At 32.7% G+C, this 121,896-nt stretch overlaps 4 protein-coding genes across 5 annotated transcripts; 3 read left to right on the forward strand and 1 right to left on the reverse strand.

Moving 5' to 3' along the window:
- The first annotated feature begins 52,819 nt into the window (after positions 1 to 52,819).
- On the forward strand, positions 52,820 to 59,864 carry LOC139486399 (uncharacterized). Its single transcript, XM_071271276.1, has 5 exons — positions 52,820 to 52,970; positions 54,862 to 55,086; positions 55,970 to 56,228; positions 58,051 to 58,093; positions 59,307 to 59,864. The coding sequence occupies exons 1-5, from the start codon at positions 52,931 to 52,933 to the stop codon at positions 59,841 to 59,843; spliced, it is 1,104 nt and encodes a 367-aa protein (XP_071127377.1). The 5' UTR covers positions 52,820 to 52,930; the 3' UTR covers positions 59,844 to 59,864.
- A 1,408-nt stretch (positions 59,865 to 61,272) lies between these two features.
- LOC139486411 (probable imidazolonepropionase) lies at positions 61,273 to 86,084 on the forward strand. Its single transcript, XM_071271285.1, has 8 exons — positions 61,273 to 61,450; positions 64,358 to 64,464; positions 65,468 to 65,532; positions 66,288 to 66,565; positions 82,484 to 82,709; positions 83,501 to 83,719; positions 83,973 to 84,133; positions 85,952 to 86,084. Exons 1-8 carry the CDS (start codon positions 61,302 to 61,304, stop codon positions 86,040 to 86,042), a joined length of 1,296 nt encoding a protein of 431 aa, XP_071127386.1. The 5' UTR covers positions 61,273 to 61,301; the 3' UTR covers positions 86,043 to 86,084.
- A 3,110-nt stretch (positions 86,085 to 89,194) lies between these two features.
- Positions 89,195 to 111,074, reverse strand: LOC139486421 (cilia- and flagella-associated protein 100-like). 2 transcript variants are annotated; one of them, XM_071271297.1, is made up of 16 exons: positions 110,968 to 111,074; positions 107,465 to 107,537; positions 106,752 to 106,832; positions 104,957 to 105,048; positions 104,335 to 104,515; positions 103,910 to 103,977; positions 103,289 to 103,452; positions 101,541 to 101,697; positions 100,683 to 100,873; positions 99,923 to 99,971; positions 99,062 to 99,213; positions 98,472 to 98,570; positions 93,849 to 93,965; positions 90,369 to 90,465; positions 89,934 to 90,053; positions 89,195 to 89,314 (listed from the first exon to the last, which is right to left on the reverse strand). In XM_071271297.1, the coding sequence occupies exons 2-16, from the start codon at positions 107,523 to 107,525 to the stop codon at positions 89,198 to 89,200; spliced, it is 1,746 nt and encodes a 581-aa protein (XP_071127398.1). In that variant the 5' UTR covers positions 107,526 to 107,537; positions 110,968 to 111,074; the 3' UTR covers positions 89,195 to 89,197. The 2 variants fall into 2 exon arrangements, with proteins under 2 accessions (XP_071127398.1, XP_071127405.1); XM_071271304.1 differs by having other exon boundaries at positions 110,994 to 111,032.
- Positions 111,031 to 121,641, forward strand: LOC139486436 (ribonuclease P protein subunit p30-like). The gene is made up of 11 exons (XM_071271316.1): positions 111,031 to 111,150; positions 112,062 to 112,144; positions 112,765 to 112,824; positions 113,693 to 113,767; positions 115,039 to 115,104; positions 116,935 to 117,024; positions 118,333 to 118,449; positions 118,926 to 118,955; positions 120,216 to 120,253; positions 120,854 to 120,933; positions 121,336 to 121,641. The coding sequence occupies exons 1-11, from the start codon at positions 111,072 to 111,074 to the stop codon at positions 121,626 to 121,628; spliced, it is 1,011 nt and encodes a 336-aa protein (XP_071127417.1). The 5' UTR covers positions 111,031 to 111,071; the 3' UTR covers positions 121,629 to 121,641.
- The last annotated feature ends 255 nt before the right edge of the window (positions 121,642 to 121,896 follow it).

Here is a 121,896-nt window from a genome sequence, read left to right on the forward strand (position 1 = left end):
TTGGGAAGATACTGAACCTGTTTTGACAATGCAGCAAAAAGGAAAGTTCTCATTGCACACTTAACTTCACGATTTATATAACTCTCGTGTGCTGCATCCAATCTCCACTATGAATGCAAAAGCACCTTCAAATTTTTTTATTATGCCAGCTGGAAATTTTTGCAAGTCCCCTATATGATATGGTAAAAGTCGGGCATAATTTTTGCTTTCTGTAATATGTGTAATTTTGGTCACTTCTGTAATACAAAATTTACGAAGTTCCGAGTCACCAGAACGTATAGCAAGAAAATATGCACTGTAATAAAGCAATGCTTACTTTAAAATGTATCAGTTTTCATTTTCCTCACTAAGCTGACCCAATAATTCTTTTTATTCAAATTAAAAATTTGGGAAAAATTGCATTTCTTTTTTGTAGTTTCTCTAAAGGGGAAACAGTATCATCTTATAATATGATTAAATTTTGAAACTTTAGAAAAGTTTTCATCACTTAAGTAATGGGGGTCTGATTAGAACTATTTCTGATATTGATCATTAACTCTATTTGTTAGGCAGCTTTCTATAATGTTTTCTATATCAGAAGTGCGAATACATCATTATCTCTTTCAGATGTAAGTAAACCATAATTCATATAAATGGCAATTGATTTGTACAGGGAAATAACTTTGAAATCATTATCTTGAAATAAATTAATGGAAAGATACTCATCTTTACTATACAAATATATATTTCCTTTTAAATTCTGTTGCATTTCCTCGTTTGGGTAATAAATGAGGGCTTTGGTATAACCAATTTGTTCCATCAAAACCACGATTTGCATCTGTAGATTTTATAGCAGAATAAGATAATTTTTTGTTAATATTTCATCATATGCTATTTGAAGCTTGTCATTTTGAGGAATTCATTAAGTTGGATTGCATTTCTTCAACAATTTGTGTTAGATATCTTCCATACGTCTTTTTAGAAACACGTGTACCAAATTTATTTAAAAGGTTAAAGCAATCATTAAAGGAATAAGTAAACTTGACAAATATGTCGGCTATAAACATATGAAATTTGTTTTAGTAAGAATTTCTTGTAGATTAAACAACACCAAATATTAAAAATTTGAGAAAACTGAATAAAATCATCACTTATTGAATATACTCAAAGAAGACAAAATTAACGGTCCTGTTAAGGACCACCAAATCTTATTAAAAAAAGAGTCTAAAATTGTTGTACATTCAGTCAAAATTCTTTATATAAGCTATATCCCTACCCCTTAAGTATCTTCTAAAAACTAATCCAGGTGCCAATCTGGAAAATTGGCATGGCCCTGGCAAGAGTTTCGGTGTTTGCAATGAATTCTGTTGTTACTTATGTGATGCGGCTCTAAATTAATGTGAGCCGCATTCACACACAAACATAAATGTGACATAAATGGCTGGCGTCAAATGTTTTATTTAACACTAAATAATTGTTAAAAACAATAAAACTGAATCTGTGGGCTTTTTTTTCCAGGTTCAAGAAATAGGATCCAGGATAGAAATAAGCCCATATTTTCCATCTTTTGTTGTCCTCTGATCCCATAGTAAACATTTGTCATTTCTTGCCAGATGTCCTTTTCTAGAATCTTTGCTTATATTTTTCAAAAAGTGCCTCCATTTTAATTTACAAGTGAATTGATTTAAATTACCAACAAATTACCTCCCTGTGACCCCTTTTTAAGCTTTCAATTGAAAAAAAAACTTTATAAAATTTCATTAATTTCAATTTAATTTAAAAAAAAAAAAAAGAAGAAAAATAAGCTAACAGTAGCAGATTGAAGTGATCTAGGAAGCTGTAATTCTATTGTCCTATAAGGCACACAGGAAATCCAAAATATTGGATCAATACTATTTTCTAAACATTTGTGAAATTTAACATTTGACAAGTTTTATTATGAAGGTTTTTTTTAACATTTTTATAAAATATTAGTATTTTTAATTGGATAATTTCTGCAGCTTTTTTCATAACAATTGCATCATCAATTTGTACTTCTCCGATTGTCTTCCATCATGTGAAGTACATGTTTTAAATTTCTTCAATTTAGCTAATGAATCAATAAGACGGGAAACAATATTAAGTCCTTTCATTAGTATTAAAGTACCTTCCCGGTTATATTTATAGTTGATGGAATCATCTAATTCCCCTCAAAAACTTTATAACACTGCACAGTGTCTGAAATAAGTAGTGCCTTTCCCTCCAGAAGATCATTGCAAATTTTAATAAGTTTCTCAAAACATTAAGTACTATTATTATCAAAATAGATTTGAAGAGAGCTGTTACTGGTTTTTGTCAAAATGTCTATGATCTTTCCACGGCGCAATATCGCAACAAAACCCATCACAATCAAAAAAGTTTGTTGTAGATTACAAACATTTTTTGCATTAGTCAAGAGTAATCAAATGCTTGTCTTGAAAATAGTAATTTATTTGTTCATCTTGTCAAACCTTAATTTGTATTTTCACTTTTAATTAGAGTAACATTATTGCATTTGTCACGTCTTGATTCACAACACAAAAATAGTTAAAATCTTGAAATAATCTATGGATGAATTTAACAAACAGAATTGAAATTCAAAAATAAGAAAGCAATGAATAAAGTTGTTAAATGGTTTAAAATTATCCTTCTTGTGCTTCTATGTTAATTTTTTTTATTGTGATTAAGATCCTTGTGGTACTTGTACATCCTGTCATTATGTTATTGTTTATGATAATTCTCGTATTTTATAAATTATCTGATGTGCTTCCTCTATATGACTTTATGTGTTTGCTACATGTAGCGTGACTCTGTACTGTCAACAATGGGAGCTTTCAATCCAATGCCCCTTGAGTACCAAGTTCTATGCACTAACAACTCTTTGAAGGGTCCGAATGTGGCCTGTTAGAAGGCTAAAGTTCTGTCACTTTCCACTATACCGTTTCCAGGGCAAGTCTAAATTTCCCTGACATTCGCCGATCTTTTTAGCAATTTGATCTTGAGCTATGTCATTGTCTGATCGTCCAAATGAAACCATTTAGTAAGCGGTTGTTCATCGTCTGAACGTCAAAATAACGCCATTTGGTAAGTATCCCAGGTACATCAATCTAAGATCTTTGTTTTTGGCCGTTGGTCTCTTGTGTCAGACCTAGTAACTCCCCTGTCTTTTGGCTTCAGTGTAAAACCAGCAATTTTCATTATTCCAGAATATCGGCTTTTGTCAAATATGTTATTGATTACAGTGAGTTTGTCTGTTGTGTTTTTTTTTTCTCTTTATCTTTGATAAGAGCTGAGGAAAACTGACTCATATGATACTCTGATGAATCTTTATAAACTTTTATTAATTGATTAACAACAAAAAACCATCCTGGTCACGGCACCAATGTGGGGCTATAGTTGGTAGTTTACATAGAATACGTGTGGATAGTTCTTATTGTTTTCACTTAATAATGTTTGTATATTGTAGCGAGCCAAGGGTGACTAATCCATCAGAAAGCAACAATTTAAGCTTTATATTCCAACCACTTGGAAAAATATAAACTCCAGACTATTTCTGACAAGTCTGAAGACTTTAAGTATTTATAAATAAATTAAAAGTTGTACTCCTTCTTTGATAAAAACCGGAACAATCAGATTATGCATGTGTATCCTGGTAAAAATAACACCAAACAAGTTTTGAAGTTTCCATTTTAATAAGTATTGTATACTATTAGGGCTCCACATGAAACATGTATTTCACAATACAATATATGTATACAGCAATTGTATAATACTAAAATTTCTAGCATCTCTCTTAACCTCTCTAAACCAGTCTCGGAGCTCCAAATAAAAATGTAGGAACCATTATCTTTTGAAAATACGCCAATTTTAAATAAGGTACACGAAATGCATTATTAATTGTATTTAAATTCATGGAAAATAGCAGGTTGTGATCTAGACCCATTATTTACTTTTTGTAGTACTACATAAAGACATGTACTGATATTTATGCGAAATGTTTGAGTCTTGCTATATATATAATTTACTTGGTTAACTAACACATTTCTATAAATATAAAGTTTAATAATTTCCACAGAAGTTAATCAGAAACCTTTTCTGATGAAGATGAATATGTTTAGAAGACTGATTCCTTATCAGTTCAAAATATGTTTAAATAACTGTCAGACCCTTACTGATATAGATAAAACATGTTGTTTAAAGAAATACTGTCGGGTCCTTCCTTATACAGTATTCCATAAAATTCAAGGCAACTGCCAGGTCCTTACTGAAACAGTGCCTATTTTAAGATTTCTTCGTCCCCGAGGGTATCACCAGCCCAGTAGTGAATATTTCGGTGTTGACATGAATATCAATAATGTGGTCATTTTTACAAATTTCTTGTTTACAAAACTCGAAAAAAAAAACTAAGAATTTTCTTATCCCAGGCAAAGATTACCTTAGCCGTATTTGGCACAACTTTTTAGAAAATTTCGACCCTCAATGCTCTTCTACTTTAAAAAATGTTGAACTTGTTTGGCTTTATAAATATTTTGATATGAGCGTCACTGATGAGTCTTATGTAGACGAAACGCGCGTCTGGCGTACTAAATTATTATCCTGGTACCTTTGATTATTTACACCACTGGGTCAATGCCACTGCTGGTGGACGTTTCATCCACGAGAGTATCACCAGCCCAGTAGTCATCACTTTGGTGTTGACATGAATATCAATAATATGGTCATTTTTACAAATTTCCTGTTTACAAAACTTTGAAATTTTCGAAAAACTAAGGATTTTCTTATCCCAGGCAAAGATTACCTTAGCCGTATTTGGGACAACTTTTTGGAAAATTTCGACCCTCAATGCTCTTCTACTTTGAACTTGTTTGGCTTTATAAATATTTTGATATGAGCGTCACTGATGAGTCTTATGTAGACGAAACGCGCGTCTGGCGTACTGAATTATAATCCTGGTACCTTTGGTAACTATTATAGCTTACAATGCGATATTTGTATTGCTCATTGTTGAAAGACATTAGGTGAACTGTAGTTGCTGACTTTACATAATTAGGTCTAAGGGGAGAGCAGTCTCATTGGCAATAATACCACCTCTTTTATTGAATATTATTAATATCTTAAGATTACAAAATTATACAAATCAACTAACATTTCAATATATATTATATTCCTTACCAGTAATACCCAGTGGTTCCCTCCTTAATTCTTTGCTCCAATTATGTGTTGATAACTGGATAAATCCATCTGTAAGAATGAAAAAGCAGTCAACATACTAACTCTCAACCTACCATTTCTTTATATCGCATGTCCGATATATATATTTTTTAATATTTTATGTTCCTCGACAAAATTGTTTAGTAAACTATCATGTTGACACACAATGTAAACAAAAAGCTTATAACAAAATTATCGCAGGTGGGACTTTTTCTGCTGCGTTTAGTAGTTAAAAAAACAATGAAACACAACAACAGTAATAGATGACGTCAACATTAACAGAAGATGTTGCGTAATAACCCCCTACAATCCATGGGGTCACCACTGGACTGTTCTACCAATTACAACGTGATAATTCAACTGCAGTTCGATAACAGAAATTTTAAAAGATTTTCAGCTAATGATTCCAGTTCTTTAATTTCTACCTATCTATTTAATATATAAATGCTAACCCATCTAAGAAGGCCATGTACTTCTTGTGTGTTATTAAAAATAACTGTGCTGAATGCAGCATTAATGTAGTATACACTATCAAAGGCTGCTGCCAAAAGGTGTAGATAAGCATCAATCCGCTGAAAAGGGATAAAGAGAAGACCTCCTGGTGTAAGCAGCATACTTAAACACGTGATTAGGTTAATTCAATTAAAGCAGTCTAATTTCACAGGTATTGTCCAAGTTTAGTTGAGTTTTACTTCAATACTTAAAGCGTACGGCCACAAAGGGGAAAATTTTGGCCTGCAAATTGAATATTGGATTCTCTCATGTCTTGCCAATCAGTAAGACAGGATATGGACAATGCCATTTGTTTTGCCATATGCATATGGATGAGTTCATTTCTACATATTTAAGATTTGTCAAGCATACAAGTTGACGTTGTTACACTGTCTGTATAACATAAAAACATAAATGATGCCATCACATGACATAACAACCTGTCATTTTCACAATATTTGAAATGTCTTATTTTCTATGTGTATAAAAATTCTACAAAAAAGAAAAGCTGTAACTCCAAAACTGTAGGAGGAGATAGCAGGACAGACAACATATCCTAATCTGGACAGAGAGAAGTAAATTAATATGCCCTATAAACATGTTATAGTAAACAGTTCCTATCAATATAACTTTATTTAACAGATTTAAATTATATTTATAGTTGTTAGGCATAAAGTAACTACTTCCATCGTCAGATAGCAAAGTTTTAGCAAACAATATGGCTGTGTCGGATATGCACCAATTCTTCCTAGGATAGTATGTGTACTTGTTTTGTTTCTCCATATTGTCAGTACCTCTGCAAATATAAAATTTTATACCATTAATATAAACAAAGAGTATATACACTGAAATGTCATTCCGGCTGTATTGACTAGCAATTTTATGTTGAAAGTCTTGGGAGATAAAAGGTTTAACTGAAGGCATTACGGAATCTTACCTTTTTTTTTTTTTTTTTTTTTAGGTCTTTGTCAATAAAGTCAAGTCACTTAAATCATGTCAGACAGGCATATACATCTTACATTTTTTTAAACCCCAGGCACAAACAAAGGAACTGGCAATCACTCATTTACCATGAACATGAGGTGAAGGACAATTGACATATATCAGACGTAAACGTTGTAACATAAGGAATCTGCATACAAGATATGAAACATCCAGAAAATTATAATTAATAGCATTCAAAATAATAAAATTGCATCATAAATAAAATACCGGTTAAAATACAGTTAACTTGTTCAATTCGTCTTAATGAACATGTCCTTCAGAATTCAACTTTTACAATGTAAATGTAACCACTTTAATTTGATATTTTTAACTTGTCTTTTTCACACTCCTCCAAGTTTTCAGTGTCAATCAAATGAGGCATGTTAGAAGACTCAAATTCTTCACTCCGATAATGGAAGCCACATTCCATACTTTGACTTTCAACTTGTGATACTCCTTTTTTGTTTACTCCTCTTTTGGTTTTTCCCTTTTTTGTAGGTAGTTTTTTTCTATTAACTTTTTTCTCTGTACATTTTTCTCCTCACTTTGCATTTTTGTGCAGGTTTTTTTTTTTTATAGGAAGTCCAGAAAGCTTGGGAATTTTCTCTTATAAAGGAATCAACATTTAGCAGCATTTTGTGAGAATTTGTGCAGAGTTTCTGCTGAACAAACACTATATTGTGACGTTCTGGCTTAGTGGTTATTTTTAACTACATTTTTAGTTGTATTTACAGTAACGTACTTTTGACTTGGAAATGAAGTAACCAATTTAAAGCTACTTAACCAAAGAAGATGGCAAGACTAAAGGAAGTTTTCATATTTTATTGATGCTTCAAGAATTAGATAAAGGAGAAACTATTTGAGTTATACTCCCTACTATACATTTATATTATATTGGCTACTGCATATAGAGAAATATTGGAGAAACCTCCACTAGGCTCAACTGGCTTTCATTCTGTCTATATACTAGTATTATATTATTTCTGACAGTTTCTATATCATAGTACACATACGTGTAGTCAGCCATACTCATTTCACAGAACGATATATATTATAGCATGAGCACTTCTCTTGAATTGTTTTTAGAGGTATTTCTCTAATCTACAGAGCCATTAGCAGTAATTATATATATGTTATATATTACAAATTTCAACAATAACTAAAGATATTAACAACTATTTTCACTGAACATGACAAAAAGTAGATTCTTCAAAGTCTCACCTCCCCCCTACTTTTCTTATGTAAATAAAAATGTCATTCTAGTAAAAGTGCTTAAACATAGCACAGGCGACTTATTCTCCCAGCTAAATTCACTTTTGTAAAACTAGCACTAGGATAATTCCATATCGCCAAGTTACACGCTAAAAATTACGGATATAAATTTAAGGTTTATTCCCCTAAACCTTCATATCATTTGCAAGAACTCTGCAACTTTATTAACATACATGGCCAAATATTCTGTAACTTTTAGAGAAAAGCCCCAAGCTCACAACAAAATAAACATTAACTTTTCTCCTTTTTCTCATGTTAATAAATTTACTCAGCTACAGACCATCGTCAAACATACCCTTTTCTGTTGATACTGTTAATTACAGCACAGGTATAACTGAGGACAAGCAGCTTCTTTTTATTACTAGCTTAACCAAATTCGGGCTTTGCCCTTTGAGCTTTTATATGTCAACGCCAACAGTATAGGAGAATTTAGGCCTTACCATTGGTTCCAACAATATTCTCCTTACTCTAATGATCACGTGACCATTACTGTTTATGTTATTGTATATTTCTAGACTAGTATTTATGTAAAATTGAATCAAACTAATATTAAATTTTATTAATAAAGCTAAAAGCTATATAGTTTGTCAGATTCTTTGTTTGAAGTATATATGGCTCGAAACCGAACTTTCTTACAGATAAGCCTGAAGCGATCGGGTTGCCTAGTAACTACATCAAGAAGAAGTAGTATTAGAAGCGAGTACTTTACTTCCTTTACAAAACATGTGAAACCAAAAATGATCATGAGGACCTCAATATCTGCTGTTCTAAACCAAATACGATATTACAAACAACAACGACCATTTCCTAATGATTGATACGATATAAAGTAAGCATATAAATACTCCAAACAACATGTCAATTATCTATTCTATTATAAATACACCCAGTAACCCGTTTCGTTCCCCAATCATCGAACATATTTATCACACATGGCGAACTTAACAATATACTGCATTTGTTATGTCTCAAATGGCAACGAGGCATTTTTTCTTTGTAATTTCTGTCAATTCTGTTTGACATTCCTGCCAATTCTGGAATCTCAATATGTTTTTCTGTTTCTGAGACAATGCATTCTTCAATGATGTTACCACAGGTTGGGAAGACTGCTTTTTCTATTAAATCACAATCAAGATTAAATCATGGTTGGTTTTTGTACACTGATGGCATGAAATCCCATCCATAGGCAGGGTATTGTGTGAATAGGGCCAGCAAGTGTTTGCAAGGCTATTGATTCCTTTTCCAGTCCAAATAGGAACGATATTTGATTAGCATAGTGTACCAATTGTGAGACTCCGGGATTCTAACATTGAAGCCATCCTCTAAAACTGTTATACTGCCAGGTGGAATTTCTAACACACAGGTGGCATTCTATCGAGAGTGTGTTACAAACTGTCTAGGTCTCTCTATCAGAAATGATGGGACATTAGAGGACTATGACCTGTTCTTGTGCATGTAGGAAAGATTCTTTCTAATGTATCTGAAAAATTAAGTTCACAAATACATGAAATACTGACATGTTCATGAGGAGTTTTCTTTGATTAAGTATAATTGTGCTAGCTGATATTAAAAACTGAAATTTAATGACAATAACTAAGTAAGTTAATTATTTATTCTAACATGACGTTCTTCAAATGCTCTGAGTACACACCTGTGGTGAAATATGAATATATGGTTAAAAATTGTTTATAAAGGACAATAACTCCTTAAGGGGTCAATTAACCATTTTGTCATGTTAACTTATTTGTAGGTCTTACTTTGCTGAACATTATTGCTGTTTACAGTTTATCTCTATCTATAATAATATTCAAGATCATAACAAAAAACGGCAAATTTTTCTCAAAATTACCAATTCAGGGGCAGCAACCCAATAATGGGAGGTCCCATTTATCTGTTAATTTCACAACAGATAAATTTTAACCTAATAAAGAATGTAACCCCTTATGTCGGATTTGCTCTAAATGCTTTGGTTTCAGAGATTAAAGCCAAAATATACATTTTACCCCTATATTCTATTTTTAGCCGTGGCGGCCATCTTGGTTGGTTGGCCGGGTTATCGGACACACTTTTTACCACAATGATGAATTTGGCCAGAGAAGAAGAATTTTGTAGAAGTTAACGACGACGGAAGATGGACGCCAAGTGATGAGAAAAGCTCACTTGACCTTTCAGGTTAGGTGAGCTAAAAAATCAAAGGTCAAACTTGCACCCCCTTTTTTTTTCACGCAAGAACATGTATTGACTTCATATTTGCCTTTTAGTTTGACCATGCAATTCACTCAAATAGGCACATTGAAACATTGATGAAAAACAAATCAAGTGCGAATTAATTTCCGGTTTAATGATTTTTTGCTGTTATGGTCCTTCGACGAAGAAAATTCATGCAAGAAATAAATGTTCCACTATTATTTTTTTTTGTCATTCTGAGAGATTTTGATTTGATATTTGTAAAAAAAAAGTAAATAAACCGGCTTTCAAACGATGTAACAGTATCCAGCGGCAGACTTAAAAAAAAGAAGGGTATTTTGTTTTAATTCATTTTTAATGGGTCTGGACAACATTTTGCCCCCGATATCCCGTTTAAAATTTCAACAAATATCCATATTTTTATTTTTGTTTGGGGGTGAGGAGGATTTATAATTTCTTATATCAAATGGTCGTCCATGCAAACGAATTTTCCGATTAAATGTAAAATTATTATATCCATATTCAGTATCGTTTTGATAACTTCGTTACGTATTTTATATGTATGATCTTCTCGCTTAACCAAAGTTCATCAGAACTTCTACCTCCTTCTGCTCTTACAACTAGACAAACATCACCAGTTAGGATCTATCGCCTTTTTCGTGTTTAGTTTTAAAAATATTGTCTCTGTCTGCTTTCTTTGATATTCTTCTTTAGCCTCCATGCCATTTCCTGGTGGTGTTTATCATCTAAACAACGTGTTATAATGTTCTTTCATTTGTCTTTGTTCTATTAATTTTACTTTTACTGTTGGATTGTTTTATGTGATATCCATTTAAAGTGGCTCGGTACTTAAACATCCCGTCAATGTGTTTGTATTATCTTTCATTTTAGCAGATGTGTTTTGTATATGCGACTTTTTGTGTTTCTTTGGATCTTATAACGTGACTCTGTACTTTAAAAGATCCTGTCAGTATGTCATTGTTCTATAATATATTTAAATTATAAATTAGAAAATACGTTGAAACACAAACGTCAAAATTATTCAATCGCGTAGTGGAATGAACCATTTGTAAATTCTTATAAAGTCTATAGAACTTTTGGACTATTTTAAATCTCGGTTAGTCCATTTCTGAAATTAATTCTTACATACTTTTGATTTGTTATCCCTGTATGATAACATTGCCCATGTGAAATTTCAAATTGTTTGTATAAACATTGAACGACAAAAATAAATGTGTGACGTATAACATTTTCTGACGTCAGACACGCGAAACAATGTATTTCCTTTGAAAATTGTAACACGATGATGACTGCTGTACCCATATTTTGACTATTTTTATTTATCATGTCTGTTTAGTTCACGTATCATTGTAAATATAACGGAATTTAATGAGACTCGTTCAAAGTCAGAGGTTTAGCGCTATAAAACCACGTTTAATCCACCATTCTACATTTGAAAATGCCCGAAAACCCTGTACCACGTCAGGAGTATGACAGCTGTTGTCCATTCGTTTTTGATGTCTTTTGTCATTTGATTTTGCCATGGGATTCGGGACTTTCCGATTTGATTTTCCTCTGAGTTAAGTATTTTTGTGATTTTACTTTTTTAAAATTTTCTGTTTCGTGTTAAACTGCGTATGCGCAAAATAAAAGAACGATTAGGCAAAATAAGGGAACCTGTGATACATCATCACTACGTCGTCTAACCACACTTTTTACCCATATCAATGTTATTTTTATTAATTTTAAGTGTGTCCTCTTTTTATTTAGTACTCTAAAATGTGAATAATCACTTTTTTGATGGGACAAGTAGAAATTGAGTGTGAATTTTTCTAAATATTGAAAGTAACAATGTGATTTATAAATAAGAAAATGTGATATGAGTGCCAATGAGACAAATCGCCTTTTACAACACAAAAGAAGTAAAAGTAAGCAATTATAGGTTACAGTACAATCTTCAATGCATATTTACATTTAATTATAGTGATAATATTATGTGTCAGCAGAACAACTCATAGACTATATACCTTTGACAAATAGTCAAAGCACAAAAAACGCAATGACAAGCCAAATATTAATGTAGCTGTACATGTATGCTTATAATCTAAAATGACAGAAAATATAAATTAGCATAAATCTGGTATATTATTTTATATTTATTCAGGTTGCACTTTAATAAATTATTTATTCACTCATTCATATAAACAATATGGATTTAGAAAGTAAAGTAAACGTTTCATTTTATAAAATACTTGATATATACCGTATAGCGGGTTATTTTCGCTTTTTTTGGCGGATAGTACTAAAACGCCAAAATAAATTCCGCCAATTAAAAATTGCACAAACAAAGGTATTGATAAAAAAAAATAATCCGTCAAAACATCTCGTATACCTTTTTCAATGAAAATCGCGAAAATAACCCGATTTACGGTATATGACAGAAACTGGTTAGCAAAACAAAATAACAAACACACCACTGACTGACAGTGTCCCTCATGCAGTTCATGATGTTCTCCTCTGCCTTGGAAGGCTGACTAGGAGGACCACCAGCAGTATGTGACCTTTCCCTCTGCACATTGGTAAACATTTGTTGCGCCCCTAGACTAGGTTGTCTCTGTCCTGAGGCAGACCCAAAGGCATTACCCTTGCTGGTGATGACTAGCCACGATTCCTGCCTTTTGGCATTGGTCACTTCTTGGGAATGATATCCCTGCAGGAGGTCTAGGTGTGTTGTAATCAGCTCATTGCAATACCTCTCGGCAAAAAAACAACACAACTTTCAATCGGAAAGAGAGAATTTCGTCCGAGTATTTTTCAAATTACTCCTAAATGTATAAGCATTTTTCGTTATTTAAAAAAAACCTGAAAGCTAGAGGCGCAGTCGGGTACTGGCGCTGTACATCATCTTAATAACGTATTATAGTATATTTTTTTATGTGTTTAAAAATTTATTCTAACTGTTTATGATGGTGGCTCTGCACTTCAACATCCCGTTATTGTTCTATGATAACTTTTGTAATCTTTGTTTCATACCTTTTTGTTACATGTTACGAGGCTCTGTGCGCATACATCCCGTCATTGTATTATTTTTCCATCATGAACAATTTATATACTAGTATTCTTATCTTTCATTTGTAACGGGAGTGCAGTTTCCTTCTGGCTTCGCTGTCTTCCCGTTGTCTAACCGAAGTTCTGGAATATTGGAGAAACTATGATATAAACAGAATGTTTATTTGAATAAATACATGGTTGAAATATACAAGTCATGCAATAATGACATATAAAAAGATACAAAAAACGGTGGTAGCTGTCTACGTGTTGCCTGAAATGGACGAGCCAAAGTTTGAGCGTCTGCTCATTTCAAATCCGGCCTCTCGTAGACTGCCCCGAACCCGGTGACTGGCGTCATACTTATATAGTTCCTAGGGAAAAACGAGCCCGGCCGGACTGGATGTCGGGCACATGCAGGAAGTCCCGACAAGAATAATTACATGGCCGGTCTCGGAAGAAAGAGTTACGAAGCTATAAGTAATACTAAAGTTAACCAATTTCCCCCAAATAGATAAAATAGACAAGAAAACAAAGTGACCACTCTTTTTTTTTTAAGTTCTCAAGTTTTTATTTTTAAGCTTTTTAATTGCTAAGCAATGCGGCTTTAGCGGTAAATGAAGAAATTGTGGATATAGCGAGGATTTGGATTAAAAAGACATTTTTGTCATACTGCTGGAATAGGGTTGTACAAACTGCTGGAATAGGGTTGTCTTGTACGAGTTGTGCTGGATTATTGCTGAATAGAAGAAAGTCGCTCATATTTTAACTGTGGGGAGCTGCTTTCGGTTGTACATACAGGCAAATTTAGATATACGTGTACCATATGTGCTAGTGAATGGCACAAGGATTGGTATGGACTATTAGTTTTTTTGCGTATGTAGTTTTATGACCTTATTGGTTCACCATGAGTATGCTGTCTACATAGCTAAGGATATTGTTTGGGGAGTACTGGAATACAAGGAATGATTTATTATACAGTCCAATTGTTTTATATGACTTTCTAATTTTTGATAGCTAATTTCTAAAGTACTAACCTCAGCCTGTAACCTAGATGATGATATCCAATTAAACGTTCATATTCCGGCCAGTCTGCCAGTCACATCTCATGATATTTCCACTACTGCACCTAAACTTTCATCGTCTCCACTTATTTCCACCAAAACCAGAGTTAGTATAGAGGACTATCGAAATAGACCTTCCAGGGAAAGCCATCTACCCATCTTTGAACCTCTCATCACTTCGGTGGACAACTGTTCTCAAACCTGTGGCATGGATGTAAAGGAAGTTTATATTTCCCCTATACCAGACACAATTGAGGAGATACAGGAGCAAATTTGCACCTTGTGCGACCTCATGGATAAAATAGGAAGACAGAGGGAGGCAGTTAAGGGTAAGCTCGAAGTACTCGGGAAGGAAGGACTGTCCCTACATAAAGAGAAGGAAAGCTAGAATCGGAAAATAGGGAACATAAGAGACAACTATCTGAAGTTAAATGGAGGGAAAACTTGTTCCCGGCCGAGATTGAATCATAGTCGTCAAATTTAATTCAGCTTTGCAATTTCTAAACTTTCAAAATTCGAACATTTTCCTGATGAAGGTAAATCCAGAAAAGCGCTTCGGACGCAAGAAATTGATAACGTTGTTTTCAATATTAACTTCATTTCGTCAAAATTTTGTGTAAATTCCATCACCGTACATTGATAATTCTGCATCCTGTTATTCATCATGTTCGTTCCGTGTGTCTTATATTAATGATGAACTGTTTTATTTCAAATGTGACAATAATTACTGTATTTGATTATACTTACCGGATATACACGTTGGATAATGATGAAGTGTGTATGAAAAGATAGAACATTCAAAGAACATTAAATGTTCTTTTATTGATGAACATTAATTACTAGTTTTATTAAATTGTTATAATTGTTGAGTGCATGTTTTTAAATTATATGTTGTACTTTCTTGTGAACTAATGTACATTGGCTGTTGCCCATTAGGTCTCAAGAAAAGAGGGAGTGTAGTGGTTGACGTTCTTACTATTATATTGTACTTCCGGTCAGGATACTTACTTTGGTTCCGAGCACTGTCGGGTCTTTCAGTGGGTACACTAACAGCTGCGCGTAGTCCCAAGATAGCCCGGACTGAACATAGAAAATGATATTGCGGATGGGGCATTCGTGTACTGAGGACACATTCTTGTTCTACATGTAAGTGACGTCACAATGAAAAAAAAATTACGTCATTTTTGGAACTATTGTCATTGCGCTTCCAAAATGTAAGACATTTCTGAAGTTTCCGATATTAAAATTGAAACCGATTCAGATGTTGATTTAGCTCAAGTGATCACAGAATCGCGGAGAGTAGAGAAGATGAAAATGTGCCGAACCAACGTCCATGATTTAGAATCGGCCCACCAGAAATAGATAAAAGGCAACAGAACTTTGCCGAAAGGTTGGACTTCTAAACAATTTTAAACACCAAATCGATGCTTAAGCGTAGACTAAAGTTTGATATGAATACGGGGCAGGTCAATAACGATTCAATATATACCCTCAAAGGCAGCGAAATTCGGTGTTAAATAATGGGTGGTGCTGAATATATAACGGGATACATTGTTCATCTTAATGTGTATAAAGGAAAGCGTTATGATTCATGCCGGAATGTTACAGTGCTTCGGTACTGACATGATTTAACAAACTTTACTAAAATTGTCTGTTTATAAATTTTGAAATTATTATGAAACTAAGGTTTCAACTCCCTCAGGCAAAGTTGGCTTTAGATGAATTTGGCTATTTGTTTTAGGTATTTTTGATATAAAGCTCTTCAACGATTTTCGGTACTTATACATCTTCGGATTTCAAATGTTTGGCTTTGAGCGTTCCTGATGAAGGTAAATCCAGAAAATCGCTTCGGATGCAATAAATTATAAAACGTGTTGTTTTCCATTTTTTACATCACTGGGTCGATACCTCTGCTGGTGGACTATCAGTCTCCGAGGGTATCATCAGCTCAGTAGTCAGTGCTTCGATACTGACATGATTTAACAAACTTTACTAAAATTGTCTGTTTATAAATTTTTAAATTATTATGAAACTAAGGTTTCAACTCCCTCAGGCAAAGTTGGCTTTAGATGAATTTGGCTATTTGTTTTAGGTATTTTTGATATAAAGCTCTTCAACGATTTTCGGTACTTATACATCTTCGGATTTCAAATGTTTGGCTTTGAGCGTTCCTGATGAAGGTAAATCCAGAAAAGCGCTTCGGACGCAATAAATTATAAAACGTGTTGTTTTCCATTTTTTACAGGGAAGTTACGTAGTAAATTTAATTTAAAAAAAATGTTTAATGTTATATTTGTACAAATGTTGTAATTCTCATCGGATTTTGTCAAATGTGTTGACGTCTTTTCTATTGTGTTTGTGTGTTGTGGTAGAGAAAATTGGTCACCGCCTTCATTTATCAGATTTGATTTCGTTCAAAGTGATCAGTGCGATATTTTACGTTTGAAGTTGGATTCATAACAAACCGGACATAGTTTTGTGGTATAGTTGATTGCTACCTCAGTTTTATATTGATAGGAATTGGGGTGTGCTTTGTTATTAAATGCAATATCAGTATTCAGTTCAGATATATAATCTTATATTAATCCTATTTCTATCTTATTCATTCTTGTGTGACGTCATTTTTCAATTTTTGATGCTCTGTTTTACTAATTCAAATGACGTCATTTTTTCGTCATTTTTCAGTTTCAAATAGGACGTCACTTGGCGTAGAGGTTTAAACGTATTCGGATGTGTCTACTTTTGTGTTTCAAATGTCTGGTTATGTAAATGTATTTCAGTTGTTTCCTGTAATTAGTTAATACTTCAGCTTTATCATGTACATCTTTTGAATATTCATTTTATTAAATTTACTGTTTGCAAAAGTATAAATTACTCTAAATTATAGGGATTTTCTGGTAACTTAACAGAAAACCCTTGCCGTTTTTCGCACAACCTTTTTGATCTTTTGGTCCTCGATGCTGTTCAACTTTGTACTCGTTTCGGCTTTCAAACTTTTGTATCTGTGCGTCACACATAGGTCTTGTGTGGACAAAATATACTTCTGGCGTATTAAAATTTTGAACTTGTTGCCTTTTGTTGGCTGTTGTTCGTGTGATTCTTTGTCAGTTGTGTTCTCCAATTTATTTATATTGTAGTCCTGTGTTGTCATTTTGATGTGATATTTCACATGGCCATAATAGTGCGAGGTTTGGCATGCCACAAAACCAGGTTCAACCCACCATTTTTTCCTTTAAAAATGCCCTGTACCAAGTCAGGAATATGGTCATTGTTATATTATAGTTCGTTTCTGTGTGTATTACATTATAACGTTGTGTCGTTTGTTTTCTCTTATTTTTGAGTGTAAATTCACATTGCGATAAGACGTGTCACGGTACTTGTCTATCCCAAATTCATGTATTTGGTTTTGATGTTGTATATATTATTCTCGTGGGATTTTGTCTATGTGTGTTACATTTTAGTGTTATGTCGTTGTTCTCCTCTTATATTTAATGCGTTTCCCTCGGTTTTAGTTTGTTATCCCGATTTTGTTTTTTGTCCATGGATTTATGAGTTTTGAACAGCGGTATACTACTGTTGCCTTTATTTAGACTCGTGCGATTTTTTAAAAATAAATACAACCACTGTGGCACCGTTAAAGTCCATAATTCATCTAAACTCCAGAACACCGCTAAAGTCTACAACAAATTTCAAGCTGCTTTCCGAATCAATGCCGATCAAATGTAATAGATTAGGCGGCATTTAACATTTTCTGACTAGTGGAACAGTTTTGATCATTTTTAAGTATAAATTATTCAAAATAATAAGGATGTTCTTATCCCAAGCAGTAAACCTAGCCGTATTGGGCACAACTTTTTTGAACTTTTGGTCCTCGGTGCTTTTCAACTTTGTGCTTGTTTCGGCTTTCGATCTTTTAATGGCCCCGCATCGAAGTTGTCGCTGTCATATATAGTTTTACCCTTGTCCGTCATTCCGCAACAAACCATTATACGGAGTTTTTTTTGTCTAAACGCCTTCAGATATTGGGCTGCTTTTTTCGTATTTTAGTTAACCATGATGAGTTACAGATCAAGTTAAAGTTTCGTTTCGGTCCGCTAATTTTTGCCGAAATTACGGACTTTGATAAATTGTTGAAAAATCAGTTATACTGACTTTTTTCTAATTGTTTCAGATATTGGGCTGATTTTTGGTATATGAACTAATCATGATAAGTTACTAATCAAGTTGAAGTTTCATTTCGCTGCGCTAATTTTGCCAAAATTGGTTTACAACTTTGCAAATTGTTGAAAATCACATTTGAAAGGATTTTTTTTTCTAAACGCATAATTTCTAGCTGATTCTTGATATGTGAGACTACCATCATGTTTGTGTCCACATGTGTTATTGAAATTGATGATTTTCAACTTTTGGGGCCATTCGTGTCGCTTTGACACATCTAGTTTCATCTAAGCGTCACTGGTAAGTCTTGTGTGGACTAAACGCACTTTTGGCGTATCAAAATTTAAACCTGGTGGCTTTTATTAGCTATTAATTGTGTGTTTCCCTGTCCTATATGTTCGATTTATTTGTATTGTAGTCCTGTATTGTTGTGTTGTCGTTTAAATGTTATATTTAACATTGCCAATGTTCAACCCACCATTTAAAAAAAAATGGCATGTTCTAAGTCAGGATAATGGCAATTGTTATATTATAGGTCGTTTCTGTGTGTGTTACATTTTAACGTTGTGTTTCTGTTGTGTCGTTTGTCTCCGCTTATATTTGAGTGTGAATTGCTATAAGACGTGTCACGGTACTTTTCTATCCTAAGTAATGTATTTAGTTTTGATGTTATATTTGTTATTCTCGTCGGATTTTGTCTAATGCTTACATGTAGTTCGTTTCTGTGTGTGTTACATTTTAATGTTGTGCTTTCTGTTATGTCGTTGTTCTCTTATATTTAATGTGTTCCACTAAGTTTTGGTTTGTAACCCGGATTTGTGTTTTTTCTATCGATTTATGAGTTTCGAACAGCGGTATACTGCTGTGGTCTCTTAATCAATATTGATAATTTCTCCAAAGAACATTTTTTTAACGGTGGTTTTTTTTTTTTTTTTGCGAACTGTCGCGGAACTTGTTATTGTGGTTTTTAACGGTGCCACATACCACGTTGTAACGGACAGCTTTTTTACGTCACTTGATTTAGAAAAAGAACTGCTGCGGAAAGGGACATTTTTTGACAGGAACTTTACGTAAAAATCGTGCCATACCAAGTTATATCAAAAACCCGACAAATAACTATCTTTTAGATTAAAAACAAAAAAAAAACACGGTAACAGATGAAACACACATTCAAGGTCATTCAACATTGTGTCTTCAAAACAAATGGGAAAAACGGACACAAAAACCTGGGGCGACCTCAGGTGCTTCTGAAGTGTGAGAAGGTCCTGCTTGTTGCAAAGACACCAACAAAAATTGGCCCTCTGGCATACAATGGGTTAAGCTGTTGTGTTTCTAATAACTGTACCGTTGTTATGTACATGAAGCCAAAGTTTTAAAAGTACTTTCACATCTAACAGTATTTTTTTTTTACATATCTGCCCTTTCCGGAACATTTGTGAACACAGTTATCGAAACACATATGATCTTTTAATGAACATCCAAAATTATGACACAAAAAAATAAACTTGCACTCATTTGTTCTGCAAAAAAATTGTCAAGTCAAACTACATACATTCTTCTATATCACTAATGGAAAGCTGAATACTAAAATTTATGATAAAAGGGATGATTTTTCATTTCCTATCGTTAATTATCCGTTTTTAGATGGTGACGTTCCCTTGTCACCATCTTACGGTGTTTATATATCTCAACTTGTACGATTCGCTCGTGTATGTAACAATGTTTTAGATTTTAACGAGAGAAATTTATGTATTACTGAAAAATTATTACACCAGGGTTTTCGATATCACAAACTAGTCAAAACATTTACTAAATTTTATCATCGGTATAAAGATATTATTCGTAAATATAGCTCAACATGCAGACTATTAATACGTTCAGGTATTTCACATCCAATTTTTTATGGTAATATTCTTTATAAAGCACAAAGGTGTCAGTATTCACCTCAGAAACTTACAAAACCTTTGAATAGACTTATTAAGAAGGGATATAATTACGATACTGTTGTCAAGTCATTAAAGATTGCATATTTTGGCGTTAATATTGAGTCATTGATAAGGTCTTTGCATCGGAACTAAACACATTTATTCTAAAAACAGTTGTTGGCATGACACGGGTTATGTTCTTCTCATATATGTTATGATGGTATGATACTAAACCCCTAACGGGAAGGATTGTGCCTGATGTTCATATGATGAAATCATAATCTTTCAGTCAGTTTAGTTGAAGTCTGGAGCTGGCATGTCAGTTAACTGCTAGTAGTCTGTTGTTATTTATAAATTATTGTCATTTTGTTTATTTTCTTCGGTTACATCTTCTGACATCAGACTCGGATTTCTCTTGAACTGAATTTTAATGTGCGTATTGTTATGCGTTTACTTTACTACATTGGTTAGAGGTATAGGGGGAGGGTTGAGATCTCACAAACATGTTTAACCCCGCCGCATTTTTGCGCCTGTCCCAAGTCAGGAGCCTCTGGCCTTTGTTAGTCTTGTATTATTTTAATTTTAGTTTCTTGTGTACAATTCGGAAATTAGTATGGCGTTCATTATCACTGGACTAGTATATATTTGTTTAGGGGCCAGCTGAAGGACGCCTCCGGGTGCGGGAATTTCTCGCTACATTGAAGACCTGTTGGTGACCCTCTGCTGTTGTTTTTTATTTGGGCGGGTTGTTGTCTCTTTGACACATTCCCCATTTCCATTCTCAATTTTATTTGCTACATCATTATTGTTGTAAAACATGAGAGCTTCTCCATAGGTCAAATCTCTGCCGGGTCTCTACCTCCTGTATGCATGTATTATGTGCTGATAAACAGACAATAACATGTCAAGTTGAAATAACTTGTAGTGCTTGTGTTATTAGGCAACATGTTTTTAACATTACTGGATGTGTATGTGGCGATATTGTTGTAGAATAAAAAAAAATGATTTTAATTAAAACTGCGAATTACCTGTCTCCATTAACTGTGCATTATTTGCATAGATATCAAACAACTTGAAACAAGGAAGCAAGATTCTTTTGTTGTATGTCTTCTGATTATGGCTTTCCCGTTTGGAGACTAGTGTGTATGTAAGTTGTTCGGTTTGGACTATTTTTGCACCAATTTGCACATTGACTGTTATCCACAAAGGCATGCAGGGGTATTGATCTAAAAATGTATCGTATTGGCTGTTGTTTGGTTTTATTTTGATAAAGTGCTTGTGTAAAATGTAACATGTATTAAATGTTTGGGTTTTTTTTTATCATTAATATGTGAATGTTGCATTATTTTTTTAATATTTTAAATTGTTTCTCTTTTTTCTTCACTTATTCAAACAAGACCAATACGAATTGTAGGCTGTGAAAAAAATAAATAAATAAAAGATTTGTTTACAACTGATTGTTTTTAAACAAAATCATTTCTTGTAAGGCAATTATAGTAATGTCCAGTTTCCATGTTGTACCTGTTAGACTGCGTGTGCTCGTCCTCTTTTCTGCCATCCCATGTCGTAGCTTACAGCTATATTTTGAATATCTTTTGGGCTTTTATATCTTTTTTTTTCAAGTATGCAAGCATTGCAGGTTTCTTGTGCATATTTTTGAAGGGTTTAAACTTATGCCAACTTCCTCCACGTGAGAAGCCAATATTTTTTTTATATTTCGTTGGTACATCTACTTGTGTTGTTTTACTCTCCATTAATTTGAGCAATATACGTATCGCTATAATATGAAACGTGTGTCTTACCTTCACTTGATATTTCCTGGCATTTTTTGATAGTTACTATGTATTTCAGAACGGATTTTGAACTTGCAACACGTAAAAAGTTGTTTTCTATGGTCGGGCTGTTGTCTCTTTGACACATTTTCCATTCTCAATTTTACGATGGACTTGACAAAAGGATTCTAGGTAGTGACTTTGTGTATCATCTTAATTACGACGTAGTGTGGTTGGTTTTTTTTTTTTGGGGGGGGGGGTCTTTGTATATATTTTTAACCCTTGCTTTTTAGTGCATTTTTAGGGATATACTTTTGACGTGGCTCAGTATTCATACATCTCATCATTGTATAATTGTGCTGTGGTCATTTTTGGTATATTTGTCTTTTATTTTGGCTTAATAGAGATTCAGTTAAGACAAATCCATGTCTTTTTCTTTGAATCAAAATTTTTGAACCTGATACAAAGAAAATGATACCACTATTCGTATTTATCACATCTAACACTTCTTTCGCCGTAGTTAGAGACATTTTCTGATACTTTTATTACATTATTACAAGTAGGACAAAAATAATTGTGTGTGGTACATACAGATGTTTCATCCTCCATAGATCCTGGTGACTGTTCTACAGATTGTAATTTGGGAAACAGTAGTTCTGGTAAAAACAACTTCTAATTAAGAATTAACACATTAAAATAGGTTTCCTCATCTAACACATAAACATATCTTAAAATAAGTTTCACATATTTTTTCTGTAATGTAATAAAAGAATAAAAATAAGAATTTTAGTTTCCTCCAGCCAATCGGATCGCACACCGTAATTGTTACAACTCACTGATCTAAATTCAATTCGACTTCAGGAAAATATGTGTGTAAGTAAGTTTAACTGACATAGCTCATTTATTACTTACTACTTCTCCAAACATTACTTCTTCTCCAACTCTAACTTTTTTTAACTGCTTACTGATATCCATACTTTCAAAATTACTACAAATAATTTACATTATTATTTGTTAAGAATTGTTTATACTCTTCTAAAAACTGTAAATATTTATTTTGGTTAAATTTCACATATAAGTCTTCACATAAACATACAACTGTTATTTGTTTTCCATAGGAAAAATCTCTGTTTTCGTGTATAACGTACACAGCTCTTAAAAAAGTAATATAATCATGAATTTCATTAACTGAATAAAGTCCGTGTGAATAAATGTCTTCTGCAACTTTTACAATGAGGGAAAATTCAGGTAAAATCTATATCCATATTCTAAAACAACATATATAGTTATACTGCCATAGTTATACGCAGTTACTATACTCAGAAATTCTTAGAAGCAATATGTGAGAACCCCAAGTTATAAATAGAAATTGTTGATCATACAAGGCGGGACCTATAGAACCAAAAATTGACTGTAGGGTGGTTTTTAAATTCCAAATATAAATACTGGTCTATGTATTGTTTGCCATAGTGGTAAACATGGGTTGGCAGTGCCAATCTCCTTCTACCAAAAATTTCACAAACAACTACCTTTTTAACTCCATATGTCTGCTGCAAAATATTTATAAAGGAAACCACTTTTCTTACATAAACATGCATGTCAAACGGCTTGTTGTCTAGGTCATTGCCACCTATTTGCAACACTACAATATCTGGAGGAAATTCCAGGATTTCTTTACGAATGCTACGCTCTTCATCTTTCAGTAGAGTATCAATGTTACCCCCCCCCCCCCCCTTTCCCCTAAAACCTAAAAAATGTGTTCTCACACCTGCCTGCCTCAAATTGAAATTTTGGACAGGTGTCCTTTCCCATGTGTGCATAATTTTAAAAAGCAAACGATTAATAAAACTATGCCCTAAAATCAACACATTTTGCAGCACACCATCTACTTCTTGTCTCCAATCGGTCACAACCTCTTGCCTTTTATAAGCTTCTATTTGGCATCTAATCATGGCTTCCCATACATGACACAAGAATCTATGAGTGACACTAAACTTTGTACATTCAGTTAATACCTTCAGTGTAGCACCATGGTGATAAATTCCGGCTAGTTCTTTGATTCCTGCATCATAAAAGATCTTGATAAATATTGGGAGAATGTTTTTCAGAATATGCCAGTCTCCGGGATATGGCAGAACCCAGTCACATGCGCTGCCATATTCAGTTTTCAATTTTATGAGATGATCGTATGATTTTCACCAACGACAACTAAGTGATGTAGATGTTGTCCAATTTGAAACCTGCCATGCAGGATGTTGAGTGTTTTCACAACTGTCTCTTTGCAATCAGCATGATCATTCAGTACTGCAACTGATCGAAATGTAGAAGGTTCAGTCGTCTTATGTGAATGTGATAAGTAGGTTTTTAGACCTGGAATGACAATATGCTTTTCCTGTACACAATCCTTCATAAATCCATAGCTTATCAACTTAGTTTCAAATGTATTCCAGTGCTCTTTTTCTAAATCAGTTTCATGAAAATCATCCAGTTTTAATTCCTGAAATTTAATAGACTTGCTCTCAGATGGTTCATCGATGAACTTGTTTGGTTCTATCAAACATTTAATTATGACTAATGGCAAGGTTCTACAGCTAGACATTTTTAAACTGGTTTACTACTCTCGATATATTCAATGTAATCATTAGATGCAGTATTCAACTTTTCATTCTTTTCGCTTGGCCTAGGTATCACAGCCTGAATAGTCGTACCATGAAAACCTGATTTGTTTTTTCCGGAACCAACTAATGCGTAGCTCTGATTTTTGTCCAGGTTATCAAACGAAGCTAAGGCGAAAAAAAGGGGAGGGGAGGGGTGCATGGACACTTATACATAGTGTTATTTCCCAAGTTGTTCAACAAATCTTATGAAATTAAAGGATAAAAAACTTAATAATATCAAAGATTATTCATTAAATAATAAATAGAGATACTTTTATTTTATTTTCATAGTGTGAGGAATACTTATTGAAATGGGTTGGATTTTCCTCAGATGAGAGCACGTGGGAGCCAGATGATCATTTACTTGCCTGTCTGATCCAAGAGTTCAGAGAACCAACACAACCACTGCCACCTATTCAGCTACAAGATGTCAGTGACAACATTTGGACTGCATTTCTATATTGAAATTAAACACATTTTCAGATATATTTTGAAGGCTAAACCTGATAATTTATATATGAAATCAGACTTCGATAATTTATTGTTCCCTCGTGGCTGGGATGTTGTTTTTAGCTCACCTGGCCCACAGGGGTAAAATGCAGTTTTTGGCTTATATAAACTCAAAAACCAAAGCATTAAGAGCAAATCTGACAGGAGATTAAATTGTTGATTCTATCTGCCCTGGAATTTTCAGATGAATCGGATAATCGGTTGTTAGGTTGCTGCCCCCTGAATTATTAATTTTGAGAAAATTTTGCTGTTTTTTTAGCTAACCTGGCCCACAGGGCCAAGTGACCTTTCTCATCACTTGGCGTCCGTCGTCGTCCTGCGTCCGGCGTTAACTTTTACAAAAATCTTCTCTGAAACTGCTGGGCTAAATTTAACCAAACTTGGCCACAATCATCATTGGGGTATCAAGTTTAAAAAATGTGGCCGGTGACCCGGCCATCAACCAAGATGGCCGCCATGGCTAAAAATAGAACATAGGGGTAAAATGCAGTTTTTGGCTTATAACTCAAAAAACCAAAGCATTTAGAGCAAATCTGACATGAGGGTAAAATTGTTCATCAGGTCAAGATCTGTCTGCCCTGAAATTTTCAGATGAATCGGACATTCCGTTGTTAGGTTGCTGCCCCTGAATTGGTAATTTTAAGGAAATTTTGCTGTTTTTGGTTATTATCTTGAATATTATTATAGATAGAGATAAACTGTAAACAGCAATAATGTTCAGCAAAGTAAGATCTACAAAAAAGTCAACTTGCCCAAAATTGTCAGTTGACCCCTTTAAGGAGTTATGGTCCTTTATAGTAATTTTTTAACAATTTTTCTTAAATTTTTGTTATTGTTTACAAAAATCTTCTCTAAAACTAGCAAGACAAATTTAACCAAACTTGTTCACAATCATCATTGGGGTATCTAGTTTTAAAAATGTGTTCGGTGACCCGGCCAACCAACCAAGATGGCCGCCATGTCTAAAAATAGAACATAGGGGTAAAATGAAGATTCATGCTGGAAACCTGCCCCATGACCTCCTGCACAACCTCCATTTGGGGACTCTTTTGGAACTGGAACATACTCTGGGGATGACAACTGTCCAAATCTGATGGGTGGTTAAAAAGAGTAAGATTCCGATGAGGCCAGTTCTGCATCATAGCCTGGTGGACCATCTGCAATAGATGGGTACATATGTTCTTATAGCTGTTAAGTCCAATGAGGTGCTTTCTCCAGACGAGCAGCTAATGAGGTCTCTGTGGGTGTCTTTATTACTCTCTACAATCAATTCAAATCCTCATCTGGCTTTGGCTGATATGGGTGCTCACCCTTCCTGAAGTAAAACAGGTCCCCGTCAAAGGTCTGGGCAGCTATGGTATCTGCCTTCTGCTCACAGTGTTTGCGATGAAAATTTATGAGGACCTTGGGTTGACTTACGTTCGTGGTATTATAGCCACAAAGTAAACAATAGTATGGGACTTGTGTAACCTCTGCATGATTCATCAGAATGTGAATCATCACGCGATATCTATTTTTCAAACTATATTGATTCTGGTGACTGTTCTACAGAATCTATTTTGGAAACAGATGGTTTGAAAAATAAAATACAGTTTATAAAAAAAAATACTTCAAATTAGGAAATAACACATTATAATATTTAGCTTTCCTCGTCTAACACACAATTTGGTGGTGAACCCCCTCCAGTTTTTGTAGCTTCCCTCCTTTGTTCTGTAAGTGTGTTTTTGCGTAAGAAAGCATGTTCCTTCATTTGTCTTGGATCTCACTTGCAGTTCTATGTGCAATGTCCAAATATTTTTGTTTTTGTAATATAATAACTACGTGTTTTTCTCTTAAGATATGATGAAACTTACTGGCTTCTCCTTGTTTAATATTTTCTTCAGCAAGTCTTGGGAGCTTTGCAGGGCAGGAATTGATGTTGATATTGACTTGCAATACATTGTGGGAGGCACTTGCTTATTACACAAAATTAATTATATGATTAAAAATTAATACAATGATTAACAAAAACAATGTTAAAATAAGTTGAGCAAACAACATTGAATCTTTGTATTTACTAAAAAAAAAATTTAAAGACATACCCCTCACATTTTGTAATTTTTTCAATATATAATAGAGATAGCTTTAAAGTTATTTTTTTATATATTAGCAAAAAAAAAAAGTTATGGGTAAAAAATTAAATGATTCATTATAGTAAACATTTCAAAGAAAACAGTAGACAGAAAACTTGGGAAGCATGGCTCAATATAATAATTGGGAACTATATTCCAAGACCACTTACAAAGGTAATTAATTGTGGTCTAAAGCCTTCTGTATGCAATGAACATACGTATATTAAAAATAAAGTGTATTTTCTATCAACTACTTATTCCAAGTTTCTTCTCCACGGCGATCACTACTATGATTATTTATCGCACTGCGAGTAAATTATCACGTTGTGATTGGTTTAACGCCGTCACGTGATGAGACCGTAGGGGGGTAGTACATTTCATAGGGGGTTCATGACGCGTTAATGGTGACGTCATCTATTAATGTTGTTGTGTTTCATTATTTATTTTTCAACAAAACGCAGCAAAAAAAGTAAAGCGTGCGATAAATTCGTTATACGGTTAACTACTGACCCCTACGGATCCATAGAGGGTGAATAGAATCCACAAGGGACCCGGCCTCACCCCCTATGGATTTTACTTATCCTCTGTGGATCCGTAGCGAACCATATACCTTATAAAATATAGTTAATATATGTAATAGTAGTATAATCATAGTATACATGTAGATACACGCTAAAATATTTGTTCTCTTTTCAGGTACTTAAAAAATCACAAAAAAATAAAAATCACAAAACTAATGTACTTCGAGGAAACGTCAAGACGAAAAGTCCATAATCAAATGGCAAAATCAAATGACACACAACAAACGAATGGACAACTGTCATATTCCTGACTTGGTAGAGGTATTTTCAAATGAAATTTATGGATTGACCTGGTTTTATAGCGCTAAACAGGTCACTCACAGGTTTAAACCGGAAGACTTATCTTACACTAAAAGTCAGTCTGATGACGGAACAATATCTGGACGCCTTTTTTTCTCCCAAAATAACTCAATCGGAATAATCATAAGAATGGATGACAAATGCAACTATGCATGGTACCTATAGGACACAGTGGCATTATGCTTAATTTATTGTGGAAGGAAGAGAAGCGACACACAAAATGAGGTCTTCCCGGTTAAAAGTATAGAAGATCCCGTCAATATGATATTGTTCTATTATATGTCATTATGATATATTTCTATTATGAATTGCAATATACGTTGAACCACAAACGTCAAAATCATTCAATCGCGTAGTGGAATTAACTATTCTTATAAACTCTATATATAACTTTTGGACTAGTTTAAATCTCGGTCTATTTCTTAAATTTATTCTTACATACTTTTGATTTTTTAACTCTGTATGCTAACATTCCCATGAAAATTTTTAAAATTGTTTGTACGCACATTGAACGACAAATTTATGTGACGTATAAAATTTTCTGACGTCAGACACTCAAATCAATAAATGTGTTCGTAGATAGTAGATGTTTTTGTGTTCTGTTAAATTGTTCCTTTTAAAATTGTTAAACGATGATGACTGATGTACCCATATTTTGGCTATTTTAATTATTGTGTCTGTTTATTTAACGCAATCAATGTAAAAATATCGGAAATTGATGAGACTGTCATTAAAGTGAGAGGGTTAGCGCTATAGAAACAGGTTTAATCCACCATTTTCTACATTTGAAAATGCCTGTACCAAGTCAGGAATATGACAGTTCTTGTCCATTCGTTTTTGATGCGTTTTGTTATTTGATTTTGCCATGTGATTATGGACTTTCCCAATTGATCTTCCTCTAAGTTCAGTGTTTTTGTGATTTTACTTTTATCACTTTATTTTTGCCGTTTAAACCATTTCTCGGGATCACACTTATTTGAAAATACTTATCTTAATGTCTGAAAGAGTCCTCTACTTTAAATGTTTTAAAATAAACATGTCATAAATGCAACTGTATAGTGTGGAATGCCAAAACCAACGCAAAACAAATGGCCATCATTATGTGTTGACAACGTCGTCTATTGACCATTCTCTCCTGTATTTTTTCCAGACAAAAAGATGGTTAAACAATGTTTACTGGATGAGATAAATCCATAAAAAACGAGCAAATAAGGAAAAAGTGCAATTTCTACAAACTGATACTTTATTCTGAAATAATTCATGAGACGGGATAGGACGGACCTTTATCGGAACAAGGGATCTGGTGTTTTTAAGCTTCGGATTTCGGAATTGACCCTTTCGGGATCCGGGAATTCTTTTTTCGAATGTGAGAATTTTAATTCCGGACCACGGAATTTCGTGTTTTTAAGCCCAGGATGTCGGGATCAGGACCCATCTTACGCCCCCTCAATTCTTCAATCAAATCAGTATCTGTACCAAAATTTTAATTTGAAACTTAGTCTTAATCAGAACATCTCTTTCCATTGAAATTGAATTTAACAGAAATTTCCAGAACCTTAGGCGAAAATAGCAATCAAATTGGTTTTCCTTTCTTTGTGTGGTATCTGTATTTTTCTTACCTATTGTTGTAAAATTGTAACTACCGAGCGGAATAGTAGACGATGCTGCAAATAAACAAAGAGTTTTGAATAAAATAATTTATTATCCAGGAATATTAATTTCAATTCTTCAAAGTCAATATATAATTCACACAATTAAAACCAAGTCAAAGAACCTGCATAAAGTCAGTTTTTAGACCAGAATAACAAAAAGCAATAAATATACGTTTCAATAATAAAATAAACAATTCCAAACTTAGGCCAGGGTTGGACTAAAAATGTTTCACGGCAAAAACACCACCGTCAAATACAATGTGAAACGGAATTCACCGTCTTTTTACACAATTAATACCTGAAGATGTGTAAATAAGTGCTAAAATAGCTTAACTTTACTTCTTACACAAATCCACAAAGCCAAACATGAAAAAAAATAGGTTAGGAGAACGAAAAGCATCCGATCTTTGGAACAGTTAAATTTCAACTTGTCAAGTTTTTTACGTTCGCAACCAAGATGTCGTTATCACGGGCTATTTCCCGTAATTACTTGCATTTCGCGGATCTCGTATACGCGATCATTACACTGGCAAATATGCAAGACCATAAATTATATACAAAAAATAGTTTTATTCCATAATAACAATATTTCAATAAGCACACCCGGAATTAAAAATAACTTCTTTGTTGTGAAAAGAACGACAACTCGTGCACAAAACATGGAACTATGGTTTGGCGGAAAATGTGTTAACACAGTAAAATTTACTGAAAACGTTGATTAATAAATGAAACGAGACTAAAATGTGCTTTACCAGGTCTGTCATACCTTTACACAATTTACATAAATAATACGGGAGGAATGAAATTTTAAGAGAAATCATAATTAAAGATCGAGGTTTGACCAAATACCATTTCAGTTTCACAACACTACCCCCTTGAGGAATACATTTCGTTCCCGAAATTCCATAACTCAATTTACAAAAATTGGGAAAGTATGCTTATTGAACATAATAATAATAATTAAAAAAAAATAATCATTGAATAGGTTTGACGCTGAGAACTTCTCCTTTAACGTGTTTAAGCATCACATAAAATCTAAATATATACACAATATAAAGTGTTTGAGGATTTCACCTCCTTTAAAACACTAAAATATCTGACGAAGTAAAGACAAAATTGGTATTCAAAATTAAGAATCAATAAAAAAAAAAGTTAAATAAAGCTCCTAATGAACACTAATTTCATTCCATATCAATATACTGATGATTTAAAAAATCAGTAAAGATTACGGAAACCAATTTTGTCAACAACAGTTACAAATGCATGAATATGACATTTAAATAAAAATTAAGATTAAGATAATGTCTAAAACCGCTTTTTAACCAAATATCCTTTCAGCTTTTTCCTTGGCATTTCATTTTCTTTCTCTTCCTCTGAATCTTACTCTTCTACTCTAAGTTTTCTCCTCAACACTTCAACTTCATTGTCGAAGTTTCCTCTCTAATTTCCTTATCAAATCATCCTTTTCTTGTTATTGCTTCTTACTTCCCTCTTCTCCCTTCCTTAATTTTATTTCTGCTGACTGTACTTCATCTACTTTCACTTTTAACCTTTTCTCCAAACGGGCAATATAGCTTCCAAATCTGTTTAGTTCAGCCTGATGACTGCCTTTCAAAATATTCATGTCTCCTTGAGCTCTCGGAAGGGTATAAAGGTCTCTTCGGTTTGACATGAGTTATCTACAACATTGAACTCCCCGCTGTCTTCCCTGATTTCAATAATTGCTTCTACCACTTCTGTTTCTGTATAATGCTGGTCCTTGTATATAGCAAATCTGCTTACCCTTCTGGAGCACCTGAGATCACCCCTAGTTTTTTGGTGGGGTTCGTGTTGTTTATTCTTTAGTTTTCTATGTTGTGTCGTGTGTGCTGTTGTTTGTTTGTCTTTTTCATTTTTAGCCATGGCGTTGTCGGTTTGTTTTGAATTTATGAGTTTGACTGTCCCTTTGGTATCTTTCGTCTCTCTTTTATACCAATATCATATGGTCTTAAATACACTTGTTCATTTATCTAATTGTCAATACAAAAATCTTCATTCTCTCAAAACATCCAATCTTTACATATAACTAGAGTACTTTGACAAAGTACAATGAGAATTACAAGTTACAACTTGTAAAAATATAGCAACAGATTAATGTCGCTATCAAAATTAATATAACAATATCAATTCAAAAATCTACCCATTTGAGGACTTGCATTTTCAGAATGTCTCATCCTGCAAAAATTAACCAACAAACATAAATTTACTGACTACAATCTGGATTTAAGGTATAACGTCAAGAATTCCTTATACCTCATAAAAATTTGATACATAAGTATTAGCAATAAACATATTGCTAATAACAATGTTTATTGCTAATAACAAGCAACACTATGATTGTCACTTGACTAATTACACTAATGTCTAAATATTTAAAACTACCCGGGGCAGGACTTACATTTTTAAAATGTCTCAACCTGTAAAATTTAACCAATAAAACTCTGAATTATCACATTAACATTCAGGAATTAGAATATAAGGTCAAGGATTCCTTATGTTTAAATTTTGATCTTTAAACTACAGTCATGATAGTACTAGATATGCTAGTACTTAAATGGTAAACATTACTGGAAGACCTCAGTAATCATACCATAGTATTTATATTATTTCAATTACCTTTATATAAATAACTACAATAAAAAAAGGAAAATAGTAACAATGTACAATACATAAAGAGGGCATTATAGTCTACCCCTTTCTGTTACCATTGGTCTTCTTTAGGGGGCTTCTTATACAGGACTTCCTTTTTTTTGATGGGGAAACAGTTCTCTCTGGGATGAACTTCCTCTTCAGATGGGAACGGGGACGTCTATAAGTACGGGTACTAAAATAGGGTCTTACGGGTGACCTAGGCCTAACCATGTTGCCTCTCCTTACTGCTACTTCAACTTTCTCCTATCATGTCATGGTTCTTTTCCATTTGTTTGTTCATTTTTTCTAACTGTATTTTCTTTATTCACAGCAGTTATAAGTTGTTGGAAGGCTGACTGTAAGGAGTGAGTATCATCTAGTACGGGGTAATCTTTTCAGCTGGAGGTTCAGGTAAAGATAAAAGGGGACTCGTACCGTAACTGTGGCATCAAATTTTCCCCAACTTCATACGATGGAGGCAGAACAAAATCTGGTAACGAAGATCTCGGGACCGAGCTTTCTGGACATTAAAGCGGCGATGGCATAGCTGGAGGGTCTGAGAGATGTAGGATTTGGTCTGCTAGGTCATGGGCCTCAGCCACCACCATTCTAGTATCCAGAAACTCGGTGGAGACCTCAATTTCAGCAACTTTATGGTCAAGTCGTTGTATTTCATTTGTGACGGACAGTCCAAAGGTAAGGGATTGGACATCATGATACTTCCAAAATAAGAGGCCAGTGCTGACTTTAGAACCGGAAGATCAACTGAAGGAATTAATTGTTGTGCAGATCCAGCTGCGGCAGAGCGCTTAGGTTGGGTTTTTTTCGTGATCCAGAATAGTTCGGAGGTCTCCTGCTCCCACTTGGATAGATGTAGATCAGGGTCAACCTGTTGTGAGTTGGTATTTACTTTAACATAGACCTCATCACTGCCTCGGTAAATCCCTTGCTCTGTGGCGAAAAGTCTGGCATTGTTGTGAGGCGCATAAAATGATGGATGCCTCTTCATGAGCTGCTTGTTGTCAGAGGAAAAATGACACAGCTCAAAAAAGAGTATATGTGTTCCTTCACGCCAAAATATTGTTTACATGAATAATGTTTGATGGCTGCCCTCTTCTCTCCAACAAAGTAGCACTTCGTACACTGGTAAACCCTTCCTCGGTCATAATCCATGGTGCTGAAAGATAGAAATTAAACACAAGACAAATGTCATATATATCAATTTAAGTTCTGGTTGAACACTGGCAATTATTGGCTAATTAACTATAGGATTGTGATTGACCAAGGATATGGGAGGTGAAGGAACACTATCTGGGACTAACCTCGAGGAGATCTAACATTTGGAAGACTGGTTTAAATAGGTAATCATATTCACTGTGTAACAACTAACTGGATACATATTTAATGTTAAAACTTGGTCACTATCAATATTAATAGCATCAAAATGATAATTATTTACTCTGACGTTTGTATATTTTGACCGCGCGAGAACCCCATTCCGGATACTGGTTCCCCTGGTAGGGTTTCAACTTGTCATGGTTAACCACTTTAACAGGTCCTTTGTCAAGTTGAATGCAGTAGTTTAAACCGTTCATTATTTCTTTTAAATAATGCAGGGCCCGACATAAACGGGTTTTAATTTCTGACAAACTCCTTTTTTCTGATTTCATTAAGTAAAACTGGATCTCCAGGTTTATAGCTGTTAAGGGACAATCTTACATCATAGTGGTCCTTTCTTCGTTTGGCCGTTTTCAACATGAAACGTCTACAGATTTCATGCGAAACGCATTCTATGCCTTAACTTGGACACATAGTCTCCAAAAGAAACGCTGATCTTCTCGGGTTGATTATAGCAAGAAATTCAATTTAGGGGGGTCTTGACTTCCCGTCCGAGCATCAACATGTTAGGGATAAGACCTGTCGAATCAATTTCACTGGATCTGTGGGCGGCCATTAGACACCCTAAATGTTTATCCCAGTCTGACTGGTCACCTTTTAAATAGGCTCGTAACATTTGCAGTATGGTTCTGTGTACTCGTTCACATTGTCCATTTCCTTTGGGATTACAGGCGCTGGTTCTAGTTTTCTTAACCTGTAACATTAGTCATATTTGGTGGAAAATCTCAATTTCAAAACTGCCTCCTTGGTCGGAATGTAGACTTTCAGGGCAACCAAAACGCCCTATAAATTCATCTAAAATCTTTTGAGCACAAGTCTCAGCTGTCTGGTCAGGGATTGGATAGACTTCTGTCCATTTAGTAAAATGGTCGGTAGCTGTAAGGAAATATTTATTATTTCGAACTGTTCTGGGTAGGGGCCGACAATATCAATGGATATTCTGTCCAAGGGGGCTCCTACTGAAATGAATCCCATGGGCGCTCTTGGATTCTTGTTAGCAAACTTGCTCTGGGCACTCTGGTCGCATTTCAAGAGGTGAACGGCTACATCGTCTTTCATCTCATACCAGTAGAATTGGAGTCTAATACGGGCAAGGGTTTTCTTTCGTCCAAAATGGCCGGATAAAGGAGAGTCGTGAACTAACGTTAGCATCTCATGTGTAAAACGGGATGGGGTCAACAATTGAAGGTATTAATGCCATTACTCTGATAAAACTTTTTATAAACAACATTGTTTAATAACGTTAAATAGTCCCACAGATTAAAATAATGCCTGGTTGTTTTACTACTAAGGGTCAAATCAGTTGGCTTTTCATTTTTTCTTAAGCCATCAAGAATAGGGTGTATATCTGCATCATCTTCTTGATACTGGGTCAGTTTGCTAGAGCTATATTTCTCTTTCCATTTTGTCCAATACTTCTTTTCCAAGTTAGCAGTTTCACTCCCTAATAGGGACAATAAATTTGGGGTTATTTACTAGGAGAGTACTATCCATTTCTCGGGATCTCTTAACACATTTATTACAGGGTCCACACTTCAGAGCATAAGCACTATTCTTGGGGGCAACGGGATAAACCATCAGCATTTCTATGCTTCGTTCAGGGTCTTTGTTTAATTGAACAATCATATGCAGATAAAATTTCAATCCATCTGGCGATGCGCCCCTTTGGCTCCTTTAGGCTAAAAAGCCAAATCAAAGGTTGGTGGTCGACAAGTACAGAAAACTTTCTACCCAAAAGATATTGTCGTTAGTACTCTATAAAATAGCGTAAAGCCAGCAGCTCTTTATCAGTGACACAATAATTTCTTTCACTTTTGTTGAGTGTACGGCTGCCATAAGCAATTACTTTTTCTTGACCTTCCTGTACTTTGACTCTATACGGCACCAATGCCGGTGTCACAGGCGTCCGTATCTAAGATTTATCCTCCATGGTCTATTGGATACGCTACTATTGGGGCCGTCATCAACAAATCTTTTATTTTCAGACAAGATTCCTGACATTCTATGGACCAAATGAAATTTTCGCCTTTCTTGGTTAAATTTATCATGGGGAAAGCCATTTGGGAAAAATGTTGTAAGAAACTTTGGTAATAACTGGCTAGTCCAAGGAACTGTCTGACCTGTGTGACGGACTGAGGAGCGTCCCATTGCCTCCCTTTCATCAGGTTGTCTGGATTTGGTCTAACACCGTCTCCCGACATACCCTAAGAACTTAACTTCGGTCTGTAAAACTGACATTTTTCTGGTTTCAATTTTAAACCTTTTTCTCTTATTCGGTGTAGTACCAACCGTAATCTTCCCATATGTTCTTCAAAATTTTTCCCGAAAATTATTACATCTTCTAGGTAAATAAGGCATATGAACCATTGTAGGCCTTGTAGTACTAACTCCATCAAACGCTGAAAAGTTTGTGCGGATGATTATGTCCCATGGACATTCTGGTAAACTCTTACAATCCGTATTCAGTGACAAAAGCGGCCTTAGCGATATCAGATTATTTCATTGAAAATAAATCTTTAAAATCGCGTAAAAGAGAAGCCATCTCTTTAATTTCAACCTTATTTCTACCATTCTGGGCCTTCTTACAAACTTCTAAGAGTCGGGGAGGAATGTTGTTGACTTCATCTGGTTCCCCATTACTGGTACCAATATAAGGTTTAGGTTCAAGACTCATCCTAGTCACTGATTATTCAAATTCTGGAATCTTAGACTCCGACAAGGGTATCTTTAGGTTGATTAAGTGGTAATCGTCGAACACTCGAGTATCTGGATGTTTCGTTCTCAGAGTTATCTTCGATGTTCATCAATGGTATAATTTCAAATTCATTTAAATGTGCTGTACCAATAACCGTGTTTTGGTGTATAGTCACCTCATTCATAAAAGGGTTCATAAGTTTAACCGTGACCATAAATTATATACAATGAATAGTTTTATTCCATAATAACAATATTTCAATAAGCACACCCGGAATTAATTCCCGTAATTCAGAAATAACTTCTTTGTTGTGAAAAGAACGACGACTCTTGCACAAAACATGGAACTACGGTTTGGCGGAAAATGTGTCACGAAGTACAATCTACTGAAAACGTGGATTAATAAATGAAACGAGACTAAAATGTGCTTTACCAGGTCTGTCATACCTTTACAAAAATTGGGCAAACATAAATAATACGGAAGGAATGATATTTCATGAGAAATCATAGTTAAAGATCGAGGTTTGACCAAATACCTTTTCAGTTTCACAACACTATAAAGAGATGAGAAAATTGTATATTTTTTTGTAATTAGAATTAATTGATAGTTATTAAAGGTACCAGGATTATAATTTAGTACGCCAGACGCGCGTTTCGTCTGGAGAAGACTCTTCAGTGACGCTCAAATCAAAATATTTATAAAGCCAAACAAGTAAAAAAATTAACAGCATTGAGGATCCAAAATTTCAAAAAGTTGTGCCAAATAAGGCTAAGGTAGTCTATGCCAGGAATAAGAAAATCTTTTAGTTTTTCGAAAATTTCAAAGTTGATATAAATGTTGATCAATGAATTTAGGTCTAAATTTTTGTCTCCAAATTCCTTTATCAGCAATAGACTAGTGACATTCGGCTATATGCACATTTAATATACTTAGTTGTACAAACTAATTTAAGTTGACAACAAGCTGTGCAAAATACAACAGTAGATGTGTTCTTTATGCATCTCTATTGATATGAGTAAAACGTCCACTTCAGACAAACCACTTCTTCCTTAATATGCATCGTTCTGCTTGCAAGGACGTAACTTTCTCCATATTTTAGCAATTCGTCGTCGAATGGTTCAGTCATTTTCGAAATTATCATCCTCATAGATACTATAACAATATATTTGAATATAAATATATCAAAATATATTTCGTTACATATATATATATAATCAAAAATCGTTAATTCATTTTCCATTCTGTTTATTTCGTTTTGTTATATTTCGTTTCGTCCCATGTTCTAGCGTTTTGTTGTATTTCGCTTCGTTTCGATTCCATTACTCATTTAAACAGTACCCGTACCATGATTTGGTTTTGTCTTTCATTTTTTGTGGTTGGCAAAGCAACAGCTATGTATATTCCTCCGCCAGTGTATACCTAATAAGTCTCTTTATATGTGTTTCACAATTTTTTAATTGTAAGGTTGTATGGTCGATAGAAAAAAAATCCACTCCTGTATTAAATCTGTAATGGCTCGGGAATAACATATAACTGTAAGATTTTTTCAGGAATTCTTTTTCGAGCATTGTATATTTGAAAGATGGTTTAAGGTATCTTTATAACAGTTATATAGATTTATAAAGGTAGTGTTAGCTGAACCATCAGGAATACCAAAATTTGCAAAATTGCAAGTATGAGCAGAAGATGCCTTTATAATAAATACCCTTTATTCTTTCTCTGATGGAGATTTTTACCAGGAGAAATAACTCTTATAGAATTCTGTGAATTGTAACAATTCCTGTTTAAATTATGAAATTGTGCATTTGTAATTATTTTGTAAGAAATTTTATTTATGCAAGATTAAACATTGTTTTATGTAGAGGCTAGACATGTCTTTTCTGTCACATGGACGTACAGGTACTTTAAAATATGGCTTTAACCGTTCAAAAAATCTCTGTGAAATATTCAAATCAAGGTATTTTTCTTTGAAACTAATACAGACTCCTGTCTAATTTTTTTAAAGCACGTGCAACATGTGACTGTTGTATATTTAGGACCTAATCTTTCGCGTTTTATATCACCTTTATTTGCAGTAGGTCGCGAATTGCCAGGAGATATCCAGTATTCATAGATTTTCCGTTTCATATCTTCAGATAAAGCGTCACTTCTTGCTTGTCTTGTTGTGAATGTCCATGCTGAGACTTCTGTTGTCAAAGCCTTTGTCCTTATTCTTTTCCCTACAAAAGGCTTTAATTGTAACTAATACATATAAGACATATTTGTCTATACAATATCACACGCTTTTACCGGCTATCACAACGGCATACACAAGATCTGTGTTTCCGGTTGCGATTCAAAACTATTTTTATATTACAATCATTAATAAAGGCAACAGTAGCTTACATAGCAACATACCGCTGTCCGAGATTCATAAATCGATTGAGAAAAAAACAATCCGGGTTACAAACTAAAACTGAGGGAAAGGCATCAAATATAAAAGGAGAACTACAATACAACAGAAACACAACATTAAAATGTAACACACACAGAAACGAACTATAACCTAACAATGGCCATTTTCCTGACTTGATACAGGACATGTTAAGAAAAAAATGGTGGATTGAACCTGGTTTTGTGGCCTGAAAAACCTCCCGCTTTAATAGCAATGTTAAATAAAACATTAAAATGACAACATAAAATGACAGGACTACAATACAATTAATGGGAGAAAATATAGGACATAGAAACACACGAATAATAGCTACCAATATGTATCTGGTTTAAAATTTAAAACGCCAGACGAGCGTTTCGTCCAAACAATACTTACCAGTGACGCTTATGAAAAAAGTTCGAAAGCCAAAACAAGTACAAAGTTGAAGAGCAATGAAGACCAAAAAGATCATACAAGTTGTCACCGTATCATATTTTACAAACAGTAAATTTATGAAATGATTATAATTATAAGATATACATGATAAAACCGAAGTGTTGACTAACTACAGATTCTGAATAAAAACGGATACATTACATAAAACAACTTTTCTCAAAGTGTAAAAATAAACCGTCGATCCAAAACAATGTAACGATAGTGACGTTTTTTGGTAGTTGAAGAAAGATTTTTTCCTATTATATTTGCAGCAATGTTTTAACATTAATTATTGTATACAGTGTTAACCAGGGTGAAAATGCTGTAATTGTACGAAGTATGATAGAATGAACTAATATTATGAGACACACAAAATATCGCAATTGTCGTTGCAGTAGCTACATTGGTACAATTGCTGAAAAAAAGTTAGCAATACTTTGTGCTAGGAAAGGTGCAATCAACCATGGCGCATGTTAGCATGTTTATGCTAAAACACACTTTCTCTTATTTATTTTGTTTTAATTCAGAAATACAGCGGACGGGTGTTTTTGAGCTACTATATTCTTCATGAAATTTCACTTGCCGTTCGGTATAATTTTGAATTTTTTTATTTTTCCTGAATAGTACAAACACTTTTATCTATGCTTTTGGTTGCAATGGGAAAAAAATCACAACTATTCGAGAAAAAAAAACCACAAAACACAGTTATCAACGACCTTCTCTATATAGTTATTAAAGGTACCAGGATTATAATTTGGCACAACTTTTTGGAATTTTGGATCCTCAATGCTCTTCAACTTTGTACTTGTTTGGCTTTATAAATATTTTGATATGAGCGTCACTGATGAGTCTTATGTAGACGAAACGCGCGTCTGGCGTACTAAATTATAATCCTGGTACCTTTGATAACTAGTACGCCAGACGCGCGTTTCGTCTACATAAGACTCGACAGTGATGCTCATATCAAAATATTTATAATGCCAAACAAATCGGCCAGTAGGGGTGCACAATTAGTACCCATTGGAATACTGACTGTCTGTTGAAATATGAATCCTCCAAACTCAACAAATATATTGTCTAGTATTTGATAATATTATCTTCAGGAGGCTTTATCAGCTGGAACAACGACATTTTTGTCATGCAAAGAGGATAAAGCATCCACAACCTTCCGAATTCTTGAAAGCGTTAGTTACTCTTGTGCTCATAGTACATCAATGCACATGAGCAATCCGGAGGTTTGGATTTCAAATCTTTGAGGTTAAAGGCCTCTCGACCCCTCTTGTGGTTGAAAATCTTCGATGTAATAGACTTGGTGTAAGTATAAGAAATAACAGGTGTAGCTTTATTTTTGAAGTAATCGGGTATATTTTTTGTACAGATTTCTGATGGAAAATTTTGCTTATATTTATAGCATCTTTACCTTTATTGGCGTATTCTACCTAAAAAAAAATACGTTTTTCCTCATTTTTTTTATGTAGTCGATACGGGTTTGAATAGTCGATGGTTAGCAATGTCCATGATTATTGCAACTAATCTATTCAAAACATAACGAGAATCAGCAACGGGAGTTTTTTGGGCCTTTTGACAATGGCATGGAGTATAATTTAAAATGCCCTATACCAAGTCAGGAAAAATGGCCATTGTTACATTATAGTTAGTTTATGTGTGTGTTATGTTTCGGTGTTGTGTCGTAGTTCTCTTATATTTGATACGTTTCCCTCTTTTTTAGTTTGTAACCCGGATTTGTTTTTTCTCTATCGATTTATGAATTTTGAACAGCGGTATACTACTGTCATGACTGTTGCCTTTATTTAGTTCTGATATGATGAATTCCTAAAGGTTTTTGAACAGACTATCAATTGTCACGATGTGCACATCAGGTGGTATATTCTGTCTGTGACCATGACTTCTATTTCGTTGCGCAGAAATATTATATAATTGTAATGTATTGAGAGTACTACACCTGGGACTAGACAAAATATATACACCATGAATTTTGCCATTGCATCCATAGGGAATGGCTGTTCCCAACTATCTTATCCATAAGTCTTCTCTTTATAAACGATATGCTGTACTCAATATGGGGTCATTTGTTGAATAATATATTTTCTCTATAATCCGAATCTGTTCTATGGTCGGGTTGTTGTCTCTTTGATACATTCCCCATTTCCATTCTCAATCTTATTTCATCGAAACAATAGAATGGTCAGGCTGATTGAAATGTTTATAGATAAATTTGTTGTTATTAGGATCATTTACAATAGACCGATGATCATTCATTCTAAAACTGAGTCTTTGTGGAGTTTCCCCGATGAAGATCGATCCACAAAGAAAGAATAACTTGCTATTGTAAATAGTAATTAGAAATACTTAATGTGTATTAAAAGAAGTACTTGTTATATATGAAAAAGAAATTTTATTTAATAAATGAATTACTTAAGATACTTGAAATATTTCTTTCATTTACATACTATCTAATTACCTACAATTACTTGGAATTACTAATAATTAGTTAAAATTTGACAAGCATTTTTATTTGATTTTTTTATTTGAATTGAGTAAAAAAAATACTTGTTTTAATCTACATCATTTCAGACACGACAGTTTCCACCATTTTAATGCTCTTGAGATCTTCTGGTGTTGGAATTTTTTAAAACTTATGAATCAATGCAACTGTTGGACTTTTTGTATCATTTAAGTGGGAAAAAATAAAGTTTCCCGCTTTTCTGGCGTTTTCGGTAAATTGGGTTTTATTCTGCCGTGCTCTGTGTTTTTGTGTTCTTGGTTGAAATGCAATTAAAATGTTTTCAAAATTCACACCTTCAATTTCATTCTGTTTTAATTTCAAATTCTTGACGTAAACTTTTTTTTTGTTCATTTCGACTCTTTTTTTCTTAAGAAACTCGTCTTTCTTTTTGTCCGACCCTCGCGTCGGTTCATTCATCTTTTCTCGTTAAATAGGACTTTATTTCAATCCTATTTTTTAATCGCTTTTCTTTTTCCTTTTGTCGCTTTATATCCCTGTAGTACGCAATCTTTTCTGCTCCAATATAAAAACTGAAAAAAGCTATAGTTCATGTAACGAGATATTTTTTTATCATTTTATAATATTATTTTTTCAAATAAATTGCTAAAAGCTAAATATGAATTAAAAATATAGCTAAATGCACCATTCTTTTCTTCAACAACCATCAATATCTTTTTCCAAATTTCACATCACGATTAGTTTTAAATATCGGGAACATTAATTGAAACAAATTTAGCACATACGTTACGTCGGAAATAAGTTTTTGTCGGATTTTTTGACGATTTCAGACGTTTGGACAAAATGACTACCGTTTTGTATTTTTTTCGTAGACTATTATTCCTTTAAGAATCAAACATGTAGTAAATAAAAAAAGATTCCAGTCATTTGGTACTCTTCGTGTATCTATTTTTTTGTTTTTATTAATGAATTATAAAAAACTTATTGTAATATCAGGTAAAAAACAACATTAACGACTTTGACAAATGAAATATAAACTTGGACAAAATTACTACCGCTTGAAAAACGACTGCGTAGAGAAGATTTTACAGAATCTACAATTTATAGTGGCAGCAGCTGACTCTACATTTTATGAAAGCGAAAGTAGCGTTCAAAATCACAGACACGTTTCACATAGTTAAGAAAACGATAAATATACCTAAGGAACCTTTAACAGATCGTTTTTAAATTTAATATAAAAAAAAATGTGGTATGATAACCAATGAGACAACTGTCCACAAGAGACCAAAATGACACAGACATTAACAACTAAACATTTATATTTGTCACAATTGTTTATTCATTTTTTGAAAAACTATTCGTTTAATGTTGATTTTATAATGCGAAACTATTATTTTGTGCGCAACTTCCGGAAAGAAGAAAATATGCTGATCTTTGATCACGAAACTGTTAACAGTGGGGGGGGGGAATCTGATTTATTGACAATCGGTGTAGTTGATCTGGTATTAACAACTAATGTTCCCTTAAATATATAGGTTTATAACTGTCATAAAAGTTCATAATATATGCATCAGACGCAAGAAATAAGCGCAAAATAAAAAAAAAAAGTGTGATTTTTTTTCGCCGTCGTTTCAAAACACGTAAAGTATCCGGTCAGTAATAACTTTTTAAAACTAAATATAAAATTAAATGAAGAAAAAAAGTGTCATAAATTGACAGGTAAGTAAAACATTTAATTTCTTTATCACATTGTTGAAAAACAATATTATATGTAAATCAAGAGGAACACATGTAAACAACACTGTAGTAAGAATGAGTAGAAAAATCATAATAAGTAAGAAATTTGGTAGAAGTTTAGGTAGTAAAAGCAAAAAAGGAGAGAAAACACATTATAGAATTAAAAAGTCAAAGCAGTCCAAAAAAGTTTAAAGTAAAATATTCGACAAAATTCACATGTTCTACAACAACACCATACATAAAAACAAATCAAAATCATCCGATTATGCATCCTTCGCTTCTGGTTTTGATCTAAAGCTCAAGATACGAAAGGTGAAAGATCTTAGCCCAAAGGGTAAGCGATTAATGAACTTAAATTGTTTACAGTACCGTATCTCAGATGTTACCATGCATTAATGCTTATGTGTACGGCCAGGAAATTAACAAATCAAAGGTAACCACCAATAACACTTGCAATTGAAGTTCGTTCATTCGGATTCGCCCAGTGTGATATTGGCTCAGTGTAAAGGGTGTCAGAAAAAGTTTACTCTAGGAAGTAGTCAAACGGTCCCTGGGTCAAACAGATGTGTCCATCAATGTGAAGGCTGTGTGGGGCAGTATGGTAACTAGGGATGGTCCGTCCCATCTAAATGAGTTTTAGCAACACTTAAATTATCCGGGATTATCACAGCCATCATTTACAGCAATAGAAACAGAGATCGGCCAGTAGTGGTACTCTATTCTAGAGGACATGGTTTCTTGCCATTGATGGAAATAACTATCACGAAGAAGTGCCAGCAATAACGGTGATAACAGATGGACGTTGGTCAAAACGTGCACACAAACATTCAGCAGCAGGGTGTATGGTCATAATTATTGGAAAAGAAACTCACATATTGCTGTACGAAATAAATAAAATAATATATGTAGTACCAATCACACTAAAGAACGCCCTTGTTTTAAAAAATTGGACCAAAACTATGGAGAGTTATGTTATTTGGCAAGAATTTATGGAATACAAGAGAAGACATTGATTCGGGTACATTAAGGTCGTTGGTGATGGTGATTCATCTGTATTTGCCAAATCAGAGAGGAGGTACTAAGTTGAGGAAGATCGGTTAAAAAAAAAAGAATGTGCAAATCATGTTTCAAAATGCTACAGGTCAAATTTAGAAAAAGTAGCGACTGACAATCCCCTGTACAAAGGTAGGCATCGTCTTTTCAAAACAACGAGCATAAGCTCAGGCTAGTTAGTGCTTTGAAATGTGCCATTCAAGTACGTGCAAAAGAATTCAAGGAGAAAAAAATTGATAAACTAACTGCAGTAAAGGAGTCGAATAAAGATATTAGAAATTTAGTCCGTCCTATTGTTGACAGGCCAAATATAAGACTGCACAAACTTCTAAGCAAGATGATACAGGTAACATTAACGAAACTATTATAATTAGTGACCAAATAAACTTTTGGACTAAAGGATCTTTTATTTCGTGCCAGGAAGAGGCCCGCAGTGGTACTTTAATTGAGTACAACAATGTTAAACAGCATATTATAAGAGATGTTACATTCATACTCAATAAGATTGCTGAGAAATCCGATAAACTCTATACAATCAGCATTACAAACCTTGCTGAAAGTTGGATGCACATAAGAACAAAATTTGATGGTGATAAAGTTTACAACATTTGTAATAGGGTTCATGGCATGCTCGTTGTTATGGTGGTGCTTTGAGAATGAACTTTGGTCCACAATGGTCTTGCAATGTTTGGATATCATCCAGAGGAACAGAGTCTGGATTATTGTACAGGAAACTTTAAATTTATGCACATCTTGAACAAACTTTAGCCAATTCAACCAGGTACAAATCAAAGCCAATTGTTCATCAACTTCGATGGAAAAAGAATATTTCAAGCCTGAAAACAAGCACCACAAGAAAAGCTACTAGAGCTTATGGTCCGGAAGCTACAGATGTCTTTTTATAATGAAGTGAATGTATTACATAGGTAATGATCATTCCAATGGATGATAATAGCACACACATAGTTTATGAGAACAAAAAAGATAAATATGATAAATTGTTCAAACATTTGATGTATTATTCTGTTTCAAAAATATATATAACGCTTATATAAAGTATAATTAAGCACATAATATGTAATTTTGTATAAACATATCAAAAAGATGTGGTATGATTGTCAATAAGACAACTCTCCACAAGGGACCAAAATGACAAAGAAATTAACAACTACAGGTCACTGTACGGCCTTCAACAATGTGCAAATCCCATACTGCATATTTACGATAGTTTCTCTTACACTAAATACAACACCACGTGCATGATGGAGATGCCCAGTATGTAAGTTAGGCTTCAACACGAAAAAAGAAATGGAGAACCACTTTCTGGCATGTGTGAAGAAAAGACCTGCTGGTGAAAGAGTTCCTATGTGACATATGCCACCAGCAGAAACTATATGAACCACCAGATAAGAAGACATCCAACATCGTTATCAGCAATAGAGGATACAGACAGTAAATGGGAAATGCAAAACCCGGGAACCCTGTCAGATGTACTCGGAAAGTCATCGAGAGCCAAGACAAGTAAAACAAGCACCTGTGGTAGCATCAATTTCGCTAATCCAAGGCTTAGTCTTCTCCCCTAACCATGGACTATTCCTCAAGAAAGAGGTTGTTGAAAGTTCTTTGGGACTAAAAAAAATATAAAATTACATTCACATTTCAAAGAATGCAAGAAAACAAGATGCCAACCACCACTGCAACTATTGTGGTACCTACTTTGGACAGCTCGTTCTTGGTTCCAATGGTGGTTGAAACTGACTCGGATGAATCTCATCTCATGGTTGGTATCGTCCTCACCAATGGATGTATAGTGAATTACAACAACTACACCAGGAATCATTCAAATAATAGCACAGATTGTTAGGCCAGCTGCCACTTCTGGTTTGATGCTGGTAGAGAGAAGAATCGTGGGACGATACAAAGAAAACGACAAAGATGTCGAAGAAACAGAAATATGGAAAAGGGGATAAAACAGTTGATGTATTTCAATGCAAATATCAAAACCAGGAAGGTTTGACAGCACTATACAGTACTAAGGTAGAATACAAATTTCGATAGCTTTGTAGAGAGTGAGACTTGTAAACAAGTTCCCTGAATGTTCGCAAAGGATCAGACAATACAGTCGTTTTAGTTACTTGTTGAAGGAAAAAGATTTCCAAGAATTATGAAAACTTTTGTATTTTTAGTGTCGATATATTATGCCCTGCTTCTTAGAATATATAATAATGATGTCCTTCGGAAGGGGGTGTTAAATACGAGGTCCTGTGTTAATGGAGTACTACGCTTTGTGCACATTAAAGATCTCTCTTAACAAGTTTCTAAAGTTATCCATAAATGGCCGGTTGTTAGGCCAAATTATTTCATACCGGTTTTGGCTTTGATGTTTTCAATGGTTTTTAAATATACTATTTAGCTTGTTGGTTTTTATTGTTAAAGATTAGATGCTAAATATTTGTAAGGATGCATTTTTGAAACCAAGATGTAAAACGACTTCAGAGTATTTAGGATAAACATACGGCAAAATTGCGGGTACTTTATTCATTATCTAAATCGCATGACCTATGCTAAATCTGCCCCTTTATGCGAGTTATCTCCCTTTTATTTACAAAAAAGACCCACATATAAGGAAAAATTTTAAGCGGCCTGCCGACGGAACTTTTAATGGCATTATTCTTTAATCATTTAACCCCATCCAAACCCTCTTGAGTGAGTCTGACTAAAAAAAAACTCGCTATTTGACTTTAAAAAGCAATTAAAAAGACAATAAACATCTAGCTGACTATTCATTGCTAAAACTTGTTTATGTAATGTTTCATAACTACAAGTATTAATTGAATTAAACCAATGATTTATCAATGTAAAAGGGAAGCAACTCGCTTCTGAAGTGTTACCGGTACAAGGAGGCGCCTTCAAGGAAATACATTGGATTGTACCAATTCATTTTAAAATTCGATTGTGATTGATACTTTATAACACATGAGAAGATTTTTCTTAATCAATGAAAAAGAATGCGTGTACGTGTGTGGAAAGGTCTTTTTCTTTTAATCACAAAAAAAGGGGGTGCATATTCAAACCATGGGTAATATAGGAGGATCAAGGTCCCAGTTTATGAAAAACCAATTCTTCGGTAGTCAAAAAAAGTTTAAAGTTCAAGGAAATAGTTCTTTAATGTTATCTAAGCAAAGACCAAAAGAGTTTGTTGAAATTGAATTCGGAACAGAGAGGGAAGTAGTCAAATTGTCACTTAAATAAAACTTTTCAATGAAAATGGCTTTTAAAATTAATATAAACACTAACTTTACATCATTACCAACAGTAATTGACACTACAATAGAAAAGCACAACGGGAATTCATCAAAGTTGAACGATACACACAAAAAAGCATGGATCCTTCTAGATAGGGGAACAGTTCTTAAAATACACAGCATCTACAGTGAGACAAGTATTTCGCCGATACACATAATTAATGATAATTTGAAAAAGAGTGTCCTTCTGATTTTAGAAAACTGCGTTACTTTTATATCAAGGTTTTTTTTCCAGCTGTCCGGAGGACACAACTCAAAGCTAGGTGTGTAACTGGTGGGCGAGGGAGGGACACTTAACCACGGGAAAATGTACATTTGCAGGTGTTTTATGATGAAATGTGTTCTAAGAGTAAATTAATGGCGAAAGAACGTAAAATTTATAATGGCAAGCTGAACTCGTTATATGCCGAACTTTCGACAACAGAAAAACAATTAAACTCTCTCAAATTAAAGTGACTGTCTGATGACTATTAGAAAAATTTGAGGTTGTATAAAGAGGCAAATACAGCCTTAAATAAGTACATTGAAAACCTACAAAGCCCTCTAGTAAATAATGGTAATACAATACCAGAATGTAAAAGTAGGAAACAATCAACTAAAAAGATAAGTATTCTTAAGGAGAGTGTAAACAAGGCTCTATGGTTTGCTTAATCGTTTGGGGTTGATTTACAAGAGTTAAAGGTAGTCGACTCAGCAGGTTATATACGCATGACCTCTTAAAAAACACAAAACCTGTTGGCAGGTATGATAAGATGCCAGAGACGGAGCAAGATAAGGTAAAAAGTTTTTGTGTGTTCTTTACAAATTTAGTGTTTCTGACGATGCTTATCATGAACTTGCTGTGTACAATAACGGAATTCCAAAATCGTACTTGATAAAACAATGTCGTCAGGATATCAATGATATGTGCACAATAACTCAGACCCCTGGTAAAAGTCAGGGTGCTCAACTCACGTTGAAAGAAACTCTATATAGACTTCTTACTAGACATGATATAGAGGGCTGAGAGATACCTGTCATTCAAAAAAAGTTTGTAGCAGATGGTGCTAAAATGTCCCAAATGTCAAACTTTTTGGTTTTATCGCTGGCTGTTTTGAACAGCGGCGAGGAAGTCATGTCAGTGTCTGGGCAACATTCACTCGCTATTGTTGATGGAAAAGAAGATTTCATATCAATACAAGAATCTTTAACAGATATTTTTAAGGACATTAACAGTCTTTTGGCAAAAAGAAATGAAATTGGCTATAGCCCATATATCAGTCTTCGAGTGGTCAAACATACTTATTATAGTTATTTTTAGGAGGGGATATGAAGTTTTATTGATTTCACTAGCTTTAAATGCGGCCAATGCAAATTTTGCATGCCTTTATTGTCAGTAAGATAGAAAAGAAAAATAGTTACGAAATCAAGAATCAGAACATTGTTTTGTCATTTGCTTGACCACAATATTTTTGTTTCTCATAAAATTTGGGGTCAGAATATGTTTTTTTTTAAGTTAATGGTCAATCTCTTGTTATATTAGGGTAGTGATATGGATAGGTATATACTGGAATCATTTTTAAAAAGTAACTATGTATTTAATAATGCCAACGTTCAAGTTTTAATACAAAAGTCAGGAAATATATCGGTGAAACAAAAAAATCGACATTGCCCTTGGACTCACTATTCATGCACCAGTAATTCTATTAATTAAAAGTGTCCGACCATGTATCATCTAAAATGTCCGTGTAACACCCTAGTCCGAGATTACTCTGACGTCCAACGGCTGTTTTGCCAGACAAGCTGGGGCCGTGGGACGTCAGAGCTCGTCCCATATCAAAAAGTAGATATTTGCCCACCCAAAATAGATGCGCTGCTTCGTCGCTTCTGGTGCCGACTGACGGCCTTGGAATGATATAAATCGGGCATCAATCTGTTCATTTTTCATTTCTCTTTTCATTTATGTAAGTTTCACCTACCTGCCAAGTTTTATTTTCCATATTTTAACAGTTTTCACAGAGACCCATCGATTTCTGCATTTTGACTTTCACTTTCAAATGGACGTCAAGTTACGAGAGAGTTCGTGGCCTCGAGACTCAAATATGCAAATTTTGTAGGAGATCGATGTATAACATTTATTAGCCAACCACGATTTTTCACCTCCATTACAGGAGATCGGTATTAAGCATTTAGTTCCGACCACGAGAACAATCGGAAGCTCACGGACATTTAGATAACTTGCATCGTAAATGAACGAGGTGTTACATTATGGTCATTTGCATAAATCATCACTGTTTTCTCGTGGTCACGTGATAATCTTTAAAAATGAAAGGCAAAATGCAGAAATCGATGGGTCTCTGTGAAAACTGTTAAAATATGGAAAAATAAAGGTTGGCAGGTAGATGAAACTTACATAAATGAAAAGATAAATGAAAAATGAACAGATTGATGCCCGATTTATATAATTCCAAGGCCGTCAGTCGGCACCAGAGGCGACGAAGCAGCGCATCTATTTCGGGTGGGCAAATATCTACTATTTGATATAGGACGAGCTCTGACGTCCCACGGCCCCAGCTTGTCTGGCAAAACAGCTGTTGGACGTCAGAGTAATCTCGGACTAGTAACACCCGTAAATGTACTGTTTGTCTTTAATAGCTCTTCTAGGGACAAAGTCGTACAACACAGTTTATCTTAAAAAAATACAAGGAACTCAAAGTGCTAGTGAAAGGGGAAAATGGTTGCACAAACTTTTCGGAAATTTTTTTTCTTCCGGATTCAAATGTTGAAGATTCATTTGTTGACGATATGATGAACCTAGATGTTTCAAATTTCGTACTAACTGACAGAAAATTATGTAATAGTTGAATCCCGATTTTCACCAATATAATATTATGGACTGAGCAGTCATCACACAGTAAGCGTACGATAAATGGTCAAAAATCCTTTCATGCCAACTATAATGAAGAGGTCTACTCGACTCATCTCAGCTATTTTTGTCATTTTGAAGAATATCATTGAACAACAGTAGGGGAATTACATTAAGATTCGTTTTATTGATTTTACAGTGACAGGTAGTTTGTCCATCAATATTATATTGTAAAACTATAGATATTATTTCTGTAGAAATTATTCTGCCGAAAAAGACTGGACTTTGTTTAATTGTTAAATATTCAATGTAATCAATATGTAATCACTTGTATGAAATTGAACTTAATTGTACTGCTCAAATTATTGGTCGTCATAATCGACAATAAAAAACTTTGTATTGTATTGTATAGTTGGAGGAATGTAACCAGTGGAATTCCTCAAGGCTCTGTATTGGGACCAATATTATTTGTTCTATTCATTAACGACTGGCCAAACAATGTTATATTTAGACGAAACGCGCGTCTGGCGAATATACAAAAATGTAATCCTTGTATCTATGATGAGTTTATTCATATCAGATGTATACATGTTCGCAGACGATATCAAATTATTTAGAGAAATAATTGAGCAGAGCGATCAGAACCTTATTCAGGAAGACCTCGATGTCCTATTTGATTGGAGCAAAACTTGGCTATTGAAATTCCACCCAGACAAGTGCAAAGTTTTACCGATTAGTGGAAGGAATACTACACATGAAACTCCAAACTACACGATGAAAAAGTATTTACATTGTTATTTAGAATATGAAATTTTAACCGGAAGTGAGAAACGTACAATGAAATACAACGATGATGAAGTAGCGCAGAATATAATGGTACAACATTGCAAGCGTTCTGAAGATCCATAGGTATCCATAGGTAAATGTGCTATGAAATGACTTTTTAACTTTAACCATAATAGAAAATAGGACTTTAACTCTGCCAGGTCTAACCTACAGGTCCCAAGACCAGATATTAAATGAGGAGGGAAGTCATAAAAAATATTCTTCTTTTAAAAAGCGCTAATTTCCTTTGATTTAAAGCGCAAGTGTCCAAAAAAGTGCTAATGTCCTATGAAAAGAGCAAACTTCTCGCACCAGTCGCGTTAAATTCCCTCGAGCTCACTTGCCCCCTTAAAAGTTCATTCAGGATCAACTTTTTTTCAATTAATGTAGCCCTAGGTTTTATTTATTTATGCAAACAATATCATCCAATCAGTGGGTCACAGCACTTCGGTGTTTTCTAAAAAGCTTTCTCTCCAAATGGGCGGTCCTGAATACGTATATACATATTTACTGAATGGACCTCTACATTTTTGATACATGTGAGACAGTTCATTTTCGATTTATGAGTTTGACTGTCCCTCTGGTATCTTTCGTCCCTCTTTTAGACAATAAAGCAGAAGTTATTTATTTTATAGTCGTAGGTCCAGAATTTTCTCGCAGCACCTTTTGTCTAAATAACAAAGGTATTTTTCACCTGAAGGATTTTAATATTTGTCTTCCCATAAAAGTGTTTGTTTCAATTATATCTAGTTCACTCAACCCTTATGGCAATAGGTTTATAATGATTATAATGAAAATGATTAATTACATTATAAATTCCCGTTTACAGTTTTGTTCATCCCATTGAAATAAAATGGGATACACCTAAAAGATGAACCGGTGCTTCGGCAAATAGTTCATACATCTATGCAAGTAGGCCATTTTTTTTTAATTCTAAAGATATTGTATGATAATGACTAATATCGTTTTTTTATAACTACAAATGATAAATGACAAACATATTGTTTACAGTGCAGTGAACCATGAAAAAGATGAAGAGTGTCACCATGTAAATATTTATCATATTTACACACCTTACACGATGTCGTGAAACAATGTACTTAAATTTAATGACATAGGATAAAACAATAGTTAAGACGTGACTTAAGATGGCTGCTAAAAAATGTAGTCAACAGCCATGCTGCAAACGTAAGTTAAATATTTTAGTTTAATTTGTTGTATGCATCATCATACATTGAAACAAACAAAATATATCTTTTTAAATTATTTAATTTGATAGGAAATAAACGCAACAATTCGAAGAGAAAACTGTAATGAGTGAAATACAACGGAAGATGATATCACTGGTTCCTATTCAGCTGTTATACTTAGGACAGAGGACTAGAAATTGAACAGAAACATTAATTATACATAAGGATGTTTGTTTCTTTATTATGTATACTTTAAATTTTTACATTTATATCGTACATGTATATATATGATCAGTATCCTTTGTTTTGATATTTTGTCACAAATCATACTGCTGACTTGTATTGCAATGAGTGTTGAATTTAAAAATGCAATTTGTAAGCAATGGCTCTGTTTAAGGAAAATAAAGAGACAATATTATATCTGATAAAAACGAAAAACTACGAAACAAGTCCAATAATCACACATTTATAGAAACAACAAAACTGGAATTAAGAGCTCCGGAAGGGTGAGCAGTTCCTGATCCACGCGCCAAATACAAATTTCATGATCAGTCTCTTTCTGTGAATATTGATGTAACAGTCCATGAAAAGAGACTCATCATAATTTTCATATCACTTATAGGTCAAAGTCAAAGTACGGCCTTTATATGGAGCCTTGGTTCACACCGAACAACAAGCTACAAAGGAACCCCAAAATGAAAATAAATCATAAATATCAAAAAGAAGTTGTGGTACTATGATTGCCAATGAGACAGCTTTCAACAAGAGACCAAATGACACAAAAATTAAAAACTATAGGTCACGTTACGGCCTTCAACAATGAGCAAAGCCCATAGCGCAGTCATCTACATGTCCCTGACATGACAATGTAAAACAATTCAAACGAGAAAGCTAACGGCCTAATTTAGGTACAAAAAATGAACGAAAAACAAATATATAAAACATAAGAAACGACAACCACTAAATTACAGGCTCCTGACATGTGACAGGTACATTCATACAGAATGTTGCGGGGTTAAACATTTTAGTGGTACCCCCCCCCCCCCCCCCCTAAACCAGGGACAGTTGTGTAAGAGTACAACATAAGAACGAGCTATAAACATCAGTTGAAAAAGGCTTAACTCATCAGATGGATACAGATACTACACAGAGTGTACGTGGCTGGGTACTTGTATATCCCCAACAACTAAAAGACCTAAGTACAGATCTGAGAGTACTCGCAGTTATTAATAGCTAGTTCAAAGCCACTAACAACTAATAAAACAAATCATGCGTTTTAGACTAAAGGAGTAGGTCCAGTAAGACCCCTTTTTGGCTCCAAAATATAGCAGTTTTACAAAATTCTTAAAATGTAAACTTTTAGTTATTTATTGGACAAAAGAATGCTTCTGCTACATAAATATGGGCTGTTTTTGACAATACAATGCACATATATAGGGTAGTAGCACCATTAAATCATGCTAAATTACTGAAATCTCCACAATTCTAGCATTTTAATTAAATTTTAGACGGTTTCCGTGTAAAACGAATATGGCCGCATTCGTTTTCATCCTTAATATTGAAATGTAATTTGTATTTTATGATAATACATAACATATATAAAGGTTGTGGATGAACACGGATGCGGCCACTTTCTTTTTTGACAAAAACCATCTGAAAAGTGACATTTTTTCGGCATATTTGGTAGATTTGTCATATTTGAGCTTGAATCGGATCGTTTTTAATGACTAAATCAGTTAAAATCTTTCACATAAACTAAATGAATCAAATGAAATAGACACTTAAGTGTTTAAAAAGTGGTCAAAATCTTTCGTCAGATGAACCTGAAATTTGAGGCCAAAATCGGTCCTTACAGGACCTACTCCTTTCCTTTCATTTAATTATTTCAGCCGTAAATTATAACCAGTGCATTGATATGTCATGTTGGACTCTAGAAGATAGACGTTACTGTAATATTCCCATGAATATCAAATCTATTGATTGTTTCTGCGTGTTACACGAGCGAAATTGTTTTATTGAGGAAGATCTGTTTGGATATGAAATCGACGAAGATCAACACTATTTATGGGTTGATGGTGGATGCAATGGAATATTTCGAGTTTGCAGTAAACAAGGTATGCATATTGATGTGTTCTGGATCTCTAAAGGGAGTTACCATTTGATTTTTATAGGGGGATGACAATTTTTTTTTTAAAGTCAGATAATAAACTAATTAAAAAAAGGCAATCGAACCCACGAATAGAGTGAAAAATAAAAAGGCATAACAACGATTACAACTAAAAATGACTGCAGGACAAATTTTTTTTTATCCTAGGCTCCTCCCCCTAAAAATCAAATGGTAGCTCCATAAGGAACGGAAGATCAGTATCAAGACAACACGCGTTTTATATTTTCTTCCCGTTCTAATACACCAGGATGGCTAATATTTTCTAAATAACGATAATATAAAGTTATTATCTGAGAATTTCATTGTCCTTGTTGAATTAGATAGATTTCGGTTAGCAGTGATGCTCAAACATTCTTACTTGCAAATAATTAAATCGAAAGAACTTTGTTCGATAACGCTCTCTACAAGAAAACTTGAAAGGAAAGATTGTATTTCAATTTGTCATAAAGATGCAAAAATCAATCTCATCGATGTATGCCAGGGGTAACAGAAAATGTAAAGATGAAATAAAAATAACACAGAGATATTCTTCTTATTAAACAAATTAGTACATTGAAACATACTGATGACAACAGCATACACTAAAATTTCCATACCGATACATATATCTATATTGATGATTGTTCGTTGTGTAACGTCCAGTGGCAAACATTGCATGTATGTCTAAGACGAAGGGATACATGGAAGGCTCGATAAGCGTACTGATATTTTCATGGATAGCTCAGTTGATGTACCGATTGTCTATTCGTATCTTTTTATGCATCAAAAGTAATATCTGTACAAAATAAGTGCTTTTACAAATGATAAACATTTCCTATTCCTCGTTACAGTATCCAACAACAACTTACAATGTCTATCGAGGAATAACATCTTTAAACCAACGCACAGGACACCAAGCCCAACAAGAAAGTATACACAAGGTGTAACGAACAAGAGTAGCACAACACCACCACTTTATATAGGAAGCACAACAGTTTTACCAAACCAACAGGAAGCTACAACCAGTTCCACAGGGTTGTTGATAGTACTTCCGTTAGTTATATTGGCTGTTTTAGTAGCAGTGATATTACTAGTTTACAACAGAAAGAGGTACCGGTATAATAAACCTTACGGAATTTGCTCTGGTATTCTAATTTTGAATTAGCATTGATTGTAAAATGAAGAAAATATGTAGACACGTTTTTAAGATTCTTAGCTAGTAAAATACAAAAAAATAAACCTTCAAATGAAAACATACAGTTACCAATAACACATGGACAAGCTAGGCTACTTGGTACAAACCCATTCTTACGTAAGCACAAACCGCACCTTTTCCCATTCAGACTATATGTCTTTAAGGTAGATGGGGTGTCTAAATTATAATCCATAGAATCTTTTAATAATTTGCCAAAATGTAGTTCATATCCTGCTTGTTTAAAAACATTAATAAAAAGAATGGGTCACCGGACTTATTTTCACGCTACAGGTTGTTCAAAATTGTCAAGATTTTGTATAGATTATGCATGGAAAACCCATTTTTCCGCCATAAAACGCAAACCACACCATAGAATTTTGAGATAAAATATGAGAAGATAGCTTCAATATAATGCTTTCAGATAAGAAAAAGAAAAAATGGGGTCACCGGACTCGTTTCCTTGCTACATGTAAAAATGGGTAAATTCCTAACACATTCTATTGTAAAAGTAACACTATCTGGATTATCTGCCCTTGCATTTGAGTTGCCTCCCCTTATTTGTCAAAGTTGGGAAAAAAATGAATTAAACAAAAGAATTCTTATTTTTGTAAAATACAATCATAAATATGATCAAACATGGCATTTTCTATTTTATAATGAAAATTTTTAAACATGAATTACCTACAACTATAAAAGTTTGCACATTTCATCAAAGATCTAGACCTTGTTTTCTAGTATTTCAAAATCCAAGATGGAGGAAGACACCCTATCTACCTTAAACGTAATAACATACTCAGTACAGCTGAAAGAGCTCTAACGTTAACTTGATAAAATGATTATTTTGAAACCATAGTGAGAATTTGTTTTTTTCTAAAGGAAGTTTGCTAAGTAATCAATGTATGCATGTTTGGATGGATACCGCCGCAGAATAAGAAGAAACCCTTTTACTTGTTTTCATACGTTTATTTTAGAATCAGAAAAACGTTTCCATTCCTTTTATCTTATAGCCGTATTCTTATTTCCTGTAAAATTCCACAAATGTAACTTCAAATCCATACTGAATTATAGAAAAATCTTAAATGAAGAGTATCGATATTTCACCCATAATTAACTTTTAATCTACATCCATAACAAGATCAACTAATGTAACAGTTGTTTTTTTCTTCAAATTTGACCGAAGTCCATGCTCAGCATGCAATTTGTAAGATATGGATGCCAGCGATTTTTTAGGAGTTGACTGATTGTGGATTCCGTATTCGACGTTTCTAGCAAACTGAACATTTTGTAATATGTTCACATCATTTGAGCTGGGACCATTTCCGCCAGGGAAAAGTGGGGCTAGTTTACTTGCTTCCGTCCAGAAAAGTTAAACTTGTAATGTCATGGTTGAACTCGTCTATTTTGTCGTATTTTGTATTTCAAATTCAGTTTTATACCATTACAGTTTTCATAATTTGTTCAATGAATAACATTTCAACTTGGCAAACTTGTCTAATTGGCTATAATACCGCATCTCCTTACTTTTACACAAATAATAAATGATAGCATTAGTTTCGTTAAGCTGACGTTTCAACGCGTTGGTTGTTAGCTCAGTTTTAGTAATCAGAATAAAAAGTTCTATGGTCGGTGCTTTTATGCAATAATAATATAACAAAGTTAACATAGCTTTGAATTTTTAAATAAAAACTTATTTTCAAGTGATCTTTCTTAAATAGTGTAACATAACTCTATTTAAAGGTTAAGATGCAAAAGACATGCTGCAGTGAGAAATAAGACTAAGGTAATCAATTATTCAAGTTGTCATATTCCTAGTGTAGAAACGGATGTGTAAATAATTCTGTGTCGATTGGTGACGTAATCGTGATTGCGTGACGGTATAAGGCAGCAACCATTTGATTTTCTGGGGGGGGGGGGGGGGGGGGGGGGGGGGGGGGCTATGGTTTTTTTTTTGAGAAAAAAATAATTTGTTTTTGATTCTGAGAAAAAAAAAATGTTTGTTTCACCCTCAGCTGCCACTTTATGTAATGGCTAAAATTGAAAGAAAAAAATTGTTTTCGACTTGTCGTGAAAAAAATAATTTGTCCAGAAAAAAAAACCATAGCCCCCTCAGAAAATCAAATGGTTGCTGCCTAAATATGCCTCCATGAGAAAGAATTTCAATCCATGCAATGATCATTTATATAACCATCTCCGGTATCCTTACATTAAAACAAAAAAATGTTCAAAGTGAAGAATATCAAATAAAGAGTTCAAGAGCTTTATTTATATCAATTTAGGCATTTCATATATACCGAACATTTCCTTCCACAATCATCAATTTTACTGTACAAATAAGATTGAATAAAATTGAGAAAGGAAACGGGGAATGTGTCAAAGCGACAACAACCCGACCATAGAGCAGACAACAGCCGAAGGCCACCAATGGGTCTTCAATGTAGCGAAACTCCCGCACCCGTAGGCGTCCTTCAGCTGGTCCCTTAAAAATATGTATACCAGTACAGTGATAATGGACGTCATACTAAACTCCGAATTATTCACAAGAAACTAAAATTAAAAATCATACAAGACTAACAAAGGCCAGAGGCTCCTGACTTGGGACAGGCGCAAAATTGCATGTACAGATCAGAGGAGACATTCCTTTAAATTTATTTGAAAAGTGTATCGTGGTGTTTTGCTCCTCTTGTTGGTAAAGGTTTGTCAAATGTACGTCCGCAATGACGATTTCTTTGACAACATAAATTTTAACGTCTAGGAATTAAAAAAGACTATACTGTATAATTATGCTCGAATATCAAATTTTAAGAAAAAAAAATTTTTTTTTTAAGTTACGGGGAATTTTAGAACGTAAAAAAAATCGATGGGAAACTGTTGAAAAGCTCTGAAGCTTCAAGTTGACTCGTGCATTTCTTCTCGTGTAATGAAAACCCGCCAACATTTTCCATACATGTACGAATGTAGTGTATACGTATTTTCAACACTTTTATATATTACAGACAGGTGAAGACAGACCTTATATGGAGAGTATAAAATTAGATCATGATATCGTGTACGATGAGATTCGGCCTCGCCAAACTTCCGGCCAGGATAAAAGAAAGAGTCAAATTCCAATTTACAACATATGTGGTGATAACATGGACACGAATACAGATGCTGAAAAAATGACGAATGCTAATTATTACGTACTGGAGAGAGATACAATTCATCCTAACGTTAGAGTACCAGCGCAAAGAGATTTAAGCAAAACAAAGTCAGACAGTCAATCTGACAGGCCAATTCCACTACCAAGAAGAAAACTAACTGGCAGATTATCAGTGGAAGAACAGGCAGGTTATTTTGTTCCTGTGGATGTTAAGATACCAGATGTGGATAAAAATAAAGACACTGGGAACGAATACTTCATTCTTGAGAAGGAAAATAATGATAACGAAAACCGTTATGTGCGAGACACTGGCTTTGTTTTTAAACAACCAAACAGAAATGTGGAATATTTTGTTCTAGAAAAAGAAAACAGTGGATTTACTGAGACTTAAAATAAATGCAGATATATATTTTGTATGTTTTCTTGATTATTGCGTATTTTCAAGGAAATGTATTGTTGCTCCATTATTACAATATAATAAAGGCTAAAATATATTATCCGAACATTATGTAAAAAAATAAGGAGATATGATAGTATGATTGCTAATGACGCAATCTATCTTCCAAAGTTTAAATGAAGTCGATGTAAGCTATAACAGACAACAGTACGGCCTTAAACAATGAGAAAAAAACATACCATATAGTCGGCTTCAAAGTGCCTCAACATAACACAAAAATAAAACAATTCAATTGAGAGATCTAACGGCCTGATTTAAAACAAAATAATTAACGAATGACGGTCATGAACTAACGATAACCATGGAGCAACCGTGCTTCTGACTAATCGAGTTTTGCTATGAAAAAAATATCTATACTTGTTACAATTACTAAACCTTTTAATTTGTTTTTACTCTCCACTGCTATTCACCATCATTAACAAAAAGATCGACTTCAATTTTTAAAAAACGTTGTTTTACTACAAAAAATAGAAATCATAGGTATAATTATGTTTTTTAAGGACACTAAATCTTTTCTCGTGAAGAACCACACTGATTCAAACAACAAACACACTGATTCAAACAACAAACACACTGATTCAAACAACAAACACACTGATTCAAACAACAAACACACTGATTCAAACAACAAACACAATGCAGACAATACAATGTAACACTATATAACTGTATAGTTTTTTTATTGACACGATGTCATGGATTGATATTTCAACAAACAGTAGGCCTTCCAATAACGACGAATTATGAATCTTACTGAGTGACTTGTTTTTGAACTCATTTGAATCAAAATTCATACAAAATCCTCAAAAAGACAAAAAGAAAGGGTATCTTAATGTGTTCTTTAATTTCACCATCAGATATATGGTTTATTTGTTGACACTCAAATCCCACATTTTAGCGAGTGAGTGCTTGGAACTCATATTTACCATCAATCATTAGAATAAGAATACTATCAAAACTATATAATCTTCTTTCTATATCTTCTTCTTCATATTAACCCAGATGGACGACTTCAACCAATGACCTATGATAAACATGGCGATTTCAGTGTTCCCATTGTCAAAATCCCATTTTTCAAAATTAACATACCCCTTGTCTTACCATGTCATGTTTATATATCTCAACCGATACGTTCACAAGCCGATTTACTATCATTTGTACACCAACATCATGATAATTGTGGGTACAAAAACTTACTATCCACACTGATCTGTGTCCACAATTGTTGTGGGTACAAAAATACTCGAACCTTCTTTATGCCATGAAGTGAAATTGTATCTTTAAATTCATAATTAAGACACCGATAAATGTATAACAATTCACGTTTACGAGATAACCATGAATAATATCTGATAAAGTGTTGACCGTATTTAATCTTGTCCACTTTTAAGTATGTCACAGTATAAATTGTTAGTTCGGTCTGCTAAACAAGTTGTCACAGTGCGCAACAATGGCGCAAAAGTGGTGTGCGGAAAAGACATGCAAGCAGTTGATATCATAGATGGGGATGACAATGATGGCGTCAATATTCTTATCAGCAAGTATGTACTATATGAAACACACAAACAACGCGTGTCTTGTAATGATTTGTTATCTATCAAGAAATATTAAATATATAAATAAATTGAAAACTTTACGCTGTTTTTTTTTCTATATATAGAAATTTGGTTTCCCCCATTTAAGAATAAAAAGCCAAACTGCATGTCATTAATGATCTGCATTTGATGTCAAATTTGCTGGCTAAAAGCTAAAATAATAAAAACTGTACCATACGACTTTTTGACGACCAATTATAAATTGAAGTTACATCATTTTTCTAGGACTGTGCCAATTTTTAGCCGTATACCCTGATGTGAAATTAAACTCTTTTAATAATCGACTTTTTCCTATTCCGTCACCGAACTAATTCAAGATGCGTGTAAATATTAATTGTATGTATTAAATTACGTTTTATGTTTCTTGGAAAGAGACTAATTAAAGATATTGGACATTCTAGTATTTTTAATTCAAACCAAACATATATGTAAGACTCAAATCTATGGCAGATTCCTAATCTATGGTAATTTTGACGTCACGCCATCTTAAATCTATGGCAGATTTTTTACAATCTAATCTATGGCAAGTTTTGGAGTTTCCTAATCTATGGCGGATTTTTATTGTTTCCAAATCTATGGCAATTTTTTTTTTGTAAATGGAAAACAATGCAGTACATTTTCGATCAATGACTTGTCTTAAGAAAGAGGAAATATACGACAACGGGAACATGTCTATAAACATTTGTGAAATAAACATTCCATAATGGTCAACCAAAAAAGTCATAAATTATAAATTCATAAACCTTAATACAGACTTCAAGATGAAATGATGTGCTCTGTAAAAAATAAACATTTTTTTAATCTGTGCATGGCATCTGTTTAATGTGGATTTAAAAAGCGGTGCCCTTATTCATCGCGGGCATTGACTGGTACAGCACATCTTGTCCCTCTTCGGAATAGTAGGTCTCATCTTCATTTAAACCACCGGCAAATTTTTGTGAGGAAAATAACTTCATCTTGAATGGTGTTCAAACCTATTGGTTCCGCCATCGTTACAGTCAGGAGTCTACTTCGTCAAAATTATCTCCCCATTACGCCAGTTCATTTTCACAATCGTAGAAATGGAAGCCATTGTAGGGATGACGCGCTACCAATATTGCTCTTGGAAACCGATAAATTTATCCACATTGCACCATTACGATCCTTATATGTTAGTTGTATTTTAAAAGACAAATGTATCAACTAGCTAATGAGCATCAGTTAATAATCTTGTCTGCATTGATTCAACTTAAAACTATTGTCTGATCGGTTGTCAGGTGGAATTTTCGAAAATTCATAAACATTTAAAAAAATTCTAATTAAATATTTCGTGGAAGGGCAGACTAGATTTTTTTAGTGTATGAAGACTATAAACCCTAGTAATCACACACAAAAAAATAGAATTTTTCGAAGATATGCATTTTCATCATCCAACTTGAAAGACTGTCGTTAAGTACTTTCAGTAAAAAAAATAGCTATTCGAACACACCTTCTCTGTTTTTGTGACTCATTAGATAGGTATTTCACTTGACCCATATATTTCATCTTTTAGTACTGTAATTCTTTTGTGTTATAAAGTCAACCTGTAGCTTTAATATATAAAAATGATAGAATTTGAAGCGAGACGATGTATGACATATTCTTATTTTGTACGATATCAAGACAAAATACTCAACTCAAACACGCCCTAACATAAAAAGGTGCATTCGATTTTCTCTTTTTGTTACCCATTTTTTGGAATTTTTTCTTCAGTGCCATAATGGAAGGGCAGACACGAAAATTACTGAACTAATAGATTGATATGTTTCCGTCCGTGGTAATTTTTTCATAAAAATCGGAGGTTATGCATTTTCTTCATCCAACTTGAAAGATACCCATGTCGTCGACTTGATATCTAATGGTTCTGCTTAACTATGTATTAGATAAATCGAAAACTTATGCAAATGGTGTTTTTAAAATAAAACACCTCGTAATTGAGAAGAAAACTGCAATTTTGTTTGTTTTTATTAACTTTTAAAAATTTGGTCACTATGGTAAACAATACAGTAAACATTTATCGCCTTCTCTAACAAAGAGCTTCGATTCTTTTGTTCTATTTCAACCTGGTTTCCGACTGCGTTAGCGGCGGCGAAGACGTAATATGGCGTTATTCAATTGTGATGTTATATGTTACTCTCTCCCCCAGATCTGCCATAGATTTGGTGAAAATAAAAATCTGCCATAGATTTGAGTTGTTTGGCGTTTGTAACGTCACATTTACCATAGATTAGGAATCTGCCATAGATTTGGAACCCGCCATAGATTTGAGTCCTACATATATAACATTTATAAGGAAAAGTGGTATATAAATAAAGCCACCACTGTTCAAATGTCATAAATCGATTGAGAGAAAACAAATCCGGGCTACAAACCGAAACCTAGACCGAAACACATCAACTATATAAGGAAAACAACGAAACAACAGACACACTGAATTCAAAGTGTAACATTCGAAACAAACAAACAAACAAACAAACAAACGACAATGCAACACACAGAGCAACAAATATAATTGCCAATGAGGCAACTTTTCTTGATCAAGGCAACAATTCTACCCGTTGACTTTTAACCTAAACGTAGCATTCGTATTAAATGTAGCTTTATTTATTTATTTTTTTTTAACTCGAATGATTTGAGTTCGACCTATATTGTTTACGATTGGACGTCATTGACCTGTAGATGTATTTACGTTATTTTTGTAGTTAGGTTGCTGTCTCATGTGTGTTCTTTAAATCGGTATTACATAGGATTGTATTTAATGTAAGCATGATACATTTAGTATGAAACTTTAGCAATTCAGCAGCAAAACTTAAGTCAAGTTTTAATTTAAAATAGATCTGGCAAAATTGAGTTTGTGGGAAAAAATTCAAAGTTTGAAGAAAAGTATAAAAACCTTACAGTTGATGTTGAAATCGACGCTACCGGAAAATGTGTTATTCCAGGTGAGCATTAATGTTAACCATTTACCTCTAGTACTAAAATATTATATATGTGAGCAATTTAGGTTACCATATGGCATTCTACAATGAGCAAAACCCATATCACATGCATAGTAAGAAGCTTTCAAAGGCCCGATAAAACAATTTAAAAAATTTAAAGTGAACCAATTATTATAAACAAAAAACGAATATAAAAGACAGCAACAAATGCTAACCACTGAATTGAAGACTTCTGACTTGGGACAGACACAAAATGCCGATTTGAAAGTATGGATTACCTTGTATGTACCTTCATCCGTAATTCAAAATCTTCTTACTGCATTTCATTGATTTACATCAGCAGGATTTTCAACACCTTTGCTAAAACTACTTATTGTTTTCTTAATTCATTTTTCTTGTCCTGGATATGCATAAAATATTTGCCACTGGACAAATAGTATAATCAGTACAAGCAATCAATCGATCGACCTTCATATCTAAGATATCATTGCAAATAAGTTTTAAATGTACACAGAGCGTAGAACTCACCAGACTGTGGGCATCAGATTTAACGTCCGATGATATTCTGACAGGGACGTGGCCTCAAATTTAAATTTAAATCCAAACTGGACGACCCACTGTAGCAATGGTTCAACCGCCGATCGGAAAACTAAGGTCACCATATTTCTATACCCAGGTATCCTTTGGATCAACGTACTTTGAGAAAATGAAATGTTGAAATCAATCTTAGTCGTAATTTACCACACGAGGAATGCTTGAATTACGATAAAAGAAATTGCCATTCGTTTCTTCATCCAGGTATTGATAATGAAAGTAAACCAGAAGTGATTAATGCAAAAATAAGCATCAGATGCAGCTAATAAATCCTTCCGTCCAACTAATATATGTATATATCGTCTAATATTTTTTTTAAAGTTAACTCTTTATTAAATCTGTACTCATTTCAGAATGTAGCATCACGTATAATTGATTAAATTTGATCTTATTGGTTTAAAATATTTTATAGGATTGGTGGATGCCCATACTCATCCGGTATGGGCTGGTGATAGAGTACACGAGTTTGCTATGAAGGTAACTTTTTATACTTTTCCTATTTTTTAAATTAAATTCCAAGTTCTGAAGGTTAGGGAGCTACCATTTGATTTTTATGGGGGGCTAGGATGAAATTTGAATAAAAGGCAGGATGAGTAACTTGGCAAAAAAAAAAAAGGCAGGATGACAATTGTTGTAAAAAAGTCAGGATAAGCTAAGAAAAAAAGGCAGGACCGAATAGACTGAAAAATAAAAAGGCAGGATAGAGATTACAACTAAAAAAAAAAGGCAGGACACAATTTTTCATCCTAGCCCCCCATAAAAATCAAATGGTAGCTCCCTTAGCAATCTGATGTATTTTTGTTTATTGTTTTGTACGATTATCAGGACGTTATTTTTCCCGTATGAATTGTTCAAGTTCTCTTTATCATGGTGAGGTCTTTTATAGCTTTTTATGCGGTACGAATATTTCCTTATTGTTGAAGGTCGTACGGTGACCTTACATATATGTCATTTGGTTTCTTATATATCATACTTCGGGGGGAAAGCACGAGAATGCAAACAAACATAGGGCACTGGACGGCTTCTGACAATGGGCAAAAACTGTATCGAATAGTAAACCCGATATGATACATGTAAAACAATTCAAACGAGAAAACAACCGTCCTGCTTTATTTACAAAACAATACCGTTCAGACTCCAGACATGGACCAGACACAAAGTATGCCAAATACTATGTGTTTTCTTTATTTTTTTATTGACACAATATTGGTAGAAATATTTATTTATTATAGCTCGCAGGTGCTACATACATGGATGTCCATAAAGCAGGAGGTGGTATTAACTTTACAGTCGAACACACCCGTGCTGCATCAGAAGATCTGCTCTATAAAGGTCTGAAACAGAGGTTACTGAATATGATGAGTACAGGAACCACGACAGTAGAATGTAAAAGTGGATATGGATTAGAAGTTGACACAGAGGTTAAAATGTTAAAGGTCATTGACAGAGCAAGCAAGGAAATTCCAATCACAATATCGTCAACATTTCTTGGTGCACATTCAGTTCCAAGGTATTTGATATTTACATGAAAATTTAGTCTACTTTTTGTAAAATTTTAAAAACTAACATCACGATAGTTTTTATATTGAGGTTACATAGCCCGCAAGAGTAGCAGGGGAATAGAAATGTGGTCACTTTGGCAGTTTTCCGAACGGAATTAATACACTGGTCAAAGTTATGCGTCTGTTTGGCAAAGCGGGATGTTCAAGTACAAAGCCACGTCCTGTCAGAATGGGGACGTTAAATCTAATGCTTCGAGTAAAGAGAGTTCAACGTTTTCTGCACGTTAAAAAAACTTGCTTAAAATCCCTGAGGGGGATGTACAAATGTAGGTGTCCTCTTGCTACCGAAATATCAGTTTCTGTCTTATATTCCCTCATTTTCCAGGGGCAGTCCAGATTTCCCCAACCTTCATCCCAGACGGTTCATATTACAGAACATACCTTATGTATTAATTGTTGATTTGTTCTCGTCTTGAGCACTCGTGAAATATTTGCAACTGGACGTTTGGCAACCAATAATCAATCATGAGGTTACAGACAATTTTGAGAGAGAGAAAAAAATACAATTTATAAGCGTCAGGTTATAATGAAGTCGTAAAACCGTCATACATGTAAATATCTTTTGGAAGAAAAGGTCAATCTAGAACTTGTGAAAAAGTATGTGTCATACTTAATACATATGACAGTCAATGACAGGTGTTAACTGACACGTGAATGATGTTAATGGTTGTTTCTAGAAATCGGCTGAAAATTACACAAGATGAAAAAGAGTGTTAAAATTGGTTAAAGACTAACCATGAAGCTTGCGTGATAAAGTTTTTTTTTAGATTTTCACAACAAATATATTTTCAAAATTCACAACTCCAAGTTTAACCTTAAGGATTACGGTAAAAGATTAGAAAAAACTTTCTTTATGTAGTACATTTTATAAATAAGATAATAAGACTGCAATTTTACATGAATATTATGACAAAGAAAAGAAATTCGCAAATAAGTGTCCTTTAATTTTGAATAATTTCGGTATATATATATATATATATTTTATTCTGAAAAACCTATGTTGATACAATGGTATACAGAAACACATAGACATACATAAAAATTTTATAAGACACATGGTGAGGTATCGGCAAATAGAGAAGAAAAGAATGCATATGTTTGAAGGCTTACATTTTATCAGAGAGAATCCATTTTTGTATTTATGATTCTAATGAGCTTACACAGCTTTTTAAGTTTTGATTGTTTTGAAAAATTCATAACTGCTTTAAACTTTAGAGTATTAATGTTGGTACAAAATTTCTCATCTATACATTCTTTCCTTTCTTCTGAAAAATATCTACATTCTAAATTATAGTGAAATTCATCTCCAATTTCATTTCTATTACACAAGTTACATGTTCGACTTTCTCTAGGTATGTTTTCCCATCTATCAGATTCAATTGGGAGCTTGTGATTTACGGTTCTAAATCTACAAAGAGTGAAAACGTCTTTATCGTCTACCTTGTTGAGATAGTTCTTGAAAGCAAAACTTTCTTTATAAATGCAATAGTTAACCGTTTTAGGACTGTTATTAATATTTGAAATCCAAGTTTGGATAAATTGATCTTGGAGACTAGTTCTAATCGTATGTTTTAGCCAATCATAATTGTAAAAATGTTGATAAGTCCATATGTAGGAGAGACCACATTCATTAAAAATGTTGGAACTATAATTTAGCCATGCAGGTTTTAAAGAGGAATCATTTTCTAATTTCAGCAGTAATTTAAACACAATGTAGCATAGTTTTTCTTGTTTGCCTTTTAATATTCTTATCCAATATGATATCATTCTGATTTTTATATCAATATTAAGAGGGTTTCGGCCGAGTTCCCAATATATAACATAGTTAGGTGTAGTAGGTTTTAAATGGAGAGGGAGTTTACAAAATTTTAAATGAACTTTTTCCAGGATGTCAATATTTACAAAATTTTAAATGAACTTTTTCCAGGATGTCAATATTTTCATATCCCCATATTTCACAGCCATATAAAAGAATTGGTTTAACAAGTTTGTCAAAAAGATCAAGTTGACAGCTAATAGAAAGATTATGTTTTCTTCCTTTTCGTAAGACATCGCACATTGCTAATTATCATCATATGCTCTTCAACTTTGTATTGATCTGAGCGTCACTGATGAGTCTTATGTAGACGAAACGCGCGTCTGGCGTATAAAATTATAATCCTGGTACTTTTGATAACTATTGCGTTAGTAGCCTTTTCTGCCAAATGAAGTTTGCCCGTTTTAAAACTCCTAGTTCTTGAAAAATATACCCCTAAATAATTAAAGTCATTAACAATATCGATATTTGAGTTATTTTTTTAAAAATTAAATTTTTTTGTAATCTTACTTTTGTAAAAACTACTATCTTTGTTTTTTCAACGTTCACCTTGAGTCCCCATATGTTACAATACGTATTAAATTTATCTAAGGAGGCCTGGAGATCAGTCGCCGTTTCGGCAAGTATGATCGTGTCATCAGCATAAAGTATAGCAAATAAATTAAAATACATTTCTAACTTTGTTTCAATGTCTTTGCTTATTGTTTGTAGACCAATCACATTTTCTTGGCATAGAAAATCTTCTAAGTCATTTAAAAAAAGTGAAAATAAAAAGGGTGATAAAATATCTCCCTGTCGAACACCATTTTCGCATGGAAAAAAATCAAATTAGATTTTTTACCATTATATAATAAACATGATTTGATATTTTGATACATATTAAAGATAATGTTGTTCATTTTGCCACTTATATTACTTAAAAGCATTTTGTACCACAGAGCATCCCGTCGAACAGTGTCAAATGCCTTCTCAAAATCAACAAATGCACAAAAGAGCTTCTTTTTCTTATTTCTTAGAATTTCAAAAAATGAATGCAAAACGAACATGCAATCAGTTGTCGAATAACCTTCACGAAAACCAAATTGATTTTCCTTAATCAACAATGTTTCTTCCGAGAATTTTATTAGTCTTGCATTTAAGATTGAAGTAAAGTAGTTTTCCAAAACAGCTAACAATTGTAATCGGGTGATAATTTTTAGGGTTGAATTTATCGAATTAAGACGTTCATTGATGTTATTATCGACATTGCAATGAGCTTGAGAAGAGTCTTTTGTACGGGGTTATTTTATTATTCTTACAGTAATAAAGGTTTATTGCATGAATATTGGTGAATATTGCCCCGAGTTTTCGCGTGCAATATATACTCAAGGAGGGATAATAATCATCAATATTAATTAAAAATTTTCTTTTATTGCATGAATAAATCAAAGTTCACATGAATACGGATTTAATGAGGTCGAATTATTCATTTACGAGTAAATAATTCATCATCAATGTTTCTTAGCTTATTTTGAAAAAAATTGAACCATACTGGGTGCTAAAAGCGATATATTATTTCACTTTCATTAATGATTGAACAAAAAAAATCTTATTTTAGATTTTTTATATATCTCGTAGCTAGTGCCCCTTTACATACCATATAATTTAATAAGAAAAGTTCAAATTAAATTGAGAATGGAAATGGGAAATGTAAAAGGAACAACAACCCAACAAAGAGCAAAAAACAGCCGAAGGCCACCAATGGTTCTTTAACACAGCGAGAAAATCTCGCACCCGGAGTCGGGCCTCAGCTGGCCCCTAAATTTAAGTAAAGTGTGTACTAGTTAGAATGTTAGAAAGAATGTCCTTTGGAATTTCAGTCACTGTACATATTAAAATATAAAAAAGTTTCACCCCTAAATAAACACCAAAAGCATGACACTAGGGTGTATGTTTGTCTTGAAATGTGATTCCTTAATTGTACCTTATATTAACTATATAGTGTTTTACATGGATACAATGTTTTAGCGTAGTTGTGTTTTCGCAGAAGTCGGTAAGTTGGGCAACTGTATGAGTTATTATGATTGGCTGTTTTATTAGCATTAACATCCTTGTTTGCATACCATATTTTATTATAAGAGTGTCAAAATATGCAATAATGCTGACATCTTAAAAAGTAAACAATTGTCCGTCCTTGGCCTTTCCGATTTGACGGAAATATTTGAAATCTTTTCCTTATTTGCATACATTTTTTTATTATCAGAATGACATAATATGCAATAATGATGCCATCTTGAAAAAAAAATTGTCCATTTTTAAGCTTTCACGGAAATAGTCCCGTGGGAAGCTAGATTGGTTTTTACTTCTGTAGACAACCGTTAGCCGCCTTAATCACCTGTATATAACATGATTATCAGACCAACATTTATATATTCTTTTACAATTAGACTATGATTTGTGGTACATCATTTAATTATAATATAAAGAAAGCTGTATAGACGCTGGTTTATGCTGTTGTCTTATCAAGCTTTTTATTTGCTTTATTTTATTCAATTTCAAGAAAATATGAGAACCCAAATACAATTGCACTTATTCAAAACAAGTTGTATAGCTATTTGTAATAGAAAAACAAACTAAGGGCATCCATTCATGACACAAACATACATGCAAAGCTAAAAAAAACACACAAACAGCAAAGGAACAGCGCTAGGATTGCTGTTCTTCATCTTTATTCAACTTTATTTAATTTCTGTAATTAATCGCGTTTATAACATTGAACTATATTTTGCTTCAGTGAACTTCATTGGCTATATTTACAGAATGATGTAAAGCAACCAACTAATTTGTGATGGATAGATTCAAATGAATGTCAATCTTATATAAATGAAGTATAAGAAAATAACAAAGATTCAGATCAAAGTCAAATAGTTTATTAAAGTCTCACCACATACAACAAAGATATAAAACAAGATAAATAATTACATATTCATATATACATTTACTAGTCTAAGTATAAGATAAGTAAAATATATGTATGTACTATTTTAAAAAGAACTATGTAATGCTAATAACATGATACATTAAATATATATATATATAAAGACGTGGTATTATTGCGAAGGAGACCACTCCCCACCAGTGATCAAATGACGACGAAGGTAAGCAAGAATGGGTTGCTGTACGACCTCCAATGATGACCAAATAACCCATACCGCATAGTAGGCTAGTAAAGGCCCCGAAATGACAAAGGTCAAACAAGAAAACTAACGGCTCTATTTATTTACCAAACAATAGATAAAAAAAATCGTATATACAGTCTCCTGACTTGGAACAAGCAAATCCAGAATGTTGCGGGGTTAACCAAGTTTTCGGGTGTAATCACAATTACTGAAAGCTAGTTCCTAGACAATAACAACTAATCTTATAATGTGAAAAAATAATCATGTATCTTAGACTTAATTGATATAAATATATATTCAAATAATCTATAAACATATAAAACATTACAAAGTGCAATTAATGGTATAAAAGCTGTCTTGTGTAAAAAAAAAAAAAAAAAAAAAAAAACACATAGAAGAACGTTCGGGCAACCTAAATGGGGGTTCCATCAAGGGTCACCAACATAACAATTAACAAACGAATGTAAATTAACTATAATTATTATTAGCATGTGCCATTGTTGTTATGTTTTGGAATGAACATGTTGACAAGTTGTTTCTTGACCCTACCATCGTACTTTCATTCATATAATTGTCATGCTTTTTTTAAAATGTGTTATGGTTATGATCCTAATCTTTCAACAACCATGCATCCTGAACACTAACTCAGAATACTAACGATTCAGCAAAAACGATTTACTAATACATATTTAGTGCAGAGTAATTTTAATAGGCAGTAAAGTTTTGTTCCATGGCCGACATTAAAAGGATTTTTTCTTGAACAAAGACAAGTGTATTATAAAACAAAAACTTATTTATTGTAGCATGCTTGACAAACAACAAGTTATACTGCCAGTTGTCACATATCTAGTTTTAACCATATATTTTTTCGACGTGAGGGATTCATGTCAGGCACTTCGGATTTATACAACCCAAAATGAGGCTATGTAATATAGATCAGTAAGATATACAAGAAATTATTTCTGAAGACGTAAAACGCATAACTTGAATTAGGACTGATCATAAGTGATCTTAAAATAGCATAGTAAGAAACACATTTAATCTTGCTGGGAACAGTTCTGCCTTATTTTTAAAAAGATCATGTGATTCTAAAACTTCACTAAAGTTGGTTCCATGTGCATCTTGTTTACCATGCAGTTAACACTGTTCTGAACGTGTTATTCGCTATAATTATCATCGATTGAGTTCATACCATTAATCTATACTATTAAACGAGAAGACCTCATTTTGGGTGTCGCTTCTCTTCTTTCCACAATAAATTAATCAACACGCCTCTGTTTCCTATAGGTACAGTGCATAGTCGCATTTGTCATCCATTTATATGATTATTCAGATTGAGTTATTTTGGGAGAAAAACGAGAAAAAGGCATCCGGATAGTGTCCCGTCTTTGGACGAAATTTTAAGTCAGATTAGACTTCAGGTTTGCGTTTTTCTGTATACTTTGAACATACATGTACTACGAATAAAGTGTATTTTAATTCTATCTGCTATCATTTTCAAGTTTACTATCCATGGCGGTCACAGAGTTTATTAAATGGAGAGGGTCTGTATACTATATCAATTGACCACCATGGATCGATTAGTAAACTTGGAATTGAAAGTAAATACACTTTATTTATATAGCAACGAATGTTCATAATATACAGATAACCGCTAAAATTATTCATGTGAACTTTTGATACCTTTTCTGAAATTCTCCAGTCATTAAATCTTTTACAAAATTCATTTATTACAACAACAAAAAAAGATGTGGTATGATTGCCATGTTGAGACAACTCTCCACAAGAGACCAAACTGACACAGAAATTAATAACTATAGGTCACCGAACGGCCTTCAACAACGAGCAAAGCCCATACCGAATACTCAGCTTTTAAAGGCCCCGAAATGACGATGTAAAACAATTTAAACGAGAAAACTAGCGACCATATTTATGTACAAAAAATGAACGAAAAACAAATATGTAACACATAAACAGAGACATATAATACTTTTATATGTCTCTGACATAAACAAACGACAACCACTGAATTACAGGTTCCTTTCTTAAATGTTCATAACATACTAAATGTATGTTCATATTGAAATTGATAGAAAACCAAAAATTGGGAATTTTGGAAATGAAGAAGGAGGGATAAAAAAAACATTTTCTTGTCCCCAATAACCTATGACTTATGATACATTTGCTGAAATTCTCCAGTCATTCAATATTTTACAAAATTCTTCCAACAACACTTTACATACTTTAAACTAGTCTGAATGCCCGCGATTTCGCGGGTGTGTTCTAGTAATAATGAATTAATGATAAATATTTCGTGCACCGTAAAATAGATTTTTTATGAATACTATCCCCTATAAGACCCTAGTATTGAAAACACAATAGGATTTTACCACTTACAAGGAAATTATATTTGATTTATGTTTACAAGCGGTCAAAAACTAAAGTTTTTTTTAAGAGACTTTTAGATAAACGAGAAAAATTCACCTGTATGTGCAGATGTTTAAAATAATTTATAGAACATGCATTAATAGCGTAAACGGTACCAAGGATAAGCTAAGTGGATAAACGATGGCGTTCTCTGAATCGTTCAATCAAGCCCAGATTCCATTCTGCTCATCTTGTAAACTGGAAAAAATCACTGAATGGAAATGTGTGGATTGTGATAAGAAACTTTGTTATGAGTGCAAAAGGTTTCATCTGTGGGAATTTGATTGGACTTCACATAACGTAGTGTGTACTAGGCCTGCATTAGCAGAAGGATTAGGTGATCTGCCAGAACTTGCTAAAACCAGTTGCACTAAACATGCAGAATTTGGTTGTACACACTATTGTTTGAATTGTAGGCAACTTATGTGTCCAGTATGTATAGCGTTATGCTCAATACATTGCAAGCATGAAAACATAACAATAGTTAAGTTCCGTGAGAAAAGTTTGAGAGATCTTGAACATTTGAAGAAGAACATTGAAAGAAGAGTCCTTCCAAATATTGAGGATAAAATCATATCATTAACTGGACTAGATATCGCTTTTGAAGAACGACATGAGAACGAAAGGAAAAAAATAGCGAAGCAAGCAGAAAAGTTGAAAGAACAAATAACACAATGTAAAAATATGCAACTCTTGTATTTAGAGAAATTTTGGAAAAAGAACAAAGATATCATAGAAAAAGAAAAATCGCAGCTTATAAAAATAAAAAAAGAATTAAAGAACGAAATCAAAAATATAAATTCCCTCAGAATGAAAAATATCGAAGAAATAGTACACGAGACTGCAGACATTACAAGTCGTATCAAACAAAACAGTAATCCACCAGTCACCTTTCCACAAGACATTATCAAGTTTCACCCTAAAAACAATAATACAACTGACATCAGTACGATTATGGGAGGTTTTGAGAACCACAATATGGCAAGTGAGGTGAAAGGTCGGATTCGTTCATACCAGTTAATACAACAGATGAAACAAAATTCTTCACTGGCGATTGACAGAGATGAAACAATATATATCACCGACGATGATTGTGTTTCTATTGAACAGACGCCCAATAAAAAGCCCAAACTAATAAGAGTAAAACATGGTATTTTAGATATTGCTACATTGGACTCATCGCACCTGCTTTTTATATCAAGGGGAGACCATCATGTTATGACAAAAAGTGAAAGTGGTGAAACCAAATCATTTTACACACTGCGAAACAGCAATAATATAGCATTAGCCCTTTGTGTTTGTGGAGACGAAAGAGTATTAGTGCTTTACGCTAAGGAAGTCCCCTCCCCGAAACGTAAGAGTGAGTGCCAAATAAAACTTAAAATCGATATGTTGTCATACAATGGAACATTAATGAAAATAATAAAATTCAATTACCCGTCGCAGTGGAACACATTTTCAACAAGCAGATTTAGAATGAGACAGAATATTAATGAACATATATGTATCTTGTGTGAAGAACATGGCGAAGTAGCTGACATGAGTCTGGACGGAGCCGTAAACTGGAAATACAAAAACTACTTAGCACGTGATATAGAGACCACACCGATTGGCAATATTATTGTTTTGGAAAGATATTCAAATGAGTTGAAAATTCTTAGCTCTGGTGGAGAACTTTTACAAGCAATGCAATTAGACTTATCAAAACCAGAAACAAATAGTGTATGTTTTAAAAACGGCAAAGAATTTGTGATCATAAGCAGAGAAGAAATGTTTATTTTAGAGCTATCTTTTCCTATATAACAGTGCTTTTGTCTATTTTCAATTGATTGTACAGTGATAAAATTTTCATATTTGTTTAATGCTTACTCAGGTTAATTTTTACATTCACAAAAAAGTTCAAAGGATTGGTTTCTTAGGATCTGAATGAGGTTTTAATAGGTTAACACTAATAGGTATTATTTTGTCGGTTCACTTGCAAGAAATGGAATTCTTAAATATGTATCCAAAAGAAATATAAATTGAAAATATAATTTTAATTAGATCTAAACAAACACTTTGTTGATAGTTGTCTCATTGGCAATCATACCACATCTTCTTTTTTATATACTAACTCTGGTGGGAAAATTACCAATAATCAAGACACTAATTATTTCAAAGTTAAACCATCTGTTTTAAAATTAAAAGCATTATATTATAATACTCCTAAGCAACTTCAATATATAGTTCAATATATCCATTTATTTTGGAAAACACGCCTGACAAGATGAAAAGATAAATTTTATTGCTGGGTCATAAATTCCTTATGTAGTTATTAAAGTGTCATTTTTGTCGAAAGTAAAGCTTTTTAATTTTATTCTAATTTTGAACCATAGTTGTTGTATTTATTCTACTCCATTTCATAATTTTTTGTCCACTACAATTACACAGAATAACTACTTACGAAAGCCTGTGAATTGAATCAGGTTTAACGTTGTGACAAATCTATCACTTTTATAGAATTTTAAAATAAACCTATCCAGAATATAATATATCAAAATATAAATGTAAACTGTCACCTTTGTCATAATTTAGCGTGAACACAGCCACTATAGATTGATTAGTTAAATGATAACGCCAAGTGACATTTTTATATGCATCTTATAGACGAGAACATATTAAGATAGGTTTTGCAAACTGAGATGACATAGATAAAGGTCGGGTAAACAATGATATATTGAGTGCCAATGAAAACGCAACACTTGGTTTTTCTAAAATAAAATTTATTTTAGAAATGATAAATAATATTTCAAAATAAGTTGTTCTTGAAAATTAACAATTTTAACAATAGATCGATATCAAACAAAAACGTTTCATTGTCATCTTTCGGGCTCAATAGGTAAACGAAACATCCAATGTCGAATCGTCAAATCACAGTCCTAACAAAAAATGTTACAACCCCGTGGTGCAGCGCAATCTCGACAGCGCCGTGGAATTGATCATCCCGGACGTTTAATGTAATCCCGAGGAATGTTATTCCACTTGTCCCGCAAAACAAACTCAAACTGACTTTATGACATTGGTGGTTGTTTTCATCGTCTAAACCATGTCAAATCTGATGCAAAATTGCTCGATCGGACCAAAATCCGGCGAAAAGCAGGATTTTTGTCCAAGGCGGATGCCAAATGTCTATGTTACCACCACTGACGGTTTTTGGTACATAACGAATGATTTTTGGTCTGCAGAATTCGATGTTTACGCCAGACGGATGTTTAGATGTTGCTAAGAAAAGACGGTGGTGCTCTTTAACAATTTCTGCGCAAATGGTGCTATACTGAAATTGCTCCAAAGGTTCTACTGTGACCACCATTGAACTCTCGTGACCTTTGGACAGCCATCAGAGGCGATATCGAATATGTTTAAGACCAAATGCATCGGTTTTGCTAAGCGTTTCTTGCTTTTTATACCCCTTTTTGATAAAGATGTGGCTTATCATAAAATGATCCATTTTGGTTGAATTTGTGGATGATTTGGGTTATTGTAGAGGCTTCAGTCTTCTCGTAATTGTATGCTGTGAAAGACTTCATTGGATCATGCCCAAAACTGCATGTCGCTGGTTGTCAGAAAGTCCTGGCATTTACTCAGATGTTTATTGCAGTTTGTTAAAAATAAGGGCGGGAAAAATCATGACATAAGCAAAGCTTTAAATGACAAAGTCGTGAAAGTGGTACGTATGTTAAAAAGCGGTGAAATCGGTTAATGTCCTTTCAAAATAACCATTATATACTTCGCATTTGTTTCAAAAATCACTCAACCGTTACATTTTCGACAATTGTCTTAAAAGTCATTTTCAACAAACTATACAAAGTTCTAATTTAAAAAAAAAAATTATTAGATTTTTTGAAAAAACAAAAGTGTTGCGTTTTCATTGGTACTCAGTATATAAAAAAATACCATTTTGATACGGTAATCAACTAAGAGCTGGAAATTCGGGTAGTTGAAGTTCTAACCAATTGTCAAAAATTAACTTATCTAGTGTCGGTATATATTGTTTTCTGTTCCCATTCTTATAGTTATCGGTACAAACAATAAAACTAGATGAACACAATCGTTTGGCTTTTTTAAGTTAAAAAAAAAAGCTTCTAAATTTGGGTACGAATGCAGATTTCAAATTTTAATCAAAATAAGCATGGCATACACTAACAATCATGGATAAAAAAAAACAATGCTCTATTTTAGAGTTTATCACTTTGACATAGTACTAATGAGAGATGTAACCCCAAATGGCGATTTTTTACCATCAATCTCACAAGGGAAACTAACAATGTCTAGTTTTGAGTTGGGACCTTGATTTCTTTAATATTTCTTAATTATTCAACGATTAGGGAAAACATGTAGTACGTTAGGACAAAATAACACAAAAAGAATAAGCAATTCCAGAACTCGATATTATGATGAAGAAATTTTCATCTCTAAAGGGAGATTTCACAATACTAGTTCAATACAAGGTAAATAACGGCAACTTAACACAACACTTATACAACTAGTTTAAAGAAAATAAATTAAAAAAAAAGGTTTCTCACTTAACAAGCTGAGCTATATAAACTTCAGTGGGCCTCAATATATGAGTCTTGCATCTTTAGCTATAAATCCTTGTGCCATTTAAAGTTTTATTAGTTTACATTTCAAACTGAAAGTATTTTGTGTACTTAAAAGTATCTAATTAAATATGAAGTAATGAATTACGACTTTTTATTTCTCAAATACGAATGAAGTGTTTCCAAATATTAAGAAAAAAATGGAATCATTAATATCATTTGACATTACCTGTGAAGAAAAATATGAAACCGAAAGAAAAAAAATTGAAGAGCAAGGGGAAAAGTTGAAAGCCCTAATTTCGATATGTACAAGTAACGTACTCGAGTCTTTAGGAAATGTTTTGATCAGGAACAGAAATCTAATAAGAGAAGAAATATCACAGCTTGAACAAAAACAGAAAGAGTTGAAAAATGAAATTAAAAATGTAAATGTAACAAGAATGAATGATAACATTAGGGAAATATTACGTGAGGTTGTAAACATTTCAAGTCGCATTCAAAAGAACAGTGATATATCAGTTTATTTTCCTCGTGAAATGGCCACTTTTTATCCGGTAAACACCACATCAGCCGACATCAATGCTGTTATAGGATGTTTAGAGTATCACAATATAGCAACTGAGGTGCATATTAGACATCCTATTTATTCTTATAAAATAGCTTAACAAATTAGTGATAATAGCTCATTAGCGGTTGCTAAAGATGGAACCATATATGTTTCCGATCATTTTGTTTCTATTAAATTGAAACCTAATGAAAAACCTAAAAGAAATAGAGATCTATTTAATATTTTAGATTTGGCTACATCGGAACAATCAGAACTGCTATGTCTTACAAGTGGAGACAATCGTGTTTGGATAGAAAGTGACAGTGCTGACGTTATGGCTGTTTACTCACTTCCTAACAGCAAAAATGTAGCTGTGGCACTTAGTGTTTGTGAAAATGGCCAAGTCATGGTTCTTTACGTCAAAGAGGTCCCATCATCCACATTCAAAAGTGAATTTTCAGTTAAACTTAGAATTGATATAATCTCAAAAAAATGGAATATTGATAAAAACAATTAAATGTAAGTTTCCTTACAAATGGAATACATCTTCAATAAACAGATTTAGAATGAAAGAGAATACTAATCGACATATTTGTATCTTGTGTGTAGAACAAGACGAAGTTTTAGATTTGAGTATAGACGGAAAGGTCAATTGGAAATACTCGATGTGTCAGGTAAACGATATTGTGACAACATCGGTCGGCAATATTATCGTATCAGGAAGATACTGTAAAACACTGAGAGTTCTAAGCTGTGATGGAAAACTACTAACAACAATACAACTTAACTTTAGAAGACCCGAAACATACAATGTATGTTTGAAAAACTGTAGAGAACTTGTCATCGTTAGCAGAAAGGAACTTTTTATTCTAGAGCTATCTTTTCCGATATGACAATAGCTAGTCTATTTAAGGACGCATCTCATTCTATAACATCTAGTTATACACACTGTGATATATATATCGTTTGATGCTCCATCAATTTAGTAACTTGTAAGCTCTAAAAAAACAATAATTGAAGCGTTTTGTCATTGCCTTCTCTGATCGTTTAATTGTTCCTGCATTTATCAGTTTCGTCTTAAACAAGAGATGTTCAAATATTGCCTTGGGAAATATCAATCTACTTTGACATTTAAGAATTATATATGGTGTTTAAACCCGTTTGTATTCATGATGTATAGTAGATGCTTATCTTTTGTTGGCTGAAAGACTAATCACTTGATTTTGTTTTACACATTGTATGAAAATAACCCAATTTAATAGAATGAGATGCGTCCACCTAATTTATCAACAATATGCATTGTTCTTGAATTTCTTGCAAAACGTTTTGTATATTTTATTGATTAAAAATGAAATGCACTGTGAATTTTATATATTAATATCTTAATACAAAAATTGAACGATAAATAATTATCCTATTCGTTGTATGACAGATGAGTCAATTATTTCCGTCATATGCTTTCGTGTCGTTAGACCTTACTACTTAACAATACCTTTTCTTTTTGTTCATACAAATGATTATTCTTTTAAAAACGCAAATTGTGTGCATATGCAAAATTAGTCGACAGTGTGGTAAAGGAAAAAAGTTTCGGAACAAAATTGAATAATTCGGCTTCCCAATTTTGAATTTTCATTTTTGGACCACGAGTTCCAAAGGGTAAAGTTGAAATCAACACTTTGTAAATTTTACGGACGCCATCACGGGTTTGGATGTCCGTTGTGTTATATCAGTTTCTATATGATATCGGATATGTTCCTTATGTCGTAACTACAATCCAGTTCCCTTTACACAAATGTGACCAATCTAGTTGGGACAATATCGCTAATGCGCCTCTGATTGAGGAACAGAAAAGTTGTTTGTAAACAAAAAATCTCCGTGTAGTGATATTGGACATGTTTACATTTTTTGAACAAGTGACTGAGCTTAACTTTTTGTGTTGATCGGGAAAGTATAGGACCTCAGAATAAATGTGTAAAAACTATGGAGCTATTATATTTATTCAAAGTATTAAATTTTCAAAGAAATTATTGTGTGAAAAAAACGACTTTTTATCATGAAGAGCCGCTTCACGAAAGGATTTTCGGGGTATGCTAATTTACGTACCCCGAAAATTTAACCACATATTTGAAAATGTCTCAGCTTCTAAACAAGCCATCATACATATACGAGTTTACGATATGGGCTGAGCTACAGAAGAAAACGTTACCATTACCGCCTATGGAGAAACAATTGCGCATATTGCCCCAGTTAGACTATTTACCGACTTGGTAATACCATAAGCAATACGACGGGTGCCGCGTCTTAAGCAGGATCAGCTTACAACCTGGGGCACCTGAGATCGCTCCCAGGTTTTGGTGGGGTTTGTGTTGTTGTTGTACTCCTATTTGTGACATGTTTATCTATTGTGTATGTTTGTTTTGTTCACACACCGTTGTCAATGGAATTTGATGCGACTGTCATACAAGTGAAAGGTTGAGCGCTTTAAAACCAGGTTTAATCAAACCATGTTCTACATAAGTCTACCTAGTCAGGAATATGACAGTTGTTATCCTTTCGTTTGATGTGCTTGAGCTTTTGATTTTGTCATTTGATTACGGACTTTTCCTTGGAGTTCAGTATTTTTGTGATTTCACTTTATACAGAGTTAGCTCAGAGAAAGAACGTAACGAAACATTCACAAATTGAACAGCGCCAACGGAACAAATGGTATTTGAGATACAATATTAATTTTTTTGCGCTCAAAAATGCAGAAACGAATTAATGCTGGTAACTTCTGATGTTTAACTAAATGCTGGACACAACCACGCCTTCTTTCTGAAGTATTTCGAGAAGCATCCGTCACACATTTTCATGAAAATAATAAATTGATACTGGCAGAACCTTTCGAAATTTTATGTTCTCAATGCTTTTAAATTTTGAGTTTTTATTTGGCCTTTTATTTATATATCATTTTGATAATTTAGCGTCACTGTTAAGTTTTTTTTATCCCGCGCGTAGGTAACCTGTTGGTTGTGATTTTAAGGCAATATGTCTGCATCTATCCACCACGCCCCTCCCCCTATTTCTAGCTGCAGTCCTTATTTAGCACACTTCATCGCAGTCGACATTACATTTTTACTCTATTTTCGTCCTGGATAAGCATAAAATGTTTTGGCATTGGACGTTAAGTTAGCAAAAAACGATCGATCAGATACAACGTGATTGCGTTAAGATTATTTTATTATTGCTGAATTCCATTCCGATTACCGTTTTATAATAAATCAGGACGATCGATATAGCTTCAAATGATACTGTAGGGTATAGTCTTTATATCCAGTTGGATTTTGTTTTATTTACTACAGAGGGAAAACACCAGAAGAAGCAACAAATGATGTCATTTCCGTTCAGTTACCGAAGATAGTCAAACTGATGTCTGATGGTCTATTGAAAGTTGACAACATTGATGTATTTTGTGAGAAAGGAGTATTTGATGTTGATCAATCAAAAAGAATCCTAGTGGCTGGAAAAGATGCAGGTCTACAAATAAACTTTCATGGTGATGAACTCCATCCATTAGAAGGGGCTGAGGTATGCATTAGGCTATACGAACGTTATACATAGGTCATCCTTTTTTTCTTTTCTTTTTTGCTGTAAGCTATAACGGGACTCTTAATGCGAAAAATTGAATGTGATAATTGTCTTTTATAGTACTTTACTTGTTTGTAGTGTATAATAGGAGAGGGGACAACACGCTTTTGGAATGTGTGATATAGGGTACATAAGAATGGGGTCTTTGTATACGGGGGTAACATTTGGGAATGTTGGAACAAGACGGTAAAAAAATTGGGATCTGGGGGAGGGAGGAAGTTAGAAGTGCGAAAACATAACAAAAGAAGTGGGATTTGGGAAATGATCAGGAATCCATAAAAAACTCTAATGAATAACTACCTTTAAATACATATACCAATCAATCATGCATAAAAGAAACAGGCGTTTGAAAGAAAATGGAGAACCTAAGACGATCACATTAATTGCTATGACATTTTATAGAAATAGTCGCTTGTATTGCTTTAATTCACGCTGAAGTTGCATGAATGTCTTCAGCAATAACATGAATAAACTGAATAGTGAGCATCTTAAAAGAGACCAGCATTGCCATTATACAAAGGTAACTGTCTCCGATATCCGTAACTCAATCTTATAGCCTATGTTATGTTGGAGCATTAGAATTTTGTATATGTGCGGATTTTTTTTTTAAACACACAGGACAACAAGCTTAAAAAGAAAATCCCTAAGTGGTAACATATCCATGATATAATCCGGAATGCCGACATTTTTTGTGCAACTGCCCAAGTTTTCTGAAACTATTTTTCTTTTAGATGGGTGCAGAATTGGGAGCTTTAGCAATAAGCCATCTAGAGGAAATTTCAGAACAAGGAATAAAAGCAATGGTAGAAGCTGGAGTTATTGGTGTTGTTTTACCTTCAACTGCATATATACTCAGAATAAAACCACCACCCGTGAGGACGATGATAGATTCTGGTATGGCAGTTGCTCTTGGATCCGACTATAATCCTAATGCTCACTGTTCGTCAATGGTAAGTACAACAAAAATAATTTTGAAAATAATCACTATATTAGGTTTCTACTACAGGCTAATAATGTGAATAACAAAAATGAAAACGGAAATGTTTTCCTTTGACTCCGACTTTTAAAATATGTTTTTGGTAGGACTAGAATTTTAATTAAATTAAACTAAAACATTGTACCTCAATGAAAAGTTATAAACCACTTGGATTAAGGCTAATTGTATTTATTTCTTAAAAAGCATTGATCATTTTGTTTTGGCAGCCTATGGTTATGCATTTAGCATGTGTGTTGATGCATATGTCGATGCCAGAAGCCTTGATAGCTGCTACACTCAATGCTGCTGCGGCCTTGGGATTAGCTGAAACACATGGTTCAATAGAAGTAGGTAAATACGGAGACATGGTTGTCATTGATGCCAACAGGTAAACTTTTCCAATGTGAAATTTTAAAATTGTTTTGTGTAAACATTGAACGACAAAATTTCTTCCTATGTGACGTATAAATTTTCTGACGTCAGACACGCGAAGCAATGAATGTGTTTTAAAATTGATAGATGCTTGTGTGCTTTTTTGTAAAATTGTTTATTTTAAGATTGTAACACAGTGATGACTGATGTACCTATATTTTGACTGTTTTATTTATTATATATAAAAAAGAAGATGTGGTATGATTGCCAATGAGACAACTGTCCACAAGAAACCAAAATAACACAGAAATTAACAACTATAGGTCACCGTACTGCCTTCAACAATGAGCAAAGCCCATACCGCATAGTCAGCTATAAAAGGCCACGATATGACCTTTGTAAAACAATTCAAACGAGAAAACTAACGGCCATATTTATAAACAGAAATAAATGAACGAAAAACAAATATGTAACACATAAACAAACGACAACCACTGAATTACAGGCTCTAGACTTGGGACAGGCACATACATAAATAATGTGGCGGGGTTAAACATGTTAGCGGGATGTCTGTTTTGTTCACGCATCGTTGTAAATATAACGGAGTTTGAGGAGACTGTAGTAAAAGTGAGAGGTTTAGCGCTATAAAACCAGGTTCAATCCACCATTTGCTACATACGAAATGCCTGTACCAAGTCAGGAATATGACAGTTGTTATCCCTTCGTTTGATGTGTTTGAGCTCTTGGTTTTGCCACTTGATTAGGATTTATATCTAGAAAATTGACTATGAGGGTCGGTTGAAAACAAAACTTTACGACAAAAGGGGTTATTTCAGTTTCCCAATAGTGAACCATTTGGAAGCTGAAATCAAAACTTCGTAAATTGTACGGACGCCAACACGAGTTGGTTGACCGTTATGGAATATCTGTTATATAGATGATATCGGATATGTTCCTTATGTCGTAACTACAATCCCGTTCTCTTTTCACGAATGTGACCTACCGAATTAGACTTTTTACCTTTATTTGTGACATTTTTACCGATTGTGTCCGTTTCTTTAATCACGCATCATTATCAATTTTATTAAATTTGATACGACTGTCGTACAAGTGAGAGGTTTAGCGCTATAAAACCAGGTTCAATCCACCATTTTCTACTTTTGAACATGCCTGTACCAAGTCAGGAATATGACAGTTATTGTCCATTCGTTTGATGTGTTTTGTCATTTGATTTTGCCATGTGATTAGGGACTTTCTGATTGAATTTTCCTCGGAGTTAAGTATTTTTGTGATTTTGACATCACATATATATTTTAAGGAAAAGTCAGATACAAACATTTTGCGATTATGAGCCTATATATCGCTTAGAAAAAAGTTCATATGGTGCATGAAACTGTTGACAAATCGTTTCGTTCTTCTTTTTTTTTACTTTTGACTATTTTCTGGATATTTCTAGTACATGTTCTTCAAAATATACTAGAACTGATACTTTGACATGGGTTTTTAAAATTATTGTTTGATTTATGAAAAACGAGAATTATTAAAATGAGCCAATGAAAAGTAGGCCACTTTAAAAATTAAAACCAAAGTATAACGTTAACCTGTACATAATGGGACAAATCTGAAATGAAAGCCTTACAGTGATAAGAATCGCTTGTTTATAGAGTTGGGTCACTTAGTGTACTGCCCAGTTAAATCCTCTGAACATTAAGAATACAAATGAAACAGCCCCACAACGTTATTAATTTGAACAACATTTTTGTCCTCTGTGAAAGCATATTTCATTGAATTATATTTTTATTTTATTAATTCATTTAAAAACTTGTTATTTCAGATGGGAGCATTTAATTTACCAGCTGGGATCACATGATAAATTAATTGACTGTGTAATAAGACATGGTGATATAGTGTACCAGAGAGTGTAAAACAATGATTGATTTTTTTATAAATTACATTCTGCTGAAACGATTGAAATATGTATAGGGAGATAGGTGTAGGAAAATATGCATGATGAATATTTACTTTGTAAAATAAAATGTTAAGAAATTGGTGTATTATGTACACGATTATTTCCAATTGCAATGTTGAATGGTATCTTGCATAAAAAGTATGAATCAGTGGTTACTTCTGAAAGTGTTTAACTACCTTGGCTGGCGTTACAGCCGATCCGTGGGTGTAAAATCATCAATTTTTATACGCCTGTTTACGTGACGTATGTTGGTTTACCGTTGTCCGTCCGTATATCAATATGTCTGTCCTTCAATAGTCAATATGTCTGACAATAACTAAAAAGTGATGATGTAACCAATTGTCATTTAACTTTGCTAAATTATTTATATCAATTGATGTTAGATTTTCATTTTTATAAGATCCATGGACAATAATGTTTACAGATGTTGAATTATTTGTCTCTTTCACTTTATTAACATTTACCAATTGAGACCTTTTGGATTAACCTATACTAGAACATTTTTAGGGTCAGTTTTGGTAATTGCTAGTCATTGTTATACAATATAGCCCTAGAAAAAAATCCAGCCAGTTTTGCATGATACATTCATACACTTACCACCATGAAAATAACAAATTACAGATACAAAACTGTCCAAAAAAAATTGGTTTTGGTTATAGTCTGCCTTTCTTGACCATCCTGCTTAGCTTACAATTCCATCATGGGTATTGAACATATTATTATTGTCCTTACATAATTTTTTATTGTTTTCATTTCACATTGACTTGCTGAGATTTTGAGGCAAATTTCAGTACGAAAATCCAAAAGTATAAAATCTATATTAACATACTACAACGAAATAACCAAAAGAGTGACAAATATTTGTACAAAATCATAGTCATAAGCACTAAGAAACAACTGAAAAATTCAACGGTTGAGAAAAAATGGAGTGAAAATATACCGAATTGAACATGTTGAAGACAAATTCATAAAGGGATGTTCATAATAGCCGACATAAAAGCGAACAAAATCAAACAAGTGAGAAAAAATTAACCCAACAGATTAAGCATATCTTTGTATGCTGTTTTCAAGCCTCAAATCATAATGCTTAAGAATGAAATTAAGAAAAGCCAATGTGGTGTTTCTATATTTTAACAGGTTGATGGATCTCAACTTAAAATTGCAAAAACAAATGAATCAAAAGGATAATAACTGGCAGTTTGATGTTGATCCGTAGGGGGTAGTAAATTTCATCAGAGGTTCATGAGATGACGTTATCTATTGATGATGTTGTATTTTATTGTTTATTTTTCTATATAACACAGCAGAACATGTCCTGTGTGCGATATACTCCTCATCCCTATGGATTTTACTAACCCTTTATGAATCCATAGTTGGTCAGTAGCAAACCATATAACTTGTAGTATATGGATGCTTATGTTATGAAGTTTCCATCTGTCATATGTCCATTTTACTTGATCTCATTTTCATGGTTCAGTGACGACTTGAAATAAAAAAAAAAATTGTAAAGTTTTTTTTATTATGAGTAATATAGGATTATAAAATTGAGAATGGAAATGGGGAATGTGTCAAAGGACAACAACCCGACCATAGAACAGACAACAGCAGAAGGTCACCAACAGGTCTTCAATGCAGCGAGAAATTCAGCTGGCCTCTAAGCAAATATATATACTAGTTCAGTGATAATGAACGCCATACTAAACTCCAAATTGTAAACAAGAAACTTAAAATTAAAAATAATACAAGACTAACAAAGGCCTCCTAACTTTATGTAGTATGCGTGTATCTTGCACAGTCCTTGTGTCTGTCAAACAGTTTTTTCATTTGATATCGACCTTATTTCATGAAACAGTTTTTGAGGTCAAGTCCATATATCAGATACTAAAAGCAATAGGTCCACTATATTTGGTGTAGGACTGATTTTAAGGTGTGCATGCCCAACTGGTTCAGGCATTAATGTGAAATTATTGTAACTTTTTCTTATTCTGTATGCAAAAGGTCAACTATGCTTGGTCTGTAGAATGTACATGTCAGTCTGGCATTTTTATTTGACCATGACTTCATTTTCACGGTTAATTGGTCGGAATTAAGTATTCGTGTATCGATCTCTAAACTATAAGCAATATGTCAACTGTATTTGATGTATGGGATGATTGTAAGGTGTACATGTCTGTCTAGCGGGCATCATTTGACCTTGACTCATTTTTATAGTTCGTTTGTCAATGTTGAGTTTTCATGGTTATGTAAGTTTCTCAGATACTTTAAGCAATATGTCAATTATATTTAATGCATAGATTGATTGTAAGGTGTGCATGTATGTCTGGCATGGTTCTTTTGACCTTAACTTCATTTTCATGGTTCATTGATCAATGGTAAATTTTCTTGGTTAAGTTCGTTTCTTAGAAATATAAGCAATAGGCCAACGAAGTGGTAAGGTGTTATCTGGTGTACATGTATTTTCAGGTAAGCTTATCTGACCTTAACCTCATCTTTTTGGATAATGATATGTTTATGTGACACTTTTAGTAAAGCTTTATACTATTAAAGAGTATCAACATAAAATCAATAAAATCAAAGACTGTTAAGCAGGTGAGACAATTCCAATAATCATGATAATGCATCAAAACCAAATCCTCCTGCACTAAAGGACAACACGATAAATGTTATCATTGAATTGTTAAGTAAACTATAACATAAAAAATGAACATAAAAGAACTTTTAAAATATTGTATTTTGTATCAAATAAAAAACAAATGTAAGATAAATAAATTTCAATATCACAACAATTGATAAACACCATTCTATATTTATCACAATATAAAAAATGCATTTTAGTAAGAATGCTAAGTGTATTACATCCAAATGCATGTAGAACAAAATAAACACATTTTTAGTTTGTAAAATAAATTGAAGTGTACTATCACCTTGCTATAGTTACATATGAAATCTGCCACACTAAGAACAATGGCTAGAAATCCTGATTGGTTTGGCTTTTCTGAACACTTATGCTATGTCTATTTGACCTGGCTTAGTCATTTCAATTTTAAAGTCCATCCAAAGTTTATTACATAAAACATTTTCTCCTTCCTTAAGAACTTTTTCCTCATATTTTTAATAGTGATATAAGTATTGTTCTTCCTCTAACAAAGCACTGTCTTGGCCAGCACCATCGTCCTCTCTTTTCTTCTGTTTAGGTGGTTCTGATCTGAACACAAGTTTCCTTCCAGTCTGAAATATAAGCATATAAATTATATGTACATGTAATATGAAAGCAGACTTTTAATAAATATAGTAAAATTCATCACAGTTGAAATTCTTAATATTCTATGTGTTTTAAAGAATGTAATGTATATGTATAAGTAATAGTCCTTTTTGTAAACAAGATACTAATTTGGAACTAGCAACATATAATTGCAACATACATTGTAGAAACCTTTTTTCAGGACCAAAAATATATTTAGAAATATTTACAGAAAAATTATGAATCTTAAATAGGGTTTTTAGAGATATTATGTGTTAAAGAGAATTGTGTTAATTTCTCTGATGTGATGATCAACAGGATGAAATGTAAGGAAAATTATCAATAAATACAATTCAGTATGAAAAACACTTATTAACATTCAAAAAAGTAATTTCATATGATAACAAGTGCACCAAAATGGTAAGCATATCCCTATTATTATAGAAAACTTGCTAGCATTGCATAAATCTATGTGAATTCAAACTGATTAAAATTCAGTCAGTACAAAAAATATACTATGAAAGAAATAGTACCATGCATATCTTTTGAGATATACTGGTAGTACTGAGTGATATTTAAATATATATATTTTCCAATCATATTTACCTGTTTTTTAGGTTCAGCTCTTGCTCTCTCCATGGCCTTCCTAACCCTTTCTTCTTGTTTTAATCTTTGTTCTTCCATCTTTTCCTCTCTCATTTTCAATCTTCTTTCTTTTTCTTTAGCCTTTAAAAATAAGAAACGATTTCAACTTCTTTAAACATGCTTATAATGTTCTAAAAATAACTTAACAGATTACTTTTAACAAGATCAGGCCTTGAAGACATAAAACTTTGCTCAGTGTTCTGAACCTAAAAATCATGCTCAAAACATGAAATCCAGCAATTTGATTGATTGATTTTCGAGTCCAAGTACAAAAATCATGCTCGAAAGTTTTATGACCGTGAGGCCAGAATCATGGATTACATGGTTCACAATGTTTTACATTTGGGCTGAAAATTATAAACTTGAGTTGTTAACAAAAATGAGATATAATCTAACCTTTTCTGCTGCTTCTACTTTGTCTGCTGGCATTGTTTCTATCTGTTCTAACAATCCTACTAACTGGTTTTCTAAATTTGTTAACATTTGTAATGTACTGAAAAACAAAATACAATAAAAATACAGCTATGTGGTATGATTGTCAATGAGACAACTATTCACTAAGTTCAAATAAAGTGGCTGAAAGCAAAATTTATAGGCAATGATATAATAGAAAGATTGATAGTATTGCAAAAATCTATATTAAGTCAAACAATATTTGAATGTCAAATCAACAGCCTTGTACTCTTATATTTGACAATTCATGACATTTTCAATAGATGATTACTGCATTAACACTGTATGTCAAATCAAGGAAAATGAAATAGCAGGGCAACATAAAACTAGAGGCTCTAAAGAGCCTGTGTCGCTCACCTTGGTCTATGTGAATATCAAACAATGGACACAGATGGATTCATGACAAAATTGTGTTTTGGTGATGGTGATGTGTTTGTAGATCTTACTTTACTAAACATTCTTGCTGCTTACAATTATCTCTATCTATAACAGTACTTTCTGTGGAAAATGTTATCGAAAATCTTCAAATTTTAAGAAAATTGTTAAAAATTGACTATGAAGGGCAATAACTCCTTAGGGGGTCAATTGACTATTTTGGTCATACTGACTTATTTTTAGTTCTTACTTTGCTGTACATTATTGCTGTTTACAGTTTATCTCTATCTATAATAATATTCAAGATAATAACAAAAAAACACCTAAATTTTCTCAAAATTACCAATTCAGGGGCAGCAACCTAACAACTGATTATCCGATTCATCTGAAAATTCCAGGGCAGATAGATCTTGACCTGATCAACAATTTTACTTCCTGTCAGATTGCTCTTAATGCTTTGGTTTTTGAGTTATAAGCCAAAAACTGCATTTTACCCCCATGTTCTATTTTTAGCCATGGCGGCAATCTTGGTTTGTTGGCCGAGTTACTGGACACATTTTTTAAACTAGATACCCCAATGATGATTATGGCTAAGTTTGGTTAAATTTGGCCCATTAGTTTCAGAGGAGAAGATTTTTCTAAAGGTTACTAAGATTTACGAAAAATGGTTAAAAATTGACTATAAAGGGCAATAACTCCTAAAGTGGTCAACTGACCATTTTGATCATGTTGACTTATTTGTAGATCTTACTTTGCTGAACATTATTGCTGTTTACAGTTTATCTCTATCTATAATAATATTCAAGATAATAACCAAAAACAGCAAAATTTCCTTAAAATTACCATTTCAGGGGCAGCAACCCAACAACAGAATGTCCGATTCATCTGAAAGTTTCAGGGCAGATAGATCTTGACCTGATGAACAATTTTACCCCATGTCAGATTTGCTCTAAATGCTTTGGTTTTTGAGTTATAAGCCAAAAACTGCATTTTACCCCTATGTTCTATTTTTAGCCATGGCGGCCATCTTGGTTGGTTGGCCGGGTCACCGGACACATTTTTTAAACTAGATACCCCGATGATGATTGTGGCCAAGTTTGGTTAAATTTGGCCTAGTAGTTACGGAGGAGAAGATTTTTCTAAAAGATTACTAAGATTTACGAAAAATGGTTAAAAATTGACTATAAAGGGCAATAACTCCTAAAGTGGTCAACTGACCATTTTGGTCATGTTGACTTATTTGTAGATCTTACTTTGCTGAACATTATTGCTGTTTACAGTTTATCTTTATCTATAATAATATTCAAGATAATAACCAAAAACAGCAAAATTTCCTTAAAATTACCATTTCAGGGGCAGCAACCCAACGCCGAAATGTCCAATTCATCTGAAAATTTCAGGGCAGATAGATTTTAACCTGATGACCAATATTACCCCCATGTCAGATTTGCTCTAAATGCTTTGGTTTTTGAGTTATAAGCCAAAAACTGCATTTTACCCCTATGTTCTATTTTTAGCTGTGGCGGCCATCTTGGTTGGTTGGCCGGGTCACCGGACACATTTTTTGAACTTGATACCCCAATGATGAATGTGGCCAAGTTTGGTTAAATTTGGCCCAGTAGTTTCAGAGGAGAAGATTTTTCTAAAAGATTACTCAGATTTACGAAAAATGGTTAAAAATTGACTATAAAGGGCAATAACTCCTAAAGTGGTCAACTGACCATTTTGGTCATGTTGACTTATTTGTAGATCTTACTTTGCTGAACATTATTGCTGTTTACAGTTTATCTCTATCTATAATAATATTCAAGATAATAACCAAAAACAGCAAAATTTCCTTAAAATTACCATTTCAGGGGCAGCAACCCAACAACGGAATGTCCGATTCATCTGAAAATTTCAGGGCAGATAGATCTTAACCTGATGAACAATATTACCCCTTGTCAGATTTGCTCTAAATGCTTTGGTTTTTGAGTTATAAGCCAAAAACTGCATTTTACCCCTATGTTCTATTTTTAGCCATGGTGGCCATCTTGGTTGGTTGGCCGGGTCACCGGACACATTTTTTAAACTAGATACCCCAATGATGATTGTGGCCAAGTTTAGTTAAGTTTGGCCCAGTAGTTTCAGAGGAGAAGATTTTTGTAAAAGTTAATGCAGGACAACAACGACGGACGCCGGACGCCGACGGACGCCGGACGCCAAGTGATGAGAAAAGCTCACTTGGCCTTTCGGCCAGGTGAGCTAAAAACTGCTTTACAAAAATATAATATAACTTAGAATTATATGCTTTTGTTCAAATAATATGATACAATGCAGCACAATTAACTTAACTTTCCAACTTCATGTTTTACCTAATTTGTGCTTCATTGTCTCCTATACATGTTTTATATACATCTTCTACTTACCTAATTTGTGCTTCGTTGTCTCCAATACATGTTTTATATACATCTTTTACTTACCTAATTTGTGCTTCGTTGTCTCCTATACATGTTTTATATACATCTTCTACTTACCTAATTTGTGCTTCGTTGTCTCCAATACATGTTTTATATACATCTTTTACTTACCTAATTTGTGCTTCGTTGTCTCCTATACATGTTTTATATACATCTTTTACTTACCTAATTTGTGCTTCGTTGTCTCCTATACATGTTTTATATACATCTTCTACTTACCTAATTTGTGCTTCGTTGTCTCCAATACGTTTTATATACATCTTTTACTTACCTAATTTGTGCTTCGTTGTCTCCAATACGTTTTATATACATCTTCTACTTACCTTATTTGTGCTTCGTTGTCTCCTATACATGTTTTATATACATCTTCTACTTACCTAATTTGTGCTTCGTTGTCTCCAATACGTTTTATATACATCTTCTACTTACCTAATTTGTGCTTCGTTGTCTCCAATACGTTTTATATACATCTTCTACTTACCTAATTTGTGCTTCGTTGTCTCCTATACATGTTTTATATACATCTTCTACTTACCTAATTTGTGCTTCGTTGTCTCCTATACATGTTTTATATACATCTTCTACTTACCTAATTTGTGCTTCGTTGTCTCCTATACATGTTTTATATACATCTTCTACTTTTCTATTCAATTCTAATAACATTTTCTCCTGGTCTTCCTGTTTGAATTCTCCAAATGAAAACATTCTGTAAATGGAGTAAAAATTTATATGAGTCAAGACAGAAAAAGAATTAAATAATAAAAAAATATTCAAATCAATTTCGAACTATAATGGAAATCAATTTAATAATAAGAAGAATAATCAGATTCATTTTGGACTAGTTCTAAAAGTTATAAATATGACTAAAAATATAAGTGTTAAACAATTTTTTTTTCTCAAAAAATGACAGAAAAAAATATCACAACTTTTCCTATGTAGTTTGGAAACTTGGGCAGGGGTTGTTTAAAGAAGAATACACACACAAAAAAAATCTGATGTTGATCATATATTGTGTTTATATTGTACCTAAAAATGACAACATTAATAACCATTAAAATGTCAACACAAAAAATGGATTTATTTTCTATCCCTAATTGAGATTAGGATTATGAAAAAATGATCATGTGACATGAAATTGACATGGTACAATATATCAGTTTGTTAATACATATATGAAATAGACACCTGACAACATAAAATATAATATTTGATTCAAGGAAAAAAATATTAACCACAAACAGTACTTGTAAACAAGATGATTGTTAAATCACCCTAGCTGGTTTACTGAGAAATTATAGATCAAACAATTTTTTATGAATCAGAACGAAAACACTCTGATTTGCGGCCATGTCATATACTACTTATGTTATGTACAGTGTGATATTTCAGATGAATCACTTGTTTTCAGTGTAAGAGATCACTCTTGCTGGTGTTGAGTAAATCTAGTAATCAAGAGAGAAAACACTCTGAATTATGGCCAAGTTATAATATACTACCTATGAAATTAATAGAGAGATATTCCAGAGAATCACTATAAGAAATCACTCTTGCTAGTGGTGAGTGAATCAGGATGGTTGGTTGCTATTGTTTTAGAGAGACAACACTTAATGAGGCTCCAACAGGGTACCCCCTCAGGTCGCAAGGTCGCTTTTAAATTCGTCGAGAGGTCGTTTTTAAGGGAAATGTACAGGTCGCAGGTCGTTTTTCCCAACACAGAGGACGGAAGTCGGTCGGAGGTGTTTTTTTCCAAATTTTACAGGTCGCAGGTTGTTATTAGAAAGCCCTCAGGTCGGAAGTCGCCTCTAAAAAGCCCAGAGGTCGCAGGTCGTTTTTGACCCTGTGGGAGCCTCCTGAATTACGACTGTGTTATTAACTACCTTTGTTACAAACAAAGAGATTTCAGAAAGAATCATTCAGCAGCATTCACTATAATAGTTCACTAATAAGAGTGATTTTTAGCTCAAGAACTTGTGTGTACTGTAAGATATCACTGTAACTTCCATTACCATGAATCAAAACATAGCATACTGCTTCAGCTAAGTACATTGTTCTTATAACTTGTTTTATATTTCAAAGGATATGTGCCAACTTTTTACATCCTTTTTTTAATTGGTTGGAACTATTTTTATTTTATAAAAGTCCATTTATAAAACTCATAGTGGCTTAAACTTAAATTACTAATGAAACTTTAGTAAAATAAATCAATAATACATTTTGAATCATATTAAAAAGTAAGATGAATAATATCATTATAAATAGATGCCATTCAATTTAAAATAAATCAAAAAGTTTTGTAGATTGCAGCTGAAATGTGATATCCTGCAAGCTAAAATTTCCAAAAAAATGAATATCATTAAAAATTTGGACATCATACAAATACATTTCTTTTATAAAACATGAATCTTCATATAAAAGACACCTCTGGTTGAAGTATACAGATAGTTCAAGTTGGGGCCCAATATTTCAAGAATACATAGTTATCTTTTAGAGATATATACACAATTGTTAGCACCATAATGTACCCTTTAATATATAAAATTATATATCAGTCAAGTGAACCAACACCTTCTGGCACTAGGCATTATAAGCTGGTTGAGTATTCGGGATAGATACCAAAATATGCTGCGGTTGTCTTAAAACCTCATTAATTCAAAACTATGAAAAGGCTAATGCAAGGAAATTATTTTTATTGTGGTCGACATGTTTACCTACAGTTTATGTACTTCAATGTTTTTTACTATCTATTTATTGTCCTTAAAACATCACTGTAGCTGTGAAACATGTTGACCACAATGAAATAGTTTCTTTACCGTAACCAGGATTTTATTGTCTTTTATGGTTTAGATGTACAATTTTAGATCTAATATCAATATTATCAATATACTGTTTGAATACTGTAAATTCAGAAATAATTGCATGCACTATTATCATTATAGTTGAAAGATTGACTAAAATGTGAGATTATTTATTTCATGAAATGCTGCATATAACTATTCAATCAAATTTTAAACATGCCAGTTTTCTATTTTTTGATGATGCAGTTGCAATTTTCATATTGATAAAAAAAATCACAAACCATTATGAATTTACAGTACTTGAATGTGACTGTAAAAACAAATTAATAATGTACTTCCATAAACCATGAGGCAATTACAACCGTCACTTTCTTTTATCATTTTTATCTGTTTAGCTTAACAAATAAATCATATTTTTCATATTTGATATATAGTTCAAACCAAAATGCACTATCAAACCAACATGAATGGTTTAAAAAATTCTAATGTTATTTCATTTGTTAAATCAATTTTTCACTCCAAAACACTTGTTTTCTTTTATTTGATTGTGTTAACTATGAAAACCTTCAAAATGCTTCATTATAAAAAAAAAAATTGAGGAAAATTTGAAATCAATCTTTTTTTTTCTTTCTGAAATTTTAGTGTTTGATAGTGTATCTCAGTACTAAACATTTTATTTATTAAGTTACATTGAAGTAGATTCTTTTCAAGATTTACTTTTAGAATTCAAAATTGAACTTTCAAAGTTAATGTTTTTGTCTTCAAATAAACACCAAAAACTTTTGGTTTTAATTATCAATACAATCTGTATCAATATACAGTATCAAGAAGAAGAAGTAACATTTATAATAATTATACAGTTATTACTTTAAACAGAATAGATAAGGGGGGAACCTAATAATGAGCAAATATTCTGAAAAGAATCTATAATTTTTTAGGATCCCTTTATATGTTTACCCCCATTCATCTGCTGTAGTTTTCACATCACTAATATATAAAGTAAACAACATAACAAATTGACTGATTATGAAAAGTAATGAATAAATTACTTATATACATACTAGTAAGAACCCTTTTTCAATTTCCTACTTGTACATTTGTTATCAACTTTCATTAGTACTTGAAAGGTCACATTTATGACATGAGGTATGTAGAAAAGATCAAAAGTGAAAAATTACTTTACTCGATTATGCAAAATGATTTGTTCACATTGAACTGTAGATTGGTTTTTTTTTTAAATACTCATTTTGAGGAAACAACAACACCTATTAGATATATACCCAACAAATTTTTCACTAATTTCACAATAGGCTCTGATGATAACGTGTAAATAAATAGCATTTTAATGCCTGAAAAATCATTGCAAAGTATGCATTAAATTTTCTGAAAGGAATTTTTATACATATTTATATAACAATAACATGTAAAATTGTTTACATACATTTTTTTAAGGTCAGTGTTTCATGCTTAGGTTCAATAAGTGCATCATCTTAACATGCTAGGTATTTACAGTACCATGCTTCAATATACCACAGAAGGGGTCATATGGATAATACAATACAATCATTAAAATAGGCAGCTCAAACTATGACATAAGGACATATCATTAATATGATAAGATTCAAATTGAGTAAACCAGTTCCAGTGAAAACTGATACAGCAGGATTTTTTTTACATGAAGAAACAAAAAAATAAATGTGTTCATCAAATCTGTATCATTTCAAAATGGTGTGCACATCTAGTCGTGTTCAGGTAGTTTCAGCTTCTAATACCGAAACAGTTCCATGGTTTGATTGTTGTTTGCTTAACATTCACTGCAGCAAATTTCATGCATATTCCTGCTGACTGTAGAATAAGCTATTCGGATGCATATTTCTCGATAGCAATTCCCTATTTTCTAAAGTTTTAAGGAGTAGTCCTTGCTACTTATTATGTCTATTTTTCTATAAAATTTGATACACATAATTTCATATCTAGTTTAAATTATTTTGTTCACTGAAATTAATAGAAACAAAATATATATCAACCCAAAAGGGAGAAAATTCATGCAAATATTGAAAAAATGGGAGACAACTTTTGAAACTGAAAATAGGGAAAAAGGGTAATAGCTTGGGGGGAAAGCTTGAAGGAGGTGTGTTTGATTTTTTTGTTTGTGTGTGTGTGATTACTTAAGTGATCAGTTAGACTTAACTTACTTGTCTTCAAAATAACTGCATTCAGGTTGTCAAATGTATAAATTTTTACTTATTAGTTCACATTTGAACATTAAACTTTAAGTTGCACTAGTTCACAACATTTTCTTACTCAAGTGGAAAAAAGTTTAAGCTTAGTTTCATTATCTCATGAGATAAATGAGTTTCATTTTTATTTGTCACAGTGGTAAAAACTCATATATTTGTAAAAAGTTGCATACATACTTTGCTCTGATTTTTAAATCTTGTGCCTTGCTTTCTTCTCGTTTGATTTGATTCGTAAGTTTGCTAATTTGTTCTTTCAATATGGCCGTCTCTTTTTCCCTGAAAAGAAAAAACAACAATTTGATTAAAATAAAATATTATTGATTAATATACATAAAAACAAACCCAATTACATGAAAAAACACTGATCTTTTTTATTATAAGTTATTATTAAGTTCAAATACTACTGATTTCAAATGTGCATTTATTCCTCATGCAATTTCCATAGGGTACCAGTGGTGTTCCATATTTTTGCCTTTGTCTTTTTCCAAAAAAAATTCAGTTTCAAAAAAAGGTGTATATTTAAGTACAGTTGTGTTGACCTTTACATTGATCTGCATCTTTGTTTTATAGTCACTGTTTTCAGATATTTTTAATCATAAATCCATTGTTACTTGGTATAAAAGACGTCAGGCATTCACATATGCCTAAACCATTTAAATCTGATTTCATGTAAACATTTCCCCTTAAATGCTTAAATTTTGGCGATTCAAATTAAAAAATTTCTATCAACTATGCACATGAAATGTAGTTTGGTAAAACATACTTACATTTTAACCTTTGTTTGTTTTATATTTGTTTTCATTTCTTCTAAATTTTCTTCTGTCTCTTGACTATTTTGTATTAAAGATAAATTTTGTTCCTCAAGTTCAGCAAATATATCTAACAGTTGCTGAGGCCCAGAAAAGAACAATTCTAATTCCTACAAAAAAGTAACATAGTTATAATTTATATTTTAACACCCAACAATCTTGTCCCCATAAACCAGTTTTTCTTTTACCATGTTCTTTCTATTCTTAATTTATCAACTGCTATTTTAAATTTTCATGGTCTGAAACTAGTATTACTTAGGCAGAACTACAGTAAAGTTAACCAAATTAAAACATTTCAGGCTAAGAAATTTTGATTCAACCCATAAGCCAATTTTAATTGGCTCCTGGAGAGATTAAAAATGAAATAACTAGTTACAACAAAATTTGTTATCACTGTACTGGATGGATTCAAATACAAAAACAAAATAAAGAGCTTGGAAAATTCCTAGAATTTTCATCTTCAACCGTGAGTCAGTGTCCAATTACCCATAATTCAACTTTTTTTTAGTAAATTTTTAATTCCAGCTTTATCTTTGTCTAATGACTTTTCTAGTATTTATGAAATTGAAATGCATAACCACATGATTGGAATTTTTTATTAGTTTTCTATCTTATAAAATGCTTTCCTTTTTGTCTTCAGACTTAATGGAAGGAATTTAACAACATCACTTACTTCTTAAGATTTTTTGAGTATTTATGATATTGAAATGTGTCACGACAAATTAAGTAATGTCTCAAAATGTAAGCTAAAAGGAAAAAAATAAACTCAACTACAGTCTGTTCTTAAACATTATTCAGATAAGTAAACTTTATACTTACATCATCATCAGATGATTCCTCTGCTGGTGTGCTGGCAGCCGCTTCTGCTCTACAAAATAATCAACAAAAAATGTTTAAAATAATACCAAAAGATCAAAATGTTTAAAATAATACCAAAAGATCAAAATGTGTACTATTATTTCAGAGTTCTTTGGATTCATTTATTTTTAAGACTGAAAATACCAATTGTTGTTTATAAGGGGGAAATGTATTTTTATGTGTATTTGATTTTGTGAATTTACATGCAAGCCTATAGAAATTTTAAATTTTTGTTGAACATTTAAATTAGTGCTTTTCTTTTACCCACAAAAATTGTATTCCACAAACAATAATTAAGTCAAAGAAATTGCTTTTGTTTGCACCTGTCCTAAGTCCTGTTGTTCAGCAGTTGTCGTTTGTTGGTGTGGTTCATAAGTGTTTTTCATTTATCAATTTTTGTTTAGATTATACCATTGGTTTTCCTTTTTGAATGGTTTTACACTAGTAATTTTGGGACCTTTTATAGCTTGCTGTTCCGTGTGAGCCAAGGCTTTGAGTTGAAGGCTGTACTTTGACCCAATACGGTTTACTTTTACAAATTGTTACTTGAATGGAGAGTTGTATCATTAGCACTCATACCACATCTTCTTTTATCTACTTATACTAAATAAAAAACTATAACCTTAACATTGTTAACACAAGGACTCATCAAAACCAGGGCTGATCTTGTGCTCCAGAAGGGTAAATGACATTATACAATTAAATCAATGCTACTGCTTACTTTTTAGTTGCGGAGCCTGTTTTTTGTGTCTGAAGTCTTCCAACTGGTGGTTTCTTCCTTCCTTTCAATAAATCAGCAGATTTTTCTCCTGCATCTATGCTACCTTTCTTTTCCTTTTTAGCAGCCTCTCTTTCTTTCTTTTTCTCTTCCCTTCTCTTATCTCTCCTTTTAATTTGTTCTTCTCTTATTTCCTGTTGAAATATCAATATTGTCATATAAAATCAAAAATCAAATTTAATTAACAAATAGGACATAACTATATGGATAGGGAGGATCTTCTCAACAGTCCATTTACATTGTGGTTGGAATTCAACTTAAGTTATAATAAAACAAAATATCTTTTGCTAAATTACATGACAGGGTGTATGTCAAACCAACTTATGACCAAAACATAATATAAAAATAACTGATTATAATTTCCATGTAATTAAATACATTTACCAATAATCTTTATAATTTAAGAATATTAAATATCACTGCTGTTATATAATTGACAAGTAAAAAAAGGCAGTTTAATTCACTCTAAATTTAACAATAATAATATGCATTGGATGAAAAGAGCATTGAAACTTCCTGTATATTACATTTGATTCAAATGCATGTTTTGCAATATTTTCATTAAAAAAAAACATGTGCATCTATTCATGCAAATCTGTGGCATAAGAATATCAGGGAATTTAGTACATCTTATATTCTTTTAAAATCAAGTGTAAACATTTTTTTTATGAAAAAACCAATGCAGCATTATATTTTTCTTTAAAATACAGCAATATTGCATAAAGTAATACAAATATGTGCACCCCATCACACAAATATGTGCACCCCATCACACAAATATGTGCACCCCATCACACAAACCTGTGGTGTAAGAGTATCCAAGAATTTTTTGTACATGTGATATTCTTTTAAAATGTCTTCAAATTTAGAGATCTCTGATTTTATTGTCATTATGTCTGCATTCACTCTCTTTATTTCTTGGACTTTTTCCAGTTTGGCTTTGGTTTCATTTTCAGCTCTGGAGAAAAATAACAAAAATTGCTAATACCATAAGAATTACTCCTTCATAACAATGTTTTGTCTTCATATACATATATTAGTCATAAATTCTATCACTGCCACTTAAAATATAACAAAGTTTCTGAAAAAAATTGAGAATTTCCAAATTTTATTAAAATCCATGCTTTCACATTTCTTACAAAGGGCCATCATTTTTTTTTTAAATACAAACACAATGAATACCACTGAAAATATGTTCAGAAACAACAACACATGTGCTTTCCTGCAGTCTACATTTGTGCATAATTGCCTCAAACTTCTTTCACCTTTTGTACATTTTCAAATAGAAGTGTGCTTTACAAGTAGAGTATGTAAAATGAACATACTATAGCAATCCTATATTATGAGACAGGTTTTGAAATAAATAAGATGATTTTAGAAAATCAACAAAGTAACAAAGGTAGAAAATGATCATTTTGGGAATAAAACTAAAGATTCGTTTTTTTTTTGTTTTTTTTAACATAATACTTTATATGTGGTGCAGTCTAAAAATATTGTGTCTAACCAAAAAAAAGAAAAGTTAAACTTCTTTTGACTCCAATAGGTAAATTGAAATAGTGTGAATACATGTATTTCAAAGATAAAATATCAAGTATATACTTTGTTATTAATAATTTATGTTTAAGGTGGTACCTAACACTACAGGGAGATAACTCTGTAAAGTCAGCTAAACGTTTTAATAACGTTGTGATGTTAATGGAATATTAAGCTTCTCAATGATCAAATCAGTGTTTGTCAAATTGCTATATAACCTGTGTAATATTTCTGACAAAATGGTTGGTTCAAATTTTTTGAATTTTTAAAAAAAATTTAAAGGGTCAAAGTAAATACTTTGTTAAAATTTCATAAAAATTAAACAAGCCAAATTAAATTTAGTGAAAGTGTTGGGTACCACCTTAAGCACATAGGCTTAAAAAGATTGCTTTTGTCTCTTTAAAAAAATATTCAGCTGTTTAACCATTTACATAGAATCACTATAGTATGTCACAAATGTATATAAATTGTTCTTCTTGGTGTTCCAATCCCCTCACAAACTCATTTCTAGAAAATCCAACCTGAGGCGTGCATTTCTCAAGAAATTTCTTGAACAATTTAAATTCTCTAAGAAGGTCTTCGTAATTAGATATCTGCGACCTAATTAGACTCATCTCTGTTGAAAATGCTTTGATCAAGGTCACTTTCTCCTGTTTTTCTCTCATTTGACCTTCATATCTAAATATATAGGTTATCACTGAAAACCATTCTTTCAATACATTCATTAAAATATATTTTATCTGATTGATTATTTGGACATGTACAAAAAATCATAAACAAGTGGTGTGTATAATTATAAAGTAGGTGTAAAATTTGAAGAAAAAAAAACTGTTGTAGTTAAATGACAAGTGAGCATATACATGTTACATGTATAAATAAAAACTATTTTGAATAAGTTTCGTTTTTTTTTAATCAAAATTATTTTTTGCAGAAAATTGGTTAAAATATGAATTTTTCTGTAACAGCATTTGTAGTTTTTTTTTGGTGTTTTTTTTTTTTTTAGATCAGTGACTTACTCTCTTACAGCCTCCACAGAACCAGTGTCATTTTCTTTCAAGAATTCATCAAACATACTGGCATCTTCTTCTAAGTATAACTCTGCTTGTTCTAATTTTTTCTCTTCAGCCTGGGCTATTTCTTCCAGTTTCCTTATTTCATCTCTTTTAACCCCTAATGAATACTATAAAAAAGGCGTTAACTTTAAAACATAGCTCAAATGAATATTCTATTTTAAATAAATTACATTCAGAGGCAAAGATAGCATTATACAATGTATAGATCTATACGAAAGCCAAGACAAAGCGTGTTATGTGTATAGCACTTGTAATAAAGGAATACAGTCTAAATGTATTGATGCATAAAAACTTAAACATGTTACATGTATACTAAAAGAAATAAACAAAACAAACAAAACAAACATGTGTACTAAAATTTTAAAATTAGATCCTATTTTTTATAGCTATATTTAATACACAAGTCACAAATCTCTATAATAAATCATTAAGTGAAAAATATTGATTTATCTCCCTTTAATAGAATATAATATTTGCAACCCAATATTTGGTTGCAACGTTAACAGAATAATATACAAAATTAAATATTTTCTTTTGTCAAACTCTAACAATCTATTTTATTACCTGTACTAAAAACATTTCTCTTTTCTTTTGAATATATTCTGCTAATGATTCTTTTTCTACATGTCGATCTAGATGAAAAGAAATAAATGGTCATAACGATACACATAATAAAATTTCTGAGATTTGAACAAAACTGCAATTTTTTTATAAAATATATGACATTCAATAATTCTCAATCTAAAAAGGAAAAAAAATACAGGTACAAATGACAGTTGCACGTTGGCATACAAATTATAAATCTGGTATCTTTAATGAAACCTTTGTACAGAACAATTAAAATGTTGTCTTGGAAATTGCTTCAGAATACTAACAGTTTACATACCTTTCATATTGCTAATTTTTGTATGATTTGATGAAGAAGAAAACAAATTCAATAAGATTTCACAAAAGTCAACAAAATCATTTCCAACACTAATGAAATCTACCTCTTGTGACAGCGATTGTAAATTGTGGATCATCTTTTACTGCTACTGCTTTGTCTGAATCCTCAGCCTCCCCATCTTCATCTGAGTCTGCTGGTCTGATCATAGATGCTGTACGGAAATTCACTTTAGAGGCATATGTTGTTTTCTCATGTACTTTCAATTCTCGCTGTTTCAATCTTTCCTGGAAATAAAATATGTGGTTTAGTTAATAACCAACATTCTCAATAATTTTTCGAGCAAAGGCATATAACATGTATAAATAAGACATGTATGTAGAATGTGCATGTATGTTTTGGCGTTTTGTATGACATCCTTTTTCACTGAACTACATGTAGTATACATTTTTATTTAGATGCCAGCTGAGGCCCACCTCTTGGTGCAGGATTTTCAAAATAACAAAATAATATTCTAAATAGTTTAAGCTTAATTATATATTATAAGCAGGTCGACTAACTGTAAGAAACATTAAATTTAGTCTGTTTTGATTATTACCAATCAGAAAATACATTGATTTCACGGTAGGTGATTTTTCTGAGAATTGTCTCAATAATTTTAAATTTCAAGACAGTTAGTTTTTATGTTTCAATAGAAATTTCAGAACAATTATAATATTAAATCAAACCTGTTTCTTTCTTTGTCTTTCTTTATCTCTAAGGACAAATATGTCTACCTCTGGGGGCATCTTGAAGGGGTTTCCTTGTGGTACCATATCATCTATAAAAATATATACATTTTTTTTAGGTTAAACTATTTATGCATGTTACAAAAATACTGAAGTCCAAGGAAAATTCAAAACTAGAAGTTCCTAATCAAATGGCAAAATCAAAAGCTCAAACACAACAAAGGAATGGATCACAACTTTCATATTCCTGACTTGGTACAAGCATTTTCATATGTAGAAAAAGGGGGATTGAATGTGGTTTTAATTTTTATAGCCTTATATCTCTCACTTGTACAGCAGTCTCATCAAATTCTATTGTATTGACAACAATGCATGACAATACAGCACTGCATGATTGCTAGATGAAGTATAGCATTTTAAAGATATTGAAAAATTGATATTCTTTAATTATCTTTGACAAATAAATTTATTTAAAATAATATCACTAAAAATGTAGTTGCTTGAAATTTCTTTTTTACACTAAAGCAAATAACCCAAAAATTTATGAATAGGTTCATACCACTAGTGTTAAGATACTTTCAATCATAGATTGTCATAAAAAAGAAAGTTTCGTAACCTTTTAGAATTGTACTTCGTTATCTTATGGTTGGGTTACTGTCTCCAAAAATTAACCACCACAATCTATTTCTATTGATATTCAAAAAAACTGTTTAAAATTCAACATCATAACAATTCAAATAACAACAAGAATGTGTCCACAGTACACGGATGCCCCACTCGCACTATCATTTTCTATGTTTAAAGGACTGTGAAATTGGACTAAATTCTCTAATTTGGCATTAAAATTAGAATGATCTTATCAAAGGGAACATGTATACTAAGTTTCAAGTTGATTGGACTTCTACTTTATCAAAAACTACCTTGACCAAAAACTTTAACCTGAAATTTGCACTATCATTTTCTATGTTCAGTGAACCGTAAAATTGGGGTCAAAACTCTAATTTGGCATTTAAATTAGAAAGATCATATCATAGGGCACATGTATACTAAGTTTCAAGTTGATTGGACTTCAACTTCATCAAAAACTACCTTGACCAAAAACTTTAACCTGAAGACAAAAACTTTAACCTGAAATTTGCACTATCATTTTCTATGTTCAGTGAACCGTAAAATTGGGGTCAAAACTCTAATTTGGCATTTAAATTAGAAAGATCATATCACATAGGGCACATGTATACTAAGTTTCAAGTTGATTGGACTTCAACTTCATCAAAAACTACCTTGACCAAAAACTTTAACCTGAAGCCAAAAACTTTAACCTGAAATTTGCACTATCATTTTCTATGTTCAGTGAACCGTAAAATTGGGGTCAAAACTCTAATTTGGCATTTAAATTAGAAAGATCATATCATAGGGCACATGTATACTAAGTTTCAAGTTGATTGGACTTCAACTTCATCAAAAACTACCTTGACCAAAAACTTTAACCTGAAGCCAAAAACTTTAACCTGAAATTTGCACTATCATTTTCTATGTTCAGTGAACCGTAAAATTGGGGTCAAAACTCTAATTTGGCATTTAAATTAGAAAGATCATATCATAGGGCACATGTATACTAAGTTTCAAGTTGATTGGACTTCAACTTCATCAAAAACTACCTTGACCAAAAACTTTAACCTGAAGCGGGACGAACGGACGAACGAACGAACAGACGGACGGACGAACGGACGCACAGACCAGAAAACATAATGCCCCTCTACTATCGTAGGTGGGGCATAAAAATCAACATTTGTACCTGACAAAACAGATTTGTTTGATCCTGATTTTGCTGAATTTGGGAATGTTACTCTGCCTGACTGTCTTGAACCATCCACTCCTACAAGTAAATATTCATAACTTTAATATCAACACAATAACTAAATGTTCATTGCACTAAATCATTTCACGAAATACGTCACTACATTATGAAAATAAGCAGATGGTATTCGTGTATGATTGCCAATGAGACAACTTAATAATCCACTTGAGTTCCAATTGATAGATAAGGTGTCAACTGAAAGTGGTCTGTGGACAAAGGAAACCTGGATAGAAAGCTTATCTGCATTATTTTATTGTAAATAGGTAAAGGTCAAATGAAATTAATTTATGTACATGTATCATTAATTATTAATTTAGAAGATGACTTTTTAAATATCAATATGAATTTGTATCTTATTCTTAATGACAAAATTGCAACGTTACTATTAATCTAAGTTACTCTAAGCATTCTTAAAACTGTTTCAGATTATTTTTAGAAAAGCTCAAATATATGCTAAATTCTATTGTTCCAAAATTTATATTCTATCATAACTTGTTTAAGGAATCTTGTTTACGAAAAAGTCCTATGTCTTTACCATGTTTATGATCAAAATTTATATAGGAAAGAATTTTTAAAAGTGTCACTTTTGAAATAAAAAAAAATTGAATATTTTTAGTCAGATTAAACTTTTGAACTAAATAACTACTTACTTGACTTTTTCCCTGAAGCATCTGTGTCAGGAGAAGGGGCACCTGTTGGAGAGTCTGCCATTTTGTTTTAATTCTAAAATATAACCATATAAAACATGAAGTCATCAGTTTTACCATGTTAAAACCTCCTTGAAATCTGTTTTCCAATGGGATTTGTTTGTACATTTTTTTGTACCCTAGCAGCTGCTCTATACAATACAATACAATATCCATTCATTTTTGTTAAAATCTGTACATATCAGACTTATGATTTTTTTAATGTTTTCCCATGATTCATTGCATCAAAGCAAAGAATGAACTCTGTTTCCTAAAAAGTTGGGAATAATGAACAATATGGACCATTTGATTCACATACATGTATCTATTAGAAATTGTTATTTACAACTGCAGTATTTATATCACATGTGTGTACAATGTGTCTCGATATGTGATTGATCTGTAAGTCACAGTTTTAGCTACATACATGTACATGTTGCTCAGCCAAAAAATTATTTACCTATACAAGTTTTAAAATAAAATACACTTGTATAAGTTTCCTATAAATTCATTATAAGCATATTAATATTTACTTCTTCAAGTAAATAAAAATTACTTGTACAAGTAGTACCCTTGACTGGGCCTAAATTAATATATTGTTTGTTTCCCCAATCCCAATCCTGCCAAGCCAGGTGTGGGTAAGTACATGAAGGTAGGGAAATCGTTTAACTTTTTCCAAAAAGCTGGAACAATATCGGTCGATCCCACAATCCTTCAAATTGGAAATGAATAAAATAATATTTTTCAGGGTCAGTCAGGATTGGGGAAACAAACAATATTGTATTTTAGGCCCTGGTTATTAGCATGATAAGTAAAACAACCATGCATCAATGACATTCAGGTAATAAAACATGAAAGATGTGTCAGAACAAAACATTATTACTGAGACTTTAACAGCACAAGCATAGACCTTATCCCTATTTGGAAATCTGTGTGACCATTGCTTGACCCTAGAATCTGCACACCTTGAACTATTGACAATCACATCATTCAACAATATCTTTTCCATTGTTACTTGTAACGTCAAATGTTTTTATTATGACCTCAAATTTTAAAGAAACCTTTGTAAAGTTCAGTAATCATGGTAATGACATACAAATCATAATAAGCAAAAAGGTGTATTGTGACATATGATATTTACAGAAAATGCATGAAATTCAATTAAAAAGTTGTCTTTTTACTTTTAGAAAATAACAAGAATGTGTCCTCAGTACACGAATGCCCCACTCGCACTATCATTTTCTATGTTCAGTGGACCGTGAAATTGGGGTAAAATCTCTAATTTGGCATTAAAATTAGAAAGATCATATCATAGGGAACATGTGTACCAAGTTTGAAGTCGATTGGACTTCAACTTCATCAAAAACTACCTCGACCAAAAACTTTAACCTGAAGCGGGACAGACGGACGAACGGACGAACGAACGGACGAACGGACGAACGGACGCACAGACCAGAAAACATAATGCCCCTCTACTATCGTAGGTGGGGCATAAAAATATAATTTGTAACCTTCAAGAGATCATTTCATAGAATACCTTCTTCTTCCTTTATAGTACAGGCCTTCCATTGGAGTATTATCGTACTGTTTTATGTACATGTTTTTGATTTGGGAACAACAAATGTGCGAGTAAGTGCGGATTATTTACAGTGAAAACGGTGCTTATCTTTAAAATAACGATAAAAACGAGGTTGTACATCTATCGACTATCGAAGCTGGACGGACACTTGCACACCCCTTTTGAATGATTCAAGGGTTGTGCAGCTAACTATGTGTTGTGGCAGTCCATTCCAGATTCTGATGGTATCTGGGAAAAATGAGTGACAATATATTTGAGTCCTGGCAAAAGGAACTAGGAATCGTTCATTGTGTCCTCTTACTGTTGATATTTCTGGCTTTAAATTTGTAGTTGGTACCTGTCGCATAGTATCTGAGCAAGGATTTCTTACTATACAAATCCTAGTCCTATAGTATATGCCTTCGCATTATATATTCACTATTTAACGTTTTCATGCTGATATTTTCATTATACAAATCCTTGATCATCATCTGAGTAATTTCAAAAGTGTATTTAACTATCGTTTATGCTAATAAATAAATTAATTTTATTTAAGTAATATCTGCGTTTACTATGAGGAAAGTACCAAACAAACCTATGTAGGACATTAATGTATTACCTAATGTTAGGATTTGTATACAAATCCTTACTTCAGGCAGAGACATACATGTATAATACAAGAGATTGGCAACTCGGCAAAATCCCGTAATATCACACTGCCAGATTTAAACCTCGCGAGATCTCTTTGGGTAATAGAGTCATTATCAAAGTATTAAAAGTACTTGAAGTAAGGGCGAATGTGTAAGCATAAATTAACTGTTTCAGTGTTAAATTTAGTCTGAGATTACTCTGACGTCCAACAGCAGTTTTGCCAGACAAGCTGGGGCCGTGGGACGTCAGAGCCCGTCCCATATCAAAAAGTGGATATTTGCCCACCCAAAATAGATGCACTGCTTCGTCGCTTTAGGTGCCGACTGACGGCCTCAGAATTATATAAATCGGGCATCAATCTGTCCTACAGCCCCAGCTTGTCTGGCAAAACAGTCGTTGGACGTCAGAGTAATCTCGGACTATGTTAAATTTAACATAATTAAAATTAAATAATTTGAGTTCATACATAATTATTCATTTCAATGTCATTTAATTTTGATTTGTATTATTTATATTATCGAAAAAGAGACATAATTTGATATTGAATTTAAATTTTTTTAAAAAGGATATTAAATAAATAATACTTGATAAATTGTATTATATGGGCCCCAATAACAGTAGAAAAATCAATAAAAAAAATTTTTTTTTTTAAAATCTGGAAAATTTTCCCGAAATTTTTTATTGTACTAACATGACTAATGAACTCAAATTCGTTCAATTTTTTTTTGTCATGTTTTTTAATTTCCGGATCTGCGCAGAACGCAGAAATCTACTTCCTTTTTCCGGTCTTGTTGTCGTGAGACTTTGATTAGTCTAGTAAAATATAGGAACTCATCAAGGAACACAATACCAATATTTAATTTTTAATCATTCTTTGGCTTTGATATGAATAAACGTTACTGTATGCATTGCGTTATTTTGTTTACATTGAACATGACGTCATAACTTAAATAACGTCACAAGTAAAATCCCTAACAACAGAACCAAAATCGGAAACGTTACGGTATTTCCGTTTCTTTTTTTCACAAATATTTTAAAAAGTTACAAAAAAAAAATCATACAGACTTCGTCCCCATTCACAGGTAATGCCTGCCTCATATTATGTCTCTGCTTCAGTTCAGGGTAAACCAATTTCAAATTTTAGCTTGAAAAAAGCAGAAACTACTTGCATGATTTCAAATTTTTATGAGTATTCAAATTAGTCATTCAAAAGAATTATTCATGGGACATTTGTGTTATCATAAAGAGCTAAAGTTACCAATTAATGTAAATTCAGGCACCCACTGTTTACAATTTCCGTGGTTACTAACTCCGGAAGTAAATTTGTATGAGAAGGGGAAATAAGCAATAGTGACTTCCGGAATGGCTAACTTCATGGATTTCAACGTGCAGATTAGCGAGAAGCAACATTTAGCCAAAACACTTGCTATGGCAGCAAAATGTAAATATCATATCCTTGTTAAATCAAAATAAGAAATAAGATTCTTCTCTGGCAAAACTTGTGTGTTTATGAAATCATAGCAACATTACTCCAGTTCAGTTGTCCCGACCTAGTCCAAATAAATTATGTTTTCGAGACGTTTTGGCCATACACCACTTCGGCCTTAGTCGTTTCGACCCATTATTCCCTTTTCTTAATTTCTGTGTCTTTCAATGTTTTGAATAAAAAATAAGAGGTCAGTGTATTTTTACTTTGCATGCTTTGTATGAGATAAGACTGATACATATATATATGAGGGTTTGGATGGGGTTGAATGATTAAAGAATAATGCCCTTAAAAATGAAGATTAGAGAGTAACGGGCAAAAAAATGAAGAATAGAGAAATGCATGGTCTAATTTTTTGAAGATTTGAGAAAAAAGGGGTTATTTTTTTTTAAAGATTAGAGAAAAAAAGGGGTGAAAATTAAATGTTTACAGAATAACAGACCCCCCCCCCCCCCCCCCTCCTCCTTATTTTATTATATTTTACAGTCTTAGCAAAAGGTAATGATGTTGTCCCATATTCTCAAAAATGGTTTACCTTTGATAAGTGATATTGGCCTAAAAATTGTACAATGTTAAACTATGTTAGCTAATATACCAGGCATGGGTTACCTGTCAAAGAGGAATATATATTGATCCATCAGAACAAACATGACAAAAGCATAAATGAAAAAATGACAATAAGACAGCTACCCAGCATCTTTCATTTGCAAGATTTTTGACCTCATCATTTATCTTTTATAACATTGACCAAGGACCAGCATATGAAATATGGCAGCTCTTAATTTTTTAACAAATATATTATTGTTAACTTCTGAATCTTTGAAATATAATAATATGGCAATGTGTCTATTTGAACATTTTAACAGTGGGCTATAGTGTTGCTGCTGTAAATCATTGTGCACCAAGTATAGACAGTATTGTAAAGAAAAAAAAAAAAGACAAAGATTATGTAAGTACTGTAATAAATTTGTATAGATATGTATACACACATGTGTAGACAGTAACAATTGTATATGTATAAAATATATAGATTCTTGTTAGAAAATGATGGATTTGAGAAATGATTCTTTTTTGCATCATTTACATGTAAATATGTCTCGCTGCGACATAGCCTTGTTGTGCTAATACAGCGTAAAGCAACCTACAATCAATGTAAATATATATGTGATAATTAGTGTATCTCAATTTTTTAATGTTTGCTATATGTTGAAAAATATGAATAATCTATCTTAAGATTTTAAAGAACTTGATTGCTAGGAACACATTCTTGATTCTTACCATATGCTTAAAGCATTTATATGTTTAAAAGAAGAAGAAGCTTTTACGTCAATGAGACGGCAACGTAAGGGCAAACAAAAACACCCAAAATTGGATGAAACTCAAAACAAGGATAAGAAACACACCAATTCTAACTGGCAATTATAACAGTCATCTATTTTGTAATGTTTATGCATTGTTCAGAAACAGATGCATATCATATGAATGTTTCCCATAGCACACTGTCAGAAGCAACATCTATTCTATAATTATTTTATATTACACTTTATTTTTCTTTTTTCCTTTGTGTAGCATGCAATTCCATTACCAGAAACTTTGAAAGTTGATGCAGAAACTTTAAAGAATATCATGGTGAGATATTTAGTTGAAATTCTGTGAAGACATCTCATTTTTGGTTGCCTGCTGCTCTGGAATTATTTAAGATTTCCTTACACTCAAGTATGTGTCTAAGAAATTTGAAAAGACAAAAATGATATGGGATGTACATGATTCTTGTAAAATCATTTTTTGTACCCCTCACCCATTTTCTCAAAATTTTGGCTAGAAAGACTGTCAGACTTGATTAATCGTAAAATTTGAGAACTGAATTACACAAAAACCATTCATTATAAATACACAATTTTTTCACAGAGTTATGTTTGATTATAATATTTTTAAAATTCATTGATATTTTCCTCTACAAGTATCACATGTTTAGGAAATAGTTCCTGAACGAGATTTCAAGGAGACTCAAACCTCAGAAGAATATGTCCTTAAGAATGAAATGAATACATTAAAAGTGGAATATAAATCACCAATAAATAATATAACAGATCACATCAACCACCAAATCCTAACCACTACAAGACAACAGATATACAAAAAAAAAAAAAAAACTTTGATCAATGCATATTCCAGGTAGCCTAACATTCTGACTTTAACAGTGCTTAATGAAAAATGACAATAAAATCTTTAGGGTAGGCTATTTTTAAGCCGAAAAAGTAGGGACGGTAGGGTTACTGGAACAACACATATATTTTTATTTGGCCTTACAAGCATCATTTCCGAAATTAGGTGGATTCAAATTGAAATCATTTTAAGAATACACCAACCTCTTATAAATATCTATCTAGACTGTATGTTTTTACACTATAAAAAAAGTCGGCTCAAGAAAGTTACAAACAGGATGACACTAAAGTCCAGAATTGGAAATTATGATAATATAAACATTGCTTTTCAGGCAGGAACAAAAAAATTCAGACAGTTATCAAGATTTAGTACCATAATGGAAGATGTTGCACAGCTACAAAAATTAGTAAGTTTAATTAATTCAATAGTATATATATATAGATCTCAATCGACTGACCATTAAAATCATTGACCACAACTCTGCTTGGTCTAAGGAGGATAGACTTGCTCTGGAAAGATTTTGGATCAGAAAATTAATAACTTTGGCACCAAATGGGATAAATTAAAAGGTGTAGTTCGACTCCGTGTAGTGCTTCACATTTGGGTTATATTACTTATTATTACAGTCTCTGTTTCTTTTTCTTAACCTTTTTCATTTATTAAATAAATTTGTTGAAGATACCAATTTAAATTGCTTAATTTTTTGAGGGATGTATAAGTACGTGGCTTAGTCAAAAACTATTATTACATTTTAACGGCCGTTTGTTCGCGATGTTTAAATATTCAGACTCTGTTGTACATTTTGTAGCTACTTTACTCTGTCAATTTCAAATATTTTAAAATTTAGATCCTTCAGTGCTGTCTTTTTGGTAATTTTACAGACATTATCATGCTTATACATGTTATACCATCATAATTGTCATTCCCGTTAAAGTTTTAGAATTGTGCTGGTTCAAATCACACATTATAATTTGTATTTAAAGCATATATGTGAGCTCTCTGTTGTAATAAGCCATATAACCTATGTCATGTTTAACAAATTTTTAGAATGATGCAAGCGTCTTAACTGATGTTCGGTTTGACTTTTTTTATTGTATAAATTTCAAGATTTAGTAAAAGTTTAATTTAAGAAGACTTAAAGATGATTCATTTAACATCAGAATCTGACTGACGAAGGATATCTGTTATCTGAAATATTTCTAAATAATTACATTTATAGTTACCTTTTTTTTGTATTTGGAGTACACTTTTTTAGGCGTTTATATAATTTATTTATTGTGTACATGTATCGTTACTCGTAACGATCCAGCGCCCTCGTGGGGAAAATCGTTGACTACTATTCAGACGTTTTATATATATATATATATATATATATATCAGTTCAACAGCAATAAATGATGAATCAGTAAAGAAGAATATACACTTTTTATGCTAAGAAAATATATCAATCATGTATATTTTGGAAGTAAATACAAATAGAAATCATATTTTAAATGTTTTATACTACATGTATTTAATATAATGATGTTGTAAACAAATTGAAGAGGTTATACTACTCAGTTATTTACAGCATAAACTCTATCTGTATTAACCAATTTATTTGACAGTTAATTTTTTATATAAAGAGAATTAATTGTTTTTTACCATGGATACATACAGTTATGATACTTTTTACAGAATACTCCTGAGATACAAGCATTTGATCTGGTGGCAGTACAACCTTTAACAGAAAAGATTTTCCATGTAAGTGAGCAGTACATATTTATGCCCCTCCTACGATAATAAAGTAGCATTATGTTTTCTGGTCTGTGGGTCCGTTCATTCGTCTGTCCGTCCGTCCGTTTGTCCCGCTTCAGGTTAAAGTTTTTGGTCAAGGTAGTTTTTGATGAAGTTGAAGTCCAATCCCCTTGAAACTAACTACACATGTTCCCTATGATATGATCTTTCTAATTTTAATGCCAAATTAGAGTTTTTACCCCAACTTCACGGTCCACTGAACATAGAAAACAATAGTGCGAGTGGGGCATCCGTGTACTTGGGACACATTCTTGTTCATGTTATATTTTGTTTTAAAAAGGATATCAAAATTTACTAAGAACAAGGAATTATTTGAATTTGGAATAATTTTGAATTCTGGAAAAGAGATAAGAAATGTATAATACAAACTAACCCAACTATAAAATCATGAATTATTTCAGACTCAACAAGATATTAAATAGTTTTTTTAGGGTTAATCTTTTTATTGATACATTGATATCAGCAGACTTTACACATGTATGAAGTGGAACAGATTGTGTGTTTGAAGATGATTTTATAAAGTAGAATTAACAGATTTGGTTGACAGAGAAAATGTGCTTGTTGTTTCTTTAATATGCAGCAGAGTAAATACTTCATGCAAGACCTTCAATCCTGAATATGAACTTCAATTATGACATCTATTGTCATTTATACCTTTATGATTGGAGACATACCAGTAAATGAAGTAAAAAGAAAACAAAAGTATGAATGCTTTGATAGTTTACCAATAGATAAGGGGTGATCTAAGCAAAAACATCCAATTTATTATTATTCTTTAAAAATATCATCTAATATTAAGTACATAGAAAACAATGAAGAATTCTGTATGTTTAATTGTCAGATTGTTGTGTTACTGGTGTGAATACCATATATATATATATTTTAATGCCCTACCTACGATAATAGAGAGTCATCATGTTTTCTGGTCTGTTCGTCTCGCTTAAGGTAAAAGTTTTTGGTCAAGGTAGTTTTTGATGAAGTTGAAGTCCAATCAACTTGAAACTTAGTACACATGGTCTCTATGATATGATCTTTCTAATTTTAATGCCAAATTAAAGTTTTGACCCCAATTTCAAGGTCCACTGAACATGGAAAATGATAGTGCAAGTGGGGCATCCATGTACTATGGACACATTCATGTTTATTTATAAAATACATGAAATTATGTGCCGTAGTCAGAATTTATTTATATTATTATATTATACCAAACTCAGTGGCTGTACACACAGTAAATTTTGTGGTTATGCATCTGCAAAAAATCAAAAAGAATTTCCAACTTTTCATTATGGTTGTTATATTTCAAATAATTGTTTTAACTAAAACATAATGGTGAGTTACAGGTAACAATTATTCCATAAAACCAAATTTTCATATAGTTAAAATCCTACAAATTTAACATCTTGGAGGTGTTGCATTCATGGTGGGTCTCATTGGGGTCTAAGCGTGACTCGGGATTGCCGATTTTTTGTAAGCGTGACACATGAAAGTCAAATTATTGTGTCGTGAAAATGGGAAATGAGGTCTTGCGGGACCCGGGAAATGACAAAAAAATGAGAATTGCTTAGTTACATAGTGTAAGCGGGATACGGGAATCTGACAAAACAGTAAGCGGGATCCGGGATCGGAACCCCCCAATGAGACCCCCTTCATGATATTATTATACATTTATTTGTTTTCTATAGTTTGAATTTTTTGGTTAATTTTCTACTCTGAAGAAGACCAGTATTTTATAAATATACAAACAATGCATGCAAGTTCAAACATTTTCTTCATTAGGTTGCAGTGAGTTCACTGAAGATTGACATAATAACAGTAGATGTTACACAAAAGTTACCATATCCTATAAAAAGACCTCTAATTAATGTGGTAAGTCTATGCATTTATTAATATAGAAGTATCTATAACATGTATAATAGACCTTAATAATAATAGAAGACTTAACATTCTTTACAGATAAATATTTATCTAGTGTAATACAATATTCCACAGAAAGTTAAATTTTAATTAAAAACTAGACTTTTTGAAAATTTAAATTTGAATTATGAAGAGTAGAGAAATATGGTATTAAACTAGATTTTTTATTTTTCTTATGAGCAAAAAGTAAAGTAACAAAATACTGAATTCCGAGGAAAATTTAAAACGAAAAGTCCCATATTTAAATGGCAACTCTAAAAGCTCAAACACATCAAATGACTAGAAAACAAATGTCATATTTTTGACAATAATAGGCCAACGCCATTACAAATTCTAACATGATAAACTGTTGAAGTTACAGATCGCAGAAAAAACAAATTACTTTACACATTCCTCTTGGGTCATTCATCTTTGCCTTCCTTAACTTCTTAATGTTGCATGATTTTTTTGGAAGCAGCAATAAACGTATTTACACTTTTGGTATTTAGCTGTATTGTGCCTCCGAATGACCTTATATCACCTCCGAATAACCTTTTGATGTCAAGCAACAATCACTTTTTAGTTATGACGTCAAATGTTTTGAATTATGAGGTCAAAATTTACAGGAACCTGTGTGATTTTATGTAATGGCGGACAAATTTGCATAAAAGTGTAAATATGTCTATTGTCAATTTTAATGTCTTTGTTTGATCTTTTGTGTAATTAAAACCCACAACCTACAATTTTACTATGGTGACAACATTGCTAAGAAACAGTAGAGACAGTTTGGTTTGCTTTGAAATATAGCTTGGCTTGCCTGTACATGCAATCAATTTATAATGATAGAAGTTAAATATCTTGTATGACAAAGACATTATAGATTACTATTCATAATAATGAAATTTCTGATTTTTTTCAGGCATTAGCACAGGGAATATACTTTGAAATCTTATAATAATGAAATTTCTGATTTTTTTCAGGCATTAGAATGGGGAATATACTTTGAAATCTTATAATAATGAAATTTCTGATTTTTTCAGGCATTAGAACGGGGAATATACTTTAAAATCTAATAATAATGAAATTTCTGATTTTTTCAGGCATTAGAACGGGGAATATACTTTAAAATCTAATAATAATGAAATTTCTGATTTTTTCAGGCATTAGAACGGGGAATATACTTTGAAATCTTATAATAATGAAATTTCTGATTTTTTCAGGCATTAGAACGGGGAATATACTTTGAAATCTTATAATAATGAAGTTTCTGATTTTTTTCAGGCATTAGAACGGGGAATATACTTTGAAATCCAGTATAGTCCTGCTATAAGAGATAGTACCAGTAGAAAATATATGATAGCAAATGCACAGACTTTAATAAGAGTGTGTAAAGGAAAGGTTAGTTTAACTGAATATAAAAGTTATTTTCATGGTTCAGCAACTGTTAAAGAAAAATAGTTTCTTTGTCATGTGACTTTCAAACATATGAGTAATTGGATAATAATATTTGGTAAATCTGATTCATGCAAGGTCTACATTTATGTTGGACAGAGCTTACCTGTTTTCAGAATAATTAGATTTGTTATTTACTCTAATTAGTTTTCGGAATTACTGGTACACAAAAATATAATATGCACCTCTAAATATTATCCTCAACAACTGTGGAAAAAATTTCCAAAACTTTATTGACCTCCTGCCTATTCTTTTAAACCTTTTGTATTTACAAAATTTTTGACAGATGGACAAAGGAACAAAGTGAAATTAAAAGGGCTTACATATCCTTGATGTGTGGTTCTAGAGGATGCCTTTATAATATTTGCAATTTGTTCATAACAGTATTTTTTGAACAATTAATGATGATAAATCTATTTCAGAATGTGATTATAAGCAGTGGTTGTCTAAAGGTAAGTCATATTTTCAAGGTACGTTGAATAGGATTTTCTGATAAGAACGTATCAAAATATAATTCATTTGATTCTTCACTTGCAATTTCTGACACATAATAAAAAGAAATATGGATTACTAGTATAATTATATCGATGAAACAGCAATCAAGGAACACAAAAAAGTTGAGAAATTCATCTTACATTTGTTTATCTGTTTTGATGGAGAATGCTGTCAGATGCACCCTTTTCATTTTGAAATAATCTCTCTGCATGTCTCATAAGAAATTTATATGATGTATTTTATAAAATGTTTTGGAAGTGTTGATAGGGTAAGTTGTTGTAAAAATAATGGTTAGAATCTTTACTTTTATTTCATTATTCTTAAATGTTTTGTCCATTGCCAATGAGACTATCTATCATCTTTAAAGAAGTGGTAATAAATAAATTTGGTGTATTTACTGTCTTCTGATTGGTTAAAATTATTGGTTTTATTTTCAATGTTGTCAATTTTGATGAGGACACGCCCACTCTGACGTTGTGTATTCATACGCCAACATGTGTGTACGTTGTTATTGTTTATATAAATAATTTAAAACGTTCTTTGAGCCTTATTTTTGATAGAAATTTATTTATAATGAAAGGCAATAATTTTATTTTGATTTTATTGAACCATAAAACTTAGTTTTATGGTTCAATAAATTCAAAATAGATAACAGCCATTCATTAAGTAAGCTTTCATAGTCCACCATACAACCTTTAACAATGAGAACAACCCATACTATATGGTACTCTATTAAAGGGAGTGACATGAAAAATGTGATACAATTCAGTTGACAATGTGAGAAAAATAAGGCTTAGAATTATTACAAAACAATTTATGAAAATCTAATATGAGACATGAACCAACAACAACCACTGTACTACTCTGATTACAGATAAGCACCGAAAGAATGTGGTTTGCTTTAAATTGTTTGTGAGCACTCAACCCCTAATCTAACCTTGGAGAGTGGTGTAACAGCACAACCTCAGGCCAAACTACAAAAATTTGGTGCAATTGGCTTTATAACTCAATAGATTGGTACAAAAACCGCTAACAAAAAAAACAATGGACACAAATTGTCACACAAAGGATTGAAATAAGAGTCCTCACAACTTCTGAAACATAGTTATTAAAAGGACAATTACAAGTAATGATTATGTTCTTCTAGACTGAAATTTATTTTGTGGAGAGGATTCTTATAACATCTATACATATACAAATTTGTTTGGTTTTTGTAGGCAATGGATTTGAGAGGACCACATGATGTTGCTAACTTGTATCCTTTGTCATTTTACAAGTCATAATTTCGTCTAATAGTTTATTCAACTCTTGATTAAATTCACTGACGAGTTCTGACATGATCAGAACAGAAAACATATTTACAAAGCATCCATTGGTAAACAGATGCTCTAAAATTGCAAAAATCGTGTTTTAAATCCTTAAAAATCTAAAATAAGAATAGTTTTGTGTTAATGAAATTGAATTGTCAATATCTAGACAATAACTAGACCTACACCAAATTCTAGGGGATCATTTTCAGTGTATAGAACATTATATACATGTCAAATTTTTGTTTATTGGTTATTACACCCATTCATTTTGGGTTTATAAATAATTGAAATCTCAAAATGTTGTCTCAAAAAGATTCATGGAGTAGCTTATATTGTTTGACCATTATTGCCTATTCCTTATATTTGAGCACAACATTATTGTTTTCTTTTTTGTTGGCATTTTTTTCTCTACTAAATATTTTTTGGTGTATTTTTCTGAAGCATTGGCCCATTATTTTTATTCTGTAAATTCTTGTCAGACCCTCTGACAGCAAAACAGAAATATTATGTAAAATAAATATAGACATATCCTTAACACCAACCAGAGGTTTATTGTTTGGTATGTCACAGGAACAGGCTAAAGCTGCCATCACGACTAACTGTCAATCACTTTTATTACATTCAGGTAAGTCAACTTAAACATGTGTTAAATAGGCTTAATAGAAAAATTAAAAGATGTGGTATGATTGCCAATAAGACAGCTTTGTAGTTGTGAAAAATTATTTAACAATTGTGTATTTAAAAATAAAAAATAAGAAGATGTGATATGATTGCAAATGAGACAACTGTCCACCAGAGACCAAACGGTTGTCAAAGTAGGCAAATTTATCTTCATTCCAGAAGACTCCTATCACAGGACCTTAGTCCTACACACAAGTGTCCACACATGTAGACCAGAATACAGTATTTCCTGGTAGTTAACCAGGATGTTGTTGTCTTTTTATAGTTTTATTGAATTAATTGTAAAATTTTATTGAATTCATTGTTAAATTTTATTGAATGTTTTCATTCAAATTTTTCATTACAGAATCTAGAAAAATAACAAAGTCTACAGTAGGAGTTGTACACAAAACCAAACTAGAAGAAAAAGACAAATGGATTATAGAACAAAACAGTGCAAATTCTAAAAATAAAAGTGAAAGTAGACTTACAGATAGTGAAAGTAGAAAAACAGACATTAAAACAGACAATGATAACAGTAAATCTGTCAAACGGGTGTTGGATGTTAGACAATCAGATGACATTACAGAGGTTAAAAAATTAAAACTTGATGTTAAATGTATGGAGGCTAATGATATTAAATCTGATGTAATAAAATAGAAAACAAACAAAATTTCAAATGATTTATAATGCCAAAACTTTTTATTTATACTCTGAAGTGGTTAGCTGATGTTAAACAATGGCTTGTCAAAATTGTACAGTGCAAGTGTAAATGAATAATAGATTGAATGGGAAAAAAATAATCGTTAGGGGGATGAAAACTTTGGATTCATCTATTTCAATGGGTACCAATTTTCATTGATTGCAGAAGATAAATTGCAATTTGGTGGTTTATTTGATATTTGTGATTTTCCAAAGTTTGCATACA

Source organism: Mytilus edulis, chromosome 1, assembly GCF_963676685.1.
Source record: "Mytilus edulis chromosome 1, xbMytEdul2.2, whole genome shotgun sequence".
NCBI classification, from domain to species: domain Eukaryota; kingdom Metazoa; phylum Mollusca; class Bivalvia; order Mytilida; family Mytilidae; genus Mytilus; species Mytilus edulis.

Excerpts from the sequence above, each read along its gene's own strand:
- LOC139486436 (XM_071271316.1), top strand. The coding sequence starts at position 111,072 with ATGGCTAACTTCATGGATTTCAACGTGCAGATTAGCGAGAAGCAACAT. Across the intron at positions 118,956-120,215 it reads TAAGCAGTGGTTGTCTAAAG|GCAATGGATTTGAGAGGACC; the intron begins GTAAGTCATATT and ends TGGTTTTTGTAG. Across the intron at positions 120,934-121,335 it reads ATCACTTTTATTACATTCAG|AATCTAGAAAAATAACAAAG; the intron begins GTAAGTCAACTT and ends TTTTCATTACAG.
- LOC139486399 (XM_071271276.1), top strand. The coding sequence starts at position 52,931 with ATGGCTGCTAAAAAATGTAGTCAACAGCCATGCTGCAAAC. Across the intron at positions 52,971-54,861 it reads TCAACAGCCATGCTGCAAAC|CCGTAAATTATAACCAGTGC; the intron begins GTAAGTTAAATA and ends TAATTATTTCAG. Across the intron at positions 56,229-58,050 it reads CTAGTTTACAACAGAAAGAG|GTTAAGATGCAAAAGACATG; the intron begins GTACCGGTATAA and ends CTCTATTTAAAG.
- LOC139486421 (XM_071271297.1), bottom strand. The coding sequence starts at position 107,525 with ATGGCAGACTCTCCAACAGGTGCCCCTTCTCCTGACACAGATGCTTCA. Across the intron at positions 106,833-107,464 it reads TGCTTCAGGGAAAAAGTCAA|GAGTGGATGGTTCAAGACAG; the intron begins GTAAGTAGTTAT and ends ATTTACTTGTAG. Across the intron at positions 90,466-93,848 it reads GACAACGAAGCACAAATTAG|TACATTACAAATGTTAACAA; the intron begins GTAAGTAGAAGA and ends TTTGTTTTTCAG.
- LOC139486411 (XM_071271285.1), top strand. The coding sequence starts at position 61,302 with ATGTCACAGTATAAATTGTTAGTTCGGTCTGCTAAACAAGTTGTCACA. Across the intron at positions 61,451-64,357 it reads GTCAATATTCTTATCAGCAA|ATCTGGCAAAATTGAGTTTG; the intron begins GTATGTACTATA and ends AATTTAAAATAG. Across the intron at positions 65,533-66,287 it reads TACACGAGTTTGCTATGAAG|CTCGCAGGTGCTACATACAT; the intron begins GTAACTTTTTAT and ends TATTTATTATAG.